Source organism: Schistocerca americana, chromosome 8 (assembly GCF_021461395.2).
Source record: "Schistocerca americana isolate TAMUIC-IGC-003095 chromosome 8, iqSchAmer2.1, whole genome shotgun sequence".
In the NCBI taxonomy this organism is placed as follows: Eukaryota; Metazoa; Arthropoda; class Insecta; order Orthoptera; family Acrididae; genus Schistocerca; species Schistocerca americana.
This window is the reverse complement of record NC_060126.1, coordinates 281,292,051-281,436,229: the sequence shown is the minus strand read 5'-3', so window position 1 is coordinate 281,436,229 and position 144,179 is coordinate 281,292,051.

Here is a 144,179-nt window from a genome sequence, read left to right as displayed (position 1 = left end):
GTCGACCAGTGACATAAGTGTACTCGCACTGGAGTTCAGCGAATCGAAAAAAATGTATAACCTACGAACAGAAATGATGTTACCAAAAAAATGATTTTCATTATGTGACAAGAATTAGGATAGGAAAGGGAAGGATTGCATCATGGTTGTAGCACTTTAGATTGCACACAGCTGTTCTGGAAGTCCATATCTTTCCACAGAAGTACAACACCAAGTGACACAACTTGAAGTTCTTTTCCCATCAGAATTTATCAGTGTAGCCAAGACACTGAACTGTCGTAGTAATGTTCCATGTTTTCATTTTGGCAGTACATTAGGTACACCAAACAGTGGGACCATAATAACGTCTTCATTGCTCACGGTGGTGGACAGCATGTCGTGTCAACACCACGCTCTTACAAGGCGCACCAACGTAGAATTAGTGCAAAACCAAATATAGTGCTCCATGATCAGTGGGATAAACAGGACAAATGGACATTGCAGTAATTCAGGGTAGTTAACTCATGAGGTGAAGGACATTATGTCACATAATATTGACAATTACAGTCTTCATTGATAGTTTGTGGCATTCATAGCCCAGTTATTGAACATTCCTGTACCAAGTATGTAGTATTACAGAAAAATGTTCATTAATTGTTTTACATAGAATCAGTAGCCTTCTTTTCCTGGTTACAAAGCATTATGAAATAATCGCATTCTTTTTTGTCACAGAGTATAATTAAGAATCATTAACCTTCTCCTAATTACAGTTAATTAATCATTTGTCATTCCAATAATAATCATTAGCCTTTTCCTAATTACAGGTAATTAATCATTTGTCGTTAATTAATCATTTGTCTAATTACAGTTAATTAATCATTTGTCTAATTACAGTTAATTAATCATTTGTCTAATTACAGTTAATTAATCATTTGTCGTTAATTAATCATTTGTCATTCTAATATAGTAAGAATCATTAGTCTTCTCCTAATTACAAAGCATTATTAAACAGTACCATAGTTAATTAATTATGTGTCATTCCAATCTATTAAGAATCACTAGCTGGCATCATGGGTAATCGTATTACAATAAACAGTGGCGGTCCTTGGCCAGTTACAAAGTATATTTAGTATGACAGAATAATGTTCATCAGAAGTCTTAGTTGAAAAGGAGAGTCAATTATTGGCCTAGCATTAACATAATACATTGAGTGATACAAATTATTGTCACTCATTGGCCATTAACCAAAACATGAAAACTCAACATGGGAAAAAAAGGGCTAATTAATGGCATAATTAATAACAATTCTTCAAGTGACATTAATTATTGGCACTCAGTGGCCAGCAAGTATTGAATAGAATCATCATTCAGTATTATTCAGATTATTACGAAGTCATTATTAAAAATCAGTTAATTACAGTCATAGCATTAATAATCACAGGCATTATAAGTAGTCTCATTACCATAAACAGTATTCCTCCTTCAGTAGTATTCAGATCATTACAAAGTCATTATTAAAATCAGTTAATTACAATCATAGCATTAATAATCATAGGCATTATAAGTAGTCTCATTACAATAAACAGTGTTCCTCATTCAGTAGTATTCAGATCATTACAAAGTCATTATTAAAATCAGTTAATTACAGTCAAAGCATTAATAATCACAGGCATTATAAGTAGTATCCTTACAATAAACAGTGGCAGTTATTAGCTGGTGACAAAGCATTATCTTAAATATATACTTTTTTTTTGTCTCATTAAGAAGTCATTACTCAAGCGACATACTAGTCAGAGCTAATCAGTATTATTCAGTATTTTCTCAAACTGGTATCACTATTTGGTTTTTTTTTTTTTTTTTTGTTTGTTAGCAATGCATTGCATTGGGATCGATAATTAATTGCTGAGACATAACACTATTTGCTTTTGACCTATTGCTGCAAATGAGGATAGGTAACGTCATTCGTCATGAGTCAGCTGTACCAAGGTTATGTAACAAGGCAGTATATGTGATCACATTTATAAATGATAGACACAAATGGGTAAAAAATAAAAATGCAAGTACTAGAACAGGTATAATAACTAACAGGTTTAGTAAGTATCATGAAAAGCTTCTCCTGGAAAAAATACAAAATGGATTATTGACCTGAAAGAAGAAACGCACACTATGCTGAAAAGTAGTGAACTTCGAATTAACAGGTAGTGAAATGTGTATAAAAATGTGTTCCATAGCTGTCTTTTCCAAAACTTTCCGTCATCCTACTATGCAATATAACACCTGCTGTCAAAGCAAACTGCAACAAATACTTAAATAACTACATAACATAAATACATAACTTCAACATTATCCTCATCTGTAAAGAAAACTTCATTATCCATATCATCATAACTTCACTATTATCATCACCTGTAAAGAAAAACTTCATTATTCATAACATCATATCCTTCATCATTATTCATCAGTATTCATTATCATCTGCAAAAAATCACTTCATTACTCATTACATAACTATTCCTTATCTCTAGCATATTTCATCACTAAAACTAAGATGTGTAGTTCAGTCTGACAGCCTGCATCAATCACCTTGTATTCTGAAAGAAAAAATTAGTTAAGACTGCTATTCTGTGATGAGTATAAAATATTCTTGTTAATCCTGATCCATTTACTCTTCCCCATAAAGCTATTGCATCTTCTTTCGTTTATTCCGTAGGTGAAATTCCCATTTCTGTTGAATTTATTTCTTACATGCATCATTTCTTTCTGAAATTGATGACAGAGATTAATGTCCTGCATTTAAATCATATACCCACTAAATAATGACTGGTTTATGGTGACATAATTAACCATACAGCATAACATGACAGAAAACGTAATATGTCAAAAACATTGACAGTGTTCAAATGCAAAAATATACACAGAATAATACAATGCAGCAGCAAAAGGAAAAATGTAAAACAGTCACGATGTTGAGATATCATAGGGCAAAAAAAAAAAAAAAAGTCAAAGTCGACTGGTGTGTGTTATATCTTGACTATTTCACAGTGCATATAAACAAAACTGGAATACAATCATACATAAAAAGACAAAATGTGACGTTCGTTGTGTTCAGCTTGTATGTAGTGTAGTTAATCGAGGCGAGAATTAAAGACTTTAATGGAGAGAGAATTTGATAAAATTAATACGTCATTACATAGAATTGCATAATTATTCATAAAATACGTAAGTTCATTTGGAAAAATATGCACGGTCTGATGTGTAACGACAAGAAAAGCGACCTGCTAACCTTACCTTGCCGGGCACTTGCCAAGAAAAAATCAGTAATTAGTCACGTGAAATAATTGCATTAGTAAATGGCATCATAGTGTGTTGAATCATACAGTGGTTTCACTCAATAAACGGTTTAATGTTTGAGATATGGTGGTTGCCTTTCGATTTTCTAGTTCTCAAAGTTTCGACGTGTACAACATTGGGGTGAGGGATGCTGCGAATCCGATACGGACCTGCGTATAGAAGTTCAAATTTACGGCACTTACCTTTTAATTTGCTGGATAAATAGTGTGTACGTACTAGTATCTTCTGTCCAACGTGAAAGTCGCGGCGTGTACAAACCTGTTTTTGCTGTCTTCTCCGGCGCTCTGCGGCACGTTTGATGTTCTTCAGCGCAATGTCAATTATTTCGTGGTGTCGTAGGCGACGACTTTTGGGAGATTCTATTAATTCTTTAATTTTGTTCGGTGGTTCAACGTTTTTCAGTATAACAGTCGGAGATAGCATAGTGGATTCATTTGGAATGGAATTAATTACATCTTGGAATGAGAGTATGCGTGTATCCCAATCAATATGTTTTTTGTGGCAGTATATTCTACACAGTTTACCAATTTCCTTCACTAATCTTTCACAGGGGTTCGAAGAAGCGTGGTACTTGGATATATAGATCGGAGAAATGTTTCTGGCTCGTAACATGCGTGTCCATATGGTACTACGAAATTGAGATCCATTGTCAGAAATTACTTTCATTACATGCCCTACATGCGATAGAAAATGTTTTACAAATGCTTTCGAAACAGTTTTAGCAGTAGCCTTGCGTAGCGGAGTGAAAGTAACAAATTTTGAAGTGAGCTCAACAGCGACAAAAATGTAGCAAAAACCTCTGTTAGTTCTCGGAATCGGACCAAAAATATCTACTGCGGCCATGTGTCTTAATTTAACAGGTACAATGGGATATAAAGGAGGAATATGTGAAGTGGTGTCTGATTTAGCTTTCTGGCAAATTTTACAAGACGCTAAAACTCGTCGTATACGTTTCTCCATGTTAGTAAAATAACAGTTCTGTCTCAATACAAGAAAACATTTTCGTGCTCCGTAATGTGCGTAGCTTAAATGAGTGTACCAAATTAATTTGTTGACCAGTTCGTCAGGAATGCATAATAACCAACTGTTGCTGTCAGGATGAGAGCGGCGAAACAGAACGTCATTGCGTACAGTGTAATGGTTTCTAATCGTAACATTTTTTCTATCTTGCCAAAGGTGTTTAATTTCTTTCCACACATTGTCTTTATTTTGCTCCTTTGCTATGTCCTGTAATGACGATGAAATAAAGTTTTCAAATGCAACTTGCTGAATGTACATGACACTGAAATTTGTTTTGCAGAAGTTGGTTGCTACGTCTTGCTGATTGTTGCCGAGAGAACGCGATAGTGCGTCTGCTATAACATTTTGTGTGCCGGGAATGTGAACAATTGTAAAATTAAATTCCTGTAAATAAAGTTTCCATCTACTTAATCTGTCGTGAGTAAATTTAGCTGAAAGCAAAAATTGTATAGCTCTGTGGTCTGTGTAGACGGTGGTATGTCTGCCATAAAGAAAATGCCTAAATCTCGTAAAAGCCCATACAACACATAATGTTTCCAATTCTGTAACAGAGTAATTTCGTTCAGCGGGTGACAAAATGCGACTTGCAAATGCGATGTTTTTAATTATAGTAGAACCATCTTCTTCAATTTCCTGGAAAATGTGTACGCCTAAAGCGGTGTTGGAACTGTCAGTGGCAATGGAAAAATTTCTAGTAAGATCTGGGTGCGATAATAGTGGAGCATTCAACAGAGCATGTTTCAGGTTCATGAACTCAGAATGTGCTTGCTTATCCCAAGATCAAATACTGTTTTTACCTGTTAATTGACATAATCTGGGTGCGTCTAAGGCAGAGTGATGAATAAATTTACGAAAAAAGTTAATTAAGCCCAAAAAACTGCTTAGTTGTTTCTTTGTCGTAGGAACAGTAATGTCACGTAGAGCTTGAAGTTTTTCCGGATCAGGTGCAATGCCTTCTGCTGAAATTACGTGTCCAAGAAATTTTATAGAAGTTTTGCCAAAGTGCGATTTACTAAGATTAACTGTAAGTCCTTGTGCATGAAAAGTTTGTAACAGTTGTTCAAGAATCAGATTGTGTTCAGACCAGTTAGTTTTTGCAATAAGAATATCGTCTACGTACGTCGTAATTCTGTCTTTAATGCAAACGTGTGTCGGATGGCGTCAAAATTAATAACATTTTCGTGAACAAGATTCTGCGTGCCTAAATTATTGCTTACGTTATTGGAATATGCAATCTGTACTGTGTCTGGTCAAATTCTGTCGTACGTGCTATTAATTACGGGAGAATATTGTGGCATATCTACTATATGAACTGCTTTGTTATTTCTTACTGACGTGTTACGCTATAGATGACACCTATTGTCTGTTTCATTCATCACAATATGTTGTTGCTGGTGTTGTTGCTGCTCATAAGATCGACTGTTATTAAATGTACGCTGAAAATTGTGCTCATCATTTTTTTTTTACGTCTGTCATGATAGTAATTTCTATACGGCGCATTGCGATACGAGTTGAAATAGAGTGTTGTCTGTACGTAGTTATTTCTTTGCTGCCTTGCGTTACTATTTGTTGGAGCTGGGACTATACGTGCACGCGGCGAAACATTAAAGTTTGGTTGACCTTGTAGACTGCATTGTTGGTTAGATATGCTAAGCGGCTGACTTTCATGCAGTTGTGGTGAAAAGGTCTATTGTTACCAAAAAATGCGTTTGCTGTTAATTTTACACATACTGATGATTACGATTTTATCTGTAATTAAAAATTACGGCGGTAGTTGTCATTACGGGAGTGCCTACTGAAAATTGTCACATTCGGTAAAAGTTGTCATATCCGGTTTTCATTACATACGTTTCTTAATTCTACAAAGAGCAATAGTTAAAGAGCAGTTTTGATAGATATAAAGGATAGTAGAAGAGAAGGCAGCAGTGCAGAAAACTAAAGATGAAACAGCACTACTACAGCTCGGGGCCCTATGCTCGCTACGGCACATATTCATTAAAGCGTAATGAATCCCCTGAGGTAAATTACGCACTGCAACTAAATTTTAGCTTTTGCGTTGCACGCAATAGCGGTAAAATTCCAAAAGCAAATCGCTGAATTCTTGCTAATTCTAATTTCTGCATTATAGGCAATGCTGATAAAAATGCAATACCAAATTGTCGCATCAGGTTCAAAGCTAGCTTCTGCGTTACAGGTAATAGCGGTGAAAGTACAAAAATAAATTGTCGTATACAATGCAAATCATGTATCTGTGTTCTGCCATTATTAAATTCCTTACATTTTCTCACAAATGCAAATTCCTTATAATCAACGTTCTCGTCACTGAATTTGATAACACGTTCAGGTTTGTGTGTGAATTTGTTTGTCTGTGTCATTTCGTACTTCAAGTTACGTAGTTTTTCAGATTTTAAGTCGCGTGGCTTTTCGGATTTTAAGTCGCGTAGTTGCTGTAAATTGCTCACATTATACACGCTGCGTAAGTCTGACAAATGTTCATAAAGTGGCGTCTGTTGTGATGTGTTATTGGTGACTGAAATAGTTTTTAATTCTGTTACTTCTTGTTGTAAATTCGACAATTTTCTATGCAACGTGTTATTAGACGAATCGATCTCATTAATTGTCTGCTGTAAATTTTGAAATTCAGGTGTTTGGTTAAATGAAACCGGTGAAGTATCGTCTGATTTATTGTCATTAGCATTTTCGATAATATCAATACGACTGGCCAATTCATCACATTTTTCAGTCAGTACTTTAACCTGATCATCGGTTTTAGAATCGGATGCATTAATCTGTTTTTGCGACTTACGCGTAGTTTCGCTCAGTTTTTTAACATCAGCTTTGATGACATCGCAATCCTGTGTTAGATCTAATTGTTCGAATCTGTCTGTCACTGTTTGAATATTTACTGTGTGTGTATCTGTTTTTGATTTAAGGTCAGAAATTTCATCCCGTAATCCCGCGTTCAATTGTTCTATGGTATTAATTTTGTCGGACACTGTAGTAATATTATTGTCTACATACGTCTTCGCTTTCGCGAATATTTTACGTTTGTCCTCTTGTCTTTGTGCAGTGATTGATTCCATGACTTGTCGTTTTACTTTGTTTTGATCTTGAATAAATTTGCGGAAACGCGTATCACTGTTCTGTATGTGCTGATTAAAGCGCTCGTTAATCTGAGTGTTCTGCTGTTCGAATTTCGCGTCTATCTTTGCGTCCATTGTGCGCGAAAGTTCTACCGTTATTGCTTTAAACTCGTCCCGTAATTGTGCAGCTTTTTCAGAGCATTGTTTAGCGACTCCGCTAATTTCGTCTCTGAGTGTTTCTGTTGCGACTGTTTGCATTTCTCTTAATTCTTGCGCAACAGATTTAATTTCTACGCTATTTTTTTGTGAACACGCCTCAATTTCCGTGCGCAACTGTTCCTTAGTGTCATGACACTGGGCGGCAACGGCTCTAATTTGTTCACTAAGCTGTCTGAGATTTTCGCCATTTTGTTTGTTATCTTCCCTAAGTTGTTTGAAATTTTCATCAATTTTATTAAATTTTTTGTCCTGTTCATTAAGTTGTTGTTTGAGATCTTTACTACTGTTGTCTTGATTTTCAAGAATTTGTAGCAACAATGCCTTAAGTGGATCCGACAAAAAATTAGCATTTCTATTCTCTGTGGTGTTTAATGGTGGATCTGGAATTGTTTCGCTTTCTGTAACCATTTGGTTATTTTGAGATTCACAAAAAGGTTTGTCAGTCGAACGTCCACTGTCGGTCATTATTTCGGAATTAAATAGATCCATCGTACTTTGAGTGTCCTGTTCGTTTTCATTAGACAAATTTGTCTGTACATTAATTGAGTTTTCCGAATCGGGTGTGTTAAGCTGGGTAGCGCTCATTACAATAGAGCGTTCTGCGTCATCAATTGTCGTCAAATTAACAGACGAGACTATTGAGTTTGTTTGTTCATTATCAGGGTAAAAGTCATCACTAGTGGTTGGAATGCACTGATTGTTAGTGAGCGCAGGATTGTCATCATTACACTGCGTGTCATATGTCCTATCGGTAAAGTTGTTTGAGTCGGTAATTTCGTTCATAGTACCTCGCGATACACTATTCACGGTCTTTCGCGGCATTTTTACAATAGTCAAAATTTTTCACAAAACAAATAAACACAATGCAAAAGCAACACACAAATACAACAAAGCAACAAATTGCCGTTGACCTGTACAAGGAAAGTCACAAGATTAGTAAAAGCGTTGCGCCAAATCCTAATTATATCTAAGCAAATAAGAGCAGATATCTGACTGTTGCTCAAAAGACTCTCAACGAAATACGATCCTGGACTGGGTGTCGCCAAGTGTAACCTCCCCACCGTAATTTTATAAGAAAGAAACAATACTTAAGACAAATGGGAGCCGAGTGTAACCTCCCCACAAAAAATTTTAAAAGGAAAGAAATATGACAATATTTAATTATGAATGCTAATGGACATTGCGCTATGCGTAACCTGCCCACAATGAAATGTACTGACAATGGCAACAAAAATGTGAAATTCGCAATCTGACTCAAATATAAATTCTTCACAAAAAAAATTAAAGTCCATTCAGTGATAAGAAAATTCAATTAAACCGAAATATCGGTCTTTGGCCCTGTGTAAAACAATCAGAATTAAAGTCTTACCTCAGAATAACTGGATGTCAAATTTCTGCTCTTATTTCTGCGCACGGCTTGGAGGAACTGCATTGCAAATAATAATATTCCTTTTTTCTGTGAATTTATTGAAATTTTTCTTCAAAAGAAGTGGAATGAAATGGGAAGTGCAACGAAATCTTTAGTTCAATAAAAAAATAAAATTTTTTGAAAAATGCTTTTGAAATCAAAATTATTATTGGGGGACTTGTTAGAGATTGATTACAATAAATAAGTTTTACATTGTCTAATGATTATATTAATTAACAGTATACCTCATTCAGCATCTTGACCAGTATTGCCGACCGCCTACATCACACAACCGCACTGGGCTGCTACTACTGACCGACCGCTGTGCATGACGACTATTAGTGTACTGCACGCGACGACTACTGACAGAGTACTCCTCTCAACTAGACAGAGCTACAGACTCGCAACGACTGCTGACAGACTCGCAACGACTACTGACAGACTGAGAACCGCTCGCAACACTCGCGCGGTCAAGCGCAAACTTTCTGGTCACAGATGCTACAATGCCTCGCCATCGCTGCTATGTTACATACGTGTTTCACAATTTAAAGAATTTACTAATTTCTTCAATACATGATCATTCCTATAGTTGAAAAAGAAAAATCAGTTTCTTCCTTTCATAAAATGACAAATCTATTGGCCAGCATTGCACAGAGCTGTCCCGGAAAAATTTTATATAAGAGTAGATACATTCGCCGTTTTTATTGAGGTAAGAATTTTTCCTTTTTTATTCAGAATGATCTTACAGGGCCATGACGCAGCACTGCTGTCGTCCAAATTCTACCAGGTTACTGAATTTATTTCTTATTACAAGCTTTAGGAATTTTTCTGTTTCGAGCTTACATTAAATGGGAAACAAATTTTGTGTGGAGGTTAAATGTGAATGAATTTCTGTAGGGAGGTTATAAATGGGAAACAATTTTGTTCTGAGGTTACACTAAAATTAGAATCGCTATCCATAATAATTATTAATTACAATCTTTTTTGTGGGGAGGTTACAAGTGTCTTAGAGTTATTTAAAGTCAGACCGTAGTGCAAGACAGTTGTGGAAATAAACTATACACACAACGTAATTTATGCTGCGTTTCAATGAGAAACGTCAGCCACGCCAGTACTTCATTTACGTGTGGTTTTCATTAAGTTTCATAGCCACTGCTCTGTCGAAATTCATTCGATATTTTAGTGCATGTGTTGTCCAAAAGTGTGGCGCAATATTCCTTCGGACACTTTGCATCGTACTTCTGATCAGCACATGCACTGCAATATCTTGTTTCTCCGCAGACACTGGGCAAACGACTTTCACTTAAATGTATTCTCTGTACGGGAATACACATAACATATCTACGAATGCCGGTTGTAGAAACATGGTTAACGAGATGCAGAAGTTTGTCTCTGGCCGACAGTCATGCTCGGATAGACTAATGGAAGTCTGCCTTCTGCAGGGCAGCAATTCGGACCGCGCTTGGCCATCCACGCTGTTGCGCACGGTGTTTTTGTTTACTTCGAGGTCACGGCGATTCTCAATCGAACGAACTGTAATGGCCAACTCTTACGGGAAGAACACTCTTAAGATCACCTTTTCATATGAATACGCACGACCCGCGAAGATCTGAAGATCCCCCTTGATGACCTCATCGGCATACACCTTTCGATCATTAGCAGCGTCGTTTACATTAAGATGACTTCCGACTCTACCTTCAACGAGATTATCCAACGGACGCGAGAGGGACTACAATTTTGACACTGCGACGGGAATTTCGAGCCTGTGGATGCAGACCACGCAGGACTAGTCCTTCGAACGATCCATGTTTTCGACCTGCCTGTCGAGGTGCATGAAGATAAAGTCATCGTGGCGCTAATCCCGTATAGAAAAGCTCACAGTCGTGAAGCCGAGCCACGTACACAATTTACGACGTATCCGGTGCTTAAGGGTGTGGGACAAGTCCGAATAGATCTCAAACGGCACGTCCCATCAAACATTCCTATAGGAGCTGCTGAGTAGTGGTCACTTACAACGAACTACCTCGATCATTATCAGTAAACTCTTCCGGGCTAAGTTGCCGTGGTCGATCTGTAGAACTTCTTCTCCCTGACGTCGACTCACCTCGGAAGATGTTCTCCGCAGTTGAGAACGAAACGTCAGGGAGAAGAAGTTCTACAGATCGACCACGGCAACTTAGCCCGGAAGAGTTTACTGATAAAGACGCCGGCCGTGAAAGCCTACATGGAATGATACCTCGATCATGTTCCGACTGCGGACAAGGAGGCCATGTTCGTAATGATTGCCTGCAACGCAGTATCACACAACTACGCCACGACGACACGAACACTGACGAACCACAATCGCCCTTCTAATCAGTTATGCGGCGACACTGCACGTCCAACCCTCACAAGACACAGTTCATCTTCATGACGTCACAGCACCTTGCCACTGGCAGCGCCGCCCGCGAACACGACTTACAACCGGACACGCTCGATACCAACGAGAATCTTATGGACATTGAAGACAGCATCGTAGCACGCGCGGCTTTTGTACCAAAACGACGCGAATCTCTTCCTTCCTCAGACACCGAGACACACTGCTGGAAGCAAAAGTCGCCTAAACACCGGGAAAAATGCTGCAAGACATCAGAATCGGCCACTGAGCCGAAGAGGTGGCGCGTAAATCTGACGGCACACACCATAAATCTTTTACCACTGTCACGGAAAAGCGTCCTCCACAGGACGATGAGTCTTCCAACAGAGACTATGAGTAAGGGCAACGCCCAGCAACCATGGAACGTAGAACGGCCGTCTTTGCCGAAGCAAATGAGCCACCTTGGCCAGTGCTAGCCTCTCAACAGTGTTGAAACTGACGGACATATTTCATGGGCGGATGACGGCGAATTACCATCTCCATCCGGTGCGGAAATGAGGTCTGTTCCTCTGTGAGATCAACTTAAAAATGGGGGACGTTCCTACAACGACTCCTGCAACCACTAGGTACTTCCACAATCCTCCATGGCAACCTTGACCAGCTATGAGCGTATCGACAATACAGATCCCCCACCCAGGCGTACCGATTAGCTAACATCAACATGAATCATATCGGCTCCACGTTAAAGTTCAGATGTTCCGCGACGCGCTAAGGGCAGTGGATATCGACATCGTCCTACTACAAGAACTGAGGACAGCAACTTTGTCCAGGTCTTATGGATACGAGATATACGCCGCCCCGGTTGATACGGAGCACACAAGCGCAGATATCCTCCTCCGAGAAGAGATTGCAGTTTCCGACGGCGCGAGGGGTGGCCATAACAGTTGAGGGAATCAGAATCATAAATCTCTACACCACACCGGGCACAGATAAACGGAGGGATCGCTCCCAGTTCTACACAGAAGGTATCATGTCTTTATGTCTTTATTTCTCGGCAAGTACGATCACCTCAACGTGGGTGGAGATTTCAACTGTGTATTCGAGCGTACAGACATAATACCCACGTTCCACAACATGTATGGACGACGGTTCTATCCCGCGTCCGGCCGTCCTGATTTAGGTTTTCCGTGATTTCCCTAATTCGCTCCAGGCAAATGCCGGGATGGCTCCTTTGAAAGGGCACGGCCGGCTTCCTTCCCCATCCTTCCCTAATCCGATGAGACCGATGACCTCGCTGTCTGGTCTCCTCCCCCCAACAACCAACCAACCAACAACATGTATGGAACTTCGCTTCTCAACATTTGGAGAGTGGTACACGGAGACCGTCCGGGACATACACACGTCACGAGCGACTCCGCCAGCCGACTCGATAGAATATATACCTCTGACGTTCTAACATCCGTTCATCACGACTCGAAAATTGGACCGTCTACCTTTTTGGATCGTGACATCTGCATCTGTACCATGAACCTACTTAGACAATCCATATGGTGCAGTGCAGGACCTTGGAAGCTCAACCTCACGCTAGACGACCTACTATCCATCATCTAAGTAGCACGCCATCACATGGATCAGTGGCATGGCTATCAACTAACTCTTCCGAGACGACATCGTCGATCCGGTGGACTTCTGGACACGTTTGCAAGTACACCACCACACCCTTCGCCAACATCGAAACTATCGGGCCACTTTGGCGAACTATGTAGAGAGTATTATCGCCAACCCGCCCCAGAGCTGGAATCTCGAGGAACCGTGCCAACTAAGACTGGAAGATCCCACGTTCCTCTTCCAGCTAAAGAATGGACGTTGTTCTGACAGCGCGGCAATGTGAAGCATGGCTCTTCGTAATATCTTTCACTTCCCTTTTCTCTTCATCTTGTAATTTTTTTCCTTACACATTTTTAATTCATGGAGGGCTCTGTATCTGCAGGTTATTTGTCTTTCTTCCTCATGCGCTCTATTTCAAAAACTTTTGATGAATTTTATTTTCGAGGTCAATGAAGATCTCTCGCATTTGTCTCTTTATCCTCAGGCAAACATGTCATTCTTAAAAGAGACGAAAGAGTAGCTTCAAGCGAACTACTTGGAGATTCGCGATATCGGTACCACCGAAAGTGGTGAGTAGATGACATGAAACAAGCATACCCATCTTCTGTTCTCTGTTTTATATACGTAAAGCAAAATATTATATGTTTGTATGTCTGGGATCTCCTCCCAGGCACCTAGATCGATCTCAGTCTAATTCAGCACAGAAATGCGGGCCTCACGAGTATCATCACTGTGGGATTTATAACTGCTTTGCTCCAGCGGGAGTGGAGACATGGGCAAAAACGTGCTTTTTGCAGGCCCTGGCATATTGACTACCCAGGATTACAGGCATGTAGTGTGAGAGCAGTATCGGCCTAGCAAATCAAAACAGAGCTACTTTCTTAGCAGGGATAAGAAGAGATTTTCCAGGCTGCGACATGTAGGCTGCCTGCAAGACAGGAATGTTGTGTTGGAGTAGTATCGGCCTGCTTTATCGACCTGCATTGCATGGTGGTCTGTACGTCAGGGGTGAATAAATTATTTAAAGCCCTTCATGTGTAGCCTATCCAGCATGACAGTCATGTTGTGGGAGCAGTATCGGCTTGCTTTATTGAACTGTATTGCAAGGGCTATATGTGCCAATGACCACACTGGTGGGAATTTGAGACAGATGTGATGGACATAGCGAGGGGCAAGCGGAGATGGACAGAGAGACGGGAGGAGGAGGAGGAGGACGAGATGTACGAGGCAGGTACAAGATGTAGAGTGGTAGTGAGCAGGTGGAAAAGGGATATTGAGAGGTGGAGATAGAGAGAGAGAGAGGGGGGGGGGGGGGGAAGGAGGATACAGTTAGAGGGAGTGGGGAGAAACATATGGTCAGAGAGAGAGGGTCCCTAGGGGACGGAAAGATGAAAAGGCAGAGTCGGGAAAAGGAAATGGGCAGATAGAGGTGAGAGGGTAAGGTGGACAGACTGAGTAGGAAGAGTTCAGTACAGAAACAGGACGGAGGAGGTGTGTTCTGTATACTGTATGTGGGTGAAAACACAGGGAAAAGGCTGGTAATCATACAAAGATAGGTCCAGAAGCCAATAGTTTGATTGATACAAGGTATGCACAAGTGACTATATTCTTAATGTCTAAGGTTACAGTTATGCTGCAGCTTCCGTTTCTTGTGTCAAAGGGATGTGAGTGGTGGATGAAAATTCGAAAACATACCTATCGGTCAAGGCTCGATAATAACATGACCTTCCAGGTCCACCAACTTGTACAGCTAGGATTTTTTTGTGTGGTGAACTTTGGTTCATTCTGTCTGTGTTTACAGTATCGATGAACTCTGGAAAAACTTTGTAGGTAGACCGCAATGCGTTTGTTACATGCCCAGGATCTTCTAAAGTACACGGGAATTGATGAGATTCGCTGGACATGTATAAATGTATATATATGACTTTTAGAATAATGCCTACTTTGCCTACTTACAGAAATTCGACAAATTGGCAGTCAACCTTAAATATAAACAAATTTAACGTATTGTGCATAACTATACGGAAATAACCATTGTTGCTAGATTACAAGATTGACTAACAATTACTGGAAATCGTCACGTATGTTAAATATGTAGGAATACGAAGCGATGTAGAGTGGAGCGACCTTATGCATCTAATCGCAGGAAAGGCTGACAGCAGAATGAAATTCGCTAGAATAATCCTACAGAAGTAGATGAAGTTCGGGTATGATGGATGTGATTAACTTTTGTTATTTGTATCTGCAAATGAGACTAAGCGTGGTTCTGCAGTGGTTAGCGGACTGGGTTCGCATTCGGGAGGAAGGTTAAAATCCACGTATGACCATCCTCGTTTAGGTTTTCCCTGATGTCGCTAAATCATCCTATACAAAAGCTGGGATGGTTTGTTTGAAAAAGCACGACTGATTTCCTTCCTAATCCTTAAAACAATAGAAACTTTTACACCATCTCTAATGACCTAGATGTCGACGGGACTTTAAATCCTAGTCTTCCACTCAAATGGAATTCTATCTTAGCTCTCAAGCTGACTTTGTCATAAATTTCAATTGTTTGGCCTTAAGTATCTGTAAATCCCTTAATGAAACTGACAAAAACCCGAAAAGAAGTTTAGAAAGTAAAGTTGTAATTAGAAGGTTATTAAATAGTCTGGAAACATGACAAAAGGATGTAAAAATGAGGATAATCATGTAACTTTGAGATAAAACATATTTTATATAGCCAAAAAAAAATTGTTTATTTGTCAGTAACAAAAAATTGATTCAATAACAAATCTGTTGTTTCTTAACCTCAAAACAAAACCATGAAAGAATTATTTGTTTATGTAGTAGTATTTACATACATCTGTTTGCGGAAGTCATACATCTTATCTTCGTTCTCAGCTCCTACACAGTCAAGTTGGGTTTTATGGAATACCAGCATCCATCTCGGAACGTCACAACGCAAGAACGGAAGTAACTGCATCCATAACCTAAGACTCTGGATATGTGAGAGTACAGCTAACGCACCGAGAGTTCTATAAGATCTTAATTATGTGAATGAATACCTAGTCCATTCATCCGGGAATCGAGGTTTCAACGATTTTATCTCATATGGATGTATGAGATAAATGACCGTTCTTTTTGATTGCATTAATGTTTTGCATCGTATTTCGTATGAATTTCCACTTCATACGTCTTCCCGTTCCTGTATAGAAGGGGTCTTAACAGACGGACAGAGTGAGATGAATAACAAAATACAAAAAAAATTTCTTGCGATACATTGACCAATTAACAATTTTTTTATTTTTTCCGTTATGATAAATTGATATAATTGGCTTGGAAAAGTTTTTTACCTTTATCTTTTAATTTTTTTATTATCTTTGTTGCTTTAAATATTTTATTTATCTCATTTATTTAGTGAAATTTTTTAAGAAAAGTTAATAGAAGAGTTAAACTTCTGGATTTATGTTTTCAAAACATATGCTTTTCCTAAGCTAATTAACCTATGATTCCTTAATTAGCTTATCTCATGCGTTTGCAACATGGACATTAATTAAGAAGTATGTAAAGTAGATAATTGTTAAGATTTGCCCTGTTATAATGTAAGGCTCTTCAACTGGTCGTTTATCAATTCATGTTAATAAACATACAACAACTGTTTTCCTGTGAAACCGAGCTTCTTGCAAGATTTCACGACTCTATGTCGACGGGAAGTATCCTATAGGTTTTGATGAGTGAGTTTACGAGTGTCATAATATGTGGTATGAATAGCTCTATCTTTTGATTTGCGTTGAATTATAAGATTAAATTTTTTACAACGCAGGGGAAATGTAAGCCTTATTGTGTGACATAAATGTTACTGGAGACGTCTATCCGTTTTTGAGAAGAAGAAGTTCTAACAATCGGACAGACGGAGAAAATGAAAACAAAATGTTCTTATAAGCGTTCCACTTTTACCGATGGAGGTGAAGAACCCTAAAAACGAGCAATATTTCAGATCTACTACTCTTTTACTTAAGAAATAGCATCTTTTTAATCCTTAGTGTACATGTTCAATAATTATTACACATTTTTAAAAACGTACCTCCGAAAATTGTGTCAAACTACTGAAACAATTGACATAAAAGTTTTCTGGGTATAAATACTATACCCAGAAAACTCTTATGTCGACTGACTCTGGCCGCGGAAGCCTACGCAATTATACTGAAACAACGTTTCTGCACCGTAACTCACACGATGTCTGGAGACAAACTGGACTCGCTACAGAACATCACTGCAATACTTTAAAGAAGCCCATGCAAGCAGCACACGTCGGATGAGAAATCACGGTTTCCCGTACTGTCCAGCTATTCCGTAATAACCGAAGTTCATCTACATTTCACTCACAAAGGAGGCAGCAAAGAAAACAATCCTTCGATCGATTTCCGGTTATTGTTGCTCAGTCTGCGTCCCCTAACAGGTGTGATTAACAGAGAAAATAGAAAACGTCCCAATAAGAGCAGTGTGTTTCACCAAGAGGTCGTTTAGTAATCGCTTATACCCCACGGAAATGCTCATCCGTTTTCTGTATCAGATGCCACACAAGAGGCATTATGCATCATGGTATAGTTTACCACTGAAATTGAAAGTGTGTGCATTCCTACTAGAGTAAACCAACAGGCTGCTTCTTTAGACACAGATTTCGGGCAAAGATAGCGAAGATAAAACTAGGAACGAGCTGACACGGAGGATAACCAACAGTCGTTCTTCCCGCGGTCTGGGGCAAGAAACAGGAAGTAACCTTGGTTCTGGCAGAGGTTCCTCATTTGCCAATTCGATGTCCGTGAATGGGTTACGCGTGATATGTATTCAGTACACATGAAGATGATATTATTTAGTTAAAACTGTTCAAGTTATGAGTTACATTATGTCTACAAGCGTGTGTCGCGTCTAGAATAACTAATACACTACTTAGTCCTCTTTGGAACTGATGAAGCAATTTCTAATAATTTCCGTGTTTCATTACACTTCAGCGGCAAATTCTGAGCGTTGAGAAACAAAGTCTAGATTCACAAGCAACAATGATTCGTACGTTTTTGATCACATGAAGTGCTTACCTATTACTCATGGCGCCAAGATGGTACTGCATAAAATTTCTACTTAGAATCCAGCTCACTGCAGTAACCAAGATTCTTATTTCATTTGAAAGTAATCTCGATTTACACCGCAAGTATTAATGCGAAAGCAGGTGTGTGACTTCACAGGAATGGAACGTCTTTCCGCCGAATGACCCTGAGCGGCTCGAAAATATGGAAAGCACACGGAGCTCGACCTGATGAGTTTACATAATGAGCAAGTGTTCCAGAACGTAGGCCGTCGATGGCCGAAACTGCTGCGGGGCCAGCGTAGGACCTTGCATTGTCACGTTACAAAATAGCACCCTTATTTCGTCCGGCGATGAGGGGTTTGCAGGATAACCACATATGGAGTATGATGAAGTTAGTTCCAGGCCCTCCACTTCCAAAAAGTGAAGTATAAGCTCTTACACAGATTACTGTGGCGTGTGGTTCCAGAGATGTACAGAGTCAACGTTATTTAGTCCTTCCCCACACATCCGGTTGGGTATAACGGATCCGGAGCTCTGCGCTTTCTACCGAATCTTGCAAAGTAAGATAAAAAAACGTGTACGGGTCTAGTACTCGGAATTTTAACTTTTGCTGACAGTTTACATCTTTGGCTACATATATACCATAGAAATGCCCAATTTTTAGACACTTTTTGAGGTTTTTATACGTAGTCCCCTTAATAGCTCACACAAAGGGGTAAGGATTCTACTCAATCTGCCTTCGAATCCAGTTTTTTCAAAAAATGTATCTCTTAGAGACGCGGATAAGGAATTTTTTTGTGTGGGTCACATGCTGGACTACAAATTGCTACAAATTGTCAATTGTAACCCACAATTCTTTAAAAAATGTTTTTTTAGATAGACACTCTCACACACTACTTTCTACGTCATCCCAGTAACATGTTAACCCATATTTTTTAGGCAGATTATCTTTGAACTCAGCAACAGTGCTACTGACTTGTGCTCTAATAATTCTTCACAGTCAGACTCAGTTCAACTTCATTAACAGAAAAACCACAGGTAGCTTTAACAATAACACGGGCACAAATTACATTCTCTTCTGGATCTGATGTCTACCCCAGTTTCGAGGGACCGAGGTCCATATTCCTTTGTCATTTTCATCTTCTTGTAAATCACCTTGCGGTGTATTCCACATCTTTTAGTAGCCTGACGAGTTGTGATTCTTTTTTTCTCCACATCATTCAAGAACTTTAAAACACGTTCTCTTGATAATTCTTATATGGCTGAATACCCACTTTCCTTCAACTAGTTAGCACACCAGAAACCATTTGTGTAACAATGAACGTCGTCGAATTTGAAAAAGCTAGTGTCTCGTTGCTGGCCACTTAACATCTACTTTTTCATAAAAACGGGCACAAAACCTGAATGATTAAACAATTAAAACTGCCAAAGTAGCATTTTGCAGCTCATATTATTAAGATGAACATAAATAACTTACCACGTTTCTCTGGAAAATGGATGCAGTGATATTAGAGGAGACAATATCAATCATGTCAACACGCGAGAAACTCGCACTGGATTTTGTAACCGTGGAGAAACTTGTAATTAAGCTAAATACCATGTGAGACCTGTTTCATCTCTTCCAGAACAAATTCCACGATCTCCCTGATTTTATGGGAAACTTTAGCCTCACTAAAACAGCCGCTAGATACCTCCGTATATCAAAAACCTTGCGTATCACATACTTGGGACCGTTTCGCGTAGTTGGGGAGTTATACAGTACTTGACTAGACATTAAAAAGTGTGTGACTGATGGTACTTCGTACCTTTTCAGAAGTTCTATGTTATTCCGTTTACGCACTGGTTGAGTAAAAAATCGCTTTGTATGTGACTCTGTTCGCTTCAGTCTCATAATATCTACTTGTGATGAAGGATGTTTGCCGGAGAAATGTCGTACAGTCTTCCTACAACAGAGGTTCTCTAAAATTACCCACAGGAGATTGGCGTGAATGACACTGCCTTTGACCAAAGTATTCCAAGTTTCCTGAGCATCTCTATTTCACCGAAAATTGGGCTACGTCGACCTACTACGGCAATGGCAGAGCATCTTGAATTGATTCGACAGCTGTTGTCGTACCTACTTGATAAGGATACCTCACTCTGGAATAGCTCTCTATAATTGGCCTTGCAAGTGGTGGGTATTATCTGCATTATCTCCACATGCAGCTCAGTCCATTCAACGAAGAGATTGTTATCCAAGTCATTTTGTGAATGACTACGGTCGTCCAACGCTGATAGATTCCTGCAGACATTAGCGTCGTCGGCGAACAATCTGACACTGTCGGAAAAATCAGTCACAAAGGAAGTTGTTCCAAACGGTTTATTTATCTTGATAGGAGGTTATGCAGCCCAGATAACTGGGACTGACAAGGTACGAGAAATCGCTGGTGAGCTAGGTGTACGGGAAGTGGTGGGGCAGACCTTCAACTAAGCATCATTCGCTCAACAACAATTTTATTAACATAAATCAGCAGTGCACTAATTAACAAACGAGATACAAAAGGTTGCCTAAAATACCAGCAGGTGTCCGTTTCACTTCCGTCTGCACTCAACTAAACGTGGTCAACACTCTAACCCGGCACCAGTACACAGTACTTGACGCGCCGTTCTACACGAGCTGACCAAATACCATAGTCACTTGCTCTTCTAATACATTAACATTTAACAAACGCACAATAACCATTACTCAAGAAAGGGTAGAGCTTCAGAATTTCACTAGATTACACATTTTATTGCCCACATCCAGAAATAACCTTTCATAACACTAAATAATAAATGTCGTGTGACTAGGGCCTCCCGTCGGGTAGACCGTTCGCCAGGTGCAAGTTTTTCTATTTGACGTCACTTGGGTGACTTGCGCGCCGATGGGGATGAAATGATGATGAGGAGGACAATACAACACCCAGTCCCTGAGCGGAGAAAATCTCTGACCCAGCCGGGAATCGAAGCCGGGCCCTTAGGACTGACATTCTGTCGCGCTGACCACTCAGCTATCGGGGGCGGACTTCATAACTCTAATAAATAATTGTAACCCACAGGAAAGGATAAGGCTAAGTTAAAACAATGATGGTTATTCACTCCTGAATAATAAACCAACAATAACAACATATTCCGGAGAATCTTTACAAATGTAATACCGCTTGACTGAAACTTGCAAAAAAACAGTGCTAATGACGAAAGCATAATCGAATACAATGATGTGAAAGGTAATGCATCAAAACGAACAACTTACAAATACTCACAAAAAGTTAGAACCAAACTCACTCACCGAGTAAGTTCAGACCAGCAGGATTAATATCCGGATCAGGGCCAGCGGCAGTCACGGGAGTGCTTATATAGTGCTCATAGGCCGGCGACGCGTCAGTTACGCGCAGCCAATGGGAAGGTTCTTTGATATAACTAAACAGAGTCAAGAGCAGAGCTAATGTTTTGTAGCGCTGATTTTCGCTTTATTTGTCAGATTCGAGACAAATATTTTGTGATTATAGCAGCGAGTAGGCTCATTGAAGTGATTTAGTTGTGCACTGCAACGTCGTCCGCTGTTGTGTGTATCATGGATTAACTGCAGATACACGAAAATCTATCAAATGTGGTGGTGAAATGACTCTTAAAGAGTGCCTATTGGTTGAACAGGGGCTGTTCGAAAAGGAAAGACATACACCAGTCATCCATTGGCCAGTTCCTTCACCCGATGTACAGCCACCATCCCCGACTCCTGTCTGCACGCTCGTGTAGACAGCGCTCCGGCGTCGTCCGCTCGGCCACACGCTACTCTGAAGGCACCTACTCGGCCTATCCGCTCGAAATGGTCCCCGTGCTGCTGGCAGCTGGAACCTTCCTTCTTAACTACTAGACCTGAGTCAGCTCAGCACAGTCCTGAGGAAGACCACTTGCAATAATGACCGAAACGTCGCACAATTTTATGTATTGACAATGTGGTCAACAACCCAGAAGAATTTTATTGACAGTGACTACGGCACGTCTGTAAAAGTTTCATGTCACTGTGAACTAGCTTTCGGGAGCCACATGCGAAGCTGTAGCTGAGTAACAGCCAACGAACATAATCACACTTAATGTCTACAAGAGCCGGCACAGGCAAGTGCTGTCAATTTACTGTTTATTTAAAATTTATTGCCATAGCGAAGTCTATTCCTTAACAACCCATTACATCTGTTTTCGTTGCAGATTTTCTAAGATTTGGTATTGTCTCAGTCTTTGCTTTTTGAATGACTCTTAATTCTTAGGGGCTACTAATTAATGCTGTACCTGCTCCGAGTCCCCTGAACCGATGGAGTCATATTCGAGAACTGTTAAGGCAAGACGTATGTGAAATTGCAATACTTTCTAGTAACCGTTACGAAGTCCAAAGTTTTCATGACAGTGTTACCACATTTGGCACAGTTGTTGAGAAACGTTATATGCATAAAAACACACATAAGTTTTCATGCTTATAGGCCTTATACGTTTCTAATTATAAACAATTGAAATTTTTTAACAGGGCGAGTACAAATGTTCCTTTTTTAGACAAATCTACGGGAACGAAACTGATGCATTTTTGTACAAAATTTGATACACTACTATTAAAACATCAGTGGAACAGAATTTTGATATCTTCTTTTGCTGGGTTGTTACAGCTCTCCAAAAACCCTAAAAATGCACCAAGCTTCAGGGATTTTCTCACACATAAATGTCTTTTTATTATCTTAAATGAAATTTCTTCCACAGAATATTTGACGATAGTATTGACTAGTTGCATGTCATACTTTAACGTCAGTGGTTTGTAAGGAAAACGTACCTAAAGTTTCCAAAATGTAAGTTACAGGAAATCCGAATCAAAGATTTGACAGTATTTGTATAAGACCTTACCTTCTGTGGGTAAAGTAGTTCAAACCATATGCATACATCTCTTCATCCTCAAGTAGTCTTTCCTTCGCTTGTCGTCTCTGGTTAATCTGACTTTTAAACTGAGTAGCAATAACGTCAGCAGCAGCCGTTCTGCTACTATCGATTTCCTTCAGTATTGACAGTGGATCAAATCGTAGCCGCTGTGGAGTTCATATCCTGCTAATATTATTATAGCGCAGTAATTTCACTTTATTGGAACGAGGCGTGCTGCAGATTGTAATAATATATCCACACACAACTTTCGAAAGTTTTACTCCTTTGCAACCTCTTTTAAACAAACACCATGAATGACATAAAACAAAACCAGTGGCAGTAATGATACTCCACAGCCGTCTTGACGTACTGCATAAACTAAAACTAGAAGAAAACGCCGCATTATTACATAATATGAGTAAACACAGAACAAGAAAGTAGAGAGGCACCGTGGAAGCTTTTGCCAATTATTATTTTATCACAGTACTGGAATTGAAAAATCTATTTAGGAATTGACATTTCAGTACCATGCAGTAAATGAAGAACCAATAACACTTTTTTCGCAATGTTGATCGCTTTCATGTACGTCCCCTCTTATAAATACGAGAACGTTTATATTACGTGGCTCAAAAGCGTCCTAAAGGCGTGTTGTTGGCCGCAGTGCAACTGAAGCGTCTTGGTAGGTAATATCATGGTTTCAAATAGTTGATATGTTGTCTATATCAGAAGATAATCTTAGTCGAGTGGCACATGGTACAGTGTTACACATCTACAATATATAATTTACTGCAGCAACGATGAAACGTGATGAGTTTACTTGGTTGGGGATCTTCGTCATAACATACATTGTGAATGTAGTCAGTGCCGCATTTGACGGCAAGTTTTCATTATCTATTTATTTCACTAGCACGATTTCGACTGTAGAGTAATTTTCAAGTGCAATGGCGAAAACAGTGTCGGCAAATATCAAACGAGTCAGAATGACGTTATTTACCTGAGACTGTTAGCTGTATAGGAGGCGATCTGAAATTCTAACCACTGTTATGGAAGTTTATTCGCCTATATCGCATAAAAATACACGTTGATTACTAGTTTCAGCGAAATTAAATCACCGTCTTCGGTTGATAGTACCATGACTTATTATACAATGAGAGAGTAGCACAGGGCACAATAGTCACAAATAAAATACATAAGATGTGTATAAAACCCTTTTATGCTCTGTCCTTGTTGACATCTAATAGGAAACTTGATAAGTTGATCAGATATCAACAAGGACAATACTCGAAATGATTTTAAACGCATCTTACGTAATTTATTTGTGAATATTGTTTTTCACTGTTGGAACATCTATTCTCTTATTGTTTGACAATAGAATATTGATTATCGTGTGTATAAGTTGTGTCCAGTTAATGCAAATAGTCAACGAAATAGATTGGCCGTGTAAATAAATAAATAAATAAATAAAGGTTTCTGTACAAATTATCTAAAGATGGCGACCTAATTTCACTAAAACTAATAATTATTGTGCTTTATTTGCGATTTGAACGAATAAATTTCTGTAATAAGGAGAAGAACCATGTTTAACTCTGAAATGCATCGAAATATTGCAAAAGGTATAGTAAAATCACGATAGTGGAGTAAGTAAATAATAAACATAGTCAAACAACAACTGAGATTTCATTGAAAACGATGAAACATGAAATAGTGCTTGAGATGTGGAAAAACACTTTACGATAATGACACTGGGCCTCGACGCCAGAATCTTGCCAGTCGTTGACAATGCTGGTATCGACTGAACTATCGAGGCAGAACGTTCAACACACCACCTCTGTTGTGTCTAGACAAGACAGCCTAGACACAATGAGAGGAAGCCGAAAGGCACGCGCTTAAACTCACGCAGGCTGGCGTGAGGTCTGAAACGGGATACGTAATAAATGCTATAAAGAAAAGTACGTAGCTTCTGGAATACTTAACTTTAATCCACATTTGTAGAACATCGCTCTTGATGATACATTAATAGAATCTCAATATCAATTGAATACGGCGCCTTGCTAGGTCGTAGCAAATGTAGCTGAAGGCTATGCTAACTATCGTCTCGGCAAATGAGAGCGTAGTTGTCAGTGAACCGTTCCTTGCAAAGTCGGCTGTACAACTGGGGCGAGTGCTAGTAAGTCTCTAGACCTGCCGTGTGGTGGCGCTCGGTCTGCTATCACTGACAGTGGCGACACGCGGGTCCGGCGTATACTAATGGACCGCGGCCGATTTAAAGGCTACCACCTAGCAAGTGTGGTGCCTGGCGGTGACACCACAACCTCACCCGTAACTCTTCAGCAAACGTCGCGGGATAAGTCGGAAAATAGGCTAGTCATTCACTACAGTATATAGTGGAGCGGTACAGTTGTGGTAAGTAAACTCGTGGTGAGTACACCATGCCAAAGAGCCTGTCCCCTCACATTTATCAATACGTGAATTTTGTGCAAAAAATTCAGGTTACTACCTTCCTCCAGACACGCTACTCTCCAGACCGAGCCCCATGTCACCATTTTATGTTTCCAATATTAAAAGTAGCCTTGAAAGAAAGACGTTCTAATACCATTGTTGAAACGAAGGAGAATTCATCGATGTTCGGAGAAGTGGAAATACAGATGGGGCATGTTTGGGAATACAAAAAAGGAGTACTTTGATGGACACAAAGACTAAACGCCTGTAAGCTAAATAAAAATACTGCAAATTTTGGGTTATTCTTTCAGAAAGCCTCGAGGATCGCCTGAGAAATTCAAAGAAGCTGCACCACACCAAGTACTCTCTTCGTCTTGTGTTTCAAGGGACTGCAGTACCAACAGACAGCCGTACATACCGACAGACCTCATCCGCCACGCTAGCTTAAATGTACTCCGTACCGTCATTAGCCTGCGCAACGTTGTACGCCGCGGTCGTCAAGAGGCACTCTAGTCGTTCCACACAGTCCTCTCACTCATTTCTCGTCATCGTGTGGTTATTTCCGATTGTCGTCTGTGAAATAGTGTGTTTCGACACCGAATATTTGTCTTGCAGTACTTACCTGCAAGTGCTTCTGCCTGGCAAGGAAGTTGGGCTAGGAAGTTGGACTACATCGCAAATAACTCGCAGAGAGAGTATACGAAATTCAGTTATTATATTTTGCAAAATTTATGAAACGTTCATTATACTGATAACCACTGTTGAAGAAGCAGTACAACATTGCAGCATCTCTATACTGTTTTACTAGTTGTACTTACAGAAACATGTGTAATGATACGCCAAAACTGGTGCTGATAACTGGTGTGATTTTTTAACAAAAAATTTAAATTGGTGTTTCTAAATTTTAAACGGTGGTATCCTTTTAGGCGGAGCGTAGGGTAGAACAACTATTGAAAGCTAATGACAGTGTTCTTGTCACAGAATATGGCATAACGAAGGTAACGATTTGCTTAGCAATAAAACCGAGAACGACAGGGGAGAATAATAAAATTCTTCTCTCAAGGAAGCAAGACTACACACGATGATTGAAGTAAGACGAATATTATAAGCAGATTAGTATCGACGAAGAAAGCTTTCTTCAATAAAATAGCACTGCTGCTATAAGATGTTCGCACAGAAATGAGAGGAAGTTCTTGAGGGCACAGCATTGTTTCTAAGTGGAACTTAGACTATCAACAAATTCATTGCACAAAAATCTGAGAGCATTTTAATTCTGATGCTATCAAAGAATCTGTAACTTATACGGGCAGCTAAAGTATGAAATGTGGAAGTGAAAGAAAAAGGATGTCCGCGATAGGGCCCATAGAAATACGTGACATCGAACGGCAGCCGTGTCATCCTTTGCCATACGGCTACATTTCGATGCGTCTGGAGCGATGCAGAATAAACACTTCTGACTCCCGACATACTTGTTCTCGCCAGGTCTTCTTGTATCACATCATCAAGCAAGTCCTGTACCTCGTAGATACCTTCACACATCATTGGTACAATAGGCCACCATCTGCAGTTGGCTGCACCCTTTCCTTATCCGCAGTGACTCCCCCCACCCAGTATACACACGGAGAGCGCACTGGCTTAATTCACCTCCTTGACAGCCATGTTCCTAAGGGACCCAATTACGCACCTAACGCTGGAGCTCCCACCTACCATCGAACCAACCCTCTGTGAATGCCCAGACCTTTGCGGGCCGAGAAGCTTCCTGTGGAACAGGGTGGACGACTGCATCTGGCTTAGACACTTCGTGAGCCACAGATATCGCCGGAAACCTGTTCGTCAAAATACAGGGGATGCGTTATGATATGCCCCTCGGAAATTCTTTCGCTGACTGTCAGTCTTTGGAATGATCTCCCACTCGACCACGGGTGAGGTGTCGACCTCAGTGTAGGCAGTATCTGGCGCCGACACATCAGTGGACCGATCGAGGGACACGTGGGATGTGCTCGACGTACCTCGCATCCCTGTGTCCGACACCCACAGTGTTGTCCCTTGGCAGCATCCTCTAACTGTGTGACGGAAGTCAACACTGCCTGGAGCTGTCAGCAAAGGGTCACCAACTCAGCTCGCATCTGTACACAGCAATCACAATTCCTATCCATTACAGAAGTCGCTCCTGTTTGAAACTCGTAAAAGTATGTAATAGAGGAACAGTGTACTCGCCTTATTAGCAGCAGCAGCTCGAGGGGCTCTTTTAGTGACGGTCTAACAGACGCTGAGCTGTTCTAACCAAAACAAACAAAAGCCTGTACGATGCGAGGATCGATAGAAGGGTCGATACCAACGGCGGTAATGTACACTGTACTGTTTATAAAATAAAAGGTTGTGCCTAGTATGCACTCATACACGCAAGAAATTACAAAAATAAACTAGTACCCACGCAGATAAATGAAAATAAGTCGCTCCTGTTTGAAGCTTGTAAAAATATGTAATATATGAACGGTATACTCGCCTTATTAGCAACAGGAACTCGAGCGATTCTGTCACTAACGGTCTGTTTACAATGACCAGTAAACACATGGGCAGCTATGGAAGGGGATAAGCAGGCAGATCAATCGTCGCAGAACGTGCTTCAGGAACGAGATGAAACAATCAGGCAAAATGTGCGTGAGGATTTCAACCGTGTAATAAATCTAAATCCGGGAGCTGGACGTAATAAAACGGCCAAAATTCTACTGTTTAAACACCGGGATAGCCAGTTGACTAGCAACGCAGACAAATATTCTGATGTTAAGCACCCCGTTCCCTTTGCAGAGTCAGAGTAATATATTTCTCTTCGTCGTTTTAGAGAGGGACAGATGAGCATTAAGCAACAACACAAATCTAATGTAAGGAAACTGGATGACAGATTATCATGCATTGAACGGAACGGAAAATCAGTCACGCGCTTGATGGTACCGATAGAACCGTACTTTGCGTCTTAACACTCCTGACGAACTTTCTGATTGCTGCCATGTAGGTGTATTGAGACGCGAACAAAGTGAGTTACGCAAACAAAATAGTGCGGATACCTCACACAGCACGAAAAATAATTTGCTCTGCGATCATGATGACTCATTCGAACACAAACTCTTTCATACAGTTCAGAAGTTTAAGGTTGTTCGAAATTCTACCAGTGGTATGCACTCTAGAAACGCAACAACAATTCCAACACTGTCTCCCAACTTGATGGTGAACTGGTCATAAATCTGAATACATATTTGGCTATTTAGAATCTGAACCAGTCATATGAATGAGAGCAATCGCACAATGATGCTTAACGGAAGCTGAATTTTATCACACATTCTTGTAGGCTCAGTGGTCTGAAGCAATGTAAGACAAAGTTAAAAACAGTATCATTACGCTAAACAGTTTTGAACAATCAGAATTTTCCAGCCGGGCAGAGTACTTTCAACACACGATACGTAATAATCGCTTGTTACTGAATCCGTGAAATCGCCCTGAATTAATAAGAATTTGTTCCATTAAACTACCGAGATGCTTGAGACACATTATTTTGCCAGGACGCTGTACAGATGATACAGAGGTTTATCAAAATTTACTGCAAAAACTTGAAGTTGACAGTGAGAAATTTTACTCGTCAAATAAATACAGAGTCAACAACGAACTAAATTTTCAGACACATCGATGTAGACTAGATGATGGGTATTCTGTGAATCGGAATAACAATCTTGAGTAGAACAATCAATTTTTTAAAAGCCGTGATCACAATTATTCAAACAATTGGCGTTCGAGAGATCAGCCGTACATTCTCGGCAATTTCAGAAACAGAAACAAATGACGTGGTTTTATCAACCAGCAGAGATCAGAATAATGAAAGAAATAGCTGTAATTGGCTTGAAAGAAGAAATGTTAGTTCAAATCGCGAAATTGAGAACACTGATTCACATCACATGACCATCAATACAACAAAACACGGAATAGTTCGCATGATCTTAACAGTTATTATGAAAGAAATAATCAGGAGAGGGGCGATCGTGGAAATTGTGATCCTGAACGACGTACTGATGTAGTTGAGATCAGACCACCTAACCTTGAGTTAACGTTAGACGTGACGGGCCATCACAGGGACTACTGATGGCGTATGCGACAAACGAATACTTTGTTGATACAAAGTATTCATCCATTCATTCCATAAAAGTCATACATTGTGCACCCATTAGTGAACAAAATAAACAGTAGTAATCAAAATGAGGAATAAATATTAGGTGAAACCGACCACAATCCTGTTATTGTAGATACTGTTGAGGACCAAGCGCTAGACTTAAGGGAAATCATTCTTTTGACTGGGTAATTTGTTACATGACTTGCTCAGATGATAGTGAATGTGAAACAAATGTACATCTACAAGCTGTAGGGAACATAACTAATGATATGGTAGTGGATTTTGGCGACACTTTGTCAGGAAAGACATTTTATGACGTTGATTGAGACGAGAGACGAATAAATTTGGTCCAGTTTCCTGATATTGGAGACACCTTATTGGGAGAGAAGGCTGACACAATATATTAACCCATTCTATAGTGTCAGTTTTTGTTGGACAGGTTTCTTTATCAGTGGTGTTTGACCAGGGTGGTTCTATTTCGGTTATCAGCGAGGCAGCTTCAATAACTATCAGGTGTAGTGCACAATTTTAAACTGAGTAATTTTGTTTAGCAGTTCGGCGGCGCTTTTGAATTTAATTGAAAATGTATTACTTTCTCGCACACGAATTGATTTGCAGGCTAGTGTGGATTTCGCATTGTGAAGCGAGAGTCGTCTAGAGCACCATGTATTTCTGTTCAAATATAAATTTTCACGTAGTTTTGTTGCCCTATACTGAGATTTACATATTTCGATGGTAAAAATAAGTTCCCCACATTTCTCAGATACCAACTTGACACTTACGCGCACTGCCGGCCGCGGTTGTCTCGCGGTTCTAGGCGCGCAGTCCGGAACCGTGCGACTGCTACGGTCGCAGGTTCGAATCCTGCCTCGGGCATGGATGTGTGTGATGTCCTTAGGTTAGTTAGGTTTAAGTAGTTCTAAGTTCTAGGGGACTGATGACCACAGCTGTTAAGTCCCATACTGGTCAGAGCCATTTGAACCATTTTTTTTTTTTTTGAACTTACGCGTACGAGTTTAAATATGTAGGCTAAACAAGTGCTAAGATGACTAACTTTCTTTGGATGGTGAGCTTACCATATTATCAAGACCTTCAAAGGTGTTCGACCGTACTAATGCGAAGATTAGTACTTTCAGTATCCTGTGGGCTTCATCTGATCTGAACAGCCGTAGTGTTGGTGTCACTGCACTTCGTCCTTTACTCTAAACGTGTTTACGACCACTTGTTCATCTCAGCGATAGTCATTTTATAACAAGCTCAAATTTAGTACAACTTTTGTAACGTCTTTTCACACTTTTCCCAATTCCATAATCGCTGTACTAAACGACCAACTTAATGTGCCTCCCGAGAAAATACGTTTCCCCTGTAGTGGGGATTAGAATGTTAATCACCGTCTTAGTACATCACACTGGTCGCTTTGGTGCACTGTGAATGGTGGTGTCGATTTGAAACCAGGTGGTCACGTGACCTTGGTTGATGTAAGTCATGGCAGTGGTTTCTTTGTGCCAATCGTTTGTATGGAAGCAATGTAATAAGTGAGTCAACAAGAAAACGTGGAGAATGCGTCCGATGAAGTCCCTCACTACCTCCTAATGAACAAAATTAGAACGTACGGCAAAACGAACCAACTTGGAGATTGGATTGAGGAGTTTCTTGTAAACAGAACACAGCTTGTCATTCCGAACGGAGAGAAATCTTCAAACGTAAAAGTAGCTTTGTGCGTGCTCCACGCGAATGTTACGCGACCGTTCCTCTCGCAACATAGAGTGCCGTCAGAAAAACTCTGAAAAGCTTGTGAAGGTGTTGCAGGGTTGGTTGTGCTGATAAATAATGGTTGAGAAAGAGTTCGATACGTTGCATGACTTAAGCGAATGACGCCGTTGCGATCGCAAATTCAAACGGCTCGCCAGATACAGTTGTTCTCAGAGCATATGTAATAGAACAAGAGACTGTTCAGCGTTTGGCTCGGGTTCCATCTTTACTACCGTCACATGTCCAATTTTTGAATCGCTCTTATGTACGATTTTAGGAAACGAAACGAACACCTTCGGTGACATCGAGACTAGCCGCTCGCTTGAATTTGCGTGCAATGGCTTGAGCACCTAATTTCAGCGCTAATTAACTTACAAACTTTTTTCGTAACAATTGTACCACACCACAGTCTACTCTACAACATCCTTGCGAGCCCTTGAGACTGATTCTTACCACCGTCCACATAAATGACCTAGTACATAACGTCGCAAGTCCGGTGAGGCGTTTTGTAGATTATGTTGTTGTATCCAGAGAAGTTGCGATGCTAGAAAATTGTAGTGAAATTCAGGTATATCTGCAGTAGATCACTGCTTGGTACAGGCAGTGGCAACTGACCGTCAACATAAATGTAACGTATTCCGAATACGTAGACGGAAAGACGCTTAGTTGCATGGGTAGAGAACTGCAGAAGAATCAGCAGAGCACTTACTTCCATAACATGTCTAGGCCTATGCATGTGGTGCGATTCATATTTTGTCTTAGATGTATGCACCTGAGGATGCTATTAAATCATCGCGAAACGGCTAACAGCTAATGTGGCTACCAAAAGTTTTTAGAAGATATTAATAGATATTTTTTAAAAAATTTTGTAATGTTTCTCTTATGTATCTAAGCTGTGGATGTCCAGACCATAAAATCGTAACTAGTAAAAAGATCCTAAGTCAGTGGGACTGGGGATTTTACACCTCGTCAATAACAGTCGGTTTCTGATCTGACAGAAAGGGCTGCTGGCAGTGAACGGAGGTTCGTTTCAAGCAATATACTAACGATAACAGAGGAAGGAACTGCATGCTACGGACGTTTGGGTTCGGGTATCCTGCAAAGGGCCATTGCCACACTGAAACATGAAGCTGCACTGATCCAAAAAGCCAAACAACACAAAAACTGGTCAGAAGCTGACTTGAAGAGCGCGGTGTCGTCCGACAAGTCACAGCTTTAACACCTTCCATGCGATACAAGGTTCTGACTACACCAACGGTCCCGTGGGGCATGTAACACGCCAGCGTATGGAGGGTGTAGTTTATGTTGGAGGTGATACTGTGATGTTTAATGGTGTTTTCCTTTCCATAAGTTGGGTCCACTCATTCAGTTAAAGTGGATCTGGAAATTTATTTCATCATCTTCGCTTCTTCTCCATCTTCATCAAGTACGTAGGTGACAGCAGCTGTGAAGACAGGGCTGCATTAATTCCTCGTGACGAACAGTTGTGGACCACATCACACTTCGACGCTAATAACGCAACCAATCTCTTTCATGTGGAAAATATCTATTTGAAACGGCAATTGAAACATAGAAGTCAGGAGCTCTGAAGTCTGTGAACTCAAGTTATCCAGTCGTCAATGAGTAGTTTTAGCTGAATATAGCATACCTCAAGAAACTTGTGGGCTTTCTTCATGTATGTCATTCAGACAGTATCACACTGTACTAGCGTAGGGTGTCTACTAATCTGGGGTCTTTATATCTCAAAGGTGTTAATTATTTTGTGACAGAGTACACACGACACTGATGTAACATTCTGCAGTATATATTATTTATTTCCCAAATCGCTTTTTGGCAGTCACACCATCATCACATACCGCGTTAAATATGTGAATCAGTGAATTTTTTGCAGTATCAAAGATTCTAAACTAGTGCATCTACAGACATGGTCTGTATAGGATTATGAGTAGAATCCGCTGTTAGAAATGGCGATAAGGGAACTCTATAAGGTAATTCAGTACTAAGCTTGGGAAGCCGGACCTACGTTTAATGATTTCCATTATTTGAAGATAGTTCTTATTTGATAGATGTGACGTAGTACTTACTGTTGTACCTTGCAACTGTCGCCTTCTTAAAGCAGGTGGTCTACAAAAGTAGTTTCCGTTCCTAAGTTTCAAATATCTAGGGTGCTCGTTTTAGCGAGTGCATATTTCCTTGCCAGACTAATCTCTATAGAATATGCCACAAGTACAGGGTGACACAGAAAAGCGGGAACGTTTCCACATTCCAATAAAACTAGAGGTGATGAAGGAAAGAAATGCATTCACAGTAGTTGAAACCTTACAACTTTGCCATTTACGAAACATTGATGGCATTTATCATTTTCTAAAAATTACGTCCTTTAGATGGCGTCCTTCTGTACTAATATACTCTTGAAATCTGCTGTTGAAATTTCTCATTGACCGCCCGCAACGTGTCAGCTGAGTTACTGTGAACTGCATCCCGAATTCTCTGCTTCAACTCATCCAGGGAACTTGGTCGAGTCGTGTAGACTTTGCTGTTGAGGTAGGCCCCCAAGAAAAAATCACAAATGGACTACTCTGGCGATCTAGGGGACCAGGAAATGTTATCGAATCGTGAGATCACGCGGTTGCCAAACAATTCTCGCACATACTGCCATGCAGTGTATGGTGTCGCTCCGTCCTGTTGAAACCAGGCTTCTTGAACTTTTGGAAAGCTGTTCAATGCAGGTGTAACGAAAGTTTGTAAAATCTCCACGTAACTATCGGCATTGACAGTTATTGTGTTTCCTGTTCATTTGCGAGAAAATACGGTCCGATAATCCCATGTGATGAAATACCACACCATACTGTCGTTTTACTAGCGTATATAGAGCGCTCGTGAACGTCACTAGAATTTGTGTTAGCCCAGTAACGGTAGTTCTGTTTATTCACAAAACCTGCGAGAGGAAAATGTGCCTCATCTGACATCCACAACTTGTTTAGAAATTCATCGTCGTCGTTTACTTTTTTATCGTTTGTTGACAGAATCCTAATCGCAAACAGTAATCGTTGTCCTTCAATTGTTGCACCATCTGTAGTTTGTACGGATGAAATTTTAAATCAAGAGAAGAATTCTGTGAACACTCTTCCGGGACACTCCAACCACTGCTGCTGCTTACGAATTGAACGCCATTGCCTCCGTAAGACGGACACGCGTACATCAATGTTCGCTGGAGAACGCACACTTCTTGGTCTTCCTGTTAGTTTCTTCCTGAGGGGAGGTCCAGTCTGTTTAGTTATAAATCCAAACTTTTGTCGCCTGTATCGACAGAACGGCAACATGACGTCTTACATTATAAAAACGTCGAAACTCCCTCTGCGCCGCTATCAAACTACTATTGTTTTTATAAAACGTTATGGCTAACGCGCGCTGTTGTCCGTTCCACTGATCCGTGATTACTGAAATGGCTGACTGTTACTCGCTGTCACGAATCGTCCGTGCTGCCACCTGCCCATTGCTGCTACTACTCATTTCAAACATTCCCGTTATTCCGTGTTACCCTGTACAAGTGATTTTGTATATTCCACGTTTTGCAAAGTAGAATGCTCTCTTTAACACTGAGCAAAAAGTGTCCAAAAGTGATTGGCGCATAAAATAATGTTTTAAAATTCCTTGATTTGAGCTTTCGAGATACATTCAGTGAGACTTTCCCTAATTGTGGTACTGTGTACCATTCATTGCGTTATTGATGTGGCGGATCGAGAATATTATATCACAGAGTGTATTTGTGAAAATAATACCAGTATCAGTTCAGAAGCTTAATACCAGCAAAGTATTTCACAACTACCTTGCGAATTTTCAACCAGTTTGATCTGAAATTGAGATAAGTTAGCCAGCCGGAGTAGCCGTGCGGTTCTAGGCGCTTCAGTCTGGAACCGCGCGACCGCTACGGTCGCAGGTTCGAATCCTGCCTAGGGTATGGATGTGTGTGATGCCCTTAGGTTAGTTAGGTTTAAGTGGTTCTAAGTTTTAAGGGACTGATGACCTCAGAAGTTAAGTCCCATAGTGCTCAGAGCCATTTTTGAGCTAAGTTATTTTTTATGTTCATTTTCTGTGTAATTACAGTAAGAGTACTGCCACAGTAATTGTTTGCAAGACGAAAGATGAAATTCAGTAATATTCAGGACCAACATTTTAAACTGAGTCACTTTGTTTTGCAGTCATGTGACGTATGTACATTTCATTGAAAACTGATTTTATTCTATTACGAATTGTTTTTTTAACCAGCTAGTCTGGATTTCGCATTGAATGGCGTGAGCTCCACATGTTTCCGTTAAAAAACAAATTCTCACATAGTTTTGTTGTCCTACACTGAGATTTACATATTTCGACATTTCGCTGATATAATTCCTCTAATTTTATTCCAAAATCAAACATGAACAGTTTTCATGATTGGAAACTGAGTCACTCTGTAGATGCACTAGTTTAAAATCTTAAATCCTAAAAAAATTTCACTGCTCCACATATTTATCTTTATACCTGATGATGGCGTATTTGCCGAAAACCAGTTTGTGAAATAAATAACAAATATTCTAGAATATTACATCAGTGTCCTGAGTGTTTTCATACATAATGTATAAGATTCTGTGGCAACAACCGACGGAACATTCAGTCAACGTAGTTAATTCTGTTGTTACAGGGGCTCTGTTACTGTATCAGAAGCTTCCACCTCGTAAAAAAAAAAAAAAAAAATAAAAAACAAAAAAAAACAAAAAATGTGTTGCTAAGTCATGACAGTGGAGAAGCGTTGTTCCTCGTAAAACAGATGACGCGAAAGCATTACCTATGTTCAATTGGACGCTTGTTTGAAATGCACCGCTATTTCCTGTCCTGCACACTCCTAATGGCTATGAAATTATGCCCTGAAGCATCAAATAAACCGATATAAGCATATTCAAATACACAGATATGTAAACAGGCAGAATGCGGTGATGTGGTCGGCAACGCCTACAATGGACAACAAGTGTCTGGCGCAGTTGTTAGATCAGTTACTGCTGCTACAATTGAAGGTTTTCAAGATTTAAATAAGCTCCAACGTGGTTTTATAGGTGGTGCACGAGCGATGGGATACAGCACCTCTGACGTTGCGTTGAAGTGGGGATTTTCCGGTGCGACCGTTTCACGAGTGTACCGTGAATATCTTGAATACGGTAAAACATAAGATCTCCGACATTGCTGCACACATAAAAAATCCAGCAGGAACTGGACCAAAGACATCAGAAAAGAATCGTTCAACGCGACAGAAGTGTAACCCTTCCGCAAACTTCTGCAGATTTCAAAGCTGGGCCATCAGCAAGTGTCAGCGAACGAACCGTTCAACGAAACATCATCCATAGGGGCTTTCGGAGCCGAAGACCCATTCGTATACCTTTGATGACCACATGCTTGGGCCCCTCAACACTGACCTAGGACTGTTGATGAGTGGAAACAGGTTGCCTGGTCGGAAGAGTCACGTTTCAAATTGTTTCGAGCGGATGGAGGTGTACGGATATGGAGACAATCTCATGAATGCATGGAGCCTTCGTTTCAGCCAGGGACTGTTCAAGCTATTGGAAGCTCTGTAATGGTGTAGGGCGTGTGCAGTGGGAGTGATACGGGACCCATGATACGTCTAGATACGACTCTGACAGATTACACGTTGGCACGTATGTAAGTATCCTGTCTAATCACCTGCATCCCTTCATGTCCATTGTGCATTTCGACGGACTTCGGCAATTCCACCCGTACAAAGCAACGCTCCAAAAGTCGAGGATGCTACAGGGTGGCTCCAGGAACACTCTTCTGAGTTTTACACACTTTCGCAGGACACCAAAGTTCCCAGACATGAACATTACTGAGCATATCTGGGATGCCTTGCGACGTGCTTTTCAGAAGTGGACTCCATCCTCTCGTTCTCCCCTGCAGGATTCTTGGTGATATTTCCCTCCAGCATTACTTCAGACATTAGTCGTGTCAATGCCACGTCTTGTTGCGGTGCTTCTGCGTGCTCGCTGGGGCTCTGCACGATATGAGGCTGGTGTACTAGTTTCTTTAGATCTTCAGTGTATTATCGATCTGAAAAGCAGGCTAAAACATGTAGTTATTGGAATACGAGTTACGTTACGAGGCAGAAGCTAGTAAGAACGAAAAACTGCTTTTCTCGAAAACGTTTTATCTCACGAATTTGCTTTATTCCCGAATCGCAAGAATCAAATGAAACCTCCTGATTCACTTAAATTTATTCCAAGGAAATGTGAAGTTCACTTTCTGCTATGTGAGAAAAGAAATGAAAGGGAGGAAACATCCTCAAGCACAAACCGTGAACTTTTAGTGGCATCCGGAAACTCCACGCTAGGAGGAGAAAGCAAGCACTTGTCATTCTGTGGGATGCTGTAACGTAACCAGATGACTGTCCCACTATGGGACATTTAACGAACCGAGTCTCAACTGATTCTCCTCCGAGAGCATCAAGGCAGTTTCCGCAATCTCGCGTCAACCAGCGTGTGATTAATTAGAGCAGTAATTGACTTGCGACAAGAGCAGAACCGGTCATCTGACGTCGGCGGCCTTTGGTGACCGCGTCTTTCGTTTTCCAACCGTGGGCAAACTGGAGTGCTCGTCGATGCTGGTAACGCTCTGGAATCTGCGACACATCGAGACAGACTGAGACCGCCAGATCACCAGTTCTTCTTTATTCTTTCAAAGTCAACAGGACGTCGTTGTCGTCACGTTGTTCCCATGATGCAACCGGTGACTGTCGGTTCGCCATGAGGGGAACATCCCAGCCCTTAGTGGATGGGAACGTTTGTATGTAAATACTATAGGCGTATTTGTGCTTGTATTGTACTTCATGTCGGTCTATGTTTACGGAAGACGATTTCGTACGAGCAAATGCGCATGTTGTTTAAAAAGTGACGGTGATACAAGCCTGAACAGTTACCAATACAGAGGTTTTGGTTTTCATTGCCCTTTCTACTAGTCATTGGTTGTTCAATTGGTTTGATGCTGTTACCAGTCCTTCATATTCTTCGAGTGTAATTTTCGACTCCACGTAACTACTTCACCCACCATCCACTATAATCTGTTCGACAAATTTTAGTCCTTGTCTGCCCTAATAGTTTATTGTCTATTTCTATTGCCCCTTTCAGCTCGTAGTTTCCACATTTTAGATGGTCCACGTTACCCTTCCATCCAAATGCTGTTTTTCAGACGTTCATAATTTCCAGTATCTAAATTCAGCAGAGCTTCTTTACTGAAGAATACTTTCGTCATCGGTGTCAGTCAACACGTGACATATTCATTGGTTCGATTATCATATGTAATGCAGCTTCTTAGGACTACTTCCCCTTCCCAGTTTTCATGTTAAGCAAGTCGTTATTCTCCTACCTGGTACTTTTCACAGTCTTAATTTTCTTTTCATCCTGAAGGCACATTGCCCTAGACGTTATAAATATCAGATAATTAGTTCTTGAATTTAGAACCTTTTTGGGCTACGATGGTTCGTTGTCTTTCCAAATATACCTGAATATAACACTAATTCTGTGAAATTTACTTTAACTTCAGCCCGCGCGCTAACAGAAAGACGTTCACCTTCCATCGTACTTGCAGCTAAAAATGTCGATGAAACTGAGCACACTTGCAAAATAGCTAAGTGGGAACATAAATTCCCTCTGAAACTGCGACCGTGCTTAATCAGAGTTAGAGGTATGCTCGTTTGCGCTCCAGTGATTGTTCGCTATATAACGACTCGTCTCTAGGCAACTCCCAGCACCGCTACATTCTTGAACAGATTTAGAACACAACTTTCCACTTACTGTTATGTTCTAGACCTGATGCATATACCGTTAGAGCATTTGTAGAATTTACATACAACTTGAGACTGAAGCTTGACTATGAACCGTAAACAACCAAATGGAATCAATTAACGCTTAGTTAACCTTCTTGTGTATCACAGATATCACCTCCACAATATAGTTCCTATTTGGAAGGTCATCGGTTCAGATCCAGCAAACACGACGATTGTAAATATAATACGTTACTATTTTTAGATACGTCGAAACAAAGTAGTCACCCCATAATAAGCTAATAGTCTTAATTTCTCTTTCATAAAGAGGCAACGGTAGCAGAGGGATTTTAAGATCACCATCTTGAATTGGGTGAATCATGGGCATGTGGTGCAGAGGGCAGCGAAATCACTGCACCGACAACATTATAAGCTCAACACCTTAAAGAAAATCTTCTGAACTGTTCGCACGACAGACGACTGCATTTTAAGAAAATTTTGAAGTTGCAATCTGCCATACTCCAGAAGGGGTTTAGCAAACGAAAACTCAAATTCCAGTTACTGCTTTCAGTCGTGTTGTACCATAATTTTTCTCCAATTTGATTCCGCACCATTTCGACAGTTATCCTCTGTATCCATCGTATCCTCGTCATTCTCCCACAACTCTACATTTCAGAAACTTCTATTATCTGTTTAACATCCGCATTTAACATCCATGCAAGGCTCCACAACTGGTAATTTTCTAAGAAGATTTCTAAACACTTAAATTTCTGTTTATCAGAAATACTTTTTTGCTGGTGCCAGCGTTAATTTTGCACCCCTTCTACTTTCGTGATCGCCAGATACTTTGCTGGCCAAATAACAAACCTCACCAATTACTTTTGGTGTTTCATTTCTTAATCTAATTATATCAGCATCGCCTGATTTAATTCGACTACATTGCAGTACTCTTACATGACCTTTACTGATGCTCATGTTACAGCCTCTTTTGAATATGTTCATTCTGTGCAGCTGCTCTTGGAAATCTTTTGACGCGTTTGGTGTGGAATCGCTCGAAGCACAGTGCCCACGTGTTGCTGGATATCAGCAACGATCTTCGTCTCTCAACACAAGGTGACTATTCTTCAGCACCATCCTTACTCTCCGTATTTGGCGCCGGCAGGCTGCTTTTTATATTCTTGAATTTCATTAGCCCTGAAAGGCTTATGTTTCTCAAACGTAGCGCGTGACCAGGATGTTTCGAGGGATTCCACATGAATCGTCTGCTGACAGTCTCTATCAGCTTTACAACCGATCTCAGAAGTGTGTTGTAGATAATGGTGGTTACTTTGAACGCCAGTAAACGTATTTTGTTGATAATTATTGTTTCCTTTATTTTCATAGACTATTCACAGAACTTTTTCAGACGCAATGATATAAGAGGCGATCAAACAGGTTCCGTTCGAAGCCTACATATAAGCGTCGAATTCGCGCTGTGTTACATATGCGCTACAGCAACACCTTCAGAAGGCAGCTTTTTGATCGTCCCTGACACAAAGGTCAACAATTACACCACTGAACCTCGACTAAATTTACAGACGTTAGTTCATTGTTCGGACATACGTGGAAAGGAGAAACCGCGTTACCAGCTGTGAGGCTTGGAAACGTGCACATGCTACCCACTTCCCCATTCTGGCCGCGACTAAAGTTCGAATTCATCTACTGCAGTCACAGTGATAATAGACTGAGGATGGAAGCGAGTACCGAAAACTGATCTTGGCGGAAAAATTACTCGTATCTCATTCAAGCAGAGCCTTTGCTGATTTAATAAAAGAAACGATCGACTGCATCAGGGGCTGTACTTTTCATATACAACCAAACTGTGCTCATTTGGACAGTTTTGGGAAAGATGCTTAGTTACGTTGTGTTGGCTGTTATTGACTTATTATATGTATTGTTCCAGGTTTTAACTGCTTTATTATCTCAGTAAATTTACATATACAATGAGCACGTTTCAGCTATTTAGGCCATTTTCAAGTGATCTTGCAGTGATGGTACAGTTTTTCTAATATTACACAACAAAAGTATATTGCTTATGTCTATGTTTGTAGTTGCTTGTCGTACAACATATTGTGATGATAGAGTGTTTGGAGCGCTGTACCATCGATTTGTTTCGGCCACGTGACACGTGGAGTGTAAGTAGCTGTAGGATTGTTGCAATGTTTAGATATGGTAAAACGAATTTTATATTTTGTTGTTACAACTGTAATAGTGGAAGAAATGTTTCTGTTTATTTCTGTTCCATGATACGAGCGGGGGTGTGGCAATGGCACAAGGAAAGGTCTTCCCGTCGTCACACAGAGTTACCGACCATCAGAATCGTGACAACGACGGTCGAGTTCAAAAGAAGCCGCCCCGAAACGACTCACCCAACCTTGCCATAATAATGAGAAAAAAAGAAGAATGTTACAAACTGAAAAAGATACTGCAAAGATCGAGAGGGTTCATGATCAGCTCTAGTAACGAATGGGTGCAAAATCACACATCCACGTTGTTAATGTTTGATACATGGCTATTTATAACGGTATGATTTCACTGTAATAAAGTGGATAAAAAGTGAAGTTGTTAATAGTGAAGTGTTCAGTCGACAAATTTATGTGAAGATAATTGTTACGAATTGAGTCCATGTGGAATATACAGGGTGGTCCATTGATCGTCACCGGGCCAAATATCTCACGAAATAAGTTTCAAACGAAAAAACTACAAAGAACGAAACTTGGCTAGCTTGAAGGGGGAAACCAGATGGCGCTAAGGTTGGCCCGCTAGATAACGCTGCCATAGGTCAAACGGATATGAACAGCGTTTTTTTGTTCTAAATAGGAACGCCCATATTTTATTACATATTCGTGTAGCACGTAAAGAAATAAGAATGTTTTAGTTGGACCACTTTTTCCGCTTTGTGATAGATGGCGCTGTAATAGTCACCAACGTAAGGCTCACAATTTTAGACGAACAATTGGTAACAGGTGGGTTTTTTAAATTAAAATACAGAACGTAGGTACGTTTGAACATTTTATTTCGGTTGCTCCAGTGTGATACATGTACCTTTGTGAACTTATCATTTCTGAGAACGCATGCTGTTACAGCGTGATTACCTGTAAATACCACATTAATGCAATAAATTATGTCAGTCAACCTCAATGAATTTGGCAATAAGTGTAACGACATTCCTCTCGACAGCGAGTAGTTCGCCTTCCTTAATGTTCGCACATGCGTTGACAATGCGTTGACCCTTGTTGTCAGACGTTGTCGGTGGTTCACGATAGCAAATATCCTTCAACTTTCCAACAGCAAGAAATCCGGGGACGTCAGATCCGGTGATCGTGCGGGCCATATGGTTCTTCGATGACCAATGCACCTGTCATGAAATATGCTGTTCAATACCGCTTAACAGCTCGCGAGCTATGTGCCGGATAGCCATCATGTTGGAAGTACATCGCCATTCTGTCATCCACTGAAACATCTTGTAGTAACATCGGTAGAACATTACGTAGGAAATCAGCATACATTGCATCAATTAGATTACCATCGATAAAATAGGGGCCAACTGTCGTACCATCGTGGATTTTCCGTTGCCCAATAGTGCATATTATGCCGGTTAACGTTACCGTTGTTGGTGATTGACGCGTGCAAAAAATCTGTCATCGTCCCGTAATTTCTTTTGTGCCCAGTGGCAGAAGTGTACACGACGTTTAAAGTCGTCCTTATGCAATTCCTGGTGCACAGAAATATGGTACGGGTGCAATCGATGTTGCCGACCCTTGTGGCCGTGCGGTTCTAGGCGCTTCAGTCTGGAACCGCGTGACCGCTACGGTCGCAGGATCGAATCCTGCCTCGGGCATGGATGTGTGTGATGTCTTTAGTTATGTTTAAGTAGTTCTAAGTTCTAGGGGACTGATGACCACAGATGTTAAGTCCCATAGTGCTCAGAGCCATTTGAACCATTTGCAATCGATGTTGATGTAGCATTCTCAACACCGACGTTTCTGAGATTCCCGATTCTCGCGCAATTTGTCAGCTACGGATGCGCGGATTAGCCGCGAGAGCAGCTAAAACACCTACTAGGGCATCATCATTTGTTGCAGGTCGTGGTTCACGTTTCACATGTGGCTGAACACTTCTTGTTTCCTTAAATAACGTAACAATCCGGCGAACGGTTCAGACATTTGGATGATGTCGTCCAGGATACCGAGCAGCATACATAGCACACGCTCGTTGGGCATTTTGATCACAATAGCCATACATCAACACGATATCGACCTTTTCCGCAGTTCGTAAACGGTCCATTTTAACACGGGTAATGTATCAATAAGTAAATACCGTCCGCACTGGCGGAATGTTACCTGATACCACATACTTATACGTTTGTGACTGTTACAGCGCTACCAATGACAAAGCGAAAAAAGTGGTCCAACTAAAACATTCATACTTCTTTGCGTACTACACGAATATGTAATAAAATGGGGTTCCTATTTAAAAAAACGCAGTTGATATCCGTATGACCTATGGCAGCACCATCTAGCGGACCAACCAAAGCGCCATCTGTTTTCCCCCTTCAAGCTAGACGAGTTTCGTTCTTTGTAGTTTTTTCGTTTGGCGCCTATTTCGTGAGATTTTTGGCCCGGTCACTATCAATGGACCACCCTGTATATATGGATTAAGTGAAGCTCATTTTTTAAAGCTGGAGTGAGATTAGTGAAACGGGAGATCAAATTACGCAGGATACTGCTATCTTTGGAATACTGAATGCACGGTCTTGTTATTTTATTGACTATATCTCACGCTGGTTGGGATGCTGAGATTTTCTTTAATAGAGATAAAAAAGATAAATCTGACTTCATTACATTGCAGAAACAAAGGTTTGTCAAATTACGGGCGAAATATGTTCCCTAATGACAGTTATAAATCAACAGACAAAGATCATCTTTGTACTTGAAGCGCAGCTGTGGCCGACCACTATGCTAAAGTCGCTGGATATGGAAAGTTACGTTAAATGCAATTTTAAAGTGTAAAGTCCTACTAATTATGGAAAAGTGTTACTTGGAGATAGTCCAAAAGCCAATTATCCTTTAAAAGTGAAACTTCGAGAGTCTGTGTTCCTTTAAGGGAAAAAATCATAAACTCTGCATCACTAAAAGTTAATAGGACGAAAGATCAATTAATGTGGAAACTTGACAGAAAGTGAATATCTTTGGGTTTCTATGTCGACAAAATAATAAACAAGCCCGTGACAGGGAAATTTTTATAATCATAAATTCTAGTAAAGCTACTGCTACCAATGTGCTTAAGCCCTCGACGATCGACCGTTAAAATTGAACCTGCATATTGATTATGTCTTCGGAACAATACAGTGACGGGAGCTACGGTACGTGCTCTCCTTTATTGTAGCAGCATACCGCAACTGATAGGTAGCACCTTTTCGTCACCGAGCAAGAAAAGTTGCCGTGCCACTGTAATATCCTACAATACATCATTATGCTGCAACAGTGTAAGGTTTATGTCTACTCTAATGGTTTTTTGTTCAATACAGTATAATAGAGTAATACATGGTTATGTATATAGTAATAGCTGTTTGTTTCACATCTCAGATGTTACGATGTATATTACAGTATTGATTCCTGGGGTGTCTTTTTGATTACCTCTTAACTTCCATGCTATTGGTAATTTTTGTATCTGATCACCTTTATAAGACCACTTATAACTGATAGTGATGGCATTTTTAATAACACTTAAAATATTTGGCAGCTCTCTCCAATGATGCTTATGTGTTCACAGTGCCTATTATTGGCGGATAGTCAGCTGTAATAAGTACATTACAGCAACTGTATAATTGTATTTTTTTAGTTTCTCGTATACAGATATTTGTCTTGAGTATTCTGTTAATTTTATGTGTCGTGATAGGCTCAAAATTTATCCCTTTTCTTACAAGATCTCAGTAGCATTTTTCAGATATTTTTATTTTTAAGCACCGTTCGTTCATTAAGGATTTTGTTTGGGTATGCACCCGTGTGCGTGTAGATTTTATGTTTTTCCAAAATATTCATTGTGGGCTATGGTCTTTTAGTATCCTATGCAGAATTTCTATCGTATTTCCTATTTTTTCTGCTTTGTGTTTTTGGTTTCGCAGATGCATGTAAAGTCTACATTGATTGCTCTCACAGCCCCGGATGTGTTCCTTGAACCTTATTCTGAAATTTCTACCTGTTTGTCGACTGTACGAATGTCATACAGTTTGCTGCAATCATCGCAAGATATTTTGTAAACTCTTGGATTTTAGAAAATAGGGATTTTGGCTTTTCCTAACCGTATTTTTGTTTTCAAATTATTAGACATATTGGTGTGAAACGCTGGTTTTATTTTCTCTTTAGACTGTTTAGTTTTCTTCAAATCTGGCCAGTATTTGGTGTTGTGATGTAGGTAGGTTAATTTCTGTTTCTTTCCTTTCTTTTTAGCTTCATTTCCCTAAAGTTGTCTTGTGGCTTCGGTTGTGTGTGTTGTTTCTCTAAACTGAACACCATTGTGGGGTTGAAAGCGTTCTCCTGTGCTATGTATTGCAATGCTCGTATTTCCTTTTGTTTTTCGTCAGCGTCAAGTAATAAATTTGTGATTGTATTAACGACAGACGTAGGCCAAAATGCATACTGACATTTAAACGTCGATATCTCCTACAATACAACATTTAAGATGCTATAACTTGAGATAATTTAGTAGAATATAAAGCGTGATATTCTGTGCAGTTTATGTTTCATAATGTTCATGGAAATTAACTTTATAAATCTTTGAAGTTTTAATTATTAATGTAGATATAATGTACCTTATTGTATAGATTAATCAAGCAATGAAGCTGAAACGTTTTAGCACACTTCTGCATAAAAGTCCGGTAAAACTTGTGCAACAAATTTTTGTTTAAGCTCGCTGTTCCTTTAAAATTAATTTTTCAGTTTTATGTTAACCATTTCTTTTCTGTTTTCCTCATACAGTAAAAAAGAACGTTTCACACACACAAGACAAGTGCAGCAAAGGATTTTCCAGTAAGAGATTTTTTTGAATTGTGCCAAATTTCAGGATGGTAGCTTTCGTAGTTCCCGATAAGAAGTAAATTGCGTCTCAAAAAATTATTCTACGGCAAATCTCGTTTAGATAAGGTTTTTATTTCAATTTGTAAAACATTGCCGTATGTCTAGTCAATAATGCTGCCGATTACAATAAACTTCATTCTCTTCCTTGTCTTATTGGAGTATTCTTTTTCCCTGTAGCCTCTTCCTAGCCAACTTTTGCATATTTTCTTATGCCAGCTGGTCTCTGTCAAGTCCTGCTTCAATGATTCCTCAGAGTATATTGAGTGTGAATGCGTTGGATGGAAGACTAGTTTTTGCAGGAATTCAGACTACATTTCCACTATGAAACACTAGACAGGCATCACATACAGCTACCTCACAACATTTTAGGACACAAATACTGGTTTTTGATAATGCATCCATATGAGGTGACTGTAGCTTTTACTGGTATTTTGTGTTTTCCCAAGTACACATTGCAACCGATTGCAACCACGCAAAGATCGGTGTCATCTCATGGAACGTCACGCACTGTCATCAACCTTTCGGACAAGAATCTGGGCAAAGGAACTGTCACGGCCCTTAATAAAAGACTGAATTTCGCTCATACGCCAAATATCGTATCTATCGAGGAGTTCATTAGTGGAGTGAAACAGGTGTTGCGGAATCTCTCACAAGATGACGTGAGACTTACCACCACTCGCATTTAACCTCAGCCAACTATCCCAAATGTAACATCAACAAAGCAGAGGGAGAGATGCTCCGTGCACTGTGGACACATGAAGATGTGGCTCCGTGCATTGTGGACAGATGTAGATCTCGCGGTACTTTCGGCTGACAGGGGAAGTGTCACGGTTGTACTTAATACCACTGAATATTACAGCAAAGTGGCATTTTAGATGGAAGACTGCATGCATAAATGCTTAAAAAGGGAGCAAACTCTCTCACAAAACAAAATAACGGTGGAGCTCTTGAATAATTCTAGTCTACCAGAGGGCGAACTCCTAAACCACCTAGGCTGTATGGGTTACCTAAAGTCCACGAGAAAGACATTCAGTTGAGGCCAACTGGCTCTTCAACCTACATTCTGGCCAAATATTTAATCAAGTTGATGACTGCTATAGTTGGCCAAAGTACAGTAAACCCCGAGGGTGCTACTCCTAGTACAATTTGGGGTTCGACACGTGATGAAGATCTCGTGATTTATGTGTGCGTATGGTTTAAAGGTCCACAATATATGCACGAGTGATTCGCCGTATGCGTAAACGACCTTCATACACGAAGAAAACTTACTACTTAAAGACTTTCCATTATGAGATAAATGATGCGATTACAGCAACTCTATCTGACCTGTCTGTAAACTCTTGATGTTTACTCGTGGATTCTATTGCTGCTTACTTTCCTCTGCGGCTTTCTTGAGGCTTTCCATTGCTAAAATAATTATTTCACGGTGTCTCAAACGACGTTGTGCAGGGAATGCTACTAACTGTTTTTGGTTTACTCTTTAATACAAGGAGTGGAGGCAAAGTTGTAGAATTATTCGATAGCTCGTTTATGATATTTTGAAAATCAGATAGTTGGAAATCCCAAATCTCTACTGACGATAGCAATACAATACGCAAATTTTACCTACTTCTTTCACAATGCCTTCCGAAGGAGTACGTGATGGCATAAAACGTGATATAAATATTGGTTTAATTCTTCTACGTCTCAAAGTTTTTAGCCATGTATTCGAGCAAAATTGTCAGAAATAAATTGTCAACAAGCCCTACTCCTTTCAGAAAATTCTTTATGAATTCTATAGAAACAGATTTTGCAAAGGCATTCGATAAAGGCGTAAAAGACACAAATTCAACTTCAATCACGGGTATTATATGAGGTAATAGTGTTTTGAGCGTATGGGTAGATAGTCTTGCCGCTTGACACAGTTTGCACATTGCATATAAAGCAGCAGTGTTTAGAATGTACCGATGTGTAGTTTTTCAATCACGGGTATTGTATGAGGTAATAGTGTTTTGAGCGTATGGGTGGATAGTTTTGCCGCTTGACACAGTTTGCACATTGCATATAAAGCAGAAGTGTTTAGAATGTACCGATGTGTAGTTTTCCCTCTAGGCATAGTACGATGTCGATTTTCCATATTGTTAAAGTAACGTGTATCCCGTAATTTAACAGCGAGAAAATATTTGTGATCAAAACCATCATTTTTTTTAACGGATGAGTTTTCTCTCATACAGTAACTCGCATTGTAGTCATTGTGTCCTGCAGACCTATCACGTTCACGTGAGAAGTGATTAGCATTTCCAAAATTTGTGCGTTCATTCTGATTTTCAACGTGTTAATTATTGGACCTACTGGTATCGTTATCACGACCGATCTTTTCTTTGATATTGGCATGCTGTTCCTGTGTCTTTATTAAGTTCTGTTTATTTTGCTGGTTAATCATCTGCCCTTCTTTGAAACGTTGCAGAGACTGAAATTTTTCTCGACTAGCGAACGGAACCGGCTGAGAATCTTCTAATCTAGGGTGACCAAACGTCCCGAAAAACCGGGATTTTCCCGGTTTTCATCGCTGTGTTCAGGTGTCCCGAAAATTTGTTTCGGGACGCTCAAAAATCCCAGAATTCAGTTTTTAAATACATTTCGTGAAACTTTCTCAAATTTTTGGGATTTCGCTATATTAAAGGAAATACAACACAAGAAATTAATATATTTTAGCTTATTTGCCTAAAACCTCCATTGCCCATCCTAGTAATCACAGTATCAGTATTGATACACTCAGGCAATAATTTACTTTGAGCGGTACTTTGGCCAACAAGTAGTAAGTTGTATCATTGTAACAGAGCTATGAAACCGTCCAATTGTCGCGCCTCTTACTCACACACTCATTGCCAGAACAGTGTAGCAGTTGATGTTTTGTCAGACAAATTGCAATAGTTTTTTTCTCATATTAGTGGTAATATTTCTTCAGAACTGTGAAACGCAATGCCGAAACGTGCCTGCAAGTTCAGTGACTGTTAGTCCAAGGAATGGAATTTCATTAAGAAGGGTCTTTTTGATTACGAAGCAGAGTGTTCCATATGTAACTGTTTTATTAGTATAAGTCATGGTGGACGTTCCGACACAGTTGATCACATCAGGTCAAAGAAACACATTATCAGATACAGTGCACCGAGCTGCAGTAAAACTCTACAAAATTATTTTGTGAAACATCAGTCAAGTGAAGAAAGTTCAAGCAGCCGAGCTTACACTAGCCTACCACACGGTAAAACATCGCCAAACTTATAGATCTAGAGATCGTACTTATAAGCTTAACAGCATTATGTTTGATGATTCTTCCATTGCAAAAACGTTTAGTTCAGCAAGAACTAAAGTGTCAGTCTTAGTGGAAGGAGTCATTGTTCCCCAGAGTGTAAAGGAAAGCCTTGAATACATCAAAAAGTCTTCTTTCTACGGGATATCCACTGATGCCAGCAATCATAAGGCCACTAAAATATTTCCGTTTGTTGTTCAGTTTTTCGATATTAATCAGGGAATTCAGACCAAACTTTTGAAGGTGAGTTCCCTACCTAATGAAACATCTGATGAAATTTCAACATTTTGTATGAATACTACCGAAATATTTGATCTTGAGAAAAATAAATGTGTGGCATTTTGTGGAGACAATACCAACACAAACTTTGATGGTTTAAAAAGACAAGGCAAATGCAACGTATTTACCAAATTAAAGGCAACATTGCATGAAAACTTTGGAGGCATAGGGTGCACTGCACATGTTTTACACAACAGCGTGAAGACATCGGCTGACAGTTTAAGCTGTGATGTTGAAACTATCGTAATGAAGGTATACTCACACTTTTACATATATACTGTTAGAACAGTGTTATTAAATCTCATTAATTATACAGATAATCTAGATTATATCAATCTTTTGTATCTTCATGTTAGTTATAATAATGGGGTTAACAAAATGTATCAACAAAACATTAATATTTAAAATTAAGAAACCTGGGTACATGTGGAATGAGGTGTCCATTGGCACCCGGGTGAATGTGTCCCGGTTTTCACCGAAAATAATTTGGTCACCCTGAAACGTTGCAGAGACTGAAATTTTTCTCGATCAGCGAACGGAACCGGCTGATAATCCTATAATCTTTTGCTTCACACTCTCGGATAAGTCTTCGACACGTTTTGCAACAGCCGTCAACTGATTTTTCTTTTTTAGACTTCTGTGTTAGTAACTGTAATAATTCGAACTATTTTGCAAATCCCTCTATTTGCAATTCTTGTTGTGGCGTCTGTTGTCTTAACAACATCAACAGACTGTAGATGATCCAGTCTGGACTCAAGATTATTAATATCAGACTTGAGTTTCTCGCGTATTTGAGTTTTCAACCCTTCCGAGGTATCCTCGAATTTATGATTTAAATTGCCATTTGTCAGGTCACGATACAATTTGAAGGTCTCATTATGTAGCTTGAAATTTTGCTCTAGTTTGCTACTAGATTTTTTGACCTCGGCACGAAATTCATTACTGGATTTTCTAATTTCAACACGCTGAGCTAGTATTAATTGTGTAACATTATTACTGAACGAGGGGAAGACAAAATTATTTTGCTCTCTAGAAGTAGAAGCAAAACCTGATCCTCTCATTAAAAAAATCGGACTGTGTCACGGTATTTTCTTGTCCTGAATTATGTGTAGTTCTGTGCAGTTCATCACGTATAATTGGCAAATAATGGTCTACACTCCAATTATTCACAGTATTCTTCAAAGGTTCCCTAACTTCATTAAGCTGAGAATAATTTTCTATGCTATATCTCAAAATTTCCTACACTTCATTTGAAGCTACGTCTACAGTCTTGTCCTTTCCTGCCTGTACTACAGTTTTCATTGTCGTTGTAACAATAAAGCAAACAATACAAAATGGAAAACAACTATCGTATTCAAAGCTGATAACTTCACTGTTACAAAATAAATACTGAACTAGAAAATTGGTGATATAAAAAGTTTTGAATTAATGGGAAGTTAAGCATTCCTTCCTGTACTACATTTTTCACTGTCGTTGTAGCAATAATGGAAATAATACAAAATAGAGAACAAGTATCGTATTCAGAGCTTTTAACGTCACTGTTACAAAATAAATACTGAACTAGAAAATTAATGAGGAGCAGAGTGCAAGCAACAAAAATGCTATGCTATCGACTTCTGACCAAGTACGTTTGCATACAATTTTGCAAATGCAGTAGCAAGACGGAACATCTCTCACTACGAAATCATCGAACGAACCGAAATGCTGGCAGACAGGTCGACAGGTGAAACCAATTCATAATTAAAAGCCCAACGGAAATATGTAACGTAGCATCTCTGACAATAATAGAATTCTGATTGAGAACAAAAGAAAACAGAAGTTAATTAGTCTTCCTACAAGTCGCTAAGACATCAATGCTCAACTATCTGACTGCGAGTATGTATTCTTTAACAACTCCTAACAACTGTTGTGCAGTGCTCCTGCACGCAACGGACAAATTACCTCGTCTTCCTGCTGCAAACGTGTGATCGGCAACATGCTAAAAATAATACAAAAGCAATGCTGGGTTCCAGAAACAGAGTGTGATATATGGTCACAATATTTGCACTAACTACTACCATATATTTTACATATATAAATTGAATGATCAAGAGGGATTTGGTCAAATAGCCTTAAACAGTGTAAAACAAACGAAAGAAACCAATAATGATTTTACTTTGCTATATTCGGAAAACAGATTATTTAAATACTGACAAAATAACAAACTTTAATCATTCCACAACGTCTAAACTCAAAAAACACGTCCCTGGCCACAAAAAAGACACAAATATAACTCTCAATGTATGCATACACAGATCTGACCAAATACCTGCAAAGCACGAGCAGGCAACAACTACGTGCACAAAATGGCAAATTACCAAAATTCTTCAATTAATATCCAAGTCTCCTCCGGCGCTACTAGAACGATCACAGTATGGTGTGACCTCTTATATAGCGTGGCTTCTCTCCACCGCAGGCTGGATCGGACAACTTCCGACTCGTCTCAACAACTCTTAGATAGCTACTACTCGCGATGATAATGTGTATACACACCAGCAGAATTATTGGTCAACTTTGCAAAGAGGTAATAACGTCCAACTTTCATTATGAATACACCAGAGTGGCGTCGAGAAGCGATTCTGGTCAGTTTTCTTTCTGATGGGCCCACACCACGTATTAGGTCATATTATATGTTTTTTCCATATTTTTGTTGCAATTGACACTTCATTAACTCGTTATATGTACGAGAAAGAAGTCGCGACCTCACTGTTGCATAAAATACTTTCAGACTTCTTGCCGCGTCAGTTCAGGATAAAACCTTCGTCAGGAGCAGCAGACTGTCAAAACTTCTGCCGTAGTGGCCTTATATTGATCAAAGACTTCTTTTGAAGTAATTACGCCATGCTGTCGCTGATCGGGTCAAAGTCTGCGCTGGTGGCGGCACTGCTCCCGCCGCAGCGTAAACATTGCGACGAATATCTGTGGCTAATATCTGCATCGAGAGTTCGCTTCCGTGCACCACCAAAATCATATCCACTGTCATGGTTGGAGATCTTCTCACATATTCTTATTTCTACAGCCTCATTAGTTACAGAATTCCAGTATGTGACAGCCTGGGACAAAACTTTTGCTTCGTCAAACAGTATTTTACGTTTCTTTGGAAGACTCTGCTGAGGATCTGCAGATTCCTCCAGTTTTCGATTTTTAATGTGCCGTTATTGTCCTACACAGTGATCGGAAACGATGTGGATGCACTAACCCATGTAACTGCTTCCTTACTCAATAGGGATGTTGAAAATCCCATGGATCCTGACACTGACACTGTCCTTAGAACGACTTACCATCTTCTTTATCTTCTTATGAGGTAGGAAATTAGATCTGGTATCTCGTTTTCCAGGTCTCTGCCTAATTTGCTGGATGTAGCGTCGTAGAAGGGAGGGATGGTGAAACTCCTGAGCGTTACGAAATAAACCAGTGCGCTTCGGCTTGCGTTACACTATGTGGCCGAGATGTCCATCCGACTTTCATTGTATCAAAACATCAAAAAATGGCAGTCGTCCCTCTTTCCTATCTCGACAGTGAACTGGATGTTTGGGTGCATAATGTTCATATGTTCACGGAAGTTCTCAAGAGTTTTTACGCCATATGACAAGACTATAAACGTGTCGCCAACATTAAGACAAAATTAAGATGGACAAAGGTGAGTTAAATTTAATGCACTTTCCTGAAAATATTCGATAAAAAGTTGGACATTGCTACATGCAACGGAGAACCGATAGTCATTCCGTCTGTAACTCCATAAAATTTACCGCCATAGAAGAAGTCGGTGATCGTCATAACATGTCGGAACAACTTTATCGTTTCAGGAGGAAAATGCTGTGGAAACTGTTACAATGTGTCCTAAAAATGGTTCAAATGGCTCAGAGCAATATGGGACTTAACATCTCAGGTCATCAGTCCCCTAGAACTTAGAACTACTTAAACCTAACTAACCTAAGGACGTCACACACATCCATGCACGAGGCAGAATTCGGACCTGCGACCGTAGCGGTCGCGCGGTTCCAGACTGAAGCGCCTAGAACCGCTCGGTCACCGCGGCCGGCACAATGTGTCCTCAACACGAACGTTTGTAAACAGTGAATCCATATACAGGTTGACTAAAATGGTTTGCGCCAACTAATGTTTAATTTTCTCAATGTACGTAGGTGCCCCAGCTATTGCCGTGCAGTTTCTTACTTTAGCTTTCACCATTGTTTCGTACTGTTCAACAAATCTGTGTATATGTTAATGCATCTCTTAATGTACATATGCTTAATAGGTTATTCAAATGAATAGTGATGAGCTATTATTTGTGTGCGTGAGGAAAAGTACTTTGAATATGCTAGGCGTAGTCTGAGAAGTTGATAATCAAGTGAAACTAGACCTTTTTTTTTTTTGGATATATGGTTGCATGGACGATATGGAACGATATGGAACAGAAAGCAATCTGTGAACAATTGTATTCAGGTGGTATTGTTTTGGGTTTACTGGCGAAATATCTTATTTCAATATAATACTGTTATGTTATTCCATACGTTTGGAACGTTTCTTTTGAGATCTTGTAGAGTAGATTTGGTTTTTGCGTTCTAAGACAAGCATTGCTTTCCTCAAGAAGGTAGTTTTGCACATATAATGAAGTTTATTGTGTCTTGTGGTAAGCTGTGATGTACAGTTTGCTTTTCCTTTACCACTGTATTTTTGAGGAAAGTGCATGAAGACTTTTTGTGTAAGTACATATTTCGTGAAGTAGGTCATGAATTCTAGAGGTATAACTGCTATTTTGAATGAGACACTGTGTATGAGTGGTTTTGAATTCAGAAAGATTTTTCTGATGGACTGTATTTCAACTGACTGATGCTTGATCTGCTATTTAGGAAGTATTTTGAGGAATGACAATTTCAGGGTTATGTGCATACACATGATGACTCTGGGGAATACTGCGAGATAAAGATATGGAATAAGTTGAAGTTTGCTTTGGGATTACCATGTGAGGCTTGTAATGTTATTTTTCTTTGCTATGAAAGACAAGGTAAGGATTGTACACTCTCTAAACGAAGCAGCGCCCAGCTGTACTAGATACATGGAGGTTCTGTTTGTGCACACTTTATTCAAAGGCAGATCACAGTGACGTCTTCAAAAGAGATTTATTTTGTCATTAAAGGATTTCTGAGAGGATAATACTATTAAAGTTTAGTTGCTACTAACGAGATGTATTAAGACGTTAAGAACTATCGATTATAGAAAGCACACGAAGTATAGTTTGACCTACAAATCATACCGGCTATATGCATTGAAAAACAACTGGACAACGAAACTTTTACCTATATGAAACACCAGCGTTTGCAATTGACAAATTTTCTTTTCACCTACTTGGAGAGCATATGTTGATGTATCTGTCGAGTAATGATCATGGATAGTTTTACAAGGATATTTTCTCTGCAATTGAATCATGTAAGCTATGCAAGGCTGTAAAATGAAATTGCCTCAGTGAATTATTTTGATTTCTGCTTATTACTGTTGAAACATACAATACTTTATTTTTTACCTCTGGCATGATCTTAATTTAATTTTTCTCTGTTGCAGAGGCAATAAAGAACTCTATGCCCTTTGTATGAACTAAACAATGTTTTCAGATACTAGTAAATCGTATGTAGCAAGCGAATTACGTTCTAACAATACGAATGTTGCAGAGGTCTCTTACAGAGAACTAGACATTTCAGAAGTACACACTCGTGTTAAAAACATTGATGCGTAAATTGTACATAAATACTTTACACGCTTTGAATTTTTTTTCTTTTTGGCTTGTAGCATTTTTACACCTTGATGTAAGTCGATCAGCAGCATTTTTATGCATGTTGTAAATAATTATGTAAAATAAGTTACTTCAATACTTTAGTGTCTTTGTATTTAAACCATTTTATTTCAGACTTTTATGGTTCTGCTACAGCAACGATGCAGTGTCGGTTCTGTCACGTTCAGTTAATGATCGTAAGGTGAAAATTTTTTCTCTTGTTGTTAAGTAGTACTGAAGCACAAGAGATGTTATTTGCTTCATTTTTGGGTAATAAAGCATTTCTTGCAGCTGCTACTGGACAGTTCGAGGATAAATCCTTTTTATGTTGCATCTTAGAGTAACTAATGGCATTATTAGTTGTTTTATTAGATGATCATCATATAGACATTACTAAGATTTTAAAAAAATGAAATAATAAGTAGATACTTGTGATAATCGCAGACCCATTCTCAATAGCTGAATGTGTAATGAGTTATGAGAACCAAACTGAATATGTAGTCACAAGAAATGACATTCCTTACTAATTTACATTTACTGGAACTCAGGTCACTTTATTGTGTAAGAAGGAATGGCATGTATAATCACATACATCTTTTATTAAATATCTACCACAGAATTTTGATAGTATGGACTTCGTATTTTGATCGTTTACCGTAATTTTACTGTGTATCTGAATGTATCTTCCTGCAATGCTAATTTTCTATTGTATGATAATTTAAATCACTGTAATTTATATACATCAACTATGGGATATATGATTAATTGTAGCATTTTTAAATACATCATCATTAATGTATTTAGACAAATCTGTATGTCATCAGTTATGTTATAAGTTACACATTTTGCATCTTCTGGATCAAAACATATTGTTTCTGGTACGCTGTGTACCGTGCCATTCGAAAATGAATTTCTATAGGTCAAGTTTGCCACTATGTGCTTGGCCTAAACTTCATATTTACAAATGCACTTCAAGACACTTGCCACATTATGGAATTATCTATGTTCATTCATATTTTGAGTTATTTACTGAGCGCCGAGCTTATGTGTATATTCACATAATATTCAAGAGTACATAACTTACTATTACTCATTTAGACACTGTCACTCGTTTCTGTTATTAGGTCATATACGAGACTTTTGATCTTCGGTGTCAATTATGAGAACCTGTTTTCAAAAATGGTTCAAATGGCTCTGAGCAGTATGCGACTGAACTGTTGAGGTCATCAGTCGCCTAGAACTTAGAACTAATTAAACCTAACTAACCTAAGGACATCACACACGTTCATGCCCGAGGCAGCATTCGAACTTGCGACCGTAGCGGTCACGCGGTTCCAAACTGAAGCGCCGAGAACCGCACGGCCACACCGGCCGGCAACCTGTTTTCTCAAAGGGATACAGTGTCAATGCTTTTAAGAACTTCATGAATTCTTTGGCACTCAACAAGACATACTTGTGACTTATACTATTACTGCTGATTCTGTCAGTATCTTTATCTGAATTTGGGAAGCAGTAACACACTAAAACAATCTGATGTCGTGTGTCAGTGGACATACTGTCAGTTGCCCCTGCGTCTGCTGCGAGTAACACATGTGTTTATTTACCTGTTTTTCTATTGCTACATGATTTTTACGGTCTTGAAGAGCTGTAAATAGCACTCCGTTATCTTTTGAGATGAACTATTGCCAGTGTCATGCAGATGCAAGTGCTTACCTGCAGAATGGTACTCGTATACTTATTTTCTCTCTTTACACTACTTGCAATTCAGTGTAATATTGTATCGACACAACTGAAAGACATTTTTACACTCTTGCAGAACTACAAATAACATTTTTCTTATCCCGTCAAATGAAGTACTATTAATGTCAGGTGGAGATGCTGACATGCAAAAGATGATACTTTTTCTTTAAGTACTCGTACATTGTACAGTTTATCAATTTCCTATCATGTACATCATTTAAGTAATCTTATGCTTATGTTTATTAGTTGTACCACCTTTGTAAAACGTCTCATGCTATCTTTATGAATTTTTGTTATTTTAGAATTTTGTGTTGCTCCCTGCCAAAATGTTAGGCAAGAATCACCCCACAAAATACCTAAAAGCTGGGTGTGGGATTACGAAAGTTGGACATTAATACTTGTTTGCAAAGTTGACCAGTGATTCTGCTGGTGTATATACACAAACTCTGTGTCTGAGATATTATTAGCGTGAATAGTAGCGAATGAACAGCTGTTGAGAGGAATCGGAAGTGATCAGGTGCAGCCTGCGGTGGAGAGAAGCAGCGTGGCATGAGAGGTCGCTGCGTGCCGTTATCGTTCTAGCAGCGCCGGAGAAGACGTGCGTATTAACTGAGAATTTTTGACAATTTGCCTTTTTGTGCACGTAGTTGTTACTTTGCTTGCGCACTGGAAGGATTTTGTAAGCTCTGTGAATGCATATATTGAGAGTATTATTCGTATCTTTGTTGCGGCCAGAAACGTGTTTATCTAGTACAGACATTGTAGAATAATTAAAGTCTATATAAAGTTCGTCATTATTTAAATAATCTATTTTGAGAATACAGTAAATTCAAGTCTTTACTGGTTTCTTCCATTTTTTACACCATTTAAGGCTAGTGGACCAAACCCCTCTTGATCATTAAGTATATATATAAAATAAATGTGGTAGTGTTAGTGCAGTTATTGTGACCATGCGCTGCACTCTGCATGGACTACAGTATTGCTTTTGACTTATTTTCAGCATGTCGCTGAACACGCATTCGCAGTGGTATGATGAGGTAACTTGTTCGGTGCGTGCAGGAGCATTGCAGAACAGTTGTAAAGACCTGTTAAGGAATATATTAAAACTCGTAGTTAGATAGTTGAGTATTGATTTCTTTATGATTAGTAGGAAGAATAATTAATTTCTGTTTCCGTTTGTTCCCAATCCCAGTTCTATTCTTGTCAGAGATGCAGATATTTCCTTACGTCTATTAATTACAAATTAGTTTCAGTGAGAGAAGGGCCACTCGGAGCTAGCGCGAAGGACTTGCCATTTAGTGATTCTCATTCACTCTCGCAATACACACAGAATCGCTCATCATATTAAAATCAAATTTAATTAGTTTATATAGTACTTCTGTTGCTATTCTCAAAGGCTTATGAAACAATTTTGATGTGGCGATAATACTTCGCTACCGCTCGAGTGTGTGTCATCCCACATGCTTTGGGGAGATATCGGAAATCTGTGACTAAGGAGCTTTCGTAATGCCACTTAGGGCCGCTTGATATATATAGGCAAGTTATTCATTTATTCCGATGCCACAGTACCTTCACGGGGAACTGAGGTGAAAGGCGACCACAAAATTCGGTTTCTTCTTAAATATTTATCGACCCGTACCTACGGCGCGTTATAGCCCACGTTCTGCAAGCGGCGAGCACGCCTCTGCAGTACTAACTGCCGGAACGGCGGGTTCACGGTGGCCAGTGTAACGGCCGCCGAGAGGATTTAGGGGTGAGCTTGCGGCCACCTGAGTCCACGGTCCACTGGCTGGGCCTCCATAATTCATTAACCGGCAAATGTCAGGCGAACGTCACGGCGCGCCGGTCGCCTGTCCGATGGTCCTCCTTAATACGTCTCTGTGGTAGGTCGTCATCTGGGAATACAGAGTGAGGGATATATTGCGCAAAGTGACATTCACACCTTAAGCGATATACGTATACCGTCAAAGCGTCAGAACTGTTCGAACAGAAAAAGAGAAAATACTCGTGACAAATTTAAACTTTAGGCCTTACTGCAACTCGAACTTTGGACCTTTGCCTTTCGTGAGCAAGTGCTCCACCGACTGAACTATACAAGCACGACTTAAGCCCCGCCTTTACAGCCTTGCTTTCGCCAGTACGTCCTCGCCGATCTTCATAACGTCAGAGATCTTCTGGTACATAACTTGCAAGTCTGAAACTCCTGGAAGAAAGGACATTGCGGAGAAATGGCTTACAGTAGCAATGCCTGCCGTCAAGTGTGAAGTGCATGCTCAGAATATCAGCCTGATTTCGTACAGCCTACATAAAGTAACTGTCTAGCATGTCCTCCTCTACGTCAATACCCAGACGCACACTGCAAGGGCAAAAAAAATACGCTCCTGCAGCCCATTGTTGGCTCCCAGTCATTCTCATCACTTTGCTCACATGAAAGGCTGGCTTTGAGGACAGCGCAGAAGACTACAGACCAGAGTAGAGAGGTACAGATATCCCAGGTGGCTGCTTTTTGTTAGGAAGGTATTTAAAGTTGATAACACTCTGCGACAAATGTCTATGTCGGTGTTACGACTCTGTAGAGAAGTAGGTGAAAGGTGAAGCTATACGTTGCAAATAAAACAATTTTTATTTTCACTGTGGTTTTAGCGACCAATTAGAGGCTGAAAAAATAAAAAACCTCTCGTACAACTACTGCACTCGCTCTTCCGTACTCCACTTGAGAACTAGGCGCGTGGCAAGGACAAAACTGCAACCAGATTACACGAAAATAAAATCTACACGCACAATGTACACGAAAATGAGTCGCTCTTGTAACAGTTGACTATTGTAATGCATCCGACCGGGAGTGCGTTCTGACGCAGAAGCAAGCAAAATTAAGGATTTTCCTACATGTAGATGGAATATGTTTCTAGCATACGCGTGAAAAATCCACTATGAAAATGTATAAGGCTTTATAGAGGTAGCCTATATCCTTTTTAACTGGACTGTGGATTTTTGGTGAAACGTAAATAATTACACAAATAAACACCCTTCTTTTCCGTGCCCGAAAATATACAGAGTGATTCAAAAAGAATACCACAACTTTAAAAATGTGTATTTAATGAAAGAAACATAATATAACCTTCTGTTATACATCATTACAAAGAGTATTTAAAAATGTTTTTCTCACTCAAAAACAAGTTCAGAGATGTTCAATATGGCCCCCTCCAGACACTCGAGCAATATCAACCCGATACTCCAACTCGTTCCACACTCTCTGTAGCATATCAGGCGTAACAGTTTGGATAGCTGCTGTTATTTCTCGTTTCAAATCATCAATGGTGGCTGGGAGAGGTGGCCGAAACACCATATCCTTAACATACCCCCATAAGAAAAAATCGCAGGGAGTAAGATCAGGGCTTCTTGGAGGCCAGTGATGAAGTGCTCTGTCAAGGGCTGCCTGGCGGCCGATCCATCGCCTCGGGTAGTTGACATTTCATAACTAACCTTTTTCGTAGGACTCTCCATACAGTTGATTGTGGAATTTGCAGCTCTCTGCTAGCTCTGCGAGTCGATTTTCCTGGGCTGCGAACAAATGCTTGCTGGATGCGTGCTACATTTTCATCACTCGTTCTGGGCCGTCCAGAACTTTTCCCTTTGCACAAAAACCCATTCTCTGTAAACTGTTTATACCAACGTTTAATACACCACCTATCAGGAGGTTTAACACCATACTTCGTTCGAAATGCACGCTGAACAACTGTCGTCGATTCACTTCTGCCGTACTCAATAACACAAAAAGCTTTCTGTTGAGCGGCCGCCATCTTAGCATTAACTGACGCTGACGCCTAGCCAACAGCGCCTCAAGCGAACAAATGTACAACTAAATGAAACTTTATAGCTCCCTTAATTCGCCTTTTGTCGTTGCAGAGTTTTAAATTCCTGAAGTTGTGGTATTCTTTTTGAATCACCCTGTATATTATTTGACACAACTTAGGCTTCGGGATTCGGCACTAAATGGTAAACTGTTAACAATAAATTACATCGTCTTTGGGATATGGCAGCCAGTGAACGCAATAAAACTACTGTCTGTGGCTGTATGTTGTCGAAGGGGTTGGTTGCATCCGCAGATTTCGGTTCAATTACGAAAGTAGCGGCACTCAGTTTCCTAGAAGGGCATAAGTAATTCCAACTTAGTGTAAATCACTAAAACATCAGTGACTTGTCAGTAATAAACCTGGAAGTTTATTTCATCGAATTTACTACTGCGATCCTAAGCTACGAGTATTAACACCAAAGTCCTGAACCAAATGTGCTTAAAGCAAATGTTAAAGTCCATACGCTAGTAAGCGAGCTCCCATACACTGTAGACAACGTAATATTTCAATGTTCTGATCGCTGATTCCTCATGTGATTGAATGTTTAGCATACTAAGAATAAATGCAAGAACGGGTTGGGGCGAACTCGTGAAAAAAAGTCTAACATTCGATTAGTACCCAGGACTATTTTTACAAGCTCTAAAATGCACTCGTCAAACAGGTCAAGTCCGCGAAACCATGGAATAAATGTAACTCAACAACGAAATTTTCACATGTGCTGGGGCACGCATGCAAATAATTCGAATGAAGTCCTAAACGAAATGTGTGACCGATTACACCAGACACGTCACCGCAGTTCCCCACTCCAGAGCGAATCCACACCATAATAAATACTGTGGAGCTCGGATTTCCAGTAACTGTAATCGTGCTCAGAATTTCCCCAACTCCTTTAGCTACGAGTTATGATCTGAAGATCGGAGACGCTCTCCGAAACCTGACAGTCTGCAATAATAAAAACATGGAATGAATGGTAATCTCCACTAAGTAGATTAAGATTTAGTGCCTGTCTTTTGTGTATGGCAAGGTTCCGCCTCGGTTTCCAGTCCAGTATATAGTTTTAGTATCCCTTGACGTTTCATTTTCGCTCCAGTTGGATTCGTGAATAGTGCAACGGAAGAATAACTAAGTATGTAGTCCTCCATTCTTACCTTCTTTTCAAGATCCCACGCGGAATATCGAAAGAGGCTCCACTACGTAGACACAGTCTATTTCGACCGGTTATCATTTGAGTTTTCCATGTATAAGTGTCATTCCCTAGTAAGACACTCCGTCCAGTGACAATTTCACCATTGCACTACTGTATTCATAAGCTGTAACATAGTCGCGGATGCAATAGTGATCCAGAATGAGTAGAATAAAGTTATTTCATTCCAGTCTATGACCGTGAAACTTTGTTGTCTTTAGGCTACCAGTTTCGCCTAGCGCTGACCGTCTTGAGTACTGTTTTAAAATATGTTGAGGTATAATGAAGCACTAACGGCATCGTCAGAAAATATACACATAATCAAGTTATGTACGACTCAAACTGTGCGCAATACGCTGCATAATGCGCAAATTCACTCCAGACGTCCATAGCGAGGTCCATCTTTGCAACCACGACACCATGCAGCGCGGCACAAATTGGCCCAAACAACACTGAGAATGGACCGCTCAGGATTAGCATCATGTTCTCTTCACCGATGTGTATCGTATATAACTTCAACCAGACAATCGACGGAGACGTGTTAGGAAGCAACCCGATCAGCCTGAACGCCTTAGACACACTGTCCAGCGAGTGCAGCAAGATGGGGGTTTCCTGCTGTTTTGGGGTGGCATTCTGTGGGGTCGACGTGGAGCCCAACCAAGTGGATGAGCGCTACCTACTGATTATGGCTCGGAGGAACCCTCATCGGCTGCGTTCATCTGTTCTGTAAAATACAGTTGACGAAAAGAGCTGGAACTGCCCCGATTACTGCAAGATGAGCACCATAGCACTGGCGTGCTTTGGTCACCATGGAAGGCGCCGTAACGGCTGTACGATACGTGAATGCCATTCTCTGACCAATAGGCATTCGTCTTCATGGACGTCAATTCGCAGCCCCATCGTGCACATCTTGTGAAGGACGTCTTTCAGGAAAACGACATCGTTAGAGCGGCCAGCATGTTTTCCAGTCATGAACCCTATCGAACATGCCTGGGATAGATTGAAAAGGGCTTTTTATGGACAGGCGTGACCCAATAACCACTATGAGAAATCTACGCCGGATCGCCGTTGGAGAGTGAATCAATGTGGACCAACAGTGCCTTGATGATGCAAGACAACGTCGGACTGGGTATTAGAGGTACCGGTGTGTACAGCACTATGAACCACTACCTCTGAAGGTCTCGCTATATGGTGGCCCTTTCTATTGCTCATAAAAACCACATATGTTTTACCACCATACAGCAAGACCTTGAGAGGTGGTGGTACAGGTTGCTGAACACACCGGCACCCCTAATACCCAGAAGCACGTCCTCTTGCATTATGCATGCCTATATTCGTCGTGGCATACTATCCACAACTTCATCAAGGCACTGTTGATCCAGACTGTCCCACTCCTAACAGGAGATTCAGTGTAGATCCCACAGAGTGGTTGTTGTGTCACGTCGTCTATAAACAACCCTTTTCAGTCTATTCCAGAGATCTTTGATATGGTTCATGTCTGGAGAACATGCTGGCCACTTTGGTCGAGCGATGTCGTTATCCTGAAGGAAGTCATTCACAAGATGAGCAGGAAAGGGTTCGAATTGTCGTCCCTAGAGAGGAATGCCTCGCCAATATACTACCGATATGGTTGCACTATCGTTGGGAGGATGGCATTCACGTATCGTACAGCCGTTACGCAACCTTCCATCAACACCAACGGCGCACGCCGGTCCCACATAATGCCACCACAAAACATTTCTGCACTCACTGGACAGTGTGTATAAGTTGTTCCGCCTGACCGGGTTGCCTTCAAACACGTCTCCGACGGTTGTCTGGTTGAAGGCATGTGCGACACTCATCGGTGAAGATAACGATATGCCGATCCTGAGCGGTCCATTCGGCATGTTGTTCGGCCCATCGGTACCGCGCTGCATGGTGTCGTGGTTGCAAAGATGGACCTCGCCATAGACGTCGGGAGTGAAGTTGCGCATCATGCAGCCTATTGTGCACAGATTGAGTCCCAATACGACGTCCTGTAGCTGCACGGAAACCATCATTCAACATAGTGGCGTTACTGTCAGTGTTCCTCCGAGTCATAAACCGTATGTTCAAATGAGTGTGAATTCCTATGATACCAAACTGCCGAGGTCATCAGTCCCTAGACTTACACACTACTTAAACCAACTTATGCTACGAACAACACACACACTCATGCCCGAAGGAGGACTCAAACCTCCGGCAGGAGAGGCCGCGCAATCAGTGACATGGCGGCTCTAGCCGCACGACCCCTCCGAGCGGTCATAACTTGCAGTTAGCGGTCATCCTCTAAAGTAGTATACGTTGGGCAGCCTGAGCGAGGCATGTCATCGACAGTTCCTGTCTCTCTCTGTATCTCTTCCTCGTCCGAACAATATCGCTTTGGTTCCCTCCGTAGACGCCTGGACACTTACTTTGTTGATAGCCAATTCTGGCACAAAGTAATAATGCGAACGCGATCGAACCGCGGTATTGACCGTGTAGGTATGGTTAAACAACACTAGCCATGTACCTCCTTCCTGGTGGAATGATTGGATCTGATCAGCTGTCGAATGTCCTCCGTCCAATAGGCGCTGCTCATGCACGGTTGTTTACATCTTTGGGCAGGTTTAGTGACATATCTGAACAGTCAAAGGGACTGTGTCTGTGATACAATACTCACAGTCAACGACTATGTTCAGGATTTCCGGGAACCGGTGTGGTGCAAAACGTTTCTTGTTGTGTGTATTATAGGGAAAAAAACATAATTTCAGAACACAACGTATCAAAAAATCATTACAATGATTAAGGACATTGTACGCCTATAATCTACTACTGTGATGTTATTACGCATGTCATTGACAATTGTTCCTACCTCACAGCTTCCGTACGTATCGTTTTAAATTTGTGTTGGAATATAACATCACTAAGTTGTGGAAGTGCGAACGACTCGGGAAATTGCAAACATGGTCGTCTGCTGTGGTTTAAGCGACGACGGTATTGGATAGCCAATTGTCATTTACCCTGAAGGAAGTTCTCAACGTCATAGTCTCTCTTAAAATCTGTTCAGCAAGTTATTCGTGCGAAGTAAAAACACGGCATCAGTCTCAACAACGAAAAGCGATCGCTGATATCCTCCCACACTTTAAATGTCAGATACGGAGAAATGAGTGTTATGACAATTTGTATACGATCCTCAGAAACTGTGCGAGGATCTAGAGCTCCTGCCGGTATGAGTCACGCTATTGCGTACTCAATTATGCGGTATTATTTTACGCATAATACAAGGAAGGCGTTCACGACCAGGTGTGTTTTCAGCTGTTGCTTCTTACGGTTTGTTTGGTAACGGTCCATGATACTTATCCTTTCTTAAGGTTTCTTCCAGGGTTGCGCTAGCTTCTTCACAGTTTTTCCTGGATTCAATGAATCTTAACATTGCTACATTGACGTCCAGCCATGTCTTCTGGGTGCTCACGTTTTTGCATGCTTTACATATTTATATTATTTTAGTTGAAGAGTTCATCAATACTATGTCCTACAAGACTGTCGACTTTTAGTTTTTAACACGTTAAGCGCGCCATTTGTACCGTTGGTCAGGCAGTGTACTTTTCATTTCGACGAAGACAGTCCTTAGAGAGTAACTACTCTTTTCGTTTCGACGACTTCATTGCATTGGAATGGCATTATCGAGATAAAAAAAAACAAGTGTTGTGATTTTGATGCAGTTTATTAAAACGTCCTGTACAAAGATAAAGTTTAGATTTGAGCGTGTTAAAAAGGTAACTTTCAAGCAGCAATGCACCACAATATTTTTGTGTCTGTCTTGTAAAATTCAGTACAATATCAACGTATTTTATGCGCCTTTTCTTCCCTTTTTTCCAACTCGTGATTGTTTCTTCTTGTATAGACTCTGGCTGAAGTTTCTTCATTTAAATGCCCTGCGAGCGCATCTGTATACTACTTCCGAAATGCTGTGACTGATATTCTTCGTCCTGTCACACCTTGGAATACATGCAACGCGTTCACAACAGGGGTGTTCAAATAAATATCCAGTGCTAGTTTTCGATACCATTTCAGCGCCTTTACCAAGGCACTGCTGTATGCTCTCATCTGACTCGGAACGTAAACAGTGATTTTTCCATTGTTTTAAACAGTAACAGTTTTTGGCCATTGGTAAACCCCTGTTATGATTGTCACGTTTTCCATTCCACTTGAATGTTGGTGAAAGAACCAAAACGTCTCTTTTGTATTTCCCTCCAAGGGCCGTAATTACTTGACTATTCTCTTTTGAAATCACTTCCCCACGTTTAAATTTGTTCGTTAGAGTTTGTTTGTGAAGGGTATCTATCAAATGAATATTCTTTGTTGTGGGCTGGGTTGTCGAACCTACACTGGTATTTCAATTATCGATACATAAAGCATGCCCTTTATTAAATACATCTTAACACAAATTCATCGCAACATTTGTTGGTGCGACACTTTGTCTACGTAGTACTCTGTCAGTGTACTTTCGAAAACTATAGCAGTACCCGTAATGTCAGTACGTTTTGATGCCATACTTGCGTCTGTTGTGTTTCAAATATTGCCTGAATATAATTCGTCCCAGAATGGTGTTAGAGACTCGTCGATACGTAGTATTTTGGCATGACCACAATGTTTTAAAATTTTGGTTCAGTTCCTAGATGGTGAATTGAACTTCTGTGAGACGACCGAAAGCATCAGCTTTCGTATTGTCTGCTAAATGCAGCGATTTGAACAGAATTCCGAAACGATCTCTGCTCGATTACCTTTCGCGGGAATGTTAGAATAAACAATAAATCCTGGGTCCAATATAAATGTATGGATGGAAGTTTCACCGATCCCATCCACAAAATCAATCCAAACAACCACTTTATTTCGTCCTTGTTTGTTGGCACTCGTTGACCGAACCGTTTCAGTAGCATAAATATTTGTTTCTTCACTGATGACTTCAAATATTACATCTGTGACATAAGACACATAAATATCTTCGAATTATGACACTTTTGCAAATGTACATCCCTCACTTTGGCATCACAGGCACTACATAAGCAAACACACAATTTTCGGCTGGTTGCCTCGAGGATCAAACCATACTTTGATCAATTACTGAACCGTTGGACGAATTATCACTTTCGGATGAGGGCAGCCGCATTACAAAGCGGCGTTTACGTGTTAAAAATATCGCACTCGATGAATCTCTTGGCGAAAGTTTTGCTTCTGTAGCCATCAAAGCCTTTTGAAAATAATGGCTGTGAAACCACACAACTGTGGTTTTCCCTAATTGGTCGTCCCTTGGAGATTGTATTGTTACTCCAACTCAAAAATGGTTCAAATGGCTCTGAGCACTATGGGACTCAACTGCTGAGGTCATTAGTCCCCTAGAACTTAGAACTAGTTAAACCTAGTTAACCTAAGGACATCACAAACACCCATGCCCGAGGCAGGATTCGAACCTGCGACCGTAGCGGTCTTGCGGTTCCAGACTGCAGCGCCTTTAACCGCACGGCCACTTCGGTCGGCCTCCAGCTCAACACATGCCAAGTGTCGCCGGTGCGTCGGACTGTCGCCTTAACGGAAAGCCCAGAAAAACCGATTGTACGCTTAACTTGTTAAACAGCCTGTGTACAGTGAGATAGATAGTCATAGGATACCTCCTAATATCGTATCTGACTTCCTTTTGCCCTGCCGACCGGAGTGGCCGAGTGGTTCTAGGTCCTACTGTCTGGAACCGTGCGACCGCTACGGTCGCACGTTCGAATCCTGCCTCGGGCATGGATGTGTGTGATGTCGTTAGGTTAGTTAGGTTTAAGTAGTTCTAAGTTCTAGGGGACTGATGACCTCAGCAGTTAAGTCCCATAGTGCTCAGAACCATTTGAACCTTTAGCCCGGCGCAGTAGAGGAATTCAACGTGGCATCGACGCCACATGTTATTGAAAGTCCCTTGCAGTAATATTGAGCTATGTTGCCTCTACATGCGTCCGTAATTGCGAAAGTGTTGCCGCTGCAGGATTTTGTCCACGAAATGATCTCTCAATCATGTCGACACGCATGGTGATCCGGGTGGACAAATTATTCGTTCAAATTGTCCGGAAAGTTCTTCAAACCAATGGCGAACAGTTGTGACGAAAACTTCCTTCATTGTTTGGGAACACGATGTCTACGAATGGCTGCTGTCTGTATCCAAGGAGCCGGACACAATCATTTCCAGTCAATAATCGGTTCAATTGGGCCAGAGAACCCAGTTCATTCAACATGAACACGTCCCACTCAGTTATGGGGGCACCACCATCTTGCACAGCGCCTTGTGATTTGAGCCCATGGCTTCGTCGAGTCTGCGCCACAGACGAACCTTACGGTCAGCTCTTACCAACCGAAATCGGGTAACAGTTTTCTAGTCGTCTAGGGTCCAACCGATATGGTCCCGAACCCAGGAAAGGTGCTGCAGGCGGTTAGTGCTGTTACCAAGGCACCCGTGTCTTTCGTCTGCTGCCAAAGCTCATTAACGCCAAATGTCGCCTCGATATCATAACGCATATGTTGGCCTTAGGTCAGACATTGATATCGGCGGTTATTTCGCGCAGGACATTGGCCATTGCGTGAAAGATTGTCATTTCAGCAAAATTTTGACATTGTGGATTCCGGAATATTGATTTCCCTAATGATTTCCGGAACTAGCTCCAACTACCATCCCGCGTTCAAAATTTATTAATTCCCCCTGTGCGGTCATAATCACGTTGAACGCCTTTACACATTAATCGCCTGAGTACAACTGACAGCTTCGGCAACGTGCTACCCTACTATACCTTGTGTAAACGATATTGCCGCCATCTGTATTTGTGCATATCGGTGTCCTATGACTTGTCACCCCAGTGTGGTCTGTGACTAATCGATAGCGTCCACGTTGTAGTATAAGCTGCAGGGGAGCGTGGCGCGCATCTTCCTGCAGAGGAAGGAGACAAAGACGCAATCGACTTCTTGCGGCAGCACCTAATCGGGATGGATCCCACGTCCTGTGGTGGAATCGCCGCCACGCATTGCTGATCGTGAGATGCGGTCGCGGCGTCTTTGAGAGCGAGGATGCCGCATCAGTTCGCAGAGCCGTCCTCTATGCCACTCTCCGTTATGTACTGACGTGTCTGACAGTTTAGCCTTTTTAGGCACTCCATTCAGCCAAGGGAGACACAAGTGTCGCGTAACGGTCAAGTAAGCGATTCGTAAAGTGCAAGTTCACTAACTAACCGCAGCAGACTTAAAGTAAGGTTAAAAGAATCAGGAAACCGGTGCGAAACAGGACGATCAGGTTTCCGAAGAGGGTGACAACCAAACTAAGAAATTAGGTAGTGCAATATGAGCTTTCGATGAGGTCAAGAACCGGTTGTTGAAGGATACTAGTGTGCTAGTACGATGAGAAGTAGTTGACAGTTGAAAGTGGTGCTAAGGTTGAAATGTATGTGCACTTAAGTTTCCGTACGTCTGCCACAAGGCTCTTGGATGGCCTTTTCCAACCTTGGACAAGTCTAGACACAAAAATGCTTTAGGTCGATATCTCAAATAAACGTCTGTCGTCTGAATTCTAATTTAAGGAATGGGGTAGTCTGCCCATTGGTTGAGACTCTTCCTGAAAGTATTGCAAGCTCGCCCGACGATTCAAAGCCCATTAAGCACGAGTTATATACTGTCGATTTAGTTCGTACAAGGCATTTATATTCTCCAATCTTAAGAATAATGAAGGCAAAAGCGCGTGGTTTGTGACAAGGGTCGACAGCGAAATGTATTTGCAAGATCAATTACAATCACGTTTTTTTAGAAATAGCCTAAAGTTAAAAAAGTGTAATTAAAGCAAAAACCTATTTCCAAAACGATAGCATTTGATGGAGGATGGGTGACATGCTTTATAGTACAACGGCTAAGCAGTGAAGATACCACTAAACGAAGACATTTCTACAATATTTGTTCCTAGAATACTGTTACCGCTTCCTTTCTAGACGAATTTGCGAGAAGAGTAATTCCGCAACCGCGAGGTATTTCTACAGAGCTGTTTTTACACAGGTACGACAGCCTGAAAGGACGCACAGCTTCAATCATTCGAACGTACTTGGCGAACGATCGCACCTGCAACGGGTCCATAGCTCCTTCTAGAAATAACATAATGCAAGCCCGTACACTTTTAAAATTAGCTGGAATTAGAATGAAATTATCTAATTACACACTGGAACTCAGTAATAACGCAGAAATTGTTACGGATTGTCAAATGCTACGATTTACATTTGATAAAGTACCTAATGTATTGCGTTACCCCCTGCGAAAAAGAGTGCAGGCGAAATCGACTTTCTGACTCACCACAAAGGCGTTCCTTTCCGTTGTATTTCGTTATAACCCGTGAAAATCAATGCAGACCAAGTCGGCGTTGTAAACTGATCGCAAAGGTGTTCCTTTGCGTTCAGGTCGCGACTCTGAGCATATCAGTCCATTTCACGGATGTTATAGTATGCAAATCACTGCCTAATACATTGAAGAGCCAAAGAAACTGGTACACCTGCCTAATATCGTGTGGAGAAGTGCCACCACACAAGGTGGCATGGACTTGACTAACGTCTGAAGTACTGCTGGAGGTATAACACTTCCGTCTGCTACTGCTATACCATAACCTTAAAGTAGGAGGCAGGTCGTGAAATATAATTATTTTGTTGAAGCAATTATGGTATAAAGCAACAGAGCAGTGTTACCCTCTGAGAGGAATTTTGTTATGTTGGCTTATCGGAAATGAAAGTCAGAATTACGTAAATATTTGAACAGTAACAAACGAAATTTTGTTTATCTTCACTGTTTAATGGATAAAGAAAACGGTCGCCAGCCTAACTAGGCAAGAGAATGATTAACATTCTCGTTCAAGAAAATAGTTATTAGTAATTTTAGTGGATAAACACAACCTATACTTTGTCACACGGGAATGCAGTGAACTCTGACACATACATTTGTTTACGTTAAGAATGAAGCTAGCAGTTAGAGCAGCAGAAACTATTTGCAAAATTATAACAGATACCGAAACACACTATTACTTTCAGGGCTTACACAAAGTGAATGGTCTTTATAACATTACTATTAATATGCACTTCTAATACACAAGGGAGACAAACACTTAGCAAACGTGAGTATATAACGTTTCACAACTGCAGCTTTCTCACTTTTACTACAGCGAAAAACAATGTTGACAAAATTGCAAGAAACTGACTCACCTTTTAGAATTTACTACAGACAACAATGTGATCATTTGCTTTATAAGCCTCAGTCTTAAGAACTTTTAATTTTGTAGTTAGCAACAGCACTTTAATAAGCAGTTTTAATAGGAAAATTATTTTCAGCCAACAACATTTACTTTAACTCATTCCTCCCTCTCTTGCCACATTACCATTAACTTTCTTTTTACTAAGTTCAAGAGGCATTAATTAGCAAAACTCTAGGCTTTAATTTCATTTAGTAAGGACACTCGGATATCACTTTAGTTCAAACGGAGAGGAACCTCAGAGGTGTTATGATGAGGAGAAAATCAAGGTAGGTACATAAATTCAGATATAAATTACCTTATATTTGAGCACAATAACACATCCATTAAACTGATCCTTCACTGTACATCATTATAGCATTACGATGAAATGATTGCGCAATGTGGTGGCAACTGCACGTTGGTAGGTGGATTCGCAGACAGAATTGCTGGACTTTGTCATTTCTTGGTGGCGATGATAGATACATATTCCAGAATAGTTCCAGTTATTTATCCATCCATCCGAGGCATTGGAAAGTAGCAGGAAAAGCCTCTCTCGGAGCCAGCACAATATGCATCTTTTACATGGCAGTGCACGGACTCGTAGCTCGTCTCCGACCGGTGGCTCGTCCCCGACTCATAGCTCGTCCCCGACTGACTATCAGTTCCACCTTTCCTACCTAGGCCAGCCACAATTTGCGCGCGCTACACAGTTCCCTTCCCGAGGGGAACCACAACCACTTTCACATACAGAATAACTAAGAAACCTAAGTGAGGATCAGCAGTTCACACAACAGCAACCAAATACATTAAATAAAACAGAACATTTGCACATATTGACATTTCTACAGAAAATTATTCACGCAAAATTACAATTATATATAGTAAGTTTTGTTCCCTCCATATGGGACAAAGCATTTAAACGCAGATATACTACATCGCATAGAATCAGACCATGACTCAAAGTTTTTACAAAGAAAGGAGTATACAGTTTTGTGTTATCTATTCAAACAAACACATTTACAGAAGCACAGCAATGTAACATTAAATGAAACAAAAGCAAAATAAATCAGTACAGCATTAGAGCTATGGTGTTACAGAGGGAACTGACACAAGGAATCCTGCAGGGCTATCCATAAATCCGTAAGAGTACGAGGGGGGTGGAGATCTCTTCTGAAGAGCACATTGCAAGGCATACTCTCAGTAATGTTAATGTCTGGGGAGATTGGTGGTCTGCAGAAGTGTTTAAATTCAATAGTGTCCCTGGAGCCACTCTGTAGTAATTCTGGTGTTGTGAGTATCGTATTGTCCTACTGGAATTACCCACGTCCGTCGGAATGCACAATGGATATGAATGGATACAGTTGATCAAACGGGATGCTTACGTACGTGACACCTGTCAGAGTTGTATCTAGAAGTATCAGGAATCCCATATCACTCCAACTGCACACGACCCACACCAGCTCGAACAGCCCCCTGCTGACGCGCAGGGTCCATGGATTCACGAGGTTGTCTCTATACTTGAACACGTCCATCTGCTCGATACAATTTGAAACGAGACTCGTCCTACCAGCCGGGTTCGATTCCCGGTGGGGTCAGGGATTTTCTCTGCCTCGTGATGACTGGGTGTTGTATGATGTCCTTAGGTTAGTTAGGTTTAAGTAGTTCTAAGTTCTAGGGGACTGATGACCATAGATGTTAAGTCCCATAGTGCTCAGAGCCATTTGAGCCATTTTCGTCCTACCAGGCAACATGTTTCCTGTCGTCAACATCAGATGTCGGTGCTGACAGGCCCAGGGGAGGTGCAAAATTTTCTGTCGTGCAGTCATCAGGGATCCACGAGTAGGCCTTCGACTGCGAAAGCCCGTATCGGAGATGTTTCGTTGAATGGTTCGCACGCTGACACTTGTTGATGGCCCAGCACTGAAATCTGCAGCAATTTCCGGAAGGGTTGCACTTCTGTCACGTTGAACAATTTTCTTCAGTCGTTGTTGGTCCTGTTCTTGCAGGTTCTTTTTCCGGCCGCAAGCGATGTCAGAGATGTCATGTTTTACCGAATTCCTGACATTCTCGGTACACTCGTGAAATGGTTTATGGGAAAATCCCCACTTCATCGCTACCTCGAAAATTCTGTGTCCCATCGATCGTCAGCCGACTATAACTCCAAGTTCGAACTCACTTATATCCTGATAACTTACCATAGTAGCAGCAGTAACCGATCTAGTAACTGCTCCAGACACCGGTCTTACGCAGTCGTTGCCGATCGCTGTGTGGTATTCTGCCTGTTTACGTACCTCTGTATTTGAATACGTGTGCCTATGCTAGTTTCTCTGGCGCTTCAGTGTACATACTGGTTTATGACAGGTTGCAATATGTCGTCTCCGAAGTGAACATCTACTTTACGCAGTACACGATGCTGTAAAATGTCTTCATATCCTCCCACATTTCAAGTTTTCTTAAATGGCATAAGAAGATCACACCCTAACAAAGGAAAACACTCCATAACCTAGCACAAATTCCTGCTACTTTGTTGCTGGTACTAGACATGATGGCAGGTAACACACTGCAGGCATTCGCCAAACTCAAGTCCTTCCATCGGACTGCTATAGCGAACAGCTTGATACATGACTCCAAATAACCTGTTTCCCGTCATCCACTGTCCTTTGGCGTCGCTCTTGCACGATCTCAAGTGATGCTTTGCTTTTTCAGAAATATTAGTTTATTATTTCTTATCACTAAGGTTGTGTCTTCTAGTGGCGCCAAACATGTCGAGACTTTTAATAAAAAGTATTCTACAGCCAATGTGGATAGTTTATTTCAGAACCTGGTTTTTTCGAGCTGTTTGACTATTGTGCACCGTTTTTTTCAGCTCCCTACGCACAGTCATTACGCTAGCCGGTCTCCTGGTAGCAGTCTGGAACTCACGATGGCTTCCTTCCGCTAAGAGTTTTTACGACCACTGTCGGCAATGGTCGACGGTCCCTCATCGTCAGTACATGGAGTCTGCATTTTCCTGGTTCAGCTGTGATGGTTCCATCCTGTTTCCACTTCGTAAACATATCACGAACAAACGACTTGGAGAGTTTTGAAGAAGTTGAAGTGTTGCTGATGAATTTGTTGTTCAGGTAACATACAATGGCTAGTAAAGGTTCGAAGTCTCTGAGACCTCCTGTCGTTACTGCTTCTCTACTGGCAGCACAATATTCGCCATCCATATTGGCGTGTGTGTGTCTCTCGTGAAATCCAGTGATCGATTCCGCATTATGTAGGGACATTCCGATAATTTTGATCAGATAGCGTCCATGTATTAGAGAGAAGGCATATCTTAATGCTTTACATTCCCAATTTATGAGGAAACGTCGATAATGACCTTTTGTCTTTCCATACACTCATTTTCTCGATTAAGCATGACTTTTGAACACACATGCGCGTTAACGTTCCTTGCCAGCCCTGAAGGTGTGTCGAAGCCTGGGCCTACCGTTGCATAACTCCAAGTGGCGCCTGTTGCAAAGGACGCACGAGGAGAATACTAATATCCTTTCCCCGGTTTCCCCGTTCGGCTAATTATAATCCGTGCCCGCTCCCGCTACTTGTTCCCAGACACGTTCAGGTACGTGGTGTGCCTGCTGGTGGTTGACTAGCTATGATTGATGCGACCGCGCAACATGAGACGTGTCCAGACCTAAGCCCTGCGCTAGGGTCACGAGAGGCGATGTCCGCTGGTCGTGACGCTGTAATTGATCGGGGCGTTCGTAATGATCCACCTGCCGCGCAGCGTGCTGACGTCTTCTCGACCTCCCATTTTCTTTACTCCCGAAGCATTCTCTACAACAGGGATCAGATCTCGCGATGTGATTCATGAGATAGCTGCCCCCTCATGCTGCGAACTTCAAATGTTGGGTAACGTGTCTGTACGGCGGGAGCAAGTGCTCACGAGAGGCTGTCGTCACGTTCTCTTCTGAATTACGGGTACCTGCTCCACCTGAAGAAAATGTGTACCAAAAGCTTACAATTTAAGTGGCGTTTCTAGCAGTCACGCCGTCGGTATGCAACAAAGGATATGCTTGCGTGTATTGTAAAATGGTAATGGAACAAAAGTGCAGCAATTTGAGCCGAAAATAATGGATTTATGGGTGCAAAGGTTGCAGTAAAATGTTATCCGTCAAGTGAGCGAGTCGTATTATTACGAAATACGCGAGTGTGGAGAGATAAAGGTGCACGTTTTTGTCGGAGTGACACAACTACCAGCTTTGAGGAAATTTCAATGCAGGGATGATCTACACGAAGATAACACCGCTAAAATTCTCTTCGCTGAGTCAGCACCACTCACAGTCGCACATGATAAAATACTGCTGTTCGTGGTTCTAGATCTAATTTCTGTGACCAGTTTCTCCCCTGATGGTTAATACCACTTAAACCAAAAGTTGGAGAAAGCTGGGCTTCAGAACAGCGTAACTAGGCAAGGCATTTGTGATTTAGTGAATCTGCACCAAAAATTTATCGCTCTGGTGTTATTATTTACAGTACACGAAAATTGGTGTCAAGCATTGCTGGCTAATATCTCCAGCCTCACATTGCAGTCAGTGTTACAGAGCATGTGAGCTGTATTGTATGATGTTTCTCGAGACAAAGACACTTGTGTCAAACATTCAGTATGGGTTAAAGAGGAATAATACGTTTCCTTTTATTTGCTCACGAGTTAGAGTGAACAGCAGATAGATGTGAATAAGTACTATTCCGAAGTTCACTACATAACGCACCACAGGACAAGGAAATAATTGTACATAATTTGAGTGATAGTTCTCATCTAAATAAAACACAGCCAAATGTCCAGTTTACCATGAAAATAGAAAATGACAACGGAATATTCTTTTCGGATGTTCTAGATATGAGACAGAACGATGTAACGATGGAACATTTTTCTTTTTTTTTCGGAAAGACACGCATACGGACAGGTACCTGGTTAAGAAGTCTATTCATCCGCAACAAAAGAGGGATGTTTCGTCTCAGTAAGAAGAATTAACGCGTTGTGACGCCTCTAATTCGTGATAAAAGTAATTATAGTGATATGTGATTAACAAAGAATATTTATCACAAGTAGTGTATTGAAACCTCACTTTTTTCGGTGACATATTAAGATTCCATGAACTACTATATAAAGGAAAGACGCCACTTTATCTCTTTCTCATTTCATGTCTTTCGATCTTGTTGCTTAGCTCTTGTCTCGTCTTGCGCTGCTGTCTCCGTATTCCATTCCATGTACAGAGGCTCGTTGCCAATTCATGCAAGTTCAATCACCGTTAAATAATCATTATTAGAATTGAATTTTAAAAATTTGTTCGTGCTTTGAAACGGAAAAACGTTTCGTCTCCTTAGCAATTAAGTAAATGTGTCAATGCTTAGTACTGCTGAAGTTCTTATGGTATATTAATTGAATTCCAAAGGGAGCTCATAATTAATTTTCTTCCATTTCTATCTCTCTGCATTCTGAATATACAGTATTTTAAAGTTATTTACGAAGGATGATTGTTCAGTTAACACAGCACGATGATCTTTGATTGTTGAAAATTTGTCTTTAAGTAAAACTACTAAGCGGAACCTTGCATTAACTTTTGCTTGAGCCTGATGAAGTAATATTTCAGCATTAAATGAATTTTCAATTTATTTCGAGTCAGAAAGAGAAGTATTTAATATTCACAAGAGAGATAATTCTTCTTAGCAGTAAAATACGTACATCTATGGCCTCCGAACAATAATTCCTGATATCACCGTCTTTTCACTATACTTAAAGGATATATTTGAAGTGCAATTCCCATTTTTAAATGTAGGAAGCGGAGTTCATAATTATAAGAGATAATTTGCTTACCCAACAATTATTCAGAAATTTTATAAATTTCCCATAATAATAGCGCTTAAGACATAAGAAAGCACAGATAAGGTCTAGTTTATCGTCGATACACCTGGACACCGAATAAGCACATTTGAATAGCGCTTTCGAGAAAAATAACTATTCAGGTTAAGAACTGGAGGTCTACACGCAAATAGCTGTAAGATAAGTGACAAAGATAGAGCAGAACAATGAGAGAACACAGATTCTCATCTATTTATTAGAAATTTAAGTGATCAGATGGGGAGGATATCAAAGTCACTTTAACATCAGAACAGCTTTTAGACAAAGAAAAAAAATATGTTAAGCCCTCGGATCTGTAAAGTATGAATGCCCTCCTCTGATGGTATTCGGGATATATAAAATTCATTGTAAGCATGGTAAGGCCTACAGTGAAACAACCAGAAGGAGATGTAGAAAAATCAGTCTCTCTTCAGCCACGAAACAAGAAGTACAGTTTTTCGAAACTAAAATTTTATCTTCACTGACAAATTTTGCTATCCATCGAAATATATAGGAGAACAGAGGCTATTATGGACCACTTAAGCCAAAATAGGTTTTTTAAAACGAGGTACTGCTAAGTAAATCATTTACTTGAATATTTGTTTGTGTTTCACTGGAGCAAAAAAGATATCTGACCGAAACGACAGATGCAAAACACCCTTGTAAGACAAAATCGTTAGGACTTTCGAGGCCACTTGTTGACAAACTGTCTATTGACTTCTGTCTCGGGTTCTTCCTACCGGCAAGGGAGGGTGAAGCTTTGACAGTGCCAGCCAATCGTACTGGTGAAACGTCAGTAAAGTCATTAGATGAACGCCGGCCGAAGAACCCGAGACAGAAGCCAATAGGCAGTTTGTCAGTCTTGTAAGAGTTAAAATACCAGATGTTAAGAAAACTGTCAGGTAATATAGGCTGTTTATCAAAGACAGACTTTTGAATAAAGAAGGTGCTCTTGCATACACAGGGAAATTAATCTTTTTATATATTAAAAATCCAAAGAAAGACAGTTCCTAATTTTACTAATATTTGAAGCTCCTCTTGATGCGCTTCCGTGATCGCAATTTAAAATGTGGTTGTTTTGAAAATCCGCCTACTGCTATAACCATTCGTTTATTTTTATATTTGCCCAGATACGGTTCGACACCTACGTGTCATTTTCTTTGGATCAAATTTTTAATTCACTTAAGTTTCTTCTTTTTCTTTGTCATCAGTCTACTGACTCGTTTGATGCGGCCCGCCACGAATTCCTTTCCTGTGCTAACCTCTTCATCTCAGAGTAGCACTTGCAACCTACGTCCTCAATTATTTGCTTGACGTATTCCAATCTCTGTCTTCCTCTACAGTTTTTGCCCTCTACAGCTCCCTCTAGTACCATGGAAGTCATTCCCTCGTGTCTTAGCAGATGTCCTATCATCCTGTCCCTTCTCCTTATCAGTGTTTTCCACATATTCCTTTCCTCTCCGATTCTGCGTGGAACCTCCTCATTCCTTACCTTATCAGTCCACCTAATTTTCAACATTCGTCTATAGCACCACATCTCAAATTCTTCGATTCTCTTCTGTTCCGGTTTTCCCACAGTCCATGTTTCACAACCATACAATGCTGTACTCCAGACGTACATCCTCAGAAATTTCTTCCTCAAATTAAGGCCGGTATTTGATATTAGTAGACTTCTCTTGGCCAGAAACGCCTTTTTTGCCATAGCGAGTCTGCTTTTGATGGCCTCCTTGCTCCGTCCGTCATTGGTTATTTTACTGCCTAGGTAGCAGAATTCCTTAACTTCATTGACTTCCTGACCATCAATCCTGATAAGTTTCTCGCTGTTCTCATTTCTACTACTTCTCATTACCTTCATCTTTCTCCGATTTACTCTCAAACCATAATTTGTACTCATTAGACTGTTCATTCCGTTCAGCAGATCATTTAATTCTTCTTCACTTTCACTCCGGATAGCAATGTCATCAGTGAATCGTATCATTGATATCCTTTCACCTTGTATTTTAATTCCACTCCTGAACCTTTCTTTTATTTCCATCATTGCTTCCTCGATGTACAGACTGAAGAGTAGGGGCGAAAGGCTACAGCTTTGTCCTACACCCTTCTTAATACGAGCACTTCGTTCCTGATTGTCCACTCTTATTATTCCCTCTTGGTTGTTGTACATATTGTATATGACCCGCCTCTCCCTATAGCTTACCCTTACTTTTTTCAGAATCTCGAACAGCTTGCACCATTTTGTATTGTCGAACGCTTTTTCCAGGTCGACAAATCCTATGAAAGTGTCTTGATATTTCTTTAGCTTTGCTTCCATTATTAGCCGTAACGTCAGAATTGCCTCTCTCGTCCCTTTACTTTTCCTAAAGCCAAACTCATCGTCACCTAGCGCATTCTCAATTTTCTTTTCCATTCTTCTATATATTATTCTTGTAAGCAGCTTCGATGCATGAGCTCTTAAGCTGATTGTGCGATAATTCACGCACTTGTCAGCTCTTTCCGTCTTCGGAATTGTGTGAATGATGCTTTTCCGAAAGTCAGATGCTATATCGCCAGACTCATATATTCTACACACCAACGTGAATAGTCGTTTTGTTGCCACTTCCCCCAATGATTTTAGAAATTCTGATGGAATGTTATCTATCCCCTCTGCCTTATTTCACCGTAAGTCCTCCAAAGCTCTTTGAAATTCCGATTCTAATACTGGATCCCCTATCTCTTCTAAATCGACTCCTGTTTCTTCTTCTATAACATCAGACAAATCATCACCCTCATAGATGCTTTCAATGTATTCTTTCCACCTATCTGCTCTCTCCTCTGAATTTAACAGTGGAGTTCCCGTTGCACTCTTAATGTTACCACAGTTGCTTTTAATGTCACCAAAGATAGTTTTGACTTTCCTGTATGCTGAGTCTGTCCTTCCGACAATCATATCTTTTTCGATGTCTTCACATTTTTCCTGCAGTCATTTCGTCTTAACTTCCCTGCACTTAAGTAAGAAATCAAATTTATAATAATTTAACTGTTGTAGGTCTAACAATTACAGTATGTGCATTTTGCTTTCTTTTGTTTAAAGTCTCACTTTAAAATTACATTGCTAAATGTACTGCATTATTGTACACCAGTTTGTGTCCTCTTTTTCGTCGTTTTTGTGACAGCATGTCATCGGAAAACTAGCTATGGAGAAAATTATTGCGTATTTGTGAATAACTGTTTCGTGGATAGAGGTGATGTTCATTTCTGTTCTTAAAGTTTTGCGTCCTGTGGCATGTGTCTAGCGCCCAGATCAACTACTATTCACTGCACTGTTTCCACACAGTTCTATACAAATTTGTTTTCCGCTCACTGGTTCACCGCAGATGCACTTTCACAAAATGTGGCTGAGGAGACACCTCTGAGTCGTTCTCAGTGAGACGTGTTATGTTATTGTCACTGCTAGTTCTCGCTTCCCACGCCCGGGTTCCCGGGTTCGATTCCCGGCGGGGTCAGGGATTGTCTCTGCCTCGTGATGACTGGGTTTTGTGTGATGTCCTTAGGTTGGTTAGGTTTAAGTAGTTCTAAGTTCTAAGGGACTGATGACCATAGATGTTAAGTCCCATAGCGCTCAGAGCCATTTGAACCCATTTTTTTGTCACTGCTAACTTTTCTATCAAAAACTCACGATAGAGGAGAACTACCACATACAAAAGGCCATAATGCAAGGAAAGAGAGTCGTGAATGAAAATACGACACTGTGCAACAAAACACTATTTGGAACACTCAATGAACTATACAAAGACACCTTCCCACGTAAAACATAACAGCCAAACATTGAAGAAGAAAATGAAAAATACTTCTAAGTTCCTCCCCATCGCACATTCCATATCTCTCTCTCTCTCTCTCTCTCTCTCTCTCTATCTCTCTCTCTCTCTCTCTCTCTCTCTCTCTCTCACACACACACACACACACACACACACACACACATACACACAACATACATTGTGCCCTCTCCGAGCAACCACACCACACCAGTACTGACGAAACATTCAAAATTAGCGCCATAACGAACAAAAAACCAACGATAAACAAGTGAGCAGCAACAATAGCATAACACCTCTCACTGAAAGTTGTAAAAAACTGTGAGGAAACAGTGCACTGATTAGCAGTTGATCGAGACATCAGAAACACGTAACAGGACGAAAAATGTGTGTACAGAAATGAATATAATCTCTACCCAAGAAACAGTTCTTCACAGATACGCCGTAGTTTTCTTCATGGCTAGTTTGCAGATGACATGCTGTCACAAAAACGACTAAAATGGCACAAAAACTGGTGTATAATAATGTAGCTCATATAGCAATGTAATTTTAAGGCGAGTGTCTAAAACCAGAAAGCAAATTGCTAATATTGTAATTCTTAGGCGTACAACAGTTCAATGATTATGTATCTGATTTTTTACGTTACACAAATGAAAATTTGCCCCACACAAGTTGACACATAGGTGTCGGAACATGTCAGGGTAAACATAAAAATCAGCGAATGGTGTTTGCGTAAGGTTGATTTTCAAAACAACCCATTTTTTTAAAAATCAGTTCGTTAATAACCCTTCAGCTTGTGTGCCGTGACTATCTGTAAGTCCTTTTTGGGTGCTTCTTCATATAATTTTGACAAATCTTTATCTGCCACATTCTTTTCTCTGTCAAACGTGTGTGAGGCAGTTTCAAATTTTCTACCAAATCGAAAACCAGGTTTTGAAAGTCTTTATCAGCTACCGGTATTAGCCTCCGATTAACATCTCCCATTTCTGCTGTCCGCATTTATACGTAAACTTTCTTATAATGTATGGTAGCCAAAAGCCCTACAAGGTGTCATAGATGTCTGCTAATTCCCTGCAATGATTTTAATCTCCTTTGCAGTATAGTTCTAGAAAAGTTAATACGATCCACACCATCTTTTTTTCTGTCATTACGCCTCTCAAAACACTTGGTTTTCTGCAACGATAGCGAGCTCATACAGTGTCCCATAACATGGCGTTAATTATAAAAATGCATATTACCACACGCAGTAAGTGGCCTAGTTTTAATTCTGACCCACGTTATGTCCTCGCTTTTAGAACGGCTCCATCTACCGTTTCAAAGAGGATAACGGTAGAATACATGACACCTAATGCGCTTGAAGAAGACTTGTAAGGCTGAAATTGGCCAGTCGTGTAAAATTTAATACACGGAATACTTCTGAAAAGCAGCCGAATTTCAAAATGACATCCAACTTGAAACAGCTTGCTAGGTTCCAGTCTCGGACCACTTCCTTCGGCCCTGGCGGGCACATTCCTTCTTCAATCTAGACATCGTGCCCAAAACAAAACAAAAATATTCTTAAGGCTCGTATCACGCAAGTTTTTATATGTGGACCGTAATACATGACTGACATTGCACATTATAACATGGTGAAAACGGTAACCGACTTGAGTAAGTTGAATTTTATAATTACGACACAACATACAACAGATTACTTAAATATAATACTATTATGATAGTCCTAGCTCTTACCTTTGACAGGTTAAACTGATGCTTAAAATTACGTCGTTCACCAGCTTAGACACTTAAAAACACATAAAATTTACTTGTCACACAAATAGCTACATCGCACAGGTTCCAGCAAATGGTGGAGTGATATTTCCGCTTTATTCCAAGTACTGGATGCCTCCTGTCTTTTGCGGCAGATCGGAGAGACACCAACTGGGCCTTTCTACCAGCCGGCACGTACTAAACACCGTTCCCGTAAACTCGGGGATAATTTTAACAAAAAAGAAGAAATGAGACTTAGTAATGCATGGGCAGTAGCTCTACAGACTCGATAGATAAGATTTATCTTCGACAAACGACAGTTTTCTTTCTGACAAACATTATCTCTGTCGGTCAGGTGTAACCTTCTACCACACCCTTTTATCACTGTATTTCCATCGCTCCCCTACGTGTCAATACCAGCAAAATTCGAATGCAATTGATTATCAGGAAACTCAGGTATAGTGATCATATTCTCCTACATTTGTGAAACCAGCAATGTTTCGTTTCATAGTTCCAACACTCGAATAACAATCCTATAAAAACTTTTCGCAAGTTAAATCACCGAATATTTTTGCTATAGAAAATATATTTATCAACGTCATTCATGTCCTGTAAATACAAAACTGCTTTTAGTTGAGCTCTCTTGACCTAACGATGTACAAGAATTTTTATCGCACTATCCGCAGTAAGGTCCACATATAATGAATACTTGCACACCGTTTCATGAAGTACGCGTATAACCCTTTTCTCAGAAGACCAACGTTCCAGGCACGTGAATTTAATGTCAGTAGTACCGCTGTTCAGCTTTCCCACAGAAACCCTCGCCTCTCGATTGATAATAAGATTTTCAATTAGTAACTTTTGAGGACATTTCTCGTGAAGGGCAGCGGTTTTTCTTAGTACTTTAAAATGAACATATACAGTCTCGTCCCCTTGGTTGGTGCTGGAAATAACCAGTGGAGATACTGAAAATGGATCCAGTGTCGCCTGTTGTAGTAATTTGACTGCATATACACTGTGTACTGCAAGAAACCCTTATTTTTGTGATTACCGGTCAACTGCAGTTGACGTTCATAGAGTCTGTAACCCCCGCTCCGTTCTCCACCATCACATACCATCGAGGTATGACGTCTGAAAATGGTCAGTAACTGATCGAAACCGGTAACCACAAAAATAAAGGTTTCTTGCGGTCTAGACTGTTTATGTTCGTTACAGTCAAACTGCTACAACAGCCGACACTGGATCCACATATCTGTACCTCCACTGATTGAGTTTTCTCTAGCGCCACATAAGTTTCCTTCGAAAAACAGTACTTCAAAAATACCTTTTTAAAAATATTTTATATTGTGCGCTTTGGGAAACTGGTTCTTTAAACTGAAAGAAGAAAAAAGTTCATATACACATCTAAAAACCCTCATTTCTGAGTTATTAATGACCACTTTAATTTAGTTGATTGGAGCTCGTCAACAGATAAACTCCAAATAACTGATCGAAATGTCTTCCTCTCGCACGTGCACTCATCAAATCTTGAAGTACAGCACTCTTTAAAATGCTCCCTGACGGTTTTGAGCGGTTTTGAAGTCTTCCGTGACATGTGATAAAAAGTTACAGCATCCAGGTGGTCTGGTGCATAGACCAGTTCTTAAGGTGCCCACAGAGATAGTAATCGAGTAATCCAAAGGACTGAGGCCGGGCAACGTGGATTTCATGCAAAAGACCTTGCTCTACCTATTCGTCTGTGACGAAATACACCAGTCAATGAGTCTCGAACACTGAGACTGAAACGAGCTGGAACTCCATCAGTCAGATACCACAAGTTTCTCCATATTTGCAAGAGCACATCTTCTAGTACGTCTTGAAGGGTGATTTGAATCAAGCAGCTGTAAACAGCAGCTTTAAGGCGTGCTGGGAGAACGTTTGGCCCTAACAGAAAGTCACCTACAGTCCCAGCCCGTACTGTAGCATGAGCAATGTGATCGCTTCACATGTCATGGTTGTGGAAATTTGTTATTTTATCTATTCCAAACGTTGCTTTCTCTGCAAACAAAACTGAATATACCAACAACTGATGGGCAATTGGTGCAAAACCCCATCTGCAAAAATTCTCTCGTTGTGTATAATAAGATCTGTAAGGCCCTAAATAAGTGAAGATGATACGGGTACTTGAGCTGCTCGTGATCCGCCATACTGAAGACGGAGGTATACCACACGCCGACGCTTGATACATGGCTCTTCTTCGACACCCTATAGAACGTGCTCTTCCTGGTCTGGCGTACGAGCAACGCGAAGTCTTCCTCGAGGAGCAGTCTGTGGTGCCACGGATCCTGTCTGCGCGATGCGGCTATACAGGGCGATTCTTTCCACCGTATGCAAACTCTAGGAATTGATCGATAAGAAGATACGGAACTAAAAAGCTCTAATGAACTTATGTCCGCAGATGCATTATTTCTATGCTAGAGATCAGTTTTTCAAACCTATATTGTTATAGAGATTGAGGTCTAATACACGCTGTACAATGCAGCCACGGTTACAGTACGTGTTGAAAATGATTTCCATGTGCCTCAACGCATTCGCGTCAGCGCCGTAGCATATTCTGTTTCACACGTTCACATCGGACGTCCAAACAGTGTCAAAGGCATCATGAATATGCTACATCAGTGTCTCCACGTTTGGAATGGCTCTGCATACACGATACTTTGCAGATGGCCCCATGACCATATATCGCATTGGTTGAGATCCGATGAACGAGCAGCCCATGCAACTGGATCCCCTCGTGCGATCCACTGACCAGGGAAAAAACGATTGAAATAAGTTTCCTTTAATTTACGTCTATGATCAAAAACTTTTTGTTAACAGATTACCGGTTTGTGATCATAGACGTAAATGAAAGGAAACTTATTACATATACGAGCCACTGTTTTCTCGCGACAATGTCGCAGCTTGTGAAAAACATTATTGAGATGCGTTCGGACGTTAACGGCGAAGTGGGCTGGAGCACCATCATGTAGCAGCCACATAAGGCTTCGAATCATCAATGGAACTTCTTCCAGCAGGGGACACAACACATACTGTAACAGTGGCTGGATGGTACAGCACGTATTAAACAGCAGTTTCTGTAGCAAAGTATGGTTCCATAAATGGTCTCTAGCATGAGAACCATGCATTTCCTGACATAAATTCATTAGATCTTTTTCGTTCCGCATCCTCTCATTGATCGATCCTTATTATACACGGTGGAAAACGTCACCCCGTATACAGCAACCATTCTGCTGCCTTCAGCCTGGGAATGCCGTCAACTGTGCAGCCTCATGTACGTACCATTGATGCAGCCATACATAAAAATCATGTCTGTCTGCTAACGAAATGAATATCCTGCCATATTTTAAAGGAGAACTTTCAGTTAACTCACTACCTGCAGTGCAAAAATACAATAGACACGTTGAAAACAGAAGAAAGACGGTTATAAAAAAGCTTTCCTTGCAACACAATGCCATCTAAGACACAACAGGTATACAGATAAATAAAACTGGTAGATTGTCCCTGGAAAGCCGTTGGACTTCAACAACCACTGATCACTCGAAAACGAAGGGTTTTTAGACATATTTGAAATTAATTATAACAGTCTAGTTTTCAAGGCACGTTAATTGAAAGGTGATCGGTTTCGGTCATCGCATGACTATCTTCAGACCACCAACCACACCGATGGAAAGCTGCAGTTCACTATCGTAAGTTAGCCATTGCTGCTCCATGGACAGCAATCGTCCATCGATATGGTTGTCGAGCTGAAGATGATCATGTGATGGTCGAAACCGATCACCTTTTAATAAACGTTTCCTGTGATCTAGACTGCTATAGCTAAATTCAAATACTATATTGTGATCGCTAATTTTTCCACTAATGTTTCACAAAAATAATTTCGGACATATGTTTACAACACGTTGTTTCTAGTTTTTGTGGCCTGAAAATCTCTCAAACGTTTGTGAGATTATTTTTGAAACACCCTATACAATCCAGGTACTGCACTTAAGATAACATAGTAATCAATAACAGGAATTCAGAAAACCTTTTTCTACTGGTTTTCTGCGTCTATAGTATGGGACATGTTGTTAAACACGATCGGCCATTCGTTAACCATTCCGCTTATCGAAGTAATAAGGGATACGTTCTGCGCTTTTCGAACAAAATATCAAGTGTTAAGGACAAAGAGAGATGATATTTGTCATACGTTGACTGCTCTATAGCTTGACTGCAATGACAGTTCAGCCATTCCGAAATTCGTACGAAGAAGAAGATGCAATAAGTATATCCGAATTAGGATCAAGAGCAGCTGTCAACATTACAAATTTTGAAGTAGCTATCGACGTAAATCATTTAATAAAGGCAGGTCCTCCAGTTAATACTTGTATAATAATTAGTTCAGTTCAGAGTGTCCATACCCACAGACTGGATAGTTACTCACAAGCGTCATCCGATAAAGTTAGGTGTCTATGGAGCACCGTCTGTGTTACGCGACTGGATACATCATTTCCTTTCGGAAAGGTAGCGGTTTAAAGTAATTAAAGGAAAGTCGTCCAACGAAACAAAAAAAATATGTAACGGGTCCAAGGGAAGTCTTACAGGTCCTCTGCTGTTCTGTTGTTCTCAAACAATATAAACGATGTTGGAGATGATCTGAGCAGTCTTCTTAGTTTGCAGATGAAGCTGCTTTTTACAGGCTAGTAAAGATATCTGCATGTTGCAAAAGTGGTCAGTGACACAGTGGAATAAAAACAATGAGGATCACCACACGAGAAGTGAAAAAATTCCATTAAACTTCGGTTACGTGATAAATCATACTAATTTCAAAGTTATTGGTTCAGCTGATGTTGTTGACCAACTGTTTGAGGAGACTGAACACTTAAAGTCACCCGCCTCCAGGCGGAATCTTGGACACCATTTGTCTGTGTCTAGGATTAATCCCAGGTGTGAGAGCGTGTTATAAATGTTTGCGCAGCGTGTAACTGAGGCGGAACGTAGGTACCAACTGGATATGGTAAACTGTCTGAAAATCATGTCCTGACTGGTTGGTTTACCAGCTCTAGTCGTGAAACGGTAATGTGAACTCGAAATGGATTGGGTCCGCACGCCCGAGTCCTAGAAGCGACGTGTTTACATGCGCCGCTGTCTGGGGTATTCCAATAACCCAAACACTTACGGATTACGGTTATGAACAACTTCAATTGGAATCCTCACATACAAGGTGTTGTGGGTGAGGTGAACCCAAGACTGCCGCTTTATGGCCGAACAGTTAGGAGATGCTACAAATATTCTAAGGAACTTGACTACACTACAGTAGCCCCTCATCTTCTGGACTATTCCTGTTTGGTATGGCATCCTTCCCAGATATGAATCACGGAGCACTTTGAAAAAGTTGAATGAAGGGGTAGCTCGTTTTGTATTATCGCGAAATACTGGAGAGAGAGTTTCAGGTACGATAAGCGCGTTGGGATGGCAATCATTAAAACAAAGGCGTATTTCGTTGCAGCCAAATCTGTCCGCCAGTATTATCCTTTGAACGTAAAAATATTTTGTTGACTGCCGCCTATAAAGGGAGAAATAATCATCATCACAAAATAAGAGACACCAGAGTTGGCATGGAGAGATTTAGGTGTTTATTTTACGCACATGGGTACGTGTGAATGGAATGGTCGAGAAATAATCTGAAAGTGATTATATGGATCTTCCGCTAAACAATTAATTGTGAAGCACAAAGCAATCCACATGAAGACGTAAATATCTGTTACAGTCTATAACTACGAAAAAACAGTAGGAAATTCTCGCCTATATCGTATACAACGTTTTCAGAAATTCCGGTTACAGATGTTTAGTACTTGTAGAGAGGAGTGATTAGAAAATATTTTTAATGGAAATCTTTATTCAGATGTCCAGTGTGCCCACGTATGCTAAGAAAAAGAGAAAAATCTCGGAGAGCTGGTCCTGGTATGCAATAGGGTAGACAGAGGGACTCCTGATTTCACTTAACGCCTCCTTCGCTGCGAGACCTAGAGACAGAAGAAGATCTACTCGCTCAAGTTCTGGCTGCTGCGCTAGAAACTATAGGGTCACCAGGTGGGATGGAGAGCGTATATCACATCATGTTTCGTAAGTAAAATGTTTGTAACGAGGTTGGTGATTGCCACATCGAGCCGCTATTGTAATGCATCAGTTCTGTTCTGTACACAGATTATATTACGTTCTTTTTTGTTTTAGAATAATGTAAACACGTAATGTTTAAGTGTTAATACTAACAAACGTCTTTAAGTGATAAATGAATGTTTCGTTATGTTTCTTTTCGAAATGTTGCCTAATAACTGCACTATGTCACTCCTAACTCATTTCCTGTAGCAGAAGCGAATGAGTTAAACATCTCAATTCAAACTACCGTAGAATTAAAATGGTACATTTACGGACGTAGGTTCCTGTCCAAAATACTAAATACTCAGTCACTCTACAAGTCTTAGAAGTTTGTAGTGGGAATTTCCGAACATCCGGTGTCGGGAGTGTGAGAAACTGGAAGGCTAACCAACTGCCAAATCTGTTACAAATGGTTCAAATGGCTCTGAGCACTATGGGACTTAACATCTATGGTCATCAGTCCCCTAGAAATTAGAACTACTTAAACCTAACTAACCTAAGGACATCACACACATCCATGCCCGAGGCAGGATTCGAACCTGCGACCGTAGCAGTCGCGCGGCTCCGGACTGAGCGCCTAGAACCACTAGACCACCGCGGCCGGCAATCTGTTACATATTTAACGCAGAATGTGTGTGTGTGTGTATGATCAGGATCTCATCAGACACCAATGGAGCGATTTCAACCGAATTTGGCACAGAAACCACAGGCCTCCAATTATCTGCAATGAGAAGTTTATATCCTCCAGGCACAAGAGATATGGGCAAAAGCTTCTTTCTTTCGAGCCCTTGGTGTATAGCCTGCCCTGCAAGACAGACGTATTGTATAGAATAGTATTGGTCTGTCAAATTACCTGCTTTTTAGTGCAGCCTACACATCACGAGCCAGAAATGGTTTACCGGACCACAAAATCTAGACTACTTCATACGACACAAATGTTGTGGTGGAGTAGTATTGGCCCGTTTTATCCACCTGCTTTGCATAGCGACCTGTACGTCAGAGGAAATTCAATTTTCAAGCCCCTGATGCGTCGCCTACAAAGCATGACAGGCATGTCATGGGAGTACTATCGAGTCTGCTTTATTGAACTGTACTGCAGGGGCTACACATGCTGATGAGGATGGTTTTGTACAGTCTGAGATGAATAGCGGAGGAAATGGGGAGAGTGAGAGCGAGGAGGAAAACTGGACAAAGAGAAGAGAGGAGGGGGAGATGCATAGTCAGGGGGGCAAGCTGTAGATGTACAGTGGTCTGGTGGAAAATAAGAATGGGATGCAGTAGTGGAGAGAGATATAATCAGAGGGAGGAAGGAGGAAGATATGGTCAGAGAGAAGTAATGGAGAAAATGGAGAAAAAGAAGGGAGAGTGTACAATATAAGTGGCGTCCGCATACATGTACGAAACCTTAGGGAAACTGTAATACCTGGCGATTTAACTACCGTAGTGAGTCACATCAGCTGAAGTTAATGGAAAGAGGAGTGAAGATCCGAAGATCTGCACAGTACCACTCGGTAATGAGGAATCCATCCACATGTTCCAAAGGCGCAATGGCTTGTTGATAATCTGGATATGAAACGAAACATCAGTGACAAAGAGAACAAGAGCCAGATAAAAGCTCTACCACAGCTGCCACTGAAAACATCTCCAATGAATTCACATCATACAAACAACACAGGATGTCATCACGTGTCCTTCGGCTCGCCGAGACCTAGAAAATAATCGGATTTACTGAGCAGATTAAAACAGAACAAAAGTATGTCTCCGGCATGTTGATACATTTGGCAACAGTGAATACAGTAATTTAAGAACGTAAACATTCTTCATTGCACTGACATACGAGCACACTGTGGTAATAAGTGTATAATGGCATATTTGGTGCCATAATGAAATAATTCGGAATTCTGTGACGTACGTACTTAGGTAATACATTTATCCTGTTGTATTTAGCTTCAAGCTATGTTTGATTTTCATTTCCACTTCGAATTTATCTGAGTTCAAAATCAGTTTTCACTGCTGGAAATCAATGTACTGTGAGCAATTAACACTCGCTTATTAAAGGCAACAATATTCAGATTGTATCATACCCGTGGTCTAGGATTGGGCCTTTGATTCATAGTCAAAAACGTCTTCGGTCCCGGGTTCGATCCCCGCCACTGCCTAAATTTTGATAAATAATCAGCATTGGCGGCCGAAGACTTCCGGCATAAGAAGTTAGCCTCATTCTGCCAAAGGCCTTGTCAAAGAGGGCGGAGGAGCGGATAGAGGTTCAGGGCTCTCTCTTGTCCAGGGGTGGGAAATTGCCCCTAAAGGCGGAAGAATCAGCAATGATCAACGACATGAGGATGCAGAAGGCAATGGAAACCACTGCATTAAAGACACGTAACGTGTACCCACAGGACATGTGGCCTGTAATTGAAGAGGTGTTATGATGATCTCTCCATTGGCAAAAGATTCCGGAATAGTCCCCCATTCGGATCTCCGGGAGGGGACTGCCAAGGGGGAGGTTACCATGAGAAAAGTGAAGTGGAAGGAAGACAAGGATTTCTGGTCAGATGAGTATCAGGTAATATCAACAGCAGCAGAAAGTGGTGTAACAGGTGTAGGATTCGCTATGAATAGGAAGGTAGGGCAGAGGGTGTGTTACTGTGAACAGTTCAGTGACTGGGTTGTTCTAGTCAGAATCGACAGCAGACCAACACCGACAACGATATTTCAGGTATACATGCCAACGTCGCAAGCTGAAGATGAACAGATAGAGAAAGTGTATGAGGATATTGAAAGGGTAATGCAGTATGTAATGGGGGACGAAAATCTGATAGTCATGGGTGACTGGAATGTAGTTGTAGGGGAAGGAATAGAAGAAAAGGTTACAGGAGAATATGGGCTTGGGACAAAGAAGAGGACAAAGACTAATTGAGTTCTGTAACAAGTTTCAGCTAGTAATAGCGAATACCCTGTACAAGAATCATAAGAGGAGGAGGTATACTTGCAAAAGGCCGGGAGATACGGGAAGATTTCAATTAGATTACATCATGGTCAGACCGAGATTCCGAAATCAGATACTGGATTGTAAAGCGTACCCAGGAGCAGATATAGACTCAGATCACAATATAGTAGTTATGAAGAGTAGGCTGAAGTTCAAGACATTAGTCAGGAAGAATCTATACGCAAAGAAGTGGGATACGGAAGTACTAAGGAATGACGAGATACGTTTGAAGTTGTCTAACGCTATAGATACAGCAATAAGGAATAGCACAGTAGGCAGTACAGTTGAAGAGGAATGGACATCTTTAAAAAGGGCCATCACAGAAGTTGGGAAGGAAAACATAGGTACAAAGAAGGTAGTTGCGAAGAAACCATGGGTAACAGAAGAAATACTTCAGTTAATTGCTGAAAGAAAGAAGTACAAACACGTACCGGGAAAATCAGGAATACAGAAATACAAGTCGCTGAGGAATGAAATAAATAGGAAGTGCAGGGAAGCTAAGACGAAATGGCTGCAGGAAAATGTGAATATATCGAAAAAGATATGATTGTCGGAAGGACAGACTCAGCATACAGGAAAGTCAAAACAACCTTTGGTGACATTAAAAGCAACGTTGGTAACATTAAGGGTGCAACGGGAGTTCCACTGTTAAATGCAGAGGAGAGAGCAGATAGGTGGAAAGAATACATTGAAAGCCTCCATGAGGGTGAAGATTTGTCTGATGTGATAGAAGAAGAAACAGGAGTCGATTTAGAAGAGATAGGGGATCCAGTATTAGAATCGGAATTTCAAAGAGCGTTGGAGGACTTACGGTCAAATAAGGCTGAAGGGATAGATAACATTCCATCAGAATTTCTAAAATCATTGGGGGAAGTGGCAACAAAACGACTATTCACGTTGGTGTGTAGAATATATGAGTCTGGCGATATACCATCTGACTTTCGGAAAAGCATCATTCACACAATTCCGAAGACGGCAAGAGCTGACAAGTGCGAGAATTATCGCACAATCAGCTTAACAGCTCATGCATCGAAGCTGCTTACAAGATTAATATACAGAAGAATGGAAAAGAAAATTGAGAATGCGCTAGGTGACGATCAGTTTGGCTTTAGGAAAAGTAACGGGACGAGAGAGGCAATTCTGACGTTACGGCTAATAATGGAAGCAAGGCTAAAGAAAAATCAAGGCACTTTCATAGGATTTGTCGACCTGGAAGAAGCGTTCGACAATATAAAACGGTGCAAGCTGTTCGAGATTCTGAAAAACGTAGGGGTAAGCTATTGGGAGAGACGGGTCATATCCAATATGTACAACAACCAAGAGGGAATAATAAGAGTGGACGATTAAGAACGAAGTGCTCGTATTAAGAAGGGTGTAGGACAAGGCTGTAGCCTTTCGCCCCTACTCTTCAATCTGTACATCGAGGAAGCAATGATGGAAATAAAAGAAAGGTTCAGGAGTGGAATTAAAATACAAGATGAAAGGATATCAATTATACGATTTGCTGATGACATTCCTATTCTGAGTGAAAATGAAGAAGAATTAAATGATCTGCTGAACGGAATGAACAGTCCAATGAGTACACAGTATGGTTTGAGAGTAAATCGGAGAAAGACGAAGGTAATGAGAAGTAGTAGAAATGAGAACAGCGAGAAACTGAACCTCAGGATTGATGGTCACGAAGTCAATGAAGTTAAGGAATTCTGCTACCTAGGCAGTAAAATAACCAATGACGGACGGAGCAAGGGGGACATCAAAAGCAGACTCGTTATGGCAAAAAAGGCATTTCTGGCCAAGAGAAGTCTACTAATATCTAATACCGGCCTTAATTTGAGGAAGAAATTTCTGAGGATGTACGTCTGGAGTATAGCATTGTATGGTAGTGAAACATGGACTGTGGGAAAACCGGAACAGAAGAGAATCGAAGCATTTGAGATGTGGTGCTGTAGACGAATGTTGAAAATTAGGTGTACTGATAAGGTAAGGAATGAGGAGGTTCCACGCAGAATCGGAGACGAAAGGAATATGTGGAAAACACTGATAAGGAGAAGGAACAGGATGATAGGACATTTGCTAAGACATGAGGGAATGACTTCCATGGTACTAGAGGGAGCTGTAGAGGGCAAAAACTGTAGAGGAAGACAGAGATTGGAATACGTCAAGCAAATAATTGAATACGTAGGTTGCAAGTGCTACTCTGAGATGGAGAGGTTAGCACAGGAAAGGAAATCGTGGTGGGCCGCATCAAACCAGTCAGTAGACTGATGACAAAAAAAAAAAAAAAAATTAAGATGAACAAAATATTCTAAACCCCATTTGAAAAGAAACAGCAAAATATTATAAAGTATGTGCTGTATTTAGCTCTTAATAGTTGTTAAAAAAGCAGGTTCGCATGCAGTCACGCTTCCTCAGCAAGTCCCCTACTGACAGATCTGTTTGAGGATGAAGAATCACAATCAAGTTCAATAGAGGTATAGGAAAAAATCGAAACGTAAGTGGAATATTTAGAAACATTATTAAAGTCGTAGCACGTTGTCCACTATATTTTGCAGTATCGGTAGGAGCATTTCGCATTAGAGTCTGCGAGCAGATTTGTATGTAAATATATATATATATATATATATATATATATATATATATATATATATAGATATATATGTGTGTGTGTGTGTGTGTGTGTGTGTGTGTGAATGTGTGGGCGAGGGAGGAGGCGGAGTGGTCCATGCTTGAGCTCCAAGGAGAGAGGGGAAAGACATTGGTATACAGTTGTTTTGTACATTCATAATCCAACAGGAACACTCGTGTTCATTACTTTTGCTGACAGTTATGGGTATCAAAATGTTTCAACTCCCCAGTCACGCACTAACCAACTCTGTATTCCTATTAGTTTTCCAAGAAACAACTAAATCTCGTAAACATGATGAACATATCGGGTTATGTTTTAATCCAGGGTTTGATCTCCGACGCCGTTGAAATGCGGAAGGAGTACTATACGTTTGAATAGAAAGCAGGAATGTTGGAAGGTCACGGAAGGTCACGGTCAGTTCGCGTTGCATTATGCATTTATCTCAGACTTGTTCCCATCTGCTGTTACGGAGGGCAACAGCGGGAGAATGTATATTACTTCACCAGACGGTTCTAACATGAAGAAAGGAAAAGCAAACAGAAGAGTGCACGCAGCAGAACTTTATAAATGATTTTCTGGTGGTATATATTTTCTATATATAGCAGTCCATACACTGTATATTGAGAAAGAGGAATAGGTGTTAAGAGGAAAGCAAGAATGACTGTGTACGTCCTGCCACACCACTCCATACACAAAGCGTCACATGCGCCTAAAGGAACTTCGCTTTTTAAAAGAAGAAGACACTGACAAAGGTTAATATTTACGCATAGCAATGCGATTTATTGTTTCTTCAAGAGAATATTGAATTTTGTTTTAGTGTACGGCACAGATGTTTCCAGATATTGTTGTTATTGTTGTGCAAAGACTGGTTTGATGCAGCTCGCCATTCTAGTCAGTCCTGTGAAACACCCTTCACGTCTGTCTAGCTACAGCAACGTACTTCCTTGAAAACCTGCTTACTGTATAGAAGCCTTGGCCTCCCACTAAAATTCCCCCACCACCATCCCTCCTGCCAAACCACGCACGCACACACACACACACACACATATATATATATATATATATATATATATATATATATATTGTCTAGGCTATCATTTATTGTTTCTGCTTTCTGGTTAATAGGTCCAAGGTATTTTGTATTACTAAAAGTCGATGAAATATTGTTGCTTTTTGACAGCATCAGTGTTTGTTCATAAATTCTTGATGCTTTCTAGGAAACCATTTGTTAAGTAAAGGCATTGTGCAACCTTACAACACAACACGAATAGCTTGGTAATTATATTGATCAGTTTCGACAATGACTGAAATTATTATGACAAACTTGGTGCCTGAAATTTCTGTAACTATTACGTATGTAGTTTCCAGATCCTTCTAGACCAGGATGTACTGGAAATGAGTTTTATTACGTCTTAATCGGAGTTACTTTTCGGGCATAATTTACATCATGTTTTCTGGAAATAATTATTTATATAAAGATTAGTGCTCCATTTAATTAATGACGAAGGTCGCAAACTTTGACAATACTAAAACTGTCAGGAAGATTTGTGTATTTTTTGACTGAATTATCGATGATAAAATCAGAAAAATGAAAAATTAAAACAGAATTCTTGTTTTTCATGATAACTAAAGTATAATTACTTAATTAAGTAACAATTACGATTACTTAATTTCATGGTTTATGATCGACGTTGCTAAATGAATCGATATGAAAAATATGAGAAATTGTATCATCAGAAAAATATGATTTTTGTGATGAAATATATGCAAAATTGTCTTTGTATGATGGATATATAAATTAAGTATAAAAGTTAAGTCAGGCCGTAATTTATAATGAATGGAACATTTCAACTGAAATACGAAAGATCTGAGGAAGCAAGGTTCATTACAACAGCAAACCGCAAGTTTTTGTTATATCGTCTCCCTGAACTTCAATCTCAAGATTTTAAGCTCACTGTAAGTCGTTTCGTCTTTATACACTCAGTAATAGAGGATGAGCAGTTCACTAAAGAAGTCACCTTACACCAATTCGAATTTTTAGTGTACGAATTAGTACGCCAAAGAAATGTGGCTTAAGTTTCACATATACATCTAGCATATATGATCAGTTGTTGGCAGTAGCATTCATAGTTTGGCAATTTTTACTGTACAGACGTTTACATTATTTCCTTATATTACATATGAAAAGGTGTATGGTTTTTATGCCTTCAGGTGGAGCCTGAGGACTCATCTACACTATGACTGTACAGCGATCTGACGGTGGTTGATTTGGATTACAGTTTTCACAACATAAGGTAGTTCTCATTTATCGCTTGACAATGGAAGCAAGAGTTAACAAAAAAGACGTATTAATAGAATATACCGACCTATAGAAATCATTCAACACACTCGACATTTTAAAATGGTGCAAGACATTTAAAATTATCAGGAAGATGAAAATATGCTATTGGAAAAGACAGATAATATCCAATATCGACAAAGATGAAGTAGGAACAATAAGAACTGAAGACCAAGAACGTCGTGCTCGTATTAAAAGTACTGTAAGTGAGGGATACAGATATTTTTCTACCTTAGAAATGAAATATCACAATATGGGAGAAGCGAAGGTGACATAAAAAGTAGACTTCTTTCTGAGTCATTAGCCTTACGAAGGATTTGATGCAGCCCGTCATGAATTTCTGTCCAGTGCCAGCCGTTTCTCCTCAGAGTAGGAATTGCATTCTACATCCGCAATTGTTTGCTGCCTGTACTTCAATCTCTGTCTTCTTCTGCAGTTTTTACTCACTGCAGCTCGCTCTAATACAATGGAAGATATTCCCTGATGTCTAGGCCTTAATATGAGAATTAAATTATTGAGAATGTACGTTTAGAGCACAGCACTGTACGGCAGTGAATCATGGACTGTGGGAAAACCGAATAAAAAAACAACAGAACCGCTTAAGGTGTGATAGTACAGGTGAATGTTGAATACTAGATGAACTAATAAGCAAAGGAATAAGGTTTTCCGCAGATCTGGTGGGAAAAGGAATATACACAAAATACAAACAAGAAAATGTGACAGAATGATAGGACTTGTTTTATAAGATCTGTGAATAAATTTTCAAGGCACTAGAGGGAGCTACAGAGGATAAAAACTGTAAGCAAACACATGTTGATATACACATAGCAAATAACTGAGGACGTAGGAATTTATTGCTAGCTACATCACTGAAGTCAGAAAGCACATGACCATACCCTTCGACGTCCCCACAAAGAATGGCAGTGTAGGAAGGACACAGTTCAAGTTGTGCAATGGCACGCAATAGTAACTAATTCCTTAGGAATGTGGGTAGTGTACTTTCAACAGTGTAGTTGCAGTAATTAAATTTATTATTCAAATAATATCTCTATACATGAAAGGCAATATCCTGTCTGACTAACCCTTCGGCCATACGAAATCGATTACAGAAACTTGAAATTTGTGAAAGGTGTGGTTCTGATTGCGTAGGCGTAGTTTAAGAAGAGATTTTTCGAAATTTGAACTTTAATGGGGTGAAATAGCGAATGAACGATTTTCTTTATTCGAAAAAGGTCGCTATTAAGGTAACTTTGAAGCTACACCTACGAAAATTCGTATTTGGTTTATCAGGAAGAAATAAAGAGGTACGTGTCTCAGCAGTTTTGGAAATTCAACAATATGGGGGTGAAATAATTGGGTGAAAGCTGTTTTTCAAAATTTATCATTATTCAAGAACTACTAAAGTATTTTTAAAGCTTATCAACAGTGATATTTGGGTTCTTGGTTTCAAATAAAAAAATAACTGTGTCAGTGTTTTTGTAAATTGAGCCCTTAAGGCAGTGAAATAGAGGGTGATATTTTTAAGAAAATATTTTATTATGAAAGGATTTTTAAAGTTAAAGCTATGAAAAATTAATTTTGGCTTCTTAGTTAGAGATAAGAAGTAAGCGTTTCACGTTTTTGGAAATTCGACCGCTATTGGGGTAAAACAGATGAAATATGGAGATATTTCATTGTGCAAGCAATTTTGAAGCTAAATCTATGAAAATTTGCATTTGGCTTCTCTGTTAGAAATAAAACATACGCATGTCACTTTTGTGGACATTCAACTCCTAAGGGGATGAAATTGGAGGTGAAATGATTTATGAAAATATTTCACTGCGAAAGCACTTTTAAAGCTAATGTTTAAAAATTGGTGTTTGGCTTCTTGGTTAGGTATGACGATATGTATTCCACTGTTTTTGTAAATTCAACCCTCAAGGGGATGAAATAGGGTCAGAATATTCACTGATCATAATCGCCGAGCACAAACCAGTAAGGGTTTGGTTGATAGGTTACATGCAGAGGAATCAAGGAATCGTCAGATTGATATTGGAGAGAAGTGTGCGTAATTGGGAGAGGGAGTAAAAATTGCAGAGGGAGACCAATGCTCGAGTCAAGTAAACAGTTCCAACGGCTGCAAAAATTATGCAGACATGAAGAGGCTTACATGGAAGAGACTGGCATGAATAGCTGCATAAAACTGGTGTGTGGTCTCAGGATGAAACCAACAACCACTATAAAAGATGTCCTTCTGCAACCATATACAGTAATTTTTGTAGAATTATGCACATTATAAAGATAAATTGGCAAGAATTGAAGAGAAATATAGTCTTTTGAAAAGACTCACCCGATTTCACAATAGAATTGGAGAGAAGAGAAATTTGTGGCACAGCTTGACTAGAAGAAGGGAGGGCATATTGTGAGGCATCAAGGGATCACCAATTTGGTATTGGAGGACGGCGTGAAGGGTAAAAGTCGTAGAGGTCGACCAAGAGACGAATACACTAAACTGATTCAGAAGGATGTAGGTTGGAGTAGGTACTCGGAGATGAAGAAGCTTGCACAGGATAGAGTAGCATGGAGAGCTGCATCAAACCAGGGTCTGGACTGAATACCACAACAACGACAACAACATCTGGAGGATGCTGGACAGAATTAAGAGACGACAGGCGAGTGGTTTTCCCGGTAGGGTGGTGTCCTCTTGTACAGCTGCTGAATGGCACAGACTGAAAAGGAGAAAATAAAATGCCTTGTACTGTGGCCCTCTAGAATCGACGTCCACAGGTGAGAAAGAGCGAGCGAGTTAGCTGGACCCTCGGACCACCACCTTGGTGCCACGATAAACTTTAAATTTATATATACAAGCTACGGTGCTCACCTTCATGCCTGTACATGATGTAGTCTGGTCAAATGCGTGAATTGTTTTAAGAGAACCTATATTTGGTGGAATTTCATCGCATTTAAGAAATTTTTGTCGAATGTAGTTGTCGGACTAGGATGTACCCGTAGTCTAGGGGTAGCGTCTTTGATTCATAATCATAACGTATTCGGTCCCGGATTCGATCCCCACCACTGCCTAAATTTTGATAAATAATCAGCATTGGCGGCCTAAGACTTCTGGCATAAGAAGTCAGCCTCATTCTGCCAACGGCCTTGTCAAAGAGGGCGGAGGAGCGGATAGAGGTTCAGGGCACTCTCTTGTCCTAGGGGTGGGAAATTGCCCCTAAAGGCGGAAGAATCAGCAATGATCAACGACATGAGGATGCAGATGGCAATGGAAACCACTTCATTAAAGACACGTAACGTGTATCCACAGGACATGTGGCCTGTAATTGAAGAAGTGTTATGATGAGCTCTCCATTGGCAAAAGAGTCCGGAATAGTCCCCCATTCGGATCTCCGGGAGGGGACTGCCAAGGGGGAGGTTACCATGAGAAAAAGATTGAATAATCAACGAAAGGATAGCGTTCTACGAGTCGGGGCGTGGAATGTCAGAAGCTTGAACATGGTAGGGAAACTAGAAAATCTGAAAAGGGAAATGCAAAGGCTCAATCTATATATAGTAGGGGTCAGTGAAGTGAAGTGGAAGGAAGACAAGGATTTCTGATCATATGAGTATCAGGTAATATCAACAGCAGCAGAAAATGGTATGACAGGTGCAGGATTCGTTATGAATAGGAAGGTAGGGCAGAGGGTGTGTTACTGTGAACAGTTCAGTGACCGGGTTGTTCTAATCAGAATCGACAGCAGACCAACACCGACAACGATAGTTCAGGTATACATGCCGACGTCGCAAGCTGAAGATGAACAGATAGAGAAAGTGTATGAGTATATTGAAAGGGTAATGCAGTATGTAAAGGGGGACGAAAATCTAATAGTCATGGGCGACCGGAATTCAGTTGTAGGGGAAGGAGCAGAAGTAAAGGTTACGGGAGACTATGGGCTTGGGACACGGAATGAAAGCTGACAAAGACTAATTGAGTTCTGTAACAAGTTTCAGCTAGTAATACCCTGTTCAAGAATCACAAGAGGAGGAGGTATACTCGGAAAAGGCCGGGAGATACGGGAAGATCTCAATTAGATTACATCATGGTCAGACAGAGGTTCCGAAATCAGATACTGGATTGTAAGGCGTACCCAGGAGCAGATATTGGTTAGGTTAGTGTTTTTTAACGTCCCGTCGACAACGAGGTCATTAGAGACGGAGCACAAGCTCGGGTGAGGGAAGGATGGGGAAGGAAATCGGCCGTGGCCTTTCAAAGGAACCATCCCGGCATTTGCCTGAAACGATTTAGGGAAGAGCAGATATAGACTCAGATCACAATGTAGTAGTGATGAAGAGTAGGCTGAAGTTCAAGACATTAGTCAGGAAGAATCTATACGCAAAGAAGTGGGATACGGAAGTACTAAGGAATGACGAGATACGTTTGAAGCTCTCTAACACTATAGATACAGCAATAAGGGATAGCGCAGTAGGCAGTACAGTTGAAGAGGAATAGACATCTCTAAAAAGTGCCATCACAGAAGTTGGGAAGGAAAACATAGGTACAAAGAAGGTAGCTACGAAGAAACCATGGGTAACAGAAGAAATACTTCAGTTGATTGAGGAAAGGAGAAAGTACACACATGTTTCGGGAAAATCAGGAATACAGAAGTACAAGTCGCTGAGGAATGAAATAAATAGGAAGTGCAGGGAAGCTAAGACGAAATGGCTGCAGGAAAATGTGAAGACATCGAAAAAGATATGATTGTCGGAAGGACAGACTCAGCATACAGGAAAGTCAAAACAACCTTTGGTGACATTAAAAGCAACGGTGGTAACATTAAGAGTGCAACGGGAATTCCACTGTTAAATGCAGAGGAGAGAGCAGATAGGTGGAAAGAATACATTGAAAGCCTCTATGAGGGTGAAGATTTGTCTGATGTGATAGAAGAAGAAACAGGAGTCGATTTAGAAGAGATAGGGGATCCAGTATTAGAATCGGAATTTTAAAGAGCTTTGGAGGGCTTACGGTCAAATAAAGCGGAAGGGATAGATAACATTCCACCAGAATTTTTAAAATCATTAGGGGAAGTGGCAACAAAACGACTATTCACGTTGGTGTGTAGAATATATGAGTCTGGCGATATACCATCTGACTTTCGGAAAAGCATCATTCACACATCCGAAGACGGCAAGAGCTGACAAGTGCGAGAATTATCGCACGTTCATCTTAACAGCTCATGCATCGAAGCTGCTTGCAAGAATAATATACAGAAGAATGGAAAAGAAAATTGAGAATGCGCTAGGTGACGATCAGTTTGGCTTTAGGAAAAGTAACGGGACGAGAGAGGCAGTTCTGACGTTACGGCTAATAATGAAAGCAAGGCTAAAGAAAAATCAAGACACTTTCATAGGATTTGTCGACCTGGAAAAAGCGTTCGACAATATAAAATGGTGCAAGCTCTTCGAGAATCTAAAAAAAGTAGGGGTAAGCTGTTGGGAGAGACGGGTCATATCCAATATGTACAACAACCAAGAGGGAATAATAAGAGTGGACGATCAAGAACGAAGTGCTCGTATTAAGAAGGGTATAAGACAAGGCTGTAGCCTTTCGCCCCCACTCTTCAATATGTACATCGAGGAAGCAATGATGGAAATAAAAGAAAGGTTCAGGAGTGGAATTAAATTCCAGGTGAAAGGATATCAATGATACGATTCCTATCCTGAGTGAAAGTGAAGAAGAATTAAATGATCTGCTGAACGGAATGAACAGTCTAATGAGTACACAGTACGGTTTGAGAGTAAATCGGAGAAAGACGAAGGTAATGAGAAGTAGTAGAAATGAGAACAGCGAGAAACTGAACCTCAGGATTGATGGTCACGAAGTCAATGAAGTTAAGGAATTCTGCTACCTAGGCAGTAAAATAACCAATGACGGACGGAGCAAGAAGGACATCAAAAGCAGACTCGCTATGGCAAAAAAGGCATTTCTGGCCAAGAGAAGTCTACTAATATCAAATACCGGCCTTAATTTGAGGAAGAAATTTCTGAGGATGTACGTCTGGAGTACAGCATTGTATGGTAGTGAAACATGGACTGTGGGAAAACCGGAACAGAAGAGAATCGAAGCATTTGAGATGTGGTGCTATAGACGAATGTTGAAAATTAGGTGGACTGATAAGGTAAGGTATGAGGAGGTTCTACGCAGAATCGGAGAGGAAAGGAATATGTGGAAATCATTGTTAAGGAGAAGGGACAGGAAGATAGGACATCTGCTAAGACAGGAGGGATTGACTTCCATGGTACTAGAGGGAGCTGTAGAGGGCAAAAACTGTAGAGGAAGACAGTGATTGGAATACGTCAAGCAAATAATTGAGGACGTAGGTTGCAAGTGCTACTCTGAGATGAAGAGGTTAGCACAGGAAAGGAATTCGTGGCGGGCCGCATCACACCAGTCAGTAGACTGATGACCAAAAACCAAAAAAAAAGTGTTAATAATAAAATTCTTGAACTGTCTTTTCAGTATGTTCGCCTGTTTGAACACGCTAATCCCCAAAGGTACTAGACGAATTTTGATGGGATTTTCAAATACGATTTGAGCTTAATTTGAGGCAACGTATAAACTCTGTTTGAGGAATCAGATCACCGAACAAAAAAATATATCATTATATTAAAGTTTTACCTAAAATCGACGTGTCTCTCTGTTTTTTCATGCTAATCTCCTAATGTACAACACGAATTTTCCTGAGGTTTTCACAAGTCACTTGAGCGTAACATGGGGAAACATGCAGGCTTTACTCTTCGAAATGAAACGCGCAATGAAAGATATAATTTAAAGTTTTATCTAAAATCGTCTGTTCAGCTAAGTAGTTTGGATGTTTAGTAGTATAACAAAGAACCAATATATGACGCTGGTGGTTTCGTAGCTCGTCAAACAGCAAATCTTACATAGGGTTGACATAGATCAAACGCGAGGGGGGGTCTAGATTAATGAGAAATCTAGCAGTAAAAGAATCAGCAGAAGATATCAGTAACTATAATTTTGCTTTTGATGACGATTTCGGTAAATCTAATTTGCCATTATCGGAACTTAAACAGATACATCTCAATACACGTGCATCTTAAGATCCGATGATGGAGACTTATATTTGTCGAAACCAGTCATAAAAAAATTTAATTAAAATCAGCGATCTTGGTTGTTGAAGCTTTTACTTCTTCATTTCACAGAACCGGTAGACAAAGGTGTTACATTTTTATTATTATTATTATTATTATTATTATTACTCAGTGATACATGCACCCGTACTTTCCGTGGTTGACGTCATGTACAGAATTAAGCAACACAATCTTTTCTTTACGAATATGAACTAACAGCGAATTTCCTTTACTAGGATGTACGGATTTACGTCTTTAGCTCTGTGTACTAAAAACTTATTGACAAAGCTTCACTTCTTTCGGTAGGTGTTCTTATATCTTTGCTAGGAAAAGGTACTTTACTAAGTTTGCTTTGAGATTTGGGAGCCTGCCCATTACACTCTGACTTCGTTTTATTTACGAGTAAAAATGCCTAGAAAACGATCGAGTCTTGCTGTACACACCATAATGGCAAAAAAAGTGAGGATCTTGCGGTCTCAATAGGCCAGTGAAGGATTTGAGGCGAAGCTTGCTGCAGCTCGAGAACGTATGCCTTTTACTCACTCTTTAAAAACTCGTTACGAAAGCGATGCGCCGTGTAACACTCACTGAGATCGTCGCTCCTCAGAACTCCCCACTCGCAGAGGCGTAAAGTTATTTCTGTTCAATGTAACATCACAGAAGCGGAAATTTTGGCAGCATGTGGCGCAGGTAAGTATTTTTTTTTTATACTGGGAATCCCCTTCATTACTAAAAGTTTACAATTTCGTTTTAAAAGTTTACTGTTCCCAGTGCGCTTATGTCATTGCACGACCATAAACAAAGCACAAGGCCAGACGTTGTGGGTTGTGGGGGTGGGCCCTAGTGTCCCGTGGCTTTCCCCAGTGTAGTAGTTCTAAGTTCTAGGGGACTGATGACCACAGTAGTTAAGTCCCATAGTGCTTAGAGCAATTTTTGATATCTTGGGCAATGTTATAAATAAATATCTGGACACTCCTGGATGACAAATCTAGTCTTCAATAACCAGCAGCTTCCTTTCGACGCCGTGAACGTATTTTACTGGCCTTCCGCTTATTACACTAAATTATCAAGTAACCTCGTTTTGTTTCAGTTTTGTATGATTACACTGCCCTAACGTAAGTACATTTATGTTTTCCGCGTTTTGTTACTTTGTCGTATGGACTATAACGCAGCTCCAGTATGATGGAATCCCTTTTCTCATGACAAGTGGTACGGTATCTCAGTCAAACCTTTGCTACGACTGTGACTCGTATGCAGCAGTATCACAAAATGACCACTAAATTCACCCAGTTGATTATTGTTAGTGGGTGTGGTAAGAAACCATAGTATAAATACAAAAAGTTTCTACAACAGATGAGTCCCTCGCTTCTGATTTAACACATGGGGACCCATTTAAGCAAATACATGGTTATTGTAAATGATTGCAGCCATTTCACAGATTTGCTGTAGGTATATTTTTTTGGTTTGCGAGTAATGTCACAGGGCTTTGGACACATATAGAGAAACTGAAAGATTTTCTTTAACGTGCTATAGTAGCTACATATGAGCCGCTCTACCGATTGTGTAGATATCAAGTCGAGAGGCACGTTTTTCCCACATTCGGCGCAGCAGGTCTCCTCTATTAATCTGTCCAAAACCACTGTCGATGTGACTCGCAGTTCTAGTAGGTTTGTTGATAGAGGGGGCGTAAACACTGAATCTTTCACGTAAACCCTAATAAAAAGGTCACGTGGAAGTAGTTGAGGAGAGCGTGGGGTTTATGACATGAACTGCTGACCATCAACTCCATCAGGACCACCCCATCGGTTTCTCAACTTCGTAAATAAGATATCACGGATATCGTGATGGAAGCTGGGTGTGGTAGATACTGCCGCTCTTCAGTTATGGCATGAGCCACGTGTCATGTAAGTATAGGTATTTTCACAAAAGAAAGAGGGACCGTAAAGTCTAAATTTTGAGACAGTGCAGAACTCATTTAGTTTTGGTGAATCTCAAATGAACTGCACGATAGCGTGTGGAAACTCTGTCCTACAGATTTGCGCGTTATGCCTGTTCAGTGAGCCATTCACAAAAAATGCTGCATGATGATGAAAAACGAATTTCTCTCAAACGCCTTCTTCTTCCATAAGATGTCGCAACTGAACCGAAAGTTGAAAGCGCCTGACATCGACGTCAAAAGTCAGGGCTCGTAGCAATTTCAAGCGGCAAGGACTCAGCTTCAGTAGTTTCCTTAAAATCATTCAAACGGCCGGTGGTGTTCAATTCAGTTATGTGCTTGCTCTGTTCGTCGCCTCCTGCGGGCTGCGTGTGAAACTCACCAGCACGACCTAACCTCTATCTTCACTCAGTACAATTCGACCCATTGATTTCCCCTTGCAGAGGTGTCCTGAAGCTTTAAATTGCACGTTACATCGCCGAATGGAGTCAGCAGGTGATGTATCTTTGCCGAATTTCATTATGAAGTATCGATGCTGTGACTGAGCAGTGTGAAAGCGTTTCAAGTACAACATAAGTTCTTCTCGGCGCCTATCGGAATGCTAAATAAGAGCTCTCTGTTGAGATCTCGTGACGGAAATCCACCCCTTCCGAAACGCAAAATATTTGGGCTTACACTAGTTACAATAGAAATTTTGTACTACCAAAATTTTTTCTCTACGTTATTCATTCTTGATTATGACTGAAAGTCAAGTGGAAGGCTTTTCAGATGTAATGCATTGACGAAAAGACAGCAGATAAAGATTCGCGAAACTTCACCGACAAAAATTATTCGCAACATCAAAAAACAACTACAGTTGATAAACGTAAGTCCGGGAATACGTTTGCTTAGGTAACATGTTCAAGCGATTAATATTGGAAGATCACAGATTAATGTAAGTGCTAGATAAGCCATTGGAAATGCGAAATGCTGGTACATTAATAACCGGTGTAACAGTCACAATGTTGAATGCAAGCATGGAGAAGTGCTTGCATTGTATCGGACAGCTGCCGGATCTTAGTTTCATGATGATGTTTGGGTTGTGGGGCGCTCAACTGCACGGTCATCAGTGCCCGTACAAAGTCCCAATTTTTACACAGTCCAGTTTGTACAAAATCCAGTCTAGCCACTGTCACAAATGATGATGATGAAATGATGAGGACAACACACACACTCAGTTCTCGGGCAGAGAAAATCCCCAAACCAGCCGGGAATAGGACCGGGACCCCATGATCCAGAGGCAGCAACGCTAGCCACTAGACCACGAGCTGCGGACAGGTACTCAGTTTGTGGGTTGGAGTGCCATGCCTGTTATACTTAGTCGGTCAGTACAGGGACGGCCAGTGCTGTCTGTAGGTGGTGCTGGAGCTGCCGTCCTAAATGTCCCATATGCGCTCGGCTGAGAGAGATCTGGTGATCGAGCAGGCCAAGGCAACATGTCGATACTCTGTAGAACATGTTGCGTTACAACAGCGGTATGTGGGTCAGCGTCATCCTTTTGGAAAACATCTCCTGGAATGCTGCTCATGAATGGCAGCACAACAGGTCGAATAACCGGACTGGCGTACTAATTTGCAACCCCGGGAGTGCTCCGGTTGTCATAAGAAATATCATCCCAGACCAACCCAGATGTAGGTTTAGTTTGTCTAGAACGTAACAGATTGGTTGGAAGCCTTCAACTGGCTTCCTTCTGGCCAGCACACTGCCACCACTGGCACCTACGGGAATACAGCTTTCATCGGAAAACATAAGAGACCTCTCCACAGCCCTCCAGCGTGCTCTCACGTGATATCACTAATGTTACAGTTGTCGGCGGTTTGAGGTCTGGGTCTACAGGGCATCTGGGTTGGAGTTATCCTTGAAGTAACCGGTTTTTAAGAACTCATTTTGTCACTGGGAAGCCAACTGATGCTCAAATTGCTGCTGCAGATGCCGTACGATGCGTCAGAGCCGTACGCCGAACACAATGGTCTTCCCTCTCGATAATGCCACGTGGCGGGTCTTCTTGCGACTGTACATTCTCGTGTCCACCCCTTCCAGCAATCATGTACAGTGATTACAATGCTGCCAAGCCTTTCTACAGAATCACAGAAGCAACATCCGGCTTCTCGTAGCCCTATTACAAGACCTCGTTCAAACTGATTGAGGTGTTGATAGTAGCCTGGAAGGCATTCTTGACTAACACCAACCTGCAACTTCCACTCTCAAAGATAACTAACGCTCACTACCGGCACACCCTGCATTTAGAGCAAACCTGATTCGCATGCTCATGGTGGTGCTGCTACTGTCACTCGTATGCGACTGGGGCAAAAGTTGAACAGACATCATCTTTCAGATGCAGAGAGCCACCTTCCAATTATGTCGCGAACTCTACTTGGTGTTGCGATGCTTTTTTCCATCAGTATACATGAGGCTTCAAATCTTGTAAAGCAGAGTCGATGGTGAACAGTTTCATAAAATTACTGAATCTGTATTTGCGTAATGATTTCCGTGTAGATGAAAACAGATCACCCAAGGACCGGCTTGAGCTAACTAGCTTCTTTGGTCTCCAGTCTCAGCCCCAGTATTAACCACACAAGGGTAAAATTTAGGCGCAAGATGGCGGCGTCTGGACTTCTACGCAACGGAAGAGAATAGGCTGCAGGTTGGTACCTGCGCTTGAAAATTTGTGTAGTGTAGATACACTGCATAGAAAGAAATAGCAAAGGATTTTCGCAGGGAGGGTCACGTGGAGTGGAACAGGCCGTTAAAAGCGAGATTGATCTTCAAGTTTCCGTCCAATCATATCAAAGTAAGCATCTGCAACCACATAAAAATGTGAAGGCACGAAGTCACTTAACTGGGGAGTTTTCGTCGATCAACTTATACGACTGCTTTCGATACAGTTGGCTGCTGGAAGTAGATTTTCAGCTTGATCCCTATGACCCGAGTTTGTTATCAACGAAGAAGGCAGTTTGGTAACCCAGCGCTTTCAGTATTTTGCGTACTTACTTCAGCTGTACTGTAGAGAGAGTCAGCGTAACGAAAGCATCCCAAACCACAGGAATCATAGCGAGTAATGCAAAAAATTTTAAATCTTAATTTATTTCATCAAAAGTAAGATGTCATTAAGCATTTCTACGCCAGAAAAATATATTTAACAAGATATAATGATAACTCTCTTCCAAAGCCAGCAAAAAACAGCCATAACTTATCATCGATTCCGAATATAAAATGCTTTCCACAGATCCGACTTCCGCTTCGAACTCTGTGTTTTCAAGTAGATCTAGCTGTAAATTCGAAATCGTAGCGTACAATGCGAGAATGACACTTCAGTAACACTGCTGTAAATTAAATAAATATTTATATAGTAGCTTTGCTGAAATTTGAGCAATTAACACGTTTGTGTATCATTTAAAGCGAATGAAAACATCAAATCATTTCTGGTCCGCCTGTCTCATCCATAAAAGTTTTAATCAAATCTGTATTGGGAAGTATATTATAACATAAAAGGTCACATTACGTAAAATTAGCTTCCCTATTCGCCTCCCACCACCCCGACCCACCAGAGAATAATAATAATGCGAGCCTGTATATGAGTGTTAAGTTTTGTGACAATATGTCGTTACAGTGGATTTATGAAGTCGATTCAATGATTTGAAATAACTCAATAGACACAACTGTCGTCATCAAACCAGCTTAGGTCGCCACAAGTTTTAAATGCAGAGAAATGGGAGACGGCATTTTAGAAAAACGAATCGTCAATAACTACAATAGCTATAAGTGACACTTCGTAGATTTCCTCTCACCTGCGCCATTTCTGTTCCTGAGAGAATAGGTATATGCAACTGAGAATTGTGCATGGTTTTCTACAGCGTCTATGAAAATTAGTAGCTGTTACTGACATGCGTGAAAGTTACGGTAATGGTGGGAGAAACGTTCCAGGAAACGTAAGTCCGCGAGATAATTACTAATGTATGGCTACGTGCCGACACTCCCTTTTGTATGAAATACTATCTTTAATTAGTAACAATGAATTTGAGATGTATTGATGTCGTTTAAGCCTCCATCCAAGTGGGCCCAAATTTCAGATGTGGTTTATCTTAACAAGATATTAGATAATCCTACCATTTAATTGGGGTGTTCCACGTGTGAAATTCCGGTTTGGTTACAATACTCGTGTGTTCAGGTGGCTACGAATTTATCCGAACACCCCTGGATCATCTCGGAAATCTTCAAATAGCTGTCAAATGTGCCACTCCAATTTTTCTCTGTGCAGTTAATTTTTGAGGTGACAGACAAAAAAAAAATCTCCAAAGGATTGTGGTCAGGTGGTTTTGGAGACCGGTATTGTAACTATTGTTATGCAATTATCTCGTAAAAGGCTCCTTTGCTGACCCGAGTTTACTGTTTCTGCTTCTGTTCTATATTTTCACTCGCAGCAGTGTTTGCTATTAATTATGTTAAATAATGTCTTCATTATCTACATGTACATCATACTCCGCAAGCCACCTAATGGTGTGTGACGGATGAGTACTTTCGGTTCCACTATCTGATCCCTCCAATCCTATTCCAGTCGCGAATAGTGCGTGGGAAGAATGATTGTCGGTAAGCCTCTGTATGGCCTCTAATTTCTCGAATTTTCTCCTCGTGGTCAACACGCGGGATGTATGTGGGGGGAAGTTCAAATGTGTGTGTGAATTCTTATGGAACTTAACTGCTAAGGTCATCAGTCCCTAAGCTTACACACTACTCCTCCTCAATAGTGCTACCCTGTCCCGAAATTTCAGTAGTAAATCTCTCCATCATGCACAACGCCTGTATTGTAACCTCTGCCAGTAGAGTTTGTTTAGCATACCCTTAAGGCTCTCTTTCCATCCAAACGATCGCGCCGCTCTTCGTTGGATCTTCTTTATCTCCTCTACAAGTCTACCTGATAGGGATCCCAGATAGAGGAACAGTACTCAAGAATTGGGCGAAAAAGCGCCTTATAAGCCACTTCTTTCGTGGATGAGTTACATATTTCCTTAAGATTCTTCCGATCTATGAATCTGGTGCCTGCTATTCCCACCATCTGTTTTACGTGGTCATTCCACTGAAGATCGCTCTGGATAGTTACGCCTAGACACTTTTCGGCAGACGTTGTCGCCAGTTGTTTGTCAACAAATTATCAATGGCCTTTACTGCGACCTGTTGACGTATGTAGTTTCCTTTCGGAAATACTGTGAATAAACAGCACACACTGCTGGAAACAGAGAGTGTATTACTATATTCTGCCTTATAGTGAGGGAAAAACAGTCTGTCAGTAAAACTCTGCCAGAACTACAATAATAATGGACAAACGTGTCACCTGAAATGCACAGACTTCAGATTGCGTAGGCAAGCGTTCGTCGAAACGAGGTCACGGACCTTCAGTCTCTGTAAAGCGTACTGCTACACGCGTCATAATTTTAGTCTTGCTTTCCTTGACATGGGATCACTTTTAATTTGCTCGCACCCGGTACGTTTTATCTGGATAATAACACCTAACGGATGCAGAAGAACGCGGAATAAGGATGATCGCCCACCCGCCTTTTGATTTATGTTCCCCTTGTACTCAGCATCCCGTACGCCTACTGTAACGAGCTTCTAGCTCTCTGCCGATCATAGCGTTGGTAGGTGATATTTCTGTTGGCTGCCGATAACCGCTCATAAAATTAGAAAATGACCGTTCGTCTCCTTCTTTATGATGTCTCGCGATCGTGAGATGTGGTAATCTTTTCCTGTACTTGCTGTGTACGGCCGTAATCCTTCCAGATACACACAATTAGAATCCACTGTCCGCTTTGGACTTCGTACGGGTACTAAATTTTACATGGGAACTGGATAAATAACGGTGTCCTTTTTCAAACAGAGGGTTTTGGTGATGGCGGTGGGAACTGTCTAGTTTTATGAAGAAGAGAAAATATGGCAGTTTGATAGAACGAACGTCGTAGTGGGAGCTACTGACTCTAAAATTGTTGAGCTTAAGGAATAAGATGATAGCCTTGTTAATGGTGTACGAGAGCCTACAAATTTTTTCCTGTTTCAACTGATTTTTTACCCATGTAAAAAATCAACATGTAATTTTTCTTTATAGATGAGAAGCTTTTTCCTCCAATTGTACTGCTACATCATCTCCAATTATATTGTGAAATATATCGCTGTTTCCTAATATAATACCATATATATCACTCATTTTGTCTATTCATGAACTGTCTTCATTGTTGCATATACTTCCAATAAACATGTTCAACTTTCAGCCAGAAACTAATGTCGTCTTCGAACTTTAGCTTTGGTATTAGTTTCCTCTGCTCTTTTCCTTCACTTCCTCCATCCATTCTTCAACGAAATAGTTAATCGGAAGTGGTTACAAACGGCAACTCGGTTCTGTAGGCCTATTCTTCTCAAAACGAAACTCTCTTCATTTAACTTCAACATGCTGCTCCTACTAGTTTACTGTAGTAGCTGTGGACTACTTGTCTCAGAATTGCGAACAGCCTGTAACCTACAGATTTCTGTTACTTCTCGGATTTATCATCGACTTTTTGTTTCATTTCACGTCATTGACTATACTGTTTCAATATGATTTACTACTGAAGCCAACTTCTCGAATTTTTAACTGAGATTAGTCATTTTATATTTATTGATCGTGACCGGGCCAAATATCTCACGAAATAAGCGTCAAACGAAAAAACTACAAAGAACGAAACTTTTCTAGCTTGAAGGGGGAAACCAGATGGCACTATGGTTGGCCCGATAGAAGGCGCTGCCATAGGTCAAACGGATATCAAATGCGTTTTTTTAAGAATAGGAACCCCTATTTTTATTACATATTCGTGTATTACGTAAGGAAATATGAATGTTTTAATTTGCTTTTAACGTTCACCCGTACGAGCATTATCTTCTTCCCAAAACAAAGTGACAGTCTCCCTACACCTCTCAAAATACTAAACCCTTAATGTTTAATCACGCTCAAAGTATTTTTATGGCGGACGTTGCGGCGATCATATCTTCTGCCTATCTGAGTGTCTATGGAGTTGCTTTACAAGTAGACATCTGTGGAAACAGAAAACATGATGAAGATAACGTAAATTCTTATCTAGCAGAACGTTCACCACAGCTTAAGCTTGTGACTCTGCAAGTTTTAGCCGGCCGGGATGGCCGAGCGGTTCTAGGCGCTACAGTCTGGAACCGCGTGACCGCTACGGTCGCAGGTTCGAATCCTGTCTCGGGCATGGATGTGTGTGCTGTCCTTAGGTTAGTTAGGTTTAAGTAGTTCTAAGTTCTAGGGGACTGATGACCTTAGAAGTTGAGTCCCATAGTGCTCAGAGCCATTTGAACCATTGTTTTCTGCAAGCTTTCCGGCCGATAGGTTGTAAATAGAGTTCACGTGTTTGCCGCTGGATTACGGGCAAATTTCATAATATTTCCTGGGAGCAGCTGTCCGACATCTTCAATTGGTTGAACCTCTCTGGCTGCAAACCCATGAACCACCAGCAAGGTTCAACCACCTGAAGATGTAGGACAGTTGCTCCGAGAATATATTGTGGAATTAGCACAACGTCATCCAACGGCAATCCCGTTAAGACTGTAAACAGATTAAGCTTATCCATTATGGACGTTTTAGAACCCGCGACTGTTTATTCAATACATAAATTTACAAACAGCCACTTCCTCGAAATAGTTATTAAATATTCCATGAACCGATTTTCGAACCTTTACAGACTCATCTTCAGAAGGTTTTTCGGAAGTTACATACTTGTTTCAAGCATATTCCTGGCTGCTGCCTCAGTGATAAGATGGAACATGCCTTAATGCATCGCCATGAGTATTGTTTGTCTATCGATCCGGATCCAAAATTTCGTTTTGTACTTCCTACAGTCTTGGCTCGGTGTCCGCGCATCTGACTGTATCCTCACAATGCTGCTAGCTGCACAAGCTGACATTAGCATTTAAATGATCTTAACTCACGTGTCCTGTACCGACACCGTCTGACTAAGCAGCCATTATTGCTGTACATCTAGCGTGTTACAAACGCTTTAGCCATTACAAGTTTGCCCTGTTGTGTCTCATGCATTAATTTTCGTCTCTGTATCATCTGCATAGAAGATTGACACTACGCAACTTTCATGCATATACATGCCTATTAGGAATCCCTACGACGTGTGACACATTGTCTCGCATGTACCTGAAAAGTGACTCAGATATCTGGTACTAAATAATGTTAAGGTTTTAGTGTAATACCCGTTACCAAATATCTCCTTTCAAATTTATTTAGCGTTTCACATACAACGAATAGAAGATGACGGCACTGGTACTGCATTGTGAATATACAGGTTCAACATCACTCCGCAGAAACATTCCGCTTTGAAATAACTACAAAAATAGTTTCTCATCTGCAAGTGAGGAGGGATAGTATCAGGGATGTGTATAAAGCATCGTAAACCACTGGTTCGGATGCGAGAAACGGATGCATAGTCCTCTAAATATTTTGATTTCACAGTAATTCAGTAAATAAACCCACAATCTGATAACTATTATCGAAACTTCTCCTATACAGACGTAAAACGTACTGTTTCTTGTTCTTGAGCCGGCAAATCGACTTTTGATTTAATGTGATGAGTTCTTGGTTGCTAGTCAGTTTTTTTTAATCAACTCAGATTAAAAATTTGTGAAATTACCAAGTTATTTGCAAGCCTCATAACTGACAAATCTTTAATACATTTGTGAAAATCACTGAGTACCAGCACTGGGGCAGGAGCACAAGAAGGCAAACGAAAGACCAGAAAACGACAACAGTAAGATCGTTATGGAAAGATTGAATAGATTCACGGCTAAAGAAAAGAAGAGAAAGAAAGAGTTGCGCACTTAACAACGTTGGATTTAACAATTCGTGTTCTAGCATTGTGTCCAACTAATCATGTGACGTACAGCAGGGAGGAGAGGGGGAGGGGGGGGTCTACCCTGGTACAGACGGTAAGAGCCGTAGCAATTTCGTGATTACAAAGTCACCCTGCGTGACGAGGCAACATAACTTCGAAGGGTGAGTCTGCTTCAGTCACTTTGAGAGAGCGCACGGCATTGAAACCCTCAGTTATCTCCCTCGATCGTCTCTCATACTGCCTTTCCTTGTGCTTATAGCAAGCAACCACCTTCTTCTTTGTCTTCTTGTTCCTTACCTTTGGCTAAAGCCATTTATGGTCCTTATCATTTCTTTGGGCTACCATGATCTCATTTCGGTTAGTAGTGTCATTTTTCAATTTTCAGTGTCTGTATTCTTCAGTTTTTTCCTGATTTTATTAGTTGTCTTCCATTTACTACTGTTTTCTTTTCAGTGCTTCAATTTTCTTCCACTTTTCTATTTCATTCTAATTTTTAATTTTTCTTTTAACATATTTTGTTTTCGTATGATTACTTATTTTGTTTTCTAGTAACTTGTGTTGGTTTCTATTAACCTTTTTTAGTTTCTCCTAACTTTTCTTCAAATTCTTCTTGAGTACTAAGAATCAAAATTTCTTCTCTTACGGTGATTCGTATAACATTTTACACTCGTATTCTTTTACAACAGAGATCTAAGAAACCAACTCTATCAGAAAGAGACTGTGATGTCCGCAACAAATAATTCTCTTTCGTATTACCGTTACAGCGTTCTACGTTATATTTATCGCTCACTGTGTTGCAAGGCGATCTCCCCAAGGCCGTGAAGGTCATGTTGCTTCTCCGGGTGAGCGTCAGTGCACGCGCTAACTTGAGGAGGATGTCCGCACCGGCAAATTGGCATCCGCGTCACGGTCACGGTTCGTTGTCACCTCAGCAACCACGCCCTGCCACCCACGTAGCAAGAAATCCGCTTGCGGCTGGGACGTGAAGCGGTACACCCTGCTTTCACTGGCCAAACTCACCTCGCCACGAGGTGCTGTCGTCTCATACCCATGTTATGCAAGGATGACATCCTTGTCTGGGCATCATCTCCATGCGTAAATACAGTCCTTATCGACGACAGCTCTGGGAGACGTGTGTTACGTACATTGTGTCACGTCAGGGAAGACAGCCGCGAGTAACCACACCATTTCCATTCTCCTTTAACTATTGAGTAATCAAGTGTTTGGAGGCCAGCCGGCTGGTGTGGACGAGCGGTTCCAGGCACTTCAGTCTGGAACCGCGTGACCGCCACGGTCGTAGGTTCGAATCCTGCTTCGGGCATTAATGTTTGTGATGTCCCTAGGTTAGTTAGGTTTAAGTAGTTCTAAGTTCTAGGGGACAGATGTTAAGTAACATAGTGCTCAGAGCCATTTTTGGAGGCGAAGAAAATACGATTGATACAATTACTGTAAAGCTATTCGGTTTACATACCGCAAGCCATGCGGCAGCAGCTTTCAGTTTAAACTTCTGTTACCTGCAATAGACATAATCGAATTTTTTAAGGATGTAATTTGGGATAGGGAACATTGTAGAATTCACGATACCAGTTGAAGTGCAACGATGCTGATTCCTTTCGCCCCGATGCCAAATTCACAGCCTCACCTCAGGAAATCAAAACTCCACGCCGCCTGCTGCTGCATTACTGCTTATAACTCTAACTTAATGCGTGAGTACTTGAGAACAACCTTGAAGTGTTAAGTCCGTCTGACAAGACCGAGGATGTCTCCAAACATTGGAGGAATGCGGATATAAGAGAAAAGCCTTCCGTTAATGCAAATCCCTTGTTGATATCCGCATCCGCAAGTTTTTTGTTCGCTTACAGATCTCTGGATATTAAGATTTCGTGAACCACAAATCTGTTTGGTAGCCACAGCTGTGACACTGAGATTGCCCATTGCCTTAATTTTTGTCTGCTGAAGTCGTCTAATACTGCATAGGCCTACTGAAGTTATTATTACATAGTTAGTTTATCAAATGATGTTAATTCATATACATATGTTAATTCATTACATATACGCCAGTGGTGTGTTCTGGAAAGTGTATATTAATTTTTAATGCAAACAAAACATGACAGACGTGGGGCTACTATAATACAAACATCAAAAAAAGTTTTGCTTCATCTCGGTTCCGAGAGTTTCGGTACCTGCCAAGAAAATAATTGGAATAAACATCAATTCCGCCCTTTTTATTGCTCATGAAAACCACGCATTTGATGTTGCACCACCATATAGCGAGGCCTTCAGAGGTGATGCTCCAGATTGCTATACACACCGGTACCTCTAATACCCAGTAGCAAGAGCATTGATACGCGCCTGTATTCGTCGTGGCATACAATCCACAAGTTCATCAAGGCACTGTTGGACCAGATTGTCCAACTCCCCAACGGCGATTCGGCGTAGATCCCTCAGAGTCACGTCGTCCATAATCAGGCCTTTTCAATCTATCTGAGGCATGTTCGATAGGGTTCACGTCTGGAGAGCATGCTAGACACTAGTCGAACGATGTCGTTACCCTAAAGGAAGTCATTCACAAGATATGCACGATGGAGGCGCGAATTCTCGTTAATAGAGACGAATGCCTCGCCAATATGCTGCCAATATGGTTGCACTGTCGGTCGGAGGATAGCATTCACGGATCGTATAGCCGTTACAGCAACTTCCATGACCAGCAAGCGGCGTACGTCGGCCCCACATAATGCCTCCCCAAAACAGCAGGGAACCTCCATCTTGCTGCACTCGCTGGAAAGTGTGTCTAAGGCCTTCATCCTGAGGGGGGTTCCTCCAAACACGTCTCTGACGAATATCTGGTTGAAGGCATGTGCGACACTCATCGGTGTAGAGAACGTAATGCCAGTCCTGAACGGTTCATTCGGCATGTTGTTGGGTCCATTTGTACCGCACTGCATGGTGTCGTGGTTGCAATGATGCTCTCCATGGACGTCGGGAGTGAAGTTGCGTATCGTGCTGCGTATTGCGCACAGTTTGAGTCGTAACACGACGTCATGTGGCTGCACAAAAAGCATTGTCCAACATGATGGCGTTGCTGTCAGCGTTCCTCCCAGCCATAATCCGTAGGTAGCGGTCATCCACTGCGTAGTAGCTCTTGGGTGGCCTGAGCGAGGCATGCCATCGACAGTTCCTGTCTCTCTGTATCTCTTCCATGTCCAAACAACATCGCTTTGGTTCACTCCGCGACGCCTGGACACTTTCCTTGTTGGGAGCCCTTCCTGGCACAAAGTAACAATGCGGACGTAATCGAACCGCGTTACTGACCGTCTAGGCATGGTTGAACAACACACAACACCAGCCGTTTACCTCCTTCCTGGTGGAATGACTGGAACAGATCGGCTATCAGACCCCCCTCCGTCTAATGGGCGCTACTCATGCATGGTTGTTTACATATTTGGGTGGGTTTAGTGACATCTCTGAACAGTCAAAAGGACTGTGTCTGTGGTACAATATCAGCAGTCAACGCCTATTTTCAGGAGTTCTGAGAACCCAGGTGATGCAAAACTTTTTTGATGTGTGTACATGATATGATAGTGACTGCAACACTATGCCGCCATTTTAAGCATTAATAATGTGCGCTGTCCACAACATTGCAATGAAACCTGTGTAGTTTAACTTCGTTTAAAAGGGCGACAATGCTGTTTGACATAATTTTCTCGTGCTTCCAGCAGCGTCCAATAGTTTAAATTCTATGACATTTAGGTCGTGGATTTTAAACCACTGGACGCGGCTGGATGCTCGAGAAACTTTTATCAGTATATATCGCCGCGAAACTAGCATTCGTATAATAGTGGTTGAGAAAATAGTAATTATTATCTCTTGCATTAATCGATTGTAGTACTGGCATTCAAATTGGATTATCTATGACAGCAACTGTGAATATGCCCTGATTTGAGAAAAATGTTCTGTTAAATACAGTCATCAGGCTCATGAAACAAATTAGCAGCGCTATCTGACCGAAAAAGAGTTTGTAGAAAATCACCTAGACAGCTTACACTTATTTTTTCTGACACTTTTAGCAATGGTTACAGTAAAAGGAAACTCAGTTGATGTGAACATTATCAATCGTACCAAATATGTCGTCAAGCATAATGACGTGTATAGCAACATGGTTTTTAAGCCCGTGTAGTGCAGTTGGCACAAGGTCACTACGTGTTCTGATAACTCAGGAATATAGGTCATCAAATACGCCTATTTTCGTAGAATAAAGCATTCTAGCTCTGCCAGCTGACTCACACCCAGCTTCTCTCTTGAAAACCATGCAAAGAAATGCAAACTTTGATATTATTAGTGATTACCACTCTTGCTGACGTTAAATGCACTCAGAAAACCCTAAATATTCCATCAATTGCTGAACAGAAAAAGTATGTTTCTCGTCAAGTTATCATATTTTAACATCTGACTGCGAGTCGGCATAATTCGCATTATCAGTAAAATGAGTGGTAAGGAAAACTGATTTGAATGAAAAGAGATTAAAAAGAAGATAGATTTAAATCTATCGAAACCTAGGTAAAGATTACTTTATCCTTTGCAACTGGTCGGCTGTTTTTTAATCTCTTTACGTGGAACTGTTGCTGTTGCGCAGCTATGTTTAAAATACTGAAATTCTTGCCTGCCGAGGTATCAAAAGCTGCATCCAGGTATATGGACATCAAATTAAAAATTGTGAAAGCAGGTATGGCTATTGACTTTAATCAACAGTGCCTAGATAAAGACATTATCCCTGATTATGTGAAGGCGTACGTAAACTTTAAACAGTGTAACAGAGTGCCTTCTATTAAAAAGAAGTTAGTGCATTTAGTCATTTCGGATAGCACAGTTAATTTGTACAAGAAAAAAGATGTTCTTAATAGTGAAGCCTACTGTATACACCAATTTTCATATTGACCACCTGTGGAATAGTATTAATGAATGGCTCTTTAATCGTAAAGAAGAAATTAAGGCTAGACATGAAAGAAAGCTTTTGAAGTTTAGTAATAGGACCACAAGTAAAAGTGTTAATACAGCAGACAATAGTGTCAAGCACCTATTTTATGAAATAGTACTAAATAAAACCAATATTACTTTTACGCAGGCTGAGAATGACTTGTTGTGTAAAGGCCTTAAATATAACTTGCCTGCTAAACTCGACAATTATCCAGTTATCGGTAATCTCATTGTAGATCTAAAAATCGTTTTAGAATCTCTGAAATTAGAGAAAACGGAGCAAGTCAAATGTGCCTACGAATGTAATAACATAATAGAAAAAGAAATTAAATTATTTCCTAATAGGCAGTCGGGCGAATATAGTATAGTAAAAAGCATTCATCATAAACTTATAGAGCACGACGCCTTAGTCACTAAGAGTGACAAAGGGAACACCGCTGTCGTGGCTTATAAAAATGAATATATAGAGAAGACTGTAAAGTTTTTTGAGGAAAACGACATCACTGAGGTTACTGTAGATCCTACTGCTGAACTGCAAAACGAAATCCGGCGTACTTTAACTAATTTCGTCAACGTGTTCAATAAGTTTCAAAAGAAAGGGCTTATAAATATGAACCCGAAACCACCCGTGCTCAGAAGTCAGTTTAAACTGCACAAACAAAATCACCCGATCCGCCCTGTAGTGAATGGTATAGGCAGTCCACATCACACTCTTGCTTGGCGCCTCCATTTTAAAATTAAAGATGCTTTCACATTTGAAAATAACTTTTCTGTAAAAAACAGTAAGGAATTAATTAACAATATTCAATCTGTAAAATGTACACCTGACACTAGACTGGTGTCCTTCGACATTGTCAGCCTTTATACAAATGTCCCGGTTGATGAAACCATAGACCTTGTAAAAGAGAATCTTCTTAAGCATAAAAAACTAAGTGAAACTCAGATTGCGGAATTCATTGGTTTGCTTCAGGTCATTTTAAAATACAATTATTTCACATTTAACGGGAAAATGTATGTACAGCCAGATGGTCTAGCAATGAGTAGCCCCCTCGCCAGTATTCTAGCAGAGGTTTTCATCAACGCCCTGGAAACAACATTCTTCAACTCAAGTTCAGAATTACGCCACAAAATCCGCTATTATGCACGTTATGTTGACGACATTTTCATTGCTTTTGATGGCACTGATCATGAGTTAGAGCAGCTCTTCAATACTTTCAACAGTTTACATGAAAAAATTTCCTTCACAAATGAACTTCAAAATGATAAACGTGAACTTAATATTCTCGATTTAACAATTTCTATACAAGATAATACCTTCCATTTCAATATCTTCCGCAAAGAAACATATTCAAATAATGTCATTCCTGCTGACTCAACTCATCCAAAATCTCATAAACTGGCGTTTTTTCATTCCGCCATTCACCGAATGGTAACCACTCCTTTATCGCCTGCGGATCAACAAAAGGAATTGAATGTCATCAAATCAATCGCTGTTAATAATGGGTACAACCAGAATATGATCGATTACCTGCTCAATAAGAAAATTTCCCATAATTGTTCGACTTTGAGTAATAACCTCCCCACAGATACCACAGACACTAAAAAATTTATTTCCATCCCTTTCTTGGGTAACTTATCATATAGGATTAAACGTCTTCTAAATAAAAAATATAACTGTAACGTCTCCTTCTCTACAGATAACAGTTTAAAAAGAAATCTTGTACATTCAGTAGAGATTGCCAGCGATTGGTTTTCTAATTCAGGTATTTACAAACTAACCTGTAATAACTGCCCCTCATACTATATTGGTCAAACAGGCAGAGCTGTGAAAACACGATATAAAGAACATCTATTAGGTAAAAAAGGAGCGAATATTCACAACTCTACATTTGCTGAACACCTTTTGATAGCCGGCCATACGCCTAAACAGCTAGAAGACACGGTTATCCTACACAGACAAGTCAAAGGGCGGAAACTAGATCTGTGGGAAGAGTTATTTATTTTTAAACATCTAGAGCTCAAAGACGGTAATATACTGAACGATCAGTTGAACCTTGCCTGTAGACAATTTTTTGAAGGCTTTAAACCCATACTGTTTAATATATAACATTAATGTTGGTAACCTCAGTAGTCTATTTCCTCAGGAAGCTATAATGCACTTTCAAATCTTTAAGCTCACTACCTTTTATGTAATGTGGTTTTTCTCACGATGTATGGCTGCCACTACATCGGCCCTCATGTAATTTTCTCTTATTCTAAAACCTTGGCTCCCTGAGAATGTATATTAACTGGATTGTTGACCAGATTCCGTAATCTATGTCTTAAGAGCCATTACTATTTATTCTTAAAGTTTTGATTTATATACGTTCTATGTGCTTCACTAATATGGTAATATAACTTTTATATTCTGGCTGTATATGCCCCTGCATGTGACTCACGGCGTAAGCGCCACCTGCCTTTTTGATGTATGTATCTACGTTATTGTTCCTAAGGCTCCCACAATGTCATAACGGGAGTGTTAAATGCTTTCCTTTTATTTATTGTCACTCTATCTAAGGACGCAATTAATATTGATATTTTACATGTTGCTTCAGTAAGCCAATTGGCACATAGTTCGCGACCCGAGCGCCACCTGCCCTGGCTGCAGTGCTACTACGCTGGCCGATTTTACTCAGTCGCTTATGCGCTCTCCAGCTTCCATGTACTTATTTTTATTTGTCTGACAAACCCTATCCTCAGGGCTATATTTTATTTGGACTAATGGAGCTATGCAGATGTTTGTAAAAACGACAATGACGTATCACTCCATGTTAATGTAATACTGTAAGTACCAGGAATCCTTCTCATATTATGTAATACGAGATTCTCCTAATATATGTTAAACTCTATTCTTCACTTATGTTTCATACCTTTAATATAAATTACGATGTTCATTGTCCTCAGGCCGCCTTCTGAAGAAGATAGATTGAAATCTATCGAAACCTAGGTAAAGATTACTTTATCCTTTGCAACTGGTCGGCTGTTTTTTAATCTCTTTACATGGAATCGTTGCTGTTGCGCAGCTATGTTTAAAATACTGATTTGAATCAATAGTTCGATGTAAATCCATACAATCGATTGCTTAGAACACAGGTGGTACAGAGTGTTTCAGTATGTAAGAAAAGCGAGGCATAATTTTTACAAGTCGCTAAGTACTGATAAAGGTTCGCTGAAAGCGTGCGTGACAAAACTGACTGTACTGCCATCGGTATGAGTTAACAGCAAACAGTTTCTGTACCGGTCCTCGAAACGAATTCTCCTCACAAGATACACAAAGACCGAATCCTGACATGTGACACACGCATCCATTAATGTTATATAAATTCACAGAGGGAATCAAGAAAAATCTTTACAAATGAACGATATGTTGTCTATAGATGTTTAGGAATACCGTATAGCAAGTGTGTTCTCCTGTACACAGCCAAGCTACATATAACCACATCACCATACAACAAAACAGCAACCAGTGGCACCGGTCTCTAAAGCATGACCTTCATCCAGCAAGGCAGAACACAAATGGACGTTCTTCGAATGCCTCCTAGCGTTCTTAACGAGGCAGGATGTGAGTTTATTGGTCTTCACAGCCGTAACACAGGGATTACTACTAGTAGTAGTAGTAGTAGCAGCAGTAGTAGCTTTAATCATCCGTACACCCCTTTTTTCAAGGATATAGGAGATGTCAAAGTATTTACAAGTTTAAACCTATTTCAGATAAGTTAATTCTTATACATATATATTTACAGACTTCTAGTTAGAGACAATCACTAGATTTACTCCTGGTAGACAATACTTTTCTTTACAAATAACATATTAAGTAATATAATGCCACATTGTTCAGTCATATCTCACTACCTGTCACTGCACACAGTATACACACATTCTTTCGTAACAGTTCACTCACTACACACACAAACATACATACACTGGTGATCTATGGGCCATTTTCTGTACCGCAACTTCCCATTTGCTATCCTGAAAAAGAGAACCAGCATCCCTCTATAATGAATGAGATTTTGAGGTCAGAAAAAGGGAAGACGTGTTAGTTTTGTGCTACGCACAGCTTGGCGGTAAATATTTCTGGAAAGGAACAAAGGAGGAAAAAAAAAACAAAGTGAAGGTGTTATGCGCAGTGTTGGATAATTTATAATAATTATTATTATTTATCTGTATAACATTTCTTAACCAAACAAATACTCTGTTTTATCTAAGTAATCCTTCAATGTATAAAATGTATAGCATAACAGGTACGTTTTAGCTGCCTTTTTAAATAAGTGTATTTTTGCAATTTCTTTAATCTCTTTTAGTAATTTATTGTACAGTTTTTTCCTTGGTAGAGAACGCTGTTTTGAGTTTTATGTTTATTTTTTCTTGGTAAACGTAAGTTGAGTCTAGCTCTTGTTTCATGGTCATGGACAGAGCTGTTAGTGCTGTAATTATCCATGCTATTTTCGATGTCTACAACTGACTGGAAAATGTATTCACATGGAGCAGTTAAAATTCCCAGTGTTGTGAACAAATCTTTACACTGAGCTCGACTACTATTTTTGGTTATTATTCATATGGCTCTTTTCTGGAGTTTGAAAGCTGTGTTCATATTTTATGCACTGGTTCCCCAAAAGTCAATGCCATAGCTAAGAAGTGAGTGTACATATGAATGGTTTGTAACTAAAAGATACTGCATGTTACACACTGATGATAGGATTCAAAGGGCATAACATGCTGATGACATTCAGTTTGAAACCACCATTGTGTGTTCATACCACTTCAACTGAAAATCCATATTCATTCATAGAAATTTTGCATTTGTTAAATGGTCTATAGAGGTGCCATCTACATTTAGCGTATTTTACCTCTTCTACCTGAAATTCATGGCATTAGTTTTATTTTTGTTCAATATCACTTTATTCCTTATTCACCAATTGTAAACTACCTTGAGAGTTTCATTAGCTTTCTCTGCTAGGACTTTTCTTGTTTCCTCAATCACTATAATACTGCTGTCATCAGCGAAGATAATTTTTATCATAAGTAACACGACTGGGAAAGTCATTGATGTATATCAGGAATAGCATTGCTCCTAATATGCTACCTTGCGGAACCCCTACTTCCTGAATACCCCACCCACTGACCAAAATATAACAAAACTGTTTGAAGTCGATTCTAGCTGAAGAGTAACGTCTTTGCAGTAAGCCTGCCATAAGTATAAACAAATAAGCTGAACTGTAAAAGTAGTAAATAAACATTGAAAGTTGCAATGTAGTAGGCAGTTTTCATACTTTAATGACAAAGCAGTTATACTGGATGTGTCGGTCGAAATACTGAAGGATAATTGCATCCAAGCACATGCCTACTAACCGTACCAGGCTCATCAGAACAGTTAACAGCGGCGTACCAATGCGAGGACGTCCGGTGATGATTTGTAACTCCTATCAACTTGTAGATTGCCGTCTAAACATTGCTGAACCAATGGACTGCTCTCTCCCTAAATATAATGTTTTGACAAGAAGCATAAGAAAAGTGTACTAATCACATTAACATCACGTTATTAAAATTCTGGGGTAGCGTAGCTCGCGAGTTAACAAATAGAAACATGAGTTGGAGGTATGACTAAGCACAACAATTGAAAGGTGGTTACATTGAGCCACAGCGCGAGAGATTGCGCCAAAGAGTTTTATTCCGCCGCCTCCACTGGCAGTGCTTGCTGAGGTGTCGTAGTGAAGAGTTCTTGTCGAGAAGTCGTGGTGGAGAGTGCTTGTTGTGGAGTGGTAGGAGTGAGTCGGTGTTGAGATATTGTAGTAGGGAGTGCTTGTTCCATGTTTTGTGCAGTTTTGATGGGCTAGACAGCAAATGTTGTTCGAATGGAGATATTGTAATGATCAGAGTGCTTTTCGTCAATATATATGAAGGTAAAAAAAATTCCCTTTTCTTTTATTATTTCAGTGTCTTAAATAATGCGTCATTACAGGTTCAGTCAACAAAGCATTTGGCTCGTGTTCTTGTATTAGAGTGTAATTCTGGTTTCCTTACGCAATTATAGTATTTCTATTTTTTTTAATTACTTCAGTATAAATGGTATTTAAAATTTCTTGTCTTATTGAAGAAGAACCGTGCCAGATGTGTACGTTGAATCACACTTCAACACACAGAACAGCTACACTTGTGTTTTGTTGTTTCCTAGGTTTTATAGTTGGTGGGGACTTAATTAATTAATTGTGTTAACGGAAATTTTGTTTCATTCTTTGTTGTTGTTCTATGCAGTCAGATTGCGTACAAATACTAGTCAGGGCCAACCGTTTACGAGACTTCGTAATCGGACAGACAGTTATTAAAATTAAAAATATTTGCATTCAAAAAAAAAATAATTAAGCCCCCATGCACGTGGCGACCGCTGCTTCGGATCGTCCCTTGGAATTCTTCTGATTGTAAAAATAGTAGACAGTAGTATTGTTGTAGTAATGTGTAGTTTAGTAATTGTGGTCTGTATTGCATGTGTAGATTTGGTAATTGTCATTCTTCTAATGGTATTTTTTTTTTTTTGTAGAATTTAAATTTTGTTGTCTTGTCTGCGGGTTTGACAATTTAGTGCAATTATTTCAATTGTTCGTTAATCGTGTTTGAGGGAAACATTTCGTGTGAATGGTATTGTTGGAGATAAGGAATCATTGTGTGTAATTTTCGTACAGTTACGAGTTTTGTACATTTTGTAAATGATTACGCGATCGATGAAAAAGGCAAAAATGATAAATAGTGAGAATGACGAAATTGTTAACATGGCGAACTCGCCAACACAGGAGAACAGGATGATGAATAATGAAGTTGAAAACAATTTAATAAGTCGGGAAGATAGTCTGGAACCATTTCAAAATTTTTCTCAATCAGAAAATTCACAGAATACGAGATTAACGATAGAAGATTCTGAAATAGTATCGAACAAAGATAGCTTTACAGGTATGACGAAAGAAGTTGATTTTGCGGGAAATGTTAGGGGCGAAAAGAATTTCGAACAAGTTAATATGGAGCAGTTGATGGGTGCAATATTAAATTTGGGATCACAAATAGGAACAATTAAAACTGGTATGGGAACAATGGAAACGCAGTTAGACTCACTGGGATCACAAATAGGAACAATTAAAACTGATGTGGGAACAATGGAAACACGGTTAGGCTCACTGATAGGAACAATTAAAACAGAGATGGAAACAATGGAAACACGGTTAGATTCACGAATAGGGACATGTTTCAAAAACATGAAAGATGAATTAAAGAAAGAAATCAGAGAAGAAGTACAACCGATTTTGAATGCTCAAAATAATAGATTAATTGCAGTAGAGATTAAACAAAAGGAACAGGGTAGAGAACAGGAAGAAAGAGATCACGTGATAGTACAAAAATTTTCAGAGTTAAATTTACAACGTGCACACGATAAGGAAGAAATATTTGAGACAATCGAGGAATCCGTACCAAATGACAGATTAAATAACCTAACACAACAATATGAACAGATAACTACCAAACGTGTCAATACTGAAACCCGAGTCGCGACACTTACAGAAGACGTAAATAAACAGAAAGAACAATTAGGTGACTTATCGGAAAGAGTTGAGGAGATATCAGATAAATTGACAAGTCTTAGTGTAAATGGGGACAGAGATTCAGATGATACAGCACCATTGCCATTTGCAGAAACTGAAGAGTACCAGAACATAAATAAGCATGTTGAAAATCAGGGAAAATTTAATGAACGCGTCAAAAGGGAATTTGAGGCATTACGAAAGCAAGTCAAACAAATTGAAGGCGAAATCGTAGGAAAAGACAGCAGAAGAAATTTAGAATCACAGATAGCAGAGGCCTTTGAAGAAAATAATTTGTTTCATTTACGGGATGCAACAAGAGAGCGCCAGGCGCGTGAACTTGACAATAATCGACATTCGGACTGGAACAGTCGCAGTAGGTCTTTGTCGCCACGAGGCGAAAACTTTGACTATAAACACTTTTTGACTGTTCGGAAATTTAAGATCTTTCGCAATTCTAAGAATGACATACATCCATGTTCACGGCTAGATCAATTTATGTACGCACTTCCACCAAATTGGCCACTAAGTCACAAACTGGAATTTATGTGTGGATATTTAGAAAACGAACCGGCGACGCGGATGCGCGCACTTATTAGAGATTGTAATAATCCAAATGATTTTTATCATGCATTTCTATCGGCATATTGGTCCGAAAACACGCAAGACAGAGTCAAACACAGTCTTATTATGCAGCGTAATTTTAAACAGTCTGAGTTCCGCACGCCAGCAGAATACTTTGAAGACATGATTCGAAAGAATCAGTTCCTTTCCAACCCTTATAGCCCGACTGAATTTATTTGCATTTGTTTAACTAAGATGCCACAATCGATAAGACAAGTTGCTTTAGCCGGAAGATGTAAAGGTGACATTGAGACTTTTAAGACTTTGCTACAAGAACTTGAGTATGACAACGACGACTGGACTTCTTGTAATATTTTCAGTAACAGTAATCACAGTAGATTTTCAGAGAGAAGGGATAACGATCGGAACGGACGTTATATGGGTAATTTTGAGAATGACAGACGAAACAGACAGGACAATAGATACCAGCCTTATGACAATAACAGACGTTCTAACAGAAATTACACAGACAATTATAATAACGGTAATTCCTACCGGAATGATCGATCATACGGAAACGGTAATCGGTATCGTCAAGACAGAAATTATTCATACAATAATAGGAATTCTTACTACAGAAATAACCAGGGTAGTAGGTCTAACAGTAATTTCAGAAGTGACAGTCGAAATTACACAAGAAGTAGTCGTTCAGATAGACAGGAAAATAGAGATTTTTATAACAGACACAACCAAGAATTTACATCTAACAGACAGGAGGGACCTAATTGGCATCCTCCACGTGACAGAACTTCAGAGAGACAAGTGCAAATCGTAGAAATTGATCCGCGAAATGACGCGAATAATCAAAGACGTGACGCAAGCAATCGACAATGACTTGTAGCTTCGGCTTCTGGCAGCAATATAGACGGTTCAGAAAGTAATGACACTAAGACTTTACACTACGTACGCCTGAAGACATGAGAGACATTTTGCTAGACGAAAAGGAAAATAATGTAGACGCATTTTTACATCCTGTTATTGAATATGTGTGGGTAAGAATAAGTTCACTGCAGTTTTAGATTCTGGGAGCCCATTGAATGTCATTAGTGAATCAGTTTTTCGTATATGTGTAAGAACTATTGCTTGTCCTGTGTTACCTGTTTCTAAAACTACAATTCGAGGAGCGATTTCTGGAAAAAGTGTGGAAGTCAAACAACAGACCAACTGAAATTTCATTTGTCAAGGATACGAATTTTCTGCTAATTATATTATTGTTCCATTACTCAGTACACAAATTATATTAGGTATGGAGTTTCTTAACACACATAAGGCAATTTTGAACTTTAAAGAAGGAAGTGTGAATTTGACTGTTGCCGGAATGCCGAAATGTTTGAAATTTTTCGAATGTTTAACAAGATCTGAATCAGATACAAAATGTTTAAAGTTTCTTACTTCTGATGTTTTCGTTGAGCATTATGACGACAGTGTGTTTATTCATGACAATGACAATAGATACAGAGACGCGATGGATGATATAATTAATAGCGAAGAATTAATTAATGAAAAGGTTAAGAAAGCTGAAGTGCCAGATGACGTTGCAAGAGAACAGCTGCACCACATTTTGACTTCACATGCTACAGTATTTAGTCATCACACAGGAACTATACAAGGCCTACAATATTTATTTAAAGTAAAAGAACACACACCATTTCGGGGGAAAACGTACGCTATTCCTTTGGCTTACAAAGACAAGGTTAAGAGTGAACTTCAATACATGTTAGATCAGGGCATTATTGAGCCAGCAGTCAGTCCTCATACCAGTCCATTACTCGTCGTTCTTAAAAAGGATGGGTCAATTCGTTTGGTTCTGGATTCCAGACAGATAAATAATATCATCATTCGTGAAACTGACCGTCCACAAAATTTAGATGAACTTCTTCAACATTTCCATGGAATTAAAGTTTTATCCACGATTGATATGCGCGCAAGTTTTTGGCAAATAGAACTCCACCCTGATTGTAGAAAATACACTGCCTTTTTAGCCTTTGGTAACTGTTACCAGTTTCGGAAATTACCGTTTGGACTTACTGTATCTTCAGCAGCATTCATTCGTTGTTTAAACGAAATTTTACCTGTTTATCTTCGTGACAATATTACTTCATTATGTTGACGACATTCTTATTGCTAAACGTTCTTGGAGTGAACACAACAAAATTTTGGATTCATTATTACGTATCTTTGCAAGAGTTGGCAGTACTGTGAACTTGGAAAAATCTGAATTTGGTCGTTCTCAGGTGAAATTTCTCGGTCATATTATTTCTACAGAAGGTATTCTTCCTGATCCAGAGAAACTAGACACTATCCGTAATTATGTTGTTCCTACCACAAAACGTTATGTTCGTAGTTTCCTTGGTGTCTGTAATTTTCTTAGACGCTTTGTTAAATTAAACGATTTGGCCACACCTCGTTTATGTGAACTATCTGGAAAGAAATCTAATTGGTGTTGGGATGAGGAAACTCAGTCATAATTTGAACAACTTCGTGATGCTTTAGTTACTGCTCCACTTCTTTCACATCTGGATTTATCTAAAGATTTATGTTTGGCGACGGACACAGCATACAAAGGCCTAGGTGCACACTTATTTCAAGAGATAGAAGATAACAGCGTTGTAGTGCAGAAAACTATTGCCGATCTGTTTTTGCCAAATGCAAATTATGTCAAAAAGCTAAGCCGCCATCTATTTCTCACAGAGCACCGTTGTTTCCTATCATTCCAGCGAAATTAAAGGACATGGCTGCAGTCGATTTGTTCGGTCCAGTGGTTCGTTCTACTAATGGTTTTGCGTACATTTTCGTAGCAGTGGAATTGACATCAAAATATGTGTGTTTTACACCTTTATGCAAAGCAACAGCTCGTTCGGTATCTAACGCTTTCATCAAACATTTTCTTAAAAATGTTGGTCATGTTGATAAGGTTATATCAGATAATGGATCACAGTTTCGCTCTAAAATTCGCACTCTACAGCGTCGTAAGATAAAACCTATTTTCATTTCACTTTTTCACCCTCAGTCTAACGCTTTAGAGAGATGGATGAAGGAAATCAATAAATTGTGTCGACTTTATTCTCATCAGAATCACAGAACTTGGGATCAGTATCTTCATATTTTTCAAAACATTCTGAATGAACTTCCTAATGACTCAACTTCTTTACCACCAATACTGATATTAAAAAACAAAGCACCGACAAATGGCATTTCTGAAATCTTCCTTTTCCGCCTTCACGGAAACTGCAGCATTCTGAATTTGTCAACCTGGCTCTGCAAAATATTGCATCTGCGGCTGCTAGAAGAGAGAAATCAGCTAAACATCCTGGTCGTTTAAAAATCTTGTCAGTTGGTCAGAAGGTATTAATTAAGTCTCATCGTTTGTCTCACAAAGGAAAAGGCTTGAGTCGCAAATTTTTTCTGCTTTATAACGGTCCATATAGAATTGGCAAAATTATTCATGATAACACTGTCGAAGTGGAAACTCTTAAATCTCGACGCTCTAAGAGAATACATCATATATCAAACGTTAAAATTTTTGTGGAATGATATACTTTCGAGGAACCAATAGTTATACGTAAACACACGGAGAATGCAAGGATACCGCGCCGTGTTCCGGCGGCGGCACATACTCAAAGCAACAGTCAAGTCTGCGCGCCGCACAAGACAGTCGTTGACCGCAAACAATTACTTCCAACACACGCGCCTTTAGCTGATCGAGCGCTCAGTGCAAATGCACTGACAGCCGTAAACAAATACACAGTCTAATTTCTCCGATTAAATTCAGTATAAAGCTATAGTGACTTGATGAATTATGTTATTAACGTTCAGTATTTTTCAGGATACGGTCTATAAAATATTTAAGAACTTCAGGTAAATTCTGTGTGTCCGGCGTTAAGAGGACTTGCTATCCAGAAAACTTCAGGAAGAATGTAATTTCGAAGAAGAAACTAATAAACTAAAAAGGGTAACTATTAATTGAGTTTATTTTTCAGGAAACATATTTCCGCTTAGGTACGTACTTTAGACGTAATTTGCTGCTCGCGATTACGTGATTCATACTTCGTGTTAACTGATACTGAAAATGATTGATTAATGAACAGGGTTGTTACTTGTGTATATTATGCATCGCTTGGCTGCTATGCTTTTTCACTGATGTCACATTATTTTTTTTATGTGCCAGCTGTGCTTATTTATTTAAATTATAATTGTCACCTGATTAATCGTGCTGATGTGGGTATGTATGTAGGTTACACTTTGTGATTTATCTGCTTGCGCCTTCATGTTTACTTATTAATATTACATACAAACATTTATTTGCTTATGCTGATATGATGATAATGACCTGTTTATTATATAAGATACATATTGGCTGCTTTGCGTATGGATTGCATATTTACACATTTCTGTTCTGTTGTCGTAACTACTCTTCAATTTAGAATATAGCAATGCTGATGTACAGTGTACGAACATAGAGTTTAGGTTACACTATGGTATTAATTATTGTTCGCTTGGCAGAGCCTCGTTGTAGGGATTGTGCTGCATCCACTTGTTGACATTCTGTTCTCCACTGGTATATTTACTCGCTATTGCATGTTTTGATTATGCTCAGTGTCTTATATTTTTAAGATAAGAAAATGAACTGCTATAATTCGACGAACGACATTAGTACAAGAAACTTCATAGAAGTCACATGAGCTGGAGGTTTTATGGAAGCTGTATAAATTTATGCAAATAGGAAGGATGCTAACGACATGACATACCAACACTAGGGTTAGACCATTGACAGTTATTACACTGCATTCTTCGTGAGCTATTGAAATAGGAAGTGACACTTGACACAAAAATACTCCACATGTTTGCTTCTGCCATGATTCTTGAAGTGGTGTACACACTGTGAAATATTTTGATCATTCACACTCCGTACTCGTACTTACCTACTGAAAGTTATTCAAACTAAAGGCTGTTGGAGGTCATGTAAGCATTTCTTTTGTTTAATGATGGACAAGGTAACCAAAATGTATTTTATAATTCATAATGAGTGGAAGATATGGGTTAGATGGATTACACAGAGGTTGTGTGTGGACATTGTGTCTTCGGATTGTATGTGATGATGAATTGAAGTTTGCACCAGGATTTTATCTGTACTTGTTCGAGGAGACTGACTAGAGGAAAGAGTTGTTATGGAAGTTAAATGATATTGGTAATAATGTTTATATGTATCGACGTATTGAAGAGGTATTATTGAGGTATTGAGATTGTGTGAAGTTGATGATTATTGGAGTTTTAGTGGACAAGAGGTAAAGTAAGTGAGGAGCATATTTTTTTTTTGTTGGTTTATATGGAACAAGGGGGATGAAGATAGCAGACTAGAACACTAAAGTGGAAGGAAGATTGTCTACACACACTTTGTTAAATCAATAAGCAGTACATTTTTTTTTTTTTTTTTTTTTTTTTTTTTTTTTTTTTTTTTTTTTTTTTTTTGAGAGAGGAAGTAATTGCATATGTTGGCTCACTGACAGTTGACAGCAACCGTACATTTTGATCTGGCTTGGCAAACATTGGTCTTGACATGATGACTATGACGTTGACTAACTATTATTGACTGTTATACATTGCTGCCACTACTACTTGAAACACATGATGAACATCAAATTTTGACAGAATTGCATTTACACAGTTAACACTATTCAATTACACAGTAGTACTTAATGTGGATGAAAGTTGAGTGAGTGTGTTTTGTGTGTTTTCCCTTCCTAATCCCAGATAAGTGGTACCGACTTATCTCCTAAATACTATTTTACTTGTTTGTTGTGGCTTGCACTGACATCCATAAGTACTATAGGTTTACTGATATTTGTGTATTGTAATAGTCAATATGAGAATTATCTGATAACATTTGTGTGTTTATTATAATTTGTATGTTTAGTGTAAGAGCATTGGGAATAATTTTGTAAGAGCAATTGTGCGTTCATTCAAACTATTGTTCATGCCTGAACTGTCTGATTAGTGATGGTGAATATTATGGACTGTTACCTGCACTTGTTCAACATTGCTGGGTGACACTAATGGAACTGCTTATACTGAAAATGTCACTTGTTGGTGTCTGCACCTGTTCAACATCGCTGGGTGCCACTGATGGACTGCTTCTACTGATATAATGTCACTTGTTGGTGTCTGCACCTGTTCTACATTACTGGGTGCCACTGATGGACTGCTTCTATTGGAATGATGTCAGTTGTTGGTGTCTGCACCTGCTCAACATTGCTGGGTGCCACTAATGGAACTGTTTCTACTGAAATGATGTCACTTGTTAGTGTCTGCACCTGTTCAACATTGCTGGGTGCCACTGATGGAACTGATTCTACTGAAATAATGTCACTTGTTGCTGTCTGCACCTGTCAACACTGCTGGGTGCCACAGATGGAACTGCTTGTACTGAAATAATGTCACTTGTTGGTGTCTGCACCTGTTCAACATTGCTGGGTGCCACTAATGGAACTGCTTCTGCTGAATGATGTCACTTGTTGGTATCTGCACCTGTCGACCTTGCTGGGTGCTACTGCTGGAACTAATCATTGAAAGCATTTTATGTGAACATTTGTGTAAACTATTATGTAAAGTCACATGTATGAAAGAATTTGTATTGCTTACTGTATTTTATATATTAGGTTATTGAAAGGTCAGTGCAAAGCCAAAATTTTATCTAATATTTACGTATTAATATTATCTTTTTTTTGTCTGTATTTTTGTGGACGAATTTGGTGGTATTTTCACCACCAATGCTGGCAAAAATACCATCAAATTCTGGCCCGTGAAGGATGGGCATATGAAAGGTGGCTACAATGAGCCACAGCGCCAGAGATTGCGCCAAAGAGTTTTATTCCGCCGCCTCCACTGGCAGTGCTTGCTGAGATGTCGTAGTGAAGAGTTCTTGTCGAGAAGTCGTGGTGGAGAGTGCTTGTTGTGGAGTGGTAGGAGTGAGTCGGTGTTGAGATGTTGTAGTAGGGAGTGCGTGTTCCACGTTTTATGCAGTTTCGATGGGCTAGACAGCAGAAGTTGTTCGAATGGAGATATTGTAATGATCAGAGTGCTTTTCGTCAATATATATGAAGGCAAAAAAATTCCCTTTTCTTTTATTATTTCAGTGTCTTAAATAATGCGTCATTACAGGTTCAGTCAACAAAGCATTTGGCTCGTGTTCTTGTATTAGAGTGTAATTCTGGTTTCCTTACGCAATTATAGTATTTCTATTTTTTTAATTACTACAGTATAAATGGTATTTAAAATTTCTTGTCTTATTGAAGAAGAACCGTGCCAGATGTGTACGTTGAATCACACTTCAACACACAGAACAGCTACACTTGTGTTTTGTTGTTTCCTAGGTTTTATAGTTGCTGGGGACTTAATTAATTAATTGTGTTAACGGAAATTTTGTTTCAATCTTTGTTGTTGTTCTATGCAGTCAGATTGCGTACAAATACTAGTCAGGGCCAACCGTTTACGAGACTTCGTAATCGGACAGACAGTTATTAAAATTAAAAATATTTGCATTAAAAAAAAAGTAATTAAGCCCCCATGCACAATGTTACTCATTTACGGAGAATAAAGTTTGAGCAGAACAGTAACAGCAATAACGTCTTCTTATTTACAATTCTGATAGGTGGAGTAGAATACTGAAGTACTTTTACACTGTGTAAAGTAAGGGTTAGTTTGATTGGTGTACATTGTATTTAAACAAAACCTGAGGCGAAGACGGTCGACTGAATGGCAGTTGTGCATTTTCTGTGTAAAGTAAAGGTTAGTTTGATTGGTGTACATTGTATTTAAACAAAACCTGAGGTGAAGGCAATCGACTGAATGGCAGTTGTGCATTTTCTTTCTCAGTTCACGGGACAAAATATATTAGTCAGCCCCCCTCCATCCCCCGCAATTGATAACCGCCAGACGTTGGTTATGATGTGAGTCTGCAAGGTTGTTGATGTATGTCGCACCCAAATTAACCCCCTCGCTGAGGATTTCATCGCTCAATCCGACGAAATTACGTCGGCGTTTTAGCCACTGTACCAATATGCCCCATTGATTTTTATGGAGTTCAAGACAGGTGATTTTGCCAATCGGGATGTAAAAGGGTGAGGGAGTATTTCTTGTAGTCCGATTAACTTCACTGTTGTCTTTATGCACTTCTGTGAGCAATGGCCTTTTGCAGGGCGATCGACTCCAAAGAGGATACTGGGGAGGGGTCCCGTCTACAAAGCAAGGTAACTATGGGACGCTTTGGGACTAGTCACAAGACGCACCTCAGTGGGGAACAGATGATGCTGAAGGAGCTGCACCCAAAAGCGCTCCAGGTGTAAAACCGGAAGATTGCAAGGTGTAACGGAAGACCTCATGAGAGGACGGCCAGGTACGGTAGATAAAAAGTAGCCTGTGTTCAACTGGCTCTGAGCACTATGCGACTTAACTTCTGAGGTCATCAGTCGCCTACAACTTAGAACTAATTAAACCTAACTAATCTAAAGACATCACACACATCCATGCCCGACGCAAGATTCCAACCTGCGACCGTAGCGGTCGCTCGGTTCCAGACTGTAGCGTCTAGAACCGAACGGCCACTCCGGCCGGCGTAGCCTGTGTAGGGAAGTACAAGTGACCGTAAGATGCCCCTATCTACGTTGACAGCCATGCAACAGGCTTATCGGACAGGATCTCTTACATCAATAGCACTGAGATACCTGTAAAAATCCAGATGCTCAGTAACATGTTAAAGACTGCAGATATAAACATAGCGCTGTTACAGGAAGTTCCAATGCTTCTCCGCTCGGATATTTGCGGATGCTATGACTACTGTTCCCCGTGTGACGAGAGAGACGTTGGCACTGGAACACTGACGAAAGAAGAGATACGTCCAGACGAAGTGGAGTATTATCTTTCGGCCCCTGGTAGGGCGGCACTAAAGGTGGCGTACGTCAGGATCTGATAACAGAAGGGGATGTACAGATTTTTACACCCGTGAGGTTAAACCGTTATTCCGGGGAACGATACGATGCTTGCATACTCGAAGGAGATTTCAATTGTGTTCTCGACAGGAAGGTCCAACATCCTAACTATACTCCTAGCCAAGACTTCGGGACCTGGTCAACGGGATTGAATTAGTCGAAACATGGGACCTGAAGTATCACAACCAACAGGGATTTACCTTTTTACGGGCCACTGCCCGAGCCGTTTGGATCGGAACTGCATTTCAGGGGAGTTAGCGATGTTGACGGTGGACGCATAAATATGGCCTCCACGTTTACAGACAATGAGGTACATATTTGTACGGTTACCCTTACTAGACTGGTGCTATAGAGACGGCAGGGTACTTGGAAGATGAAAGTCTCCCACCTGCGTCAGGCAAAATGCCGACGTGGCAGGGCTGCCTTTGTCGAAGAAATTCTTGTGATTCTGGCCTGCAGTGACGTATCGAGTACGCGAAGCCAGCTTTACGGAGAACGTTAATAGGAGGAGGTTTCTCAATGGCAGTGCACGACCTCTGACTTTTACTTTACGGCCCCCAGGGTACAGTTCGCTGAACCACCTACACTAGAACGCCAGACAGCCGTCTCAGTAATATCTACACAGTCTTGGGAGACTATTGTAAAGTCGACGGCCTCGTGGCAGCATGCCACCATCGGGAGGCGCTGGTTGTTATAGATTACGGTCATGCCTTCTATCGTGTGGATCCTCGCGGCGGTGGTGAACAGGATGAGTGCCTCGCCACCACTGATCACTGCAGTGGTGCGGCTGTTGCACGGTTCCAGACCAGCAATGGTGATCAACAGAGTCTCTTAAGATCTGTCAGACAATGTCGGCCCTTGTCATTCCTGCTGTATGAGATCGCCTTAGAACCGTCGCTCTGCAGACTTTCGCCGCCGTCTTACTTGCATTTCCCTGCAGCATCTAACATTCAGATGTAGATCATACGCAGACATTGTGATCCTCGTCCGAAATGAGGGGGAGACTTGTTCAGCACTGACTACAGACGTATGGGATGGCAACTGGCAGCAAGGTCAACTTCCGAAAATCACAATTTACGTGTGTGGGGCACCCTTATCTGTGGTGCATACCCTCCGATGTTTCGGTATTGCATTTCATAGGCAGATGGCAGGTACGGAACGTACAATTACCGACTGTTGGCCGCCCGGAGTGGCCGAGCGGTTCTATGCGCTACAGTCTGGAACCACGCGACTGCTACGGTCGGAGGTTCGAATCCTGCCTCGGGCATGGAAGCATGTGATGTCCTTAGGTTACTTAGGTTTAACTAGTTCTGTGTTCTAGCGGACTGATGACCTCAGACGTTAAGTCCCATAGAGCTGAGAACCATTTGAACCATTATGAACCGACGGTTCTTGCTCAGAGTTCGCACGTCTGTATGACTAAACGCCCTAATGTCGATGGATGTTCTGCAGCGAGTGTCACTCAACTTCCTGCATCTCGCTCCCATGATATGCCACCTCACACACCTTCTACACTTGACGAACACGATGGCTACGAGAATTCAGGCGGTTTTGAATACTTATAAGCTTGAGACAGCTCTTTAAGATACAGTACAACACACTTAGCATCCCAGCCCAGCACTGTGCATGTCGTGTATATCAATACCAGGCACAAATAGTAGCGCAACAGGAATCACGGGGACTAAGAGCGAAGAACTAGTACCAACATCGTACAGTCTCTACCCCCGGTCAGTGTGGGACATATATCGCCCCCGTTAACGTAGTGTGCACATTCATCGTTGAACACAATTACGTTCGGGCGCATTTACCGACGTCCCGACAGCCAACATCGAAGGATGTGTACTATCTGCTTCTTCGACAGATCGCCCAGAACAATGTCGAACGGAAACATTCTGCAGTTAATTGCGAGTGGTGTAGCGCACGGTACACCAGCCTCTTCGAAGTACAACAGTCAGGTCACCATTGTACATTGTCGCGAAACCGGGATACGCAACGAAGGACGCCATACATTTGGCAGATTCTCCCATGTGCCAACAATATGGTATGCCGTACTCGTATAAGGACAACCACCGGCTCGCCTGCGGCTAGGCGTTGGCTGTCCGGACTCTGGCAAGGAAGATCAGAGTGTACATGCGGCGCACTATAAATACATGCAGTCGCTTCCGATACTGTGTTTTTTCCAGAGGAAACGCATTTTCCGCTTCATAACACGAACGCAGTGGCGCGGATCACAAGAATGGCGGTCCATTACACATAACGATATACAAATATGAACGTACCGGATTACTGGCACTACTTGCCAGCCGAACATAATTGTTACGGCTACGAAAGTACAAGGCCTGGTATACAAATTTCTTGGGAACGGTTTTTGCGGACTCGCTAAATAGTTGGGGTGTGCCGGGTGCGCAAAGATGAGCGGCGGTGCTGCCGTTTGTGGAACCGATCAAGGAAAGTGATCACCAGAGGGAAACTAAGTGAGTTCCTTGCTGCACAGTAGGACGGCAGCGAGGTTCCTCCCAGGACTGTTATAATGTTATAACCACATCCTATGGTTTTCTGAATAATAGAGGTTTGTGTTTCTACTACCTTCCTATACCGAATAAGGTCGATAGCGGTACCTTCATCGTGCTTTGGCGCGGTCGCCACAGAGTTAAAAAAAAAAGTAGCTTAGATGACCGTTTGTGATAAGCATGAAATCCAATTTCGAGCCTCGTCCGGTAAAACTTTTCATATTTCAGTAATGATTAGGAGCTCTACACCTAATACAGCTGAAGTCAAGGAATTAGAACAAGCAGTTTTTCCATAGTCCTTACAGGAGTTTCTGCGCAGACCACTCTATGCCAGATGTATAATTTTGTCTTTACTACCTATTAATAATTCACCTATTTAGCTGTTGTTGTTGTGTTGTTGTAAGAAACTGGTCTGTAACCTAGTTACCTGAGTAACTTCTTTGCAAGGCTATCGTTAATTTTGCCGACGTATGAGAGAGCGCAACAGCTTTGCAGCTGCTGTCTGGTCCCCGTTCGCTAACGTACAGAAGTGATACAGTTATAGGTATTTTCCTTTTTTCGGAGAATTTTAGCAATCAGGTCAGATTTATAGCCATTACTAAATCAGTATGTTTGTTTTTAATTCAATTTGAAAGTCATCTGCTGCTAGTGGAGTATAAAGCAGTATGGTTGCAACGGTGTGGATGCTTGGAGCTTGCAAGGACTACGAGTGTAGTCAAAAATTGTAAATCGTCACCTCTTTACACATCATTCTAATAGATGGTTACAAAGACTTCGGCTATATTAAGACATCTGCATTCGTCTCTTTCGCGTTCTGTGTTCGATTACACCATCTGCAGATCCCTTGACCGACGCCGGCCTTTGTGGCCGAGCGGTTCTAGGCGCCTTAGTCTGGAACCGCGCGATACGCTAAGGTCACAGGTTCGACTCCTGCCTCGGGCATGGATGTGTGTGATGTCCTTAGGTTGGTTAGGTTTAAGTAGTTCTTAGTTCTAGGGGACTGATGCCCTCAGATGTTAAGTCCCATAGTGCTCAGAGCCATTTGAACCATTTGGTTCACACGACTAGTTTGGCTCCTGCGACTGCACGCGGGATTGGATTATTCCCAAGGGTCGTGAAAATGGCATAGCAGAGCACCTAAACTGGTTGCGTAAATAAATTAGATGCAAAAGAGATGGCTGCAGAATTTTTTATTTTATTTGTAAAATCAAAAGGTCAAGTTCCGACGTCTCTACAAACTCATCGCTCAATGCGACACATTTTCCCCAACGATAAACATGGCTGTATAACTTCGCATCTCGGCTGTTCAGCAAAACCTGTAAGTAGTCGTAAATCTGGTAATATCCTTCACTTAACGTACTGCTCATCCGAGAAAAGGGGAAGAAATCATTAGCTGTTGTCTCAGGAGATCACAGGGAAAGGGGCAAAAATCTGATAACCCATAGAAGCGGAATGAGCTCGATCGCTGTCATGGAGCAAAGTCACCGCCTTCCGCAATATTGCTCGATGCTTCGTCCCGCCAGCAGATCTCGGTGGTGTGTTCCTGTGACGAGTTTCCCCTTACAAGTACCTTTCTAGCGGCTCATGCTTCTTGACATAGAACTAGTCGGCCTTAGTCTTAATTGTCATTTAGAATGGTGCTACCTCACTGGGGGAGTTTGCACCAACTAACCAGTGTGCCATATGATGCTACACTGTCGCCGTATGCTTCCAACAACTTGACATGGATTGTTGCAAGTTGAAATCCTGCTTATCACAGACCGTGCCACTTTGATTCGACCCCTCTGCCGGCGTGGTGCAATACTGTGTTGCGAGGATTTCAGTATCTATGGGCACTGCGGATAAGTAGGTGGAAAAAAAAGTGTATCTATTTTTCAACGTAATAATTACATCCTTATGAGTATCTCGCTGATAGAATCGAAGGTTGTAACTCTCTTGTAAATTCTAATGCTAACTCGTATGTCAAAATTAAACTTCAAATGGCTCTGAACACTATGGGACTTCTGAGATCATCAGTCCCCTAGAACTTAGAACTACTTAAACCTAACTAACCTAAGGACATCACACACATCCATGCCCGAGGCAGGATTCGAACCTGCGACCGTAGCAGTAGCGCGGTTCCAGACTCTAGCGCCTAGAACCGCTCGGCCACCCCGGAAGACCAAAACTGAGGTCCCAGAAATTTTCTGATAATACTCCAACCTCCAATATGAACTAGGTTTTATTGTGTTGGCTGCTGAAAATTTGTACATACCTGTTTAAAAGGAGATCAATGAAAGGGCTCTTTTTTAAGTAATTTAAATCCATGAAGCATATATGTTATGCCTGCAAATGGATTTCTTTGATTGTTAATGTTACAGCGTGTTGTATGGAACCGTGCGCCTACCGACATATTGGCAGCTGTAGGCGCTTGATGCATTAGTTCAAGAAAAGATACGACCAGTCTGTCCAATGAAGAATTGCGTAAAAGAAGCGTCGGCGCCAACACGCAAATTGACAACGAGAGCTTCAGTACTTGTATTTGGATACTAGTACTCAAATATCTTCATAGTGAGTCAGAAAATTGCAAAATAACAACACATAACGCGATTAGAGTACAAGTGGTGGAAGTCCGCAAGAACTGCAGGGGTAGTACTCTGAATTACGAGATCTTTGCCGCATTGCATGGAGTTCCTAGTTGAGTTGTGTGGTGCCAGATGGCAGCCCTTTACTTTGCAGCTGGAACAGAATGACACAGGAAAGAGCATCCCAGGCTAGGGGAAATTTGAATGCAGGTGCACCGAATATTTCAGATGACATGTATGTACCGACCTTTGATCTACATAAGAGACTCCAGTTTCCTGAACTGTCCACATCGGTGGTAAACTAAAATATAAATCTGTATGTGTATAGCATTTGAATATGTTCTTTTAATAAAAATTATGGTTTCATGTACATTTGGTATGAAACGGAAGAGGCAAAAGGATCACAAGACCTTTCAGCGTGCCTAGTGAAGCATTTCTAGAAACATGCAAAACACTCAAGCACGTGCTCTTATACTCCGACAGCTGTACAGGACAAAATCGGAACAGAAAATGGCACTTGCTTTAAAGGAACTATTACAAGAAACTGGTATGGAACCAGAAATCATGGACTATTGTGTAAGAGCATCCGTACATATCAAATAAGGCCGAGTTTTGATTGGTAGAAGCGAAGTGTAGAAAAGCAATACATATTTATTCGTCAGATGACTGGATAACCGTTGTGAAAGAATTCAAGAAGAAAAATCAGTTTAAAGTAGTTCGCATGATGCAGCCTTACTTTTTATCCACGAAGAAATTGAAACAAGCTATTGTAAACCGGAAGAAAACCGTTGATGGTGACACAGTCTTCCTACACATTCAGTGGTTCAGGCACGAAAAGGGATGCACTAAAATACAGAGAGAGCCGCTATCCTGACATACGGGTCAGAAATTAATTCAGCAAAGAAAGGAAAATGAAGACCAGCACGTCAACTACCAAATCAAGACAGTCTACAACAGCGACGGGCTGTTGCGGACGCAAAGAAGAAGGAAATGTAGGATTTGCTGCCTTTTATTCCTCCCATTCGACACCTTTTCTTCAAAGATGTTCCTAGCACTGCAGAGACACGTCAAAAATGGTTTGCTGAAAATGGCGCCGAGCCTGTAGATAATGATGAATTGTTCTGTGTGTGAATACGTAGTAAATTTAACCAGGAAAAGAACGAACACGGAAATATTTAATATGGAAATGTTATAGTGTATACCACTTTTTTTTGCCACTTAATTTGCAATTACTTCCAGGAGACTTCTGAAGAAAACCCATATTTTCCAATTCGAACAATCTTCATTGTTTCTTGTATGTACCCCATTTTGCCTGGAACAAGTGAAGTACAATGGTCTGTTTCGAAAAGAAGTAAATTTATATTTGTAAATTTTATACTGATTTTTTAATTGCCATATATGTTTATCCTCCGATATATCTGAAATAGTTTCTCTGAACTTACACCAGCTGTATTCTAAATGCCTCATATATAGCTGCATGTATATTCAACGAAGGTTACTCTTATATTCTGAAGACCATGAATGTCAGTAGAAGCAAAAACAGCAAAAGCTTCGCGCAGCCATCTGACAGGAAACGCGTGATAGAAGCATATCGAGGAATGTTTTAGATTCTTTAAAGAGCCCAGGCTGAAAAATGCAGCACCAGATCCAGAACCAGAGCATGTTTGATGAAGA